This window comes from Fukomys damarensis, unplaced genomic scaffold (assembly GCF_012274545.1).
Source record: "Fukomys damarensis isolate Sample0158 unplaced genomic scaffold, DMR_v1.0_HiC HiC_scaffold_4, whole genome shotgun sequence".
NCBI lineage: Eukaryota > Metazoa > Chordata > Mammalia > Rodentia > Bathyergidae > Fukomys > Fukomys damarensis.
The window spans coordinates 32,314,733-32,444,852 of NW_022900916.1; the positions used below are offsets into that span (position 1 = coordinate 32,314,733).

The 130,120-nt window shown below is 37.4% G+C and overlaps 1 protein-coding gene across 4 annotated transcripts; it reads left to right on the forward strand.

Annotated features, from left to right (window-relative positions):
• Positions 1 to 20,894: 20,894 nt before the first annotated feature.
• Itprid1 (ITPR interacting domain containing 1) lies at positions 20,895 to 108,465 on the forward strand. Of its 4 annotated transcripts, XM_033757609.1 has the most exons (14): positions 22,093 to 22,114; positions 22,314 to 22,362; positions 22,657 to 22,700; positions 27,010 to 27,140; positions 31,206 to 31,257; positions 33,135 to 33,221; positions 35,090 to 35,292; positions 38,261 to 38,826; positions 42,962 to 43,019; positions 96,583 to 96,758; positions 97,067 to 98,305; positions 105,456 to 105,583; positions 106,300 to 106,411; positions 106,845 to 108,465. In XM_033757609.1, the coding sequence occupies exons 5-14, from the start codon at positions 31,226 to 31,228 to the stop codon at positions 107,154 to 107,156; spliced, it is 2,913 nt and encodes a 970-aa protein (XP_033613500.1). In that variant the 5' UTR covers positions 22,093 to 22,114; positions 22,314 to 22,362; positions 22,657 to 22,700; positions 27,010 to 27,140; positions 31,206 to 31,225; the 3' UTR covers positions 107,157 to 108,465. The 4 variants fall into 4 exon arrangements, with proteins under 4 accessions (XP_033613504.1, XP_033613500.1, XP_033613499.1 ...); XM_033757613.1 differs by lacking the exons at positions 22,093 to 22,114; positions 27,010 to 27,140 and adding an exon at positions 20,895 to 21,081 and having other exon boundaries at positions 96,583 to 96,665; XM_033757608.1 differs by lacking the exon at positions 27,010 to 27,140.
• Positions 108,466 to 130,120: the final 21,655 nt, after the last annotated feature.

A 130,120-nucleotide genomic window follows, 5' to 3' on the forward strand; every position in this document is an offset into this window, starting at 1 on the left:
CCCTTACCTCTGCCCTCCCTTCACCCCCTCCTCCCCTCCCCATCTACAAACACTTTATTTTCATCTTTTCATTCTCTCACATTTTTTTCTTTTCCCTTTTTGTTCTTCCCCTACGTATCACACCTTCCCTACACCTTTAGCTCCTTTCCTCCCATTTCTAAATGTCAGTAATCTTATTAGAATCTTATGCATTGTTGCAGAATATTCACACCAGGGAAACTATTTGGTATTTACACATGTGGGACTTATTTATTTCACTTAGGAGTATATCTTCAATATGTATGAATTTGAGTTTCTTTGCATGAATGTGGGAAGAACAAAAATCTACCTTTAGCTCTCATATTCATTTAGCTAGTCCTCTTAGATATACTTGGAAACTCTCAAGTAATGATAACCAATTCTTTCACTTAGTTTGGTAAACACAGAGCCGCTGGGCTAAATCTTCTATTTTCCTTCTACTGAAAATTATTAGAAGACTGAGAAAGATTCTGATCTCTCCCAAATAATATGCTCTCCTTCGTTAAAATAATCATTTAGGCAATGCTCAGAAGTGCCTGCTATGTCATTTATTTGAGCTCTGGCTATAAATGTAATAGTCGGATATGCCTAATAATACAAGTTATGTGGCTGAGTATAAATTCTGTTCACATAACATATGTGCACCTCAACTTCCTCATCTGTGAAATGGAATGACTACTTCCACCTAATATTTTGGACAGTCTAAAAATGGAATAAAACTTTTAGTGTGGGACTCACTGTTAGGACAGGATTCCTATATAAGAAAGACTCAGATGAAATAAGAATGTTTATATCTTTGAAGTTTTTAGAAAACAGAAAATACTTTTTTCTCTTAATCAGGAATACGAGTTTGTTGGAGCTTCTAGGGAGACTGAGACTCTCTTTCCCATTCCAGAATCCATCTCTAATTACCAAAAATCCTACCACCACCATTCTCCTCAGTGATCGTAGAGTAGAAGTGTGATGAGTAACACAACTCTCCCAGCCTGATTATGATATGTGTGTAATAACAGGAGACTATATGTGTAAAAGAACAGTGCAAAAACAAAACAAAACAAAAACTGGTCAGAATTCAACCTGGAGAAAGGATGCACTAACCAGAAATAATGATTCTGAAATGCTGTCTTAGACTAGCTGTACTGGATAGAGTTACCCTGAACAACTTGATGAAAATGTTCTCATCCCATTCCATATCTACTGACTAAAAGGAATAGAGATTTCCATACACATTCAGCTTTAGGGACACTGGCACCAAAAGTCTCAGTAGTCTATTCTCTAAACAGCTTTATTGCTATTGGAGAAATGGGTACTTCTCCCAGACTTTGAAGCTATTAGATATTTTAACAATTCAACTGAATCTATTTTAGATTCATCAGCAACCAAATGAATACAGGGAAGTGGTCCATTTGGAAGAGCTTTGTTAAACTGACATTTTGATCTATGATTGCCTTTTGTTTCATATACCTTAGTATATATGATACCATGATACATTAATTTTCATGAACAAAGATATTTTTAAAAAATCCTGTGATGTGAATGCATCATTGTTCTGAATTAACTATGTCTCTGAAGAGGAAACTGAGGAGGAAAGTGTGGGCAGCTGAGATTGTTTGTGCATGAACTATATTTGGGTGTTAATCCATGCATATTTTTATTAATAATCAATTCTAGTAAACCTCCTAAAAGAAAATCATTAAATGGGGATTTCATTTTAAAAGCATACTTCTGAACATGATATTTCAATTAAATTACGCTTTCTCAATTAACGTTTTAACAAGGTCAACACATCCCACTGGTGCTGAGACAAAGTTGTGATCTTCTCGGGGCTGAGTGGACAGTGAATAGCAGAGGAGGAAAAGGAGACCATTATGCTATCTTTGGCCTTGAGACCCTTCTGAGCTTCTGAGGTGCAGGGATGTAGCTGCTGGTGACGAAGAGGAGGAAGGAGTGCTCGATGGTAAAGCTGTTTCCTAGCGTGGACAAGGCCCTGGGCTCCTATGCACGTGGGCGCGTGCAAGCGTGCACATACACACACACACATACACACACGCACACACACGCACACACACACACACACACATACACCAAAGGAAAGAACATCAAAATGAGAAGCACAGGAGATCTGCTAAGGACAGGCCCAGGGTCATTTCATTAGGGTCAGCAGGAAAATATGTAAATCCTGTTCACTGATACTGGCAGCCCTGCAGAGGAACCTTCGCAGCTGTCAGAGAGGGAGAGACAAGAGTTGCTGAGGCGCCTGTCCCTCCTTTTTCAACCTTAGTACTTTCATTTTGCCTTTTCTATGTGTTAGGTTTCCTTTTTTTATATCAAATGTATTTTGAAATGTGCGCAGTCTTTTCCATCATTTCAAATTCTGTTACTGCAGCTTATTAAAATGAACAGTATTATTGGAAATCATGACTCAGGAATAGAATTATTTGAATTGTTTTTAGGTAGAACTTTAGCACTGTGTCATGAATGGGAATGCAGGCTACATGTGACTGCAAATTTTAATTCAAAAGAAGTTAAAAAATGAGTTTATGTACCTTCCTGAGAAACTGTCTCATCTTTCAGCTAAGATGATTCACAGATCCTCAAGTTCCGTGGGAAGGTAAGACTGACTCTGATGGCCCTTAAAGTGTGGTGCCCTTCTTGGTGAGGGCATGTGTACATGTTTATGTTTCGTTCCCTTTAAACTTTCCAGTTGAAGTTCCTGTGAATTGAATCTCTCTATGCTGAATACCAAGTTCTACTCTCCTCATTTCCAGTGATGGTTTGCAATGCAAATCATCAGATTGGTAACAGGCAGTACCAAAACCATGGTAACCAAATGAAAACAAGTTTGCTTTACTTCCTCAGTGGAGTGCATTTCAGTCCTGCATTCAAACCTGAAGCCACTGCCAAAAGGTTGAAGGGCGTTAAAGGAACAGAAAGAGGTTTCATAGAATGAAAATACAACCTGCACCATTGTATTCATTGCCCACTTTTTCTTCAAATCCAAGACTAGCTTCTAATAACTCTTGTTCTTAGTGCCTTTTTCAAGCTTTTGTTTCTTGCAGAAGGAAAGGCACTGTATAGAGAATCATCACATATTTTACCCTCAACTTGACCATGGCTTTTGATAAGCAGGTCGTTCTGGCTTTCTATGATTAATTTAACTTCTAGACAGAAGCTCTATGGTCACCAGGACTTTTTAGCCTTAGTAGCTAAGAAACAGAAAATAGGAAAGTACCAAGACCTCCATAAGCGCTTTTGAGAAAAACCATAGCAAGCTTTCAGGGCCACTTCTCTGCCGAGTCTCCTTTATTCTGGTACAGTAACTCTTACAATTTGTTTTGGTCCCAGCCTGTGGGAGGGGGTATTAGTTCTCTGTGCTCATTTTCTCTCAGTTGGAATGAAAGGGCAGCTAGGGCTTGTTCTGAAACTTCTTTACCTGCAGCTGTGTGACTGGGTGACTCCTAGGAAGAAAAGCTATTAGCAGTAAGGTGAAGCAATCTAATTGTCATGGATTCAGGCCTGGATGACTTCAGTACCCCCATGACTGGCTGGGTGGCTGCCATTAACACGGAAAGGGCTAAAACACAGGGGAAGGGAATGCTCCAGGCTCTGAATCATTAGGCTATGTCCCTTAAGTACTGAATACAATTTCAAGCAATGCTTATGAGGAGCAATTACAATAACTCTATTTTGCCTTCCTTTTGTAGCTATTCTTTGTATCTTGCATGTTTTGTGTCTTTGACTGATTTTTTTTTTCTTCACTACCTGGGGAACTCTAATTCATAATGTTAAAGAGTTGAAGTCTCATTTTTAACTAGTGTTAATGTTGGATATTTTGGTGCAGGTAGAACTGCCATAGGAATGAATATGCCTGCTTTTGCCAGAGTGGAGAAAACTAATTCAGGAAAAGGGCCACTAGATGAAATATAGAATTTACTCACATTTGAATTCTAGATAGATACCTTTTATTGATTTTTTTTGGCATAAGTATGTCCCAAATAATTCACGGACCGTGCTTATGTCAAAAAATATGTTTTCTAAATCTGAAATTCAAATGTAACTGAACACCCTGTATTTTTATTTAGGTAGTCTTATTTTTAACCAGGCAGTCTGATTCAGGGATAAAAATTGAAGGTTATAATAATATAAAAGAGCATAGACCTCTCAAAGTAAACTTTTTGCTGTAATCTCCCATTAAAATTACCTAATTATCATTGATTTGTTGCACTTATTGGGAAATGGTTTAACATTGGAGTTTAAGCCCTAAAAGGAGAAAATAATCATCAAAATAATCATAAGAAGTCCAGAGTTTAAGATACTGGCCTCATAAGGTTGACATTGAGAGTTTTCTTTTTTAGCAGTTTCCCAGTTAAATATGGGATGCTGTTCCTCTCTGTTAGTGAGAGATCAGAGAGCTGCCTGATGGCCTTGTTCAGGGCTTCTCCACCAGTGTGCCTGAGGAGCTTCCAGGGTGCAGGGAGATGCTGAGCCCTTTGTCTCTTGGGCTGCCCAGGGCTGCTCATCTTCCAGAGCTTTCTCCCGGACTCAGGAGGGAGCCTGAGGAGTATGGGGGTCCAACACTTCTCTTCGTGTCTACAACAGCAGGGAAAACTCTAACCAAAATACCAGAGCATGGCTTTGCCATATTGAGAATTCTAGGGAGTTTCCGAGTCACAAGATGATCTCTATACATCATGACCATAGCTCAAACAAGTTGATGAATCTTTAGAAAGAAGGAGACAGTACAGGGAAAGTAAATATTTCCTTTTATAATACAGGGTACAAAAATATTTTAAAGTGTATTGACTTTTCCGATAAAATTAACTCAGGATCACAATAGAAGACTAAGAAATAAGAAACATGAGGGAATTTTCTGATTTTTATTGTTAGGATTTCTAATTGTTAGGGTTTCCACTTTAGCGTTGGGGTCTCTATATTGAGAATACCCATAGCCAAGGCAATCACTTCCCAGGAAAGCTATTACCAGGGTAAAGTAAGGTTCTGGTGTGTTGGTCAGGTGAGAGACACAACAAGAAAGTGAAACTCAAATGTGTGAGACAGGTCCTGGTGAAATTAGGGGTGTTGTTGAAAAACATATGGAAAGTCTGGAGATAGCTGAAAGCTTACCCAGCTGGTGGAGGAGGGGCAGGAAGGGAGGAAGAGGAATAAGAAGGAGGAAAAGGGAGGGAGGCAGGAAGAGATGAGGGACTATATATCTGTGTTTTTGTGGGGATATTCTTATTGTCTTATGCTTTCTTGTGGGAGCTGTTGATAAGCTAGTTTAAAGAAAGTATGCATAGTGTGCTAATTCTGAGGAACAAGTGAATTACCTTATAGCATCAATCACACCTGGATGAGAAGTTTTAACTAAACCGATGGTAACGAGGTAGCACTGCATTTCAAAGGACTATGTAAAGCCTAAAAAATAGAAGCCTCGGGCACCCAGGCAGAAGCAACCATATTAAACTAATTTATTACAAGAAAATAATAATCATCCCCATCTACCAAGCACTTATTTGTCTGCATTTTAGATTAATTTCTTTCACTTTGGATACTGTTTATCATGTTGTCTACAAAAAGACTTTTTCGTTGTTTTGTTTTTTGTGGTACTGGTGACTGAATCAAGGATCATCGTACTGATCTACATCTCCAGCCATGTTTTTGTTTTGTTGTGTTTTTGTCTTGTCTTATTTTAAGATAGGGTCTCTCTAAATCACTAGTTGCCAAGGCTGGCCTCAAACCTGCAACGATTCCCCTGCCTCTGCCTCCTGGACTGCTAGGATTGCAGGTTCACTTCACCATGTCTGACTTTAGTAAAACCAATTTTATTTCTTCTTTTCCATATATTTATTGTCCTGCTTTATTAAACTGACTAAGTCATCAGAAGGCTGAGTAAAGGTGGTGAAAGCAAGCAGTGCCTTTTCTTGAGTTGGAGGGAGTTGTGCTCAGTTTTACACTCTTGGTAGGATATTAGCTGTGATTTGTCACAGATGCCCTTGCAGTTTGACAAAGTTTTCTTCTATTCCTGGCTTAAGAGTTTTAAATCATGAAAGGATGTTTTATCAAATGTCTTTACTCCAGCTAGTAAGTGATCACATAGTTTTTGTCTTATATTCTGTTAGTGTGATGAATTACCATAACTAATTTTGTTTTAAGTGCTTTAATGCTTAATGCTTTATTCAAAGATGAAACTGCAGGGCAGCAAGCATGAGGCAAACGGAAAGTGAGAGAGAAGGAAGAAGCAAATACAAAATGATGCAAGCTGGCTGCTGCACACAGATGAGCTGGTTGTTCAGTTGTTCAGAACATTGCCATGTTGATATCTTAATGATAAGTCAATATCTCATTTCTAGGATAAATGCCATTTGGTCCTCTTGTATTGTGTATACTACACATTGTAGGATTTGTTTGTCAGTTTTTGATACAGATTTTTGCATTTATACTTATTAAAGATACTGACCTTTAATTTTATTTCCTTGAAATATCTTTTCAAGACTAGAGCCTGGACTTAATTTTCTTTCCCTGCTGCAACTGGGAGCCATGTCTTCTGTGAAGAATTGCTTGGTGTTTGGGGAGAGGTGACACAGAAGGAATTTGTGTAAAATTGATATAATTTCATCCTTAAACATTTGGATATATTCACTGGTAAAGAAATCTGGTCCAAGATTTCTCTATGACAGGAATTTTAATTATAAATTCTATTTATCTAATGGATGAAGGGTTATTAAATTTTGAATTTTTTCTTCTTAATTTTCAAGAAGTTTGTCATTTCATTTAGTTTGCCAAATTATTGGCATAAAGTTTTCAAAAATATTATCCTTACATATTTTAATGCCTGTTGAATCTGTTGTGATGCCTCCACCTTTTTGGGATTTTATCCCAAAATTAAAAAAAAAAAAAAAAAAACTTTTCAAAGAATTAAGAGTCGACTTTTAAATTTTTCTTTATTATCTGTTTTCTACTTCATTGATCTTGGTCCTTATTTTATTATTTCCTTTACTCACTTTGGCTTTAGTTTTTCTCTTTAATTTCATTTTGCTTTTTATATTGTATTGTGCTTTGTTTGATGCAGGGTTACCTCCAGTAGCCAAGTTGCTCAGAATGGGCTTGAACTTGAAATTCCCCTGCCTCACCTTCCCAGTGTGCTGGAATTATAGGAATACACCACAATGCCCAGTAATTAAAAGGAAATATTCCTGTTCTCACACAGTTACAGGACACTCAGTCAATCCAGTCTGCCATCTTGTTGTGTTCAGATTTGCTGTTACTTTTAGTTAGTTTTAATTCACTGAATCCAAGGGACTGGCGTTTGGGATCAAAATCTTCTCCTCAGCAGGAATTGGAAAGTGAGCATTTACAGGGCTGCTTTAGTCCTGCCTTCATTGTCAGGCGGGCTTCATTCATCTGCACCTTGGGATATTTCTCTTAGCTCTTCTCTTTATCTGGCCATGGGTAGCTGTTGCCTTTTACTCAGAGAAAGCCCTGGAGAGCTTGGGGAATTTTCTCTTAGACGTCCCGCACCATCAGGGCAGTTCCGGCAGGCTCTGCATGCCAGGCCTAAGGACACTCCCAGCTCTCTTTTCTCCCCCAGGCACAGCCTGCTGCTACTTCCTAGTTAGAATAGTCCCTGGCCGGGATTTCTCTGGGGGCTTTGTTTTTCCCAGATTCCTCCAGGCCCAAACCTCTGAGCTTCTGAGATGCTCTGGCTTTCACCTTGTTATTAACCTTTCTTGCGAGCAGTAATTTTAGAACTTTAAAAAGAGATTCTGGGTGGCAGCAACTTTCACTGTTTTTGTACCAGGAATCGGGGATCGAAATCCGTATCCTTGTGCTTGCAAAGCAGGCGGAGGAAACACTGAACTAAATCCCGGGCCCAAGCTACGTTTGAAATCTGTTTCACCCATTTATACCACATCTCCCCTTTATAGTTTTTTTTAATTTTCATATTTTGTAAAACCAATTAATTTATGTTTTTCCTATCATTTACAATGTCTTTTTATTCAGAAGATTTTATATTTTGATACAGCCAGATTTAATCTTTTGCTTCAAATATTTTTGAGTTTTTAACTTGGTTAAGAAGGCCTTTCCACTCTATAAATAGCTATTTTTTGCTTTATATATTCAGTAAATTTCTACTTTATAAATGTAGCAATACTTCCGTTCTCAAACGCTTCTGTTTGTGAACGGTAGTGTTTGGCGAAATTTTGCTTCTATTGGCAAACTGCTTTGGGCGACTAACACAGCCATGGCCAAATTCATATTCCCGTGGGGGAATATTATTACAACTAAAAAATTAAATCTATCATCACACACCTCACATAATGGGAAATCCAGGCACAGACGACTTCATTAGTGAATACTTCCAAATACTTAGGGAATAAAGTAAACAATCTTAAAACTCATCTATAAAGTAGAAAAAGAAGGAATATCTTCCCAAATAATTTATGAAAGTAATATATCTTGCCAGTATAACACAAACATTACAAGAAAGAAAAAATACTGGCCAATCTCCTTTAGTAGCAAATAATTTTTAAAACTCTGGGTAAAATATTAGCAAAATGAATTCTGGAATATATAAAAGTAATAATTTATGACCTAGTTGATTTTATTTTAGGATTTCAATATCAGCATGACATTCAGAAAATTGGTCAATGTAATTTTCTATATTAACAGAATAAAGGAGAAATATCTCATTTAATAAGAAAAATCTTTAATTTGGTGAAAAATATCATTTAATATGAATCAAAATGTTTATGATTTCCAAAAGACTTAGAAAACAAGGAATAAAATACTTACCCTAGCATTAAGGAATTTTTAAAAAGTCTTATGGCAAACACTTCCCAGTAATTATAAAATATAAAAGTTGTCACTCTGAAGATTTGGGAAATTAAGGATATCTAAACTTTGTATACATTTTGTGCCTATAAAATAGATTTTATCCATTGTTTCCAAATAATACCCTATTCACACTAAATTCTAAATATCTCGGATCCACAACTCAAGCCACTCATGAAGATCTTTCCCTGAAAAACCTACCTAGTCTAGTAACCATATCTGGTCTGAGACTTCAAATAGAGCCACAACTCCAAAGATATAAGTTCTGCTTCTTTGCTTATGTTTCTGAGCCATCTTACTAAGTCCTCAGTGAATTGCTTGTCCATATCTGTTTTGCTAATTTATTCTTCTTGCCCTGGATAGTCTCCTGCAACAGTAAGGGCAATGTGCTTTGAATTTGCTATTTGAAACTGTGGAGCAAATATGGGTGATCAGGAACGTCAGGAATGGGAAGATGTGTTTCTGGATGGAGGACGCTGTTGATGAAATGATCGGTCATGCAAAAGGATTTCAAGCAAAGATACTGGTGTAATTAGAACTTAACACCACGGCTTCTTCTTTGCTTATAACTATATCCAGAAGTTAAATTGCTGGCTTCTATGCATAAATCTGACATAGTAATAAGCAAGTTTACACTGGAGGTTATTTCCACAAACTGAATGATGGGGATTTTTAGAACAGAATCTCACAGTTGAAAATCGCCCCAAATTATACAAATCTACTTGTCTTATTGCAGGAATATCTTCAACAATATATCAGTAAGCTATTTCTATAGATGGGGATTTTATCTAGGGCAGGCTAGGTGTTCTCAATGTAATCAATGAGGCTAAAAAGTTGTAATATCATTGAAGTTTCTTATGGCTATTTAAGGAATAAGATATCTCTCTATCTCTCTATTCCCTGAGATTTTATGGTTATGATCAGGGTGGGAAAGAAAAGATGGTGACAGCTCTGATTTAGAGCCTGTTAGGATTTGCCTCTGTAAGTAACGCAAGTAGAAAAGAGGATTTAAAGAAGGAGCTCCCTTAAATCTTAATCTCTTCTCACCACCAGCTCTTTGTTTTCTTGGACAGAGCACCTTTCTCGTTTATGTGTTTGAGCTTTGTCATCATAATGGTCTCCTATGGGACAGAAATGTTATGCAATGTTTACTGCAACAATGTATTTTTAAAAACTTGAGGTGCTTCCATCTATAAATCATATAATGAGTTGCTTGATATATATTGTATTATATCATATTATATTATATTTAGAGCAGCTTTAGGTTCAAAATAAAATTGAGTAGAAGGTACAGAGTAGCACCTCTCACTCTTACAGCTATAAAACCTCTCTCATTATCTCTATCCCCCACCACAGTGGCACATGTTTTATAATTAGTGAACCTACATTGACCCATCATTATTACCCAAAGTTCATAGTTCATCTTAGGCTTCCCCCTTGGTGTTGTACAAATACCTAATGCCACACACTGGCCATTATCCTGCAGAGTAATTTCACTATGAAAATCCTCATTGCTACCCTTATTCACATCTTTCCTTCTTCTTACCCCTGGTAACTACTGAACTTTTTGCTATTCTTGTAGTTTTGCCTTTTCCTGAATGTCATGGCGGTTGTAAATATATACTATGTACCCTCCTCAGACTGACTTATTCCACTTCATAATATGCCTTTAAGGTAACTCCATGTCTGTTCATGGCTTGAAATCCCACATCTTTTTAGTGCTGAAAAGATACTGTACTGTTTGGATGAACCACTATTTATCCATTCCCTTTAGGAATTTTGGCAATTATGAATAAAGAAGCTATAAATATCCATGTCCAAGTTTTTGTATAAACATAAATTTTTAATTCTTCTGGATAAATAACAAGGAGTAAAATTGCTGGATCATCTGGTAAAACTTTGTTTAGTTTTTACAAGAAATCACTAAACTGTCTTCCAAAGTGGTTTTATCTTTTTTCATTTATACCAGCAGTAAATAAGAATTCCTATTGCTCTACAACTTGTTCTCAGCATTTTGAACATTAGCATTCTGAATTTTTGCCATTCTAGTTGTGCAGTATTTCAGAGTATCTTTTCAAATTCTTAGGTGCCATCTACTAAATGTTGAACCCGCAACCTTTGTACTGGGCTACACCTCAGCCCTTTTTTATTTTTACTTTGAGACAGGAAATGGCTAAGCAGTTAAAGTACCCTGGGTGGATTCAGTCTTGTAGTCCTTTGGCTTTGGTCTCTGAGAGTGCTTGGATTATAGGTATGCACCACCACACCTAATTTCATTTAGTCTCAGGACCATTTTTTGCCTGTCTGTTAAATTCTAAGAATTCCTTGGATATTTTAAATAGCACTCTTTCATTAGATATATTTCCTACAGATACCTTTTTCTAGTCTGTGGCTTGTATTACTCTCTTGATGGTATTTTTCATAGGGCAGAGATTTTTAATTTTAACGAAGTTTAGCTTATCATTTCTTTCCTTCATACATTGCACCTTTGGCATCATATCTAAAATTTCATCATCGTATCTAGGTCACCTAGATTTTCTTCTTTGTTATTTTCTAAAAATTTTATATTTTTGCATTTACATTGAGGTTTGTTACTGTGAATTAATTCTTGCAAATAGGGTAATATCTGTGTGTATATTCATTTTTGTTTGTGGATGTCTGGTATTTTTTCTACCACCATCTGTTAAAAGACTACCTTTTCTCCATTGTATTGCCCTTGCTCCTTTGTCAAAATCACCATATTGATTTATATTTCTGGGCTCTTATTTACAGTATAATACTAAAAAAAGAATGGTAAGAGGATACATTGTTGCCTCGCTCCTGGTCTTTGTTGGACGGCTTTAGTTTCTCTACATTTACTATGATGTTAGCTGTAAGGTTTTTATAGATAGTGTTTATCAAGTTGAGAATTCCTAGCTGACTAGTCATCTTTTAAAGATAATAGGAAAAGGGGCCTGGGATTTAGCTCAGCGGTGCCACCACCTGCATCTTAGGCACAAGGACCGAAATTCGATCCCCAATACCAAAAAAATAATAAATAAATAAATAGATAGATAAGGATAATAGGAAAGGAGTCTGGAAGGAAAGTATGACAGGGTCTAACCAAAACTTCTGTAAAAGAAATGTGTCAGATAAGATAACTTATGATTTCATTAAGCTAAAATTAAAGAAAGTATGCTTGCCACAAGAGCACTTCTTAACTTTTGGTGAAATACACCCTATAATTGTTCTCATGCATTTTAATTTCCCTTTCTGGAGACTTTGCCTATGTATTTCCCCATGTTCAAGGGTCAGCACCAACACTGCCTCTTCCAAGAAGCATATTTTGTATTTCCAAAGGAATAGTTACTTCTTTTAATATTTAAGAATAGTTGTATTATACTTCTCTTAAAATGCATATTATATTATACCACATAGTATGGCTAGTAAACACCATTTCTCATAATCAACTATAAGCTCTTCAAAGACTGCTTGTACACAGAAGACATTCAAGTATTTGGCTCAAATAAATGAATAGATATCATTGGCTATTTGTACAATGTATTTTATAAACAACTTCTAGTGCCTCGTACTGTGCTGATCGTGATGGCAACCATAAAGGTGAGTAAGCCACAATTTCCACCACCTGAGAATAGAAGCCAAGGCCAGAAGATATTATTCATTCATTAAACAGTTATTGCTGATCACTTACTATTATTATGGACCTGGACAAAGTATCGTGGACACAAAAGTGAGTAAGTCATGATCCTTTTCTTCTAGGAGTTCTTTTAGCAGGTGGAAGCATAGGGAGCAGAACAAATCACTCAATCTTAGGATTTGCAGATTGCTGTGAGTACCAGAGGATGATGGGGAGTGGTAGTGTGATGAGGAAACTTGATCCTGTGAAGTCAAGTTCTATTTGAACTCAGTGAAATAGTAACCAGGAAAAATAATAAGGGCAATGCTCACAAGGAGATCTATACACAGAGGGATCAGAGATATATTTGTGAACAGCGAGTTATCTGCGTTCAGAACATAGTGTCCATGAAGGAGCTCAGATCACAGATCTTGGATCACAGCTTCAGTTCACAAACTTTGGAGTAGGAGATGAGAGCTAGATCACAGATCTTCTTCTGTCCTGTTCACTCCTCCTTGAGGAGATGAGGCAAGGCAAACGTTGGAAAGGCAAGAGTAGAAATGGTGACAGGAAGAAAGAAATTGTTGAGAAAGGAAAAGATCTTTAAAATGCCAAAGAAGTTATAATAGGGCTAGCAGTGAATACTTCAGTCGGCGCAGCTTTATTGGCCTTAAAGTCATGTGAAGTTTTCAGGGAGTGTATGTATAATCCCTTACTTAATAATCTTTTGCTTGTTTTTCACCAGCAATAGATGAACACTGCAAGTTCGGGAAGACTGACTTTGGGTTCCAACTTGGGCACAACTATCTTGTCTTTAAATCCAGCTTGCTCCTAAATGGCAAGAGTGAACACCCTTCACATATTTCATGGTGGGAGGAAACCACCCACAGAACAAGTCATCACAGACTGCTTGTTCCTCCAAGCAGCGTGTTGACAGAACACTCTATTCCTCAGGGTCTGCCTCTACTTCACTGAATCATTTGCAAATCTTTGCAAGTGTTTGTGGGACTTCAGTACTTGGACAGGAAGGGAGAGCATAAGGGCATTCCTGGCTTGACTTTGTTGCTCGAGGTTTTGAGTCTTCCAAACCTATGACTAATGAGGAATAATGGTTTATTATTCCTATTTTTTGAATTTCTTCAATATAACTTTATAACCTTTTAAAATGTGAACTCCATTAGCCAAATATTAAATAGTCTATGTGGAAGCTGCAAAAAGAATAATGAACTTACAGAATGATCACAGTCATTCACTTCTCTCATATTATGCAAAAGGAAATTACATTCCAAGAAAACATGCAACTACATGCCCAGTATCATACAGCCAATTGATAACTATTTGTTAATTAATTAAAAATAAATTACTTTTTGTTTCCTTGGTGATAAATATCTTTCATCAGCTTGTTAGCTGTTGGGAGGCATAAACAAAGGTTAATAAAAGTATTTATTTAGTTAGGATTTTTTTCAAAAAGGCCTAAGAAACAAACATGAAGAGATTATTCAGAAATCTTTGCTTTGAAATGGAGGAATAGCATGTGTGTGTGTGTGTGTGTGTGTGTGTGTGTGTGTGCATGTGTGCTCATGTATAATCTCATCAGTTTTCTAATTCAGATTTACACTGTGTTACTCCTTGATGCTATAAAGTGTCCTTGGCAAACAAATAATAGCTGGACCATCTCATCAGTTATTTTACTGCTAAATACAAAACCATTCTTAATTACTTCATAACCAGATTTTCTTTGATATTTCTCAGTTGCTTTTTGGCATTCATTTAAATAAATAGCTGTTCACTCAACAAAAAATACAAAGTGCCTTTTCTATGGATTTAACACATATGAGCAAAGACTTCTGCCTTGAAGAAAATACTAGGGTGGTTAAATTTAAATGTAATCATAGACATGTGAAAATACCTTAATGATTCACACTTAACTATGGAATTACAGAGAAAGCCATTCTCACTGGGAAAGCATATCAATAGAAAGGTTAGAGCCTGAAGATCAAGGTACACAACAACAAAATTTAGAGGTAAAAATAGAGAAACAAGCAAACAAGCTTAAGAAAAAAAAGTTTGAGTGAAATAAGAGCAAATCTTGGAGAGTGTGACATTAAGAACCAAAGTAAAAGATTGCTATTTTAAAGAGAAATTGCTCAGTTCCATCACATGATGTCAAAACTTCTAAAATGTTAAGAACTGAGAGCTGACCACCAGCATACTGATCTGAGAAGGTCACAGAGAAAATTACGTGGATGGTGCTATAGATGAGATGGAAACCCCTTCCCACTATCCACTGAGACTGCAAGTTCTGGTTCATACAAGGTTAGGATCAGTGAAGGTGGTTGATTTGACATAGAAGACTGCTGCCCTTTCTTCAAGTTTAATTAATATATGAAAGGAATGGAGAATCAAAGAAAGCTCACAGGTGCTTGGGTAGAACAATTGCTATAAAAAGTGATGCCATTTTTCCAAGAAATAAAGGATTCCTATGAACACTTCGGCCAGCTTGATGGTATATGATCAAAACCAAGAAATTGTCTAACCATAAAACTCATTTAGATTTCACTATTTTTGTAAGCATTTATTTTGTGTGTTTATGGGACAATTCTATGAAATGTTACCACATGTGTAGAATTGCGGAAGCACCACCAAAATCAGGACACATAGTCATTTCTTCACCTGAAAGAATATATCCTGACAGGGTTGCTTAGCCCTGAGTTTACGTGATCTCATCTACCCTCAAGACTGAGGACACCAAGATGAGACAGGGACATTTTGCTACACTAGATTCCTGGAGCCATTTCCCTATACCTGTGGTCATCCGGATTCTGGAGAATGGGGAAGGCCCAAGTGACTGAGACCACCACAGATAAACAATCGTTTCTTGGAAATGAAACCATTCCTCAGAGATTCCAGAACTATAGAACCAAGATAACGGTCAGCCAGACCCCAGCCACCAGCTAATGTTTGAAAACTGTCCACTGACTTTTACCAGTGGGCCAATCTGAGCCCTGTGTCACAGCATGCCTCTTTTACCTACCTAAGCTGAAGCCCTTTCCTATCTCCTAACTTCCCAGTTAAATTGGTGCCATTTACTGAGATGGGAATGCTTGACCAGGAGCAAGGAGGCTGAGGGGGTAGTCGAGGAAACAATAAAGAATTCAGTGTGGGCACCTATTAATTTTGCCTGTAAATACCCAAGCAGAAGTGTCAAGAAAGTGGAAATACTCCACTCTGAAGTTCAGAGGTTGGACCAGATTTGAAATGTGAATTTAGAAAGTCTCATGAAAGAATAAAAAACTAAGGTAAAGTTGGAGGGGGAGTTGAGGGTGGAAGTAGAATTATTTTGAGATTGGCCACGTGGCAGCATACTGAAAGGTGAAGGGAAAGAATAAGGAGGGCAAAGCGATGCCCAAGCAAAGTCTATAAAGATGAATAGAATAAAGATGAAAACAGTTGCTTGAAAATGGGATTTGAGAGAGTGAAGATTCTCACAGTGATGAAGCATTACCATGGGGATTGAGTCATCAATAACAGAATCTTCTGGAAAGATGCCAGGAGTACCATCTAACAATTTCAAAAGTGAGGGTGAATGTCCTAGATATATACGACTCCATATTCTGAAGGCATATACATCAAAAGACAGAAAAAACAAGGTCTGAAGGCAGCGATGAAAAACATCGAGGAAATTTATACCATCTCCAAGACTATGGTCCAAACTATATTATAGGAGGAGGGAAAAAAGGCCACAGCTTGGGAGAGCAGCAAAAGAGAACGAACTGAGATTCCAGTAAGAGAAAGAAGATGAGGGCATATTCAAGGGAGGAAGGAAAAAAAAAAATGGAATTGTCAGGAGACAGTAAATGGATTCCAGAGGGCACAGGGCTAGGGAAGAGTCCAAGAAGTTTAGGAGATTGCCAGACAGGAAACATCATCACCATAAAAGCACGGCTCAAAAGCATGTTGGAATTACTCCTATGGTCTCCAGTTCTCTTAGAGTGTCAACCTCTCGGGACTAGTCTTTTAGTTTGTGGAGGAGAGATGAATAGTACTGAGGTTCTTAATAGTCACCTTTTTTAAGAGCACAAGCTGGGTCAGAGATTTGGCTCAGTGGTTCTGCCACCTGCCTCACAAGAAAAAGGGCTCCAGTTTGATCCCCAGGACCAAAAACAACAACGAAAACAAAAACAAAAAAGGAGCATGTGCTCTGGGGTCTTCTTTTGAAAACTGCTATGAATGGCATCATAGCTGGGAATGGATCAGATCTTAGCAAAGCACATGGATCCATACAAACATTCCTTAAATGCATCCTTATAGTAAGAGAAATATTCTCCCTCTCCCTCCCTCCCTCCCTCTCTCCCTCTCTCTCTCTCTCTCTCTTTCTCTCTGTTATCCAAAAGTAAGTCATCTAAGCATGACACAGATTATCCACTAAGTGACAAATCTATTTCTTATGTAAAAAACTTTTGTGTTGATTGGTGATTCTTCTACTTTACTTGGCAGTAGACAAGAAGCAACAGAAACAGAAGGACAAAGAAAACTGAAGAATATGAGTGTTGACTATTTTGTATACATTTTCCATGAATTTTTCCCAACCACCCTATAAAGTTTATGCTATACCGATTGTGAAATAGATGGAGAAATAGACTATCAGAAAAGTTTGAAAATGTCCACAGGATTTCAGAAAGCAGCAGAGCAGAGATGAAATCTAAAGCTATCTGTCAGGAAAACTGTTGCTCTTTTAACCACAGAAGAACCAAGAATGCTCACTAAGCTAACTGGATGTTCCTTTCCCAAGTAACCGAGCAATCAGGGAATAATTACAGACTGTTTAGCCTGGGCCAGGGGTGGCACTGGAACTATGGGGGAAAATATAAAAAGAACACAGTCCCTTTTTTCCCAGTATGAATGATTTATTTGGCAAGCTAACCTGTTTCCATAGAGTTGTAAAGAATCAAATAGCTCCAGAGAACAAAAATATAATGCTTGTCACTACTTTAAGGGTCAGGTTCTATGGTTTTGCTGTGGGCCGAAGGCTTTACAGGGAGGAGGAGAAGGTGTGGTGGAAGTTGCTTGGGTTAAATAAAAATTGAAGTAGCATTAATTTGACAAAGACTTCGTTTTCGCACTTTTAAAATGCTGGAATCTTGATAACATTTCAATACATCAGTGTTTTGTTTCAAAAATGGAGTACTTGGTGCAATATACTTTTGCATCTTTTTGACAAATTAAATGTGATAGGTACTGGGTCACTTAGGTACAGGAGATACATTATTCACGGTGAAGATTCTACTTTGGGTCAAAGCTGGCAAGAACTGAAGAGAGCAACAAGTGCTTCTGGAGGCAGAGGGGTTAAGAGAGGAGTCAACAGAGATCACATGCACAATTTCTTCCCTGTCTCTCCTCTGGTGGTCACCTGACCTGTATCTGTTTCCAAAGAGCTGCTCTGGGAGGTCACGTGACTAGATGCCAAAGAAAGGTCATTCAGGCATCAGAGAATCCTTTTCCAGAAGCAGATCTATTTACAAACTGGGAAGGCATCCACTAAAACGGGGGAACAAAAGGGCTTTTCTTTACAAACCAGTCCCTGACCCTTGCCTTTAGCGAGGGTTCCCACTTTCTTTGGCAGGTTTTTCCTGCCCGGTAGCCAAGTACAAATGAACTGTCCGCCAGCACATTCTCTCTGGCTGTGTAACTCAGGCAACTGAGGTCAAACTTGCCACTACAGAGTGGAAGTTTGGGGCACACAAATAAAGTAGCACTTTCGTCTCAGAGTTTAACAAGTTTTACAGTTACACATGAGAAAGCAGTAGGTGGATTAAAATTTGACACTGTGGTACTGAAACAGCATCTGAGCACTGGGAGCTGTTTGTTAGTTCCTATTCTCCCGACATGCAAAAATCACCTATAGGAAGCAGAAATTGCTTCCAGCTGAAGACAGGGAAGGAGTGAGATTATTTGGGGATCTTATCCTTCTGTACTACATTATTCATTGTTTTCAAACGTTTTCACCCTTTTTTTGTGTCTATATCTTGTGATGATTTGAGCATAGTTTTAGAGTTTTCTTCCTTGTGAAGTCATGCCCTGTAAAGCTGATGCTATCTCATTCATACTCACAGGATACGAGAGGCTGCCAAGAACATTTTTTGCTTCAAAGATCCAAAAGCTATGCAAAATTAAATAATTAAAATTTTAGTGCAATTCCTAACGGTTATCTTGTCCACTGTACAAATCCTAATATATCAAATAACTCTACAAACATTATAAATATAATCTAATCTGTATTAGTTTTGTCATATGTCATCATCAATGTTTTTATAACTTCTATAATCTGCTACCAGAGGATATTCCTAATATTAACTTCCTAAAATTAACTGGCTCACATAGTTACTGTTAACAGAGAGATCGCCTACCGACTTTTTGTCCTAATTTTTAACTAGCTGAAATTTCTTAGTGTTTGCTGTTATTGTATGATTAATTCATCATAGCTGATTGATTTTATAGTGATTGACAAATGTGATACTAAGTATTTTTACTTAAATTGAAAGATAGAATTTGAATATGTAAAGCATATTACTGCCAATCACATAAAAAAATGCTCATCTACTTCAAAGAGAATACACTGTATTAGTCAGTTGTTTAAAATAAATCTGAATGGCTTGCTTTTTCAAATGCCACTTAGAAATGATGGTTTCTGTGTTATGTGAGCAGTGATTATACACAAGTGTCAGCTTGTTAGAAATGTTGCTGGAGTGGATCTTTGGCTTTTTGGCCATCTGAACTTGAAGAATAAATTCATGCCAATTCAATTGTATGCCATGGAAAGAATTCAGTTAAAAAGTATGAGTCTGAACCCTAGCCTTGTTATTTTAGTTTTCTGTATGTTAATTTAACATCTAGTATGTACAAAAAAATCAATCAAATATGAGAAACACATAAATAAGTAAAAGAATGGGCCTTGTTCACAAGGTGCTGATAGCCTACGAGAGGGAATACTTTACATAGCTGGTCTAAATTCCTGTCCCCTGTTCTCACTCTGGGATTTTCACAGAGGTCAATAAAGGTCAAATCACTTAATGGGGACAGTAATATGATTTGTGCTTCGTAAATAAAATATTCATTAATATTTGAATGATCCCTATCATCTCGTTGGGTAGATATGGGAACATGCTTGAAGTCCAGTGCCTGCGTTTGAATCCCAACTGGTTGCATGGCTTTGGGCATGCAACCTAACTTCTTAGTTTCTCAACTTGCTACAAATTCTGACAATTGTTATTACTTCCTTCATTGAAAGTTAAATTATATAATACTTATACAGAACCCAGCATAGAATGTAACACTTTTATCACTGTAATATGAGTCTTTAATTCTTTGGGAAGATACCTAAAAGGAGAATAGTTGGGTCAAATCCAATTTCTATTTTTAGTTGTTTGAGGGATCTCCATATCAATTTCCATAGTGGTTATACTAGCTTGCATTCCCACCCACATGTAGAAGGGTTCCTTTTTTCTCTGTAGTCTTCCTACCATTTGTTGTTATGTGGTTTATTGATGATAGCCACATTACAGTGATATATACATATCCAAGTTTATAGTAGTGTAACTCATAATAGCTAAATCTGGAAACAGCCCATATATTCACAATCAGATGCATGGATAAAGAAAATATGGCATCTATGTAAATTGAAATACTACTCTACCATAAAGAAGGATAAATTTGAGTCATTTGTAGGGAAATGGACACACCTTGAGACTATAATGCTAAGTGAGATCACACAAGTTTAATATTCCCTGGTTTCATTTAAGTGAGAAACCCAAAGCATAAATAATTTAAGAGCAAAATAAAAGATAGATAATAGGAATAAGGAGATTGATGTTTTGCAAAAGGGAAGGGAACCAAGATAGAGAGGGAAGGAGAAAAGGTGAAAAAAAGAATTAAGGTGTATTATGTACTTGTACCAACTCCCCACAAGAGTTTAATCATTCATTATGTACTGAAAACGTGCACAAACAAAAATAAAAATTAAAAAAGAATGTACCACATAATAAATATTCTACTACAGCTAATGGTTATTACCATTCAGTATAATTTGTTCTCAATTTAAAACTAAGAGGTTGCACAGAGGTTGTGCCGTTTACTCAAGGTCACTTAAGAAGTTGCAGAGGCGAGACCCAGACAAGTCCACACCCTCTCTGCATACAAACATTTTTAGAGATGCAACTGTTGGATAACTTTGAAGGATGTTTACTGGATGTGTCCTCAAGTGTAATTTCTTTGTTTTCTATCCACATTACAGACCACCAGGCGAGCGGAGCTTATAGAAGACAGTGAAGCGAGAGTCATTCATTTGACCCTCAGCATCCTGGTTTCCCTCTCATTGAGCCAAGCATGAGAGCTGAGCTCACTGTGGGATTTGCTTGTATATGCCATCTGAGTTAGTTTGCAGAATTACTCCCTAATGATGGCAGAGAAGTTGCAAGGATCTGACAACCCTCAAGAAGGCCAGGAGAAGGTCAAGAGGAACATCCTGAGGTACACCAAGAAAGCATGGGCTCCTCTGGATGAACAGCTGTATGCTGATCCCAAGGAGGAAAGCCAAACTGCCACCATCCCCCTGCTGGGTAAGAAGGACCCCTGGGAATATTAGAAAAAGCAAAATTTGTGGGTAATGAGGAATGTGAGGCTGTCAGCTAGGGGGCAGATGAATTTGCTTCAAAGAAAGTTCTATGAATTGACACTTCTGACTTTGCACAAACACTCAGAATACAGACCTTCTCAACAGAAGTAGAGTGACTAAGGAATGAACTCCGCTTCCTTTCCATTCCAACAGCCACCCATTTTAAGTCCCCAAGGCTTGGAAGCTGTATGGATCCATTCTCTGGGACACAAAACTTTTTTTCAGGATATCATGTTTCTGAAGAGTCTTAGGATCTTGTAGGTAGCATTGACAGTAATTTTAATAATTTAAAGAGTAATAAGTAAGAAAATACTAAGATGTTATTCTTCTTTGTCCCTCATCCAATTCATTCTACCCTTTCATGGTTTCTTGATTGAAAGAACAATCTGCAACTCCCAGGCCCACTGGCATTCTTGGTTCACCTGACACCTTGAGAGCAGATAATGCAGGCATCCCACTGCTTGGTAGGTTTAAGTCATAGATTATTAGCCAAGGGTAGATGGTAGCTAACCTGAATGTAAACAAATATTTCATAGGAAATGTTGCCTTTACATCCTCCCATTTTGCCTACTGTCTATTTGTTGAGCCAGTGCTAAAGATCTACCTTAAAAGACTGGTGCCTTTTTAGCACAGGGTGCCTTTGGCAAACCAGGAACTCTAGTGCAATTTGTCCCTGGAATGAATGCAAATTTGGTTTCTAACCTGGCAGAGAGTCCTTGCAAATAAACATCATTGGCTGGCTGCCTTAGGTAAATGTCCTGATTCAATAAGGAGAGGCTCTGTGGTGATTTATACCCAACAAGAGAAAGACAAAAGTCTCAAATGCTTTTTCACCCTTGTATGCACACCAGGTAATTTAAAAATTATTCTAACATCTCTTACTCTGAACTGATTTTTCTCCTCTTTAACATTCTCTCTCTCTCCCTCTCTTCCTCTCTTTCTTTCTCATCCTTTCTTTTTTGAGTTATAGTCTTTCAGTAAGTTTATACTACATCCTCAGGAATGGCTGATTTTAGAAAACAGGAGGTTGGGCCTTTAGGGAAAAATGAATATGCTTATAGAAACATGTGACTAAATATGTAGCAAATAGAGCTACTGAGTGGTGGCTGAATGCTAGTGAAGTTATTTTAGTTGGCTGTGCTTTGACTAACTGGTCTGTTTCTTTATCATCTATAGAAGATTCCAAGCAGGAAAGTATCCAGCAGTGGCTGAACTCTGGATTTTTGTAAGTGTTTCTCTGTGCTTTATACATTTCTTTTGTAAAGATGTAGGACAACAATGCACCCAGATGATCAAGGTGGGATATACAGGAATTTTAATATAATTATATACCTAAAGCTATACATCAATTTAAAAGTACAAAGTACAAAGTTACTTTAATGCCTGACTATTCATTGGTTTCCAAAAGTGCTCTCTTAATAAACTAGCTCTGCTCCTGCACTCATCAGTTTAACTTAAAACTAATTTAGTGCAATTTATGTAAACCCATGGTTTGACTCACATTTTTTTTCTTTTATAGTGTCTCTGTACATGAAAACTTTCAGCAAGTCATCAACCACACTGGTAAGAGAAAAGAACACGGAAGCAGTTGTGCTTCCTAGAGTTGAGTTGAGATATATGTGTGGGAAAATGTGCTGGGTGCTTGAGCGCCGAAAACCGGTGATCTGAAGGTTCATGGAAAGAATGTCAGGGAGAGAACTCAGATGCATCTTCCTAAAATGAGAAGTATCAGAGGCTCCCAGGACTAGATCAGACTTCAGTCCTTTTGTCTGACTTATAAAACTGAGGCTCTGAAAAGATAGGTGCATCCGCAACAGCAGGATAGGGGCTGAAACCTAGGCTGTTGTCATACCGTCCACTTGCAGCAGTCAGATTGCAGCAGGGAAATCACTGGGTTCTAAGAATACACTTGCAAAGATGTAACTCTGGAAATGAAACTGTTTAATTTTCCCTCATACTGCATTGTGCTTTTACTTCCAATTCTAATTTCTCTATTTTTCATCTCAAAATCATACTTTTATTATCTCTTTCTAACGATACATTTGTTCTAGAGAAGAACAAATGATTGAACCCTAAAACAAACAGTGGAAATATTTCTGAGGCAGAAAAATGTATTACACTTGTTTCTCTGAGTTTTGATTAGAGCATTCTAAAAAGGAAAAAATAATAATTGCAGGTCTCATGGATTCCTTATTTATGTCTATGTTTTATTTCTTATTTTTTGGTACTGTGGATCTAATTCAGGACCTTGCACTTATGAGGCAGGTGTCAGCACCACTGAGCTAAAGCCCTGGCCCTAGATTCCATATTTATTAAATGAAATGCTGTATTTCTTAGAATCTATGATTTCTAAATTATAAAATGTACTTATTTTAAAAGTACACTCAGAGAAAATGAACCATGGTGATTATAAATGAAAAGCAGCATTTACTATAGAACACATCTTGATTTCATAGATGTTAAAATGTGAGAAAAGTATGTTTTAAAATTGACTAAGTGCAGTAAAGAATATATATAGGAAAATTATGTAAATAAAAAGCTTAATGATTAAGAAGAAAAAATTATTAGTCTAGTAGTAACTTACTTTGCTGGCTTTAATTCTTTTACTCCTTTCACTGCCATCTTAAGTGAAGACTGACTTGTCTACAAAAGTTTATTTAAATTTGGGAATTTGGGGCCAGGGATTTAACTCAGTGGTTCTGCCGTCTGCTTCACAGGCATAAGGTCCCGAGTTTGATTGCCCAGTACAAAACAAAACAAAACAAAAAAAAAAGCCACAAACTTGAATTTGGAAATTTCTACTTGGATATCTCTTTCATCGAGCTGCTTTTTTTTTTTTAATATGAAGTTCCATGTTCCCAAAATTTCTAAGGTTTTTTTTCCCAATAAATCAAATTGAACAAGCTCTCTGTTCATAGTAGTCTGGACTCAAAGAACACAAAAACCTAAGAAACACAGGCAGTATTCCATAGCGCCCAGACATTGACCTTGCCTGGGTCGTGGTGAGAGGCCTAGCCCTCATTTAGGTATTTTATAGCTGTATTAATATCCTCACACCCCATAAATTGCAGACACATGATTCTCACGTGAACCAAGTCATGCACTGCGAAGTCAGAGACAGGAGGTAACAACCTGAAGGAAACAGGGTCGTCCACAAACACGGCTCTGAACTCAGAGAGCCACAGCTTCCATTTGGCAGCTCTTTCATCTTCAGGAAGGCTTTTAATAATAATGGAATAGCTTCTTGCAAATTCAGTCGAACCTTTGCTTTTACACAAGGCCCTTGCTCATCGATCAAATGTGAAACTCAGTGACCTACGTGGACACATGCTCAGCTCTCATTTCTGGTTTGCAGGTAAAGAATCTGAGGCACAGAGTGGGAAATTCTGTGATTTGAAGTCACAGCTGCTTCAAGGCAGATGGAGATGCTGGAAATCCAGGCTTCCATGGGCCTCTCTGTGTCCTGGGTGCAATTGCAAAGGCAGAGATGCACTCTGAGCTCAGGGAAGCCCAGGGTCACAATGGAAAGCGTGGATGCTCGAGCACCGGAAAGTGGTGATCTGAAGATCGTGAGGAGAACGTCAGGAGAAAACTTGGGGGAAAAGAAAAAAAAAACACTACAGAAGAGGAATAAAAGTAGTCATAACTAGAGAAATAGTCCTGTTAAAACTTGTAAAATTCTCAAAGGATGTAGAGTAAATGAGCATTCTTTTTTTGTGATAAACATAACAAATTATTGTATACTTGTCAGTTTAAAAAACAGAAATTCATTCTCTCATAGACTTTGGAGGCTAGAAATCCAATTTCAAGGTGTCAGCCAAGCCAGCTGCCCAGCTTCTGATGGCTCCGCGACATTCTCTGATGTGTAGCTGTATCTTTCAGCCTATGATTCTGTCTTCCTGTGGTCTCCTCTTCCTGTGTGACATCTCTTCTTCTTGTAAAGATACCCATCATTGGATTTAGAGCCCGCCCTAATGCAAATCAGCATCTCCCTGCTCTGTGCCAAGCCTCAGAGAGATCAGTAAGGAGGCCAGCCTTAGGAATGAATTTCACTTCGAGTGAGTAGTGTCACCCCCTCTCCTGTCACGTTTCCACCCAGAACACAAGAATGAGACCTCATTTAGAAACACGGGTTTAGCAGAAGTAATTAGTTGAGAGCTTAACTAGCTCTTCTCATTACATTCTTTTTTCTTCATCTTTCTTCATCCAACTTCTCCTATTTTAAATCTTTCTTATTCTGATCACCTCTTGTCCTACTTTAGAGGCCTGACCCTAAGTTCTGTAGTCTGTATCAGGGCCTTCCTGACTTCTGACAATTTCTTTTCTGAACAAATACAAAAATCTTTTCTTGATTCTCTCCATGCTGCACTTGGTCTGTGCTGCTTCAAGTTACTACGGATACAATGCTTCTTCTTGACAAAATTGTAATCCTTACAGGGATTTCTAGGATAGGAACTATCTCTACATCATCCAATTGCCCCCAAAGCTAGTGAAGTTGCTGTTGTCAGATTTGAAATCTTCTCTGAAGAGATGAGACCTGAGCTGATCAATCAAAGATATGATTTTAAAAAGCAAAAAGGCAAAGCAAGAAGGTAATCTGGTGGGAGTCATAGGAATTTGAACAAAAGCACAGAAGTGAAAATAAAATTAAATGTATGTGGAAGAGCACTGGAAAGTGACTAGAGTGAAAAGATGGTTTTCTGCTAGGAAGCAAGATTGGAACTTTTTTCTTTCAGGGTGTGCTCAGATTGCAAATGTCTGAAGATCCAGAAAGAGGGACTCATGTTTGATGGCACAGGAATGGGATGGCCCAGCAATCTCAATTCAGATTCTAGTTAAAAGACATGTGAAATTGTAACTGGGGTCTGGGATAAATATGAGTCTGATGACTTGTCTCTCTATCTGAAAGGGGGGCATGAATAATTGATGATAACAATTAGTGGTAACTGCTGTAAGTACAGGGCTGGGGAATAGAAGAACCTGCATTACACCTTTGCTCTTTCTATTTTAGCGAGTCTTGAAGTCACTGCAGTGAAGAGGTAAATGTCAAATTCTAGTGTTCATCCGGACAGTGAAGAGAGGGGGCACAGCACATGTTGGGGAGAAATTATTATGGACTAAGGACTGATGAAGCAGGGCCAGCAGGACTCTGGAGAAGGAGAATTCACGCCACCTGGACCTTCCATGGATCTGGGAAGAGGGGAAGAAGAGCCAAGTTTTCCAATTAGCCTTAGGTCTTTAGGCACAAGTGTTAAGCAAAATGTGAGCGTCTCTCTGTCTCTCTCTCTCTCTCTCTCTCTCTCTCTCTCTCTCTCTCTCTCTCTCATGTGTGTGTGTAAGAACATGGATTAATGATTTATTGTATGCAACAAACACACACTGCTGACTACCTCTACTAAGCATCCTGGTCATGCAGGAGTTAAATGTGCAGAAAACGGCAGAATGCTATTATTTTAGAGCCCTGTGAAAATGTAATTTGATTAGTCTATTGGATGATATTCCAAAGAACCAAATGTCTTCCATGAATCAGTCAGAAATGCTTAGGAAAACCAAAATAAAAAATGCTTTCTAAGCCAATAAAGGTGCTAATTAGTGCCTTCTGCATATCTAACTACATCTTCTCCAGTAATACATTTTGCAGGGTTAAGTGTGGTATCTGCTGCTTCAGATGGCAGAAGTCCACCTAACAGTAGGGAGGGCGGCTGTAGACTCAAGTATCTAGAAGGGAATCAGAACTGGAATTTCATCCCATGGAATGGGATGTATTCAGTAGAGCAAGGGCTTTTTTCCTCACTTTAATTTCCCCAAAAAACGATGCTTAGAAAGTGCAAGGATAGAAGGACTTACTTTGCTTTTTTCCTTTTCCTTCCAGAAAATACAATCTGATTTTTAAAGCCTAACAGGGTATCCTGAAAAGAAAAAGAGGTGGAGAAAAATTTTAAAAGTAGGTACAGAAGCAACTGTGGAAATAAAGAAGGCCAAGCTAGTAGGGAGTTTTCTAAGGTGGGTAAAGGTCTGTTATAAGGGTTCCACCTTCTGCCTGAGGCAGCCCCAAGCCTGATGCCTGCAGAGCCTAAGGAAATCTGGGGTAACAGCAGCAGTTTGTCTGTCCTGTGATGGTATTTCCTATACATCAGTCTTGCTGTCATCAGAGGTACAGATTCAAATGCTTCTAGGAACCAGGCAGGTGATTGCTAATGAATGAATCTGGCAGCACAGAAATGGAAAAAAATTGGAGAGAAGATTGCAGCCCTGTAGACACCAGGGCATTGCCACTGGCTCTTCCACATTTTAAAGAAAGTCTGGGAATCCCGGTCCCTGTGAGAAATGGCATATCACAGGCCACCAGCTTGGGCCTCTCTGTTCAAGTTCATTGTTGAAAACTGGCCAAGGGAAACAGGACCTGACCCTGACAAGCCCATCGTTGGGCTCTAGGAAGTTTATCTTACAAATTAGCAAAATGGAAAGAAAAATAAACCCCCAACAGACAAGGGATAATCATTTCCCACTGCCCCGTGAAAGACTTTGACCTGCCTGTGTCCAAATGCTGCAAAGTCCAATTGCTGTTTCCACGAGAATCAAGAAGTCAACTCACACGGCACTGCTGTGAAAATAGCACTTGGTCTCCAAAGACCAAGAGAGCCTGGGAATGTAAAATGGAAATTAGGAAGTGAACCTAATTAATTTAAAAATAATTGTATCACAATTTGAAAAATCAGGGCTATCTTATGAGCTTAAAAATTTTATATTAATTTTCTTTGGCATGTTTCCCTCCAAAATCTAATCTTGGCAGCAGAGAGGCCAATGTCTGAAAGCATTGGCTGTAGATAGATTCAACAAGATCAAGAAGAGAGAGTACAAGGAGTCTAGGCAAGAATGCAAAAGCTGTATCTGTACCTAAGTGAGCATAGGCCTCAGGCAGGGATAGATGCTGTCATCCCCCAAATGTTGGTGATGGCTGGGGCTCACAGGGTGCTAGTTGTATGGTGGGAGGTAGGAGGTCCTTCTCCCAGCTGGAGCTAAAACTGAAAGGCATGCATATGTGCCATCAGACCAGAAACCTTCCTGCTGTGACCAAGCTGAAGCCTTTTGCAGATGAAAACGTGCCACCTTTAGGAACTTCTTTCCTCTTGGAGGTTGCTTTTGGTTTTCTGACAACCAGACTGTAACCATCAATGATGGCAGGGGAGAGAGGTATGGTCCATGGAGCATGGCTAGTATATCTGTGTGGATACTGAGATTCCATGCAAAAACCCTGCGTGAAGGGCTCCAGATTCTAAATGACTACATTTTTCTGAATGGCTAGATTTTCTGAAAAGCCAGGGCTTTTGAAAATGCACCAAGACTAAGCTACCTCTTCTCACCAATATCTGAAAATGGATCTCTTTCTCCAGCAGTGTCTGTAGTTTACTTGTGGCCTCGGTGTCAGATCCTAGACCATACATGCACATTCTGTCATATTTTCTAGGAAACCCATGACAACAGGAGAAAATAACAAAAGACTGAGGCCATGACAAAAGCACAAGCACTGTCAGAGTATGCGTGCAAATGTTTTTAAAAGGTGTAATATTTTAGATGAGAAGTGCTCAGAAACTTTCCAGAATTCTCTAGATGAGGCACAAATGGAGGTTTACTTGTGAGTTACAGGCAAATCAGCACACAGAGGTAGTGCTTACAGAAATACTGGCAGAAAGTAATGAGGAAAATGGCTTGCAATATTAAATATTTATTTTAACTTTCATTTGGGCAATTTATTACTTGATTCATTTTGGTATCAAATCTTTACAACATGCTTGCCTGAAAGTTGAACTGTTTTTGCACCTACAACATTAATAAGTTGGTTGATAGACTTTTTTTCACGTGACAACTTGAATCAGTTGTGGTGGTTTTACAAGTTTGAGAAGCTCTGAGGCTAATAGTGAATAGAAACTTGTAAACAAGTGCTACAGTGCCTGCCTGGATAAGAGAGAGAGAATTGTGTCATTGTGTCTAGCAATTCATCATTTATGAATTTTTCGAATTCTGACTCTTGGAGGTGCCTCACACAGTAAAGGAAGAATAAAATGGAAGAAAACATTCCCTGAAATGTTTTAAGAAGCAGTTACATATTTTCTTCAAGTTATGGACCTTTGAAATTTATATACATGTCCTATTATTGCATTTCTTTAAATACACATGAAGTTTATTCTAAGCAAAGGAAGACAGATACACATCATATTATGAGATAATCCCAATCAGATGTTGATGCATTTCCTGAAGATTCTGAAAAACTATCTGGACTCAAAGAGAAAGTCATATAATTGATTAACGCTATCCACTGTGGGAACAGAGTTGAGAATAAAGCATAGACTTGTATATCATCACTGTGTGTTTCAACCTTTGAAATAGACGAATGTTTCTCACCCTGTCTGACTCTTACGGTAATAGTTCAACTTGTTTTGTTGGGTAGACAGACACTATTTTCTCATCCCCTCTTTAAATTGTAGTTGTGTATTCTGGTCTTAGATAAGAATTCACATCTCAATAATATATCTCAGGTCTTTATCTTTCTAGACCAGTGTTCCTTTTCCTTAGAAAAGTAATTCAAGCTTTTAAAAATTTGTTCAAAATCATAAATAGTCCTTTCGCTACCTCCAGATTTCACACACAGAGAAGTTTATAGATAATTTGAGATCTATGTATAGATTCTTTACCGAGACAAGAATTCTAGATTCCCAATTACAATGCTTTATTATTTTCAGCATTCTTTCCTGTTTCCGTTACTCAGGTTTGTACAGCTAGTATTTCACCAAAACCTTTCTTGTGGTGAAAAACTTTATGTTCTTGAATAAGCACAAAGATGACAAACACTTCCCAGTTTTAAACATGTTACACATTTGTACCCAGGAATAGCACGACTGAAAGAAATTGAGAAGACTGGTGAGCCTTCTGGGAAATTTGTGGATATCAGCCACACATTACATCACGACAGTGTCTGAGTACCACCAGGGACCCCACTGAGACTTCCACTTCATGCTTATTCTCAGACATTCTGTCCCCAGCTCTTCTACCAGGCAAATGGATCTTTGACATCTTCTCTCTCATCTTTAGTTCTTTGCTCAAGAACCTAAAAACAAAAATCTTGCCTTGACACATACATAAAACTCCTCTTTCTGACTTTCAAATAAACTACAAGACATTCTGTTGGCAGTGTGGTGTTTGGAAAAGAAATAAACACCACCAACAACAAACTAAAATAAGCTGTGGCATCTTATTACCCACAAGAATTTCTTTACCCTCTCTGAGCCTCAATTTTCCCCTTACTAAATGAGAATTGATAGTACCCATTTCACTGTTTCATGTGAATTAAAAGATACTATGCATATAACTCGCTTAGCACATTGCCTTGTACAAAGTTACAACTAAATAGTTTCATGGTTAGGATCAATAATAAAGATAGTAATAAATTTCTCTATCAGCTGTTTTTGACTCTATGATTAAGGGTTCATTACTGTATTTCTGTGAGTCTCATTTTTCTTACCTGAGAAATGAGGCTAGGTCCTCGATTATAAGGCTGTCAGAAGGATTGGATAATAAAAATAAATGGAAGGTGCCCAGAAAGCATTCTTTCATGTTGATCTCCTTTCTTCTGTACCATCACTGCTCCTCAGTGGGCCTTATGTAGGTACTCTGCATGTGTTCCTATCACACCAGCCCCAGTACTGTCCACACATACTACAGACACTGTTTTTTCTCACCTTTATTGGCAATACATCCTTTCCATTCATGAAACTCTTCTCATTCTTCAAACTTCAGAAAAAATACCATTTCCTCCATGAAACCCTGTGGACACCTCTGTTTGCTACTGACTTCCCTCCCTGTGGAACATGTACATTTCTTCAAGTACTTGCAGCACAGTTTAGGCATCCATTATACTCTGTCTTGCTCACCACAGAGATGCCTTGTATTTTTTGCCTATACAACTTTGGATATGGAAATTCAGTCCAATATTGGCCACATTGGAAATGAGAAAATCTTCCATAACATAAAAGGAAATTAAGTTCGCCTCTACTCTTTTTGTTGTTGCAGTTTCTTTGCATGAACAAGGAATGGTTCAAATGACTGTGAAAGACTACATGAGGTAGGTAGCAGAATCAGAGTGATTTCACTCCAACATTTTATAGCCATATCTATGATAAATAAAGTAGAACTGTATCTTAATAATACCATAGGTCTGGGGATCTAATGAAAGATCACTAGTTTAGCTCCAATGACTATGACATTTCATTAGCCTTGAGAGACAAAGGTACCTTAGAAGTTATAAAGGGGTAGTAAAATTAATTCAACAAATGCTGACTCAGGGGATAATTAAGTAGAACCTATGCATAAATGTCATTCTACTATAATGCAACTGTCTATAAGTATCTGTTCATAAAACCATTCCATTCATGTTTTCATGTTGCCAATGTTATTAATCATCATTCTGTTTATGGAATAATAATACATATAATTTCCAAAGTTAGATAGAAAGCTTGGGTCTCTTAGGATGAGAAGAGACTAGGTCTCAATGTGTAGTTCCCTACAGCAGCAGCATCACCTATGGACCTAAGAGAAAAGCAAATTCTCAAGTTCAGAGTTTAGTTTGCAAATTCTTCAGAGGATTCTGAGGCACAAGGTAGCTTAATATAAACTATGAAAGCTTCAAGGTTAAGAACTTTGCTTCCTATACTTATGTCTTCCTTGCATTTTCTGGATAATGCCAACTACCTGAAAACTGGATATGCATCACTGTGGCCCTCTTACTCCTACCATTTCACAACTGAGGTGCTGTTTTTCTTTGCCCTTTTCCCTTAATGGACTGGTTTTTTTTTTTCTTTTTCCTGCTATGAAACTATAAGTAACCATAAGAATCTCCCACACAACTCTCTTCCTTTCTCAAAGAGGAAATTTGAGAGCTGGTTCAATGGCCAGCTCATGTGCCCTGGCTTTATTAGCACAGTGACTGCACATGGACTCTACTGGATCCAAGGCCAGGGCTGCTTCTGGGTAGCTCTGCTGAACATTACAAAATAAGGTGTATCCTTTAAACCCAAGATGAAAACTAAGTCATGGGGGGCTGATAAATAAACTGAGATGAGGCAGTAAATGAAAGAATGTTTTCTGCCTGTACTCAAGGACCCCAACAAGTTCAATATTCTTTTAAACCTAAGAAACTTGTTTTTTTCTCAGCATTAGCAAAAAGATGCAATTAAAAAGGAAAAACATGGGGTTTAGTCATTCTTACTAAACGTGGATAGGACTTAGACAAATTTGGCAGCCCAAGTAAGATATCTTTGATGTCTTTAGAAACATTGATATCTGTATTGTATTCTTGGATACATTTCAATTTTACATCAATTGTCTATTTTACTTGATGGTGCTAGGTATGATCTATGATATAGATGAGCTGTGTAGAACTGAACTATATTATAATAGAGTTCCAATCTCTTCGGAAATGTTTTCAAATGATCTGCAGTACTGGCCTGTTGGATCAAGTGATGATCATTCTGTTAGTAACAAAAGAGTTCTGACTACTGCATTTGAGTAGTCGCAGGAGCCCCGGGACAGCACTTAGAGATTATTAGCCATGCAATCTGAAATCATTCTCTGTGAAGAGAATTAGTGTGAAGTTGCTTCAGTGGTTGCTGGCTGTACCTCTTTCATCACATAAATTTAACTTCCTCCCCAAAGTTAAAGCCTAGCAAAGCTGTGTTTATGAAAGGTCCCCCAACGATTTGCCATCTGTCAAGAGTGAGACATTCTGTCACCTTTATAACGAGCACTAGCGGGCACCTAACACTTAAATTCTCACACCTTCTGTGACAGAACACTCTGAAAGGAGGAACAGACCCTCAGTTGCAAGTTCTTCCTTAAAGGTGCGTCCATTATGGCGTTAGAAACTAAAGGGAAAGATTGACAGTGGCCTCCTGGGGATTCTAAATCAATATCTCACCTTTGGTATTTCCTGTCCCATTGTAGATCTCTCCATCAGTTTTCAGAAACTCCTACACTGTCAAGAGGGACCAGTTTCAATTCTTGCCATTCTACTGCAAATATACCACAAAGGTATGTGATTTCCTGGCCCTTTTCATTCAGAGAAGTGATTCTGCGCAACAACAGATTTTATGAAGTTATAAATAAGCACTTGAGAAATATTTGTTAGGTTAATGGATGTGAAAATGAATAAAAGATAAGTGTCAGTGAAATTGGGAGCAGTCTAAAAATCTGTTAATGGGGAAATAGTCAAATGAACAACTATCTCATTAGTTGTACGAAGTTACATACAGCGGTAAACAAATAAGTAGAAATCACAAGATATATCTAATTTATGCAGAGCATAGCTCTACCTATTAGAAAGATCTTCAAGTTATATTTTAAAGAGAAAAAATAAAGATGAAGAAAGATACAGTTTTACTATTTATAAAGCAAAAAAGGGTAATCTACAAAGCATGCATGTAGCTATATAGTAATATGTCCAGAAGTATGAACATATTTAGCAATAAAGGGATCAAGATTAGTAAGAGTAATTCGAAGAGAGGAGAGACATTTATTTGTAATATTATACATTTTTAAAAATAAAGTGAGAATAATTTATGTATTTATTACACTATGAAATGTGTATTTAAAAGTTAATATTTTAACTATTGTATGAAAGCATTTTAATGACAAATCAATCAATAATTATATTATTGGCCATGAGACTATACCATTTAGAAGGGAAGGATTATCTTTTTTTCATTTTTGTTACATGGGTACTTTCATGGAGCCTGGAACATGGCAGATGTTCAATAAATATTTGTATAGTTGGATTGAATAAAAAGTTGCATAATGAAGTTGACAAGAAGTTAAATCTTTCATGTCCAACTTATATTTCTCACCAGATACCATTTTTTCCCTTAAACTTCTTCTCTACTAAGGTGTTTATGTTAACATAATGGAGAAAGTGGCACCTCCAGCTCTCCAGTGAGTTCTGATGGTTAAAATGATGCCCTTCCCCAAGGGTTTTTGGCCTCTTTCCTTCCTTGACTGAATCAGGAGTCAAAGCACCAGATCTTCATGACACATTAGAAGGTGAAAGTGATGGTTTGGTGGTGATGAATGGGCCTGCCCATGAGATGATAGCTATGACAATAAAATTATCTAAACTACCTCAAATAAATTTGTTAGTGCTAAGTGTAAAGTAACAGCAAGCAGTAACTCCAAGGCGAAAAAAGAAACCCTGGTTAAACCTTATCAAAAGTTCTGAAGGCCAAGAGAGGCCACAGTTTTTGTAACTTCTGGCTCAGAAGTTCAGTAATTGGGAAGAGGATTATATGCATAAATAGTTTCCACCTAACTGATGTTTACCATTTTCAGTGCCAAAGTGGACTAGGACATTTTGACAAAAACATTTTTTGTTTCTCAGCCAACTTCAAAAACAACAAACAGAATATATTTTAATCCTACCTAGGGACTCAAAATCATTATTTGTTAACATCAGTCCTTGTAGTCTGCATTTAGTAATATCTTTGATGGATTTGTTCAGCTGAGGAGTCACCCAGACTGAAGCAGTGTTCTTCTGTGAGTCTCCTGCGAGCATTCTTTTTCTGCTTTCTCTCTTGCCATCAATTACCACTTCTTGGTGTTGTCATTGTTCGCTCTCTGGCTTCTGTTCCGCAATCTCCCTGCCCTATCTAATTTAACATGGGCCCACGAGGGGAATGAAAAGCCAGATGGATAAACTCACTGCATTATATGTAAAGTACAGGCAGGCAGTCCCTGAGTGGGGTGACTGACAGTCCTGTAAGTAAGTATATATGATCTGTTATGAATATACCATCTGTCTGTTCAGGTTCCTCTCTCACTCATTTTCTGGAAGACTGGGTGACTAGGAATAAATGGCTTATGTTTAAGTGAGCTGTTATTAGATGAAAATATTCATATTTTTATTGCAGCATTCCTGAATGGCTGCAATTTTGGGAGAAAGATCCTGTGGAGATTCTCTTGGATCTAGGGTTTGGTGCTGATGAGCCAGACATCTGCTCACAAATCCCGGACCGATTCCTTCACTGTGGCTCATCAGTCAGAGGGATTGACATCCGTGTTTTCCTTGAAGCTCAGAAGCAGCGGATGCACCTCGAGAACCCTGACTTGTATGGTAAGTGTGGAATGTAAACAAGTATCTCAGCAATGGCAATGGTAGGCCACAGAGTGAGGCAGGATGGACTAGTAGACTGTGTGCAATTGCAGCCAACACCTCTCTTGCAGCAGCTCAAAAGAGAAAGCATTTATTTCTCAATCACATATCTGCTGTGGATTGGCTTGTATCTTTGGGAGAAGGACTGATCTGTGCCTATTGTCCTCACTCAAGGACTTGCCCCCCACCGCCAATCTGGAACATCACTATTATGAATGACAGGGAGAGTAGAAAGGGAGAACTGTACTCAACTCAAATCATTCAACTCATAACTTACACCTATCAGGTCTGTTCGAGTTTCATTGGCCAACAAGCCAAATGGCCACATAACCCAGGTGTTGAGAGTGTGGGAACCAGCCATATTCCCAAAAGGAAAAAAGTTGGTGGTACTGGTGAGCATCACTAATATATAATTATAGCCACACACCAAGGAGGCAGGAAAATTGCCATCAGGCAAGGTTTGTCATGAATCACAAGGTAAAATCTTAATTTCTTCATTTGTGAAGCATAGACCACTACAGTTTTACACCTTTACCTTCAACTGGTAATTATTATTCTACTGTAGATTAGGCCTGGTCCTTACAGTTATTATACATACGACTCTATTTACCCAGCAAATGATTGGTGCAATCATTTTTGTAGGACATTACTAAAGTTGTACTTGGGGTATATGTACTGTATATGAATAATTTGGGGGCATATGTCTTGCAGTTAAACAAGTTTGCTTGCTATTAGATTCATTCAGTAAGCTAAGATGTATTTCCAGTCTCCTAGAGAAGATGCAGTGTGGCATTTTCAAGATGATTTAAATGTAGAATCCCTCTTGCAGTGGCAAAGAACATCTTCATGGAATAGAGTCTGGAGGAATTCTGGATGAGAAAATGACAAACTCTTGTTTCCAAAATAAATTATTTTACATAAATAAATTTAGTGAAAGGTAAGTCAAGGGAGATGAAAAGCTTTTCACAAATAATTATATAGAACAAAAATATCACTAGATTTTTCATTTTAGTTCTTTTCATGTGGATAAAATGGGTCTCAAAATCTTAGCAATGATTTTTAAAGAAGAGTACATCAACCTGAAGGTGTTGTGTTTTAAAATTTCTTTACATTCCAGGAACAATTAATTTTGCTCTTTGTTGTCTCCTCAAACAGAACAGAAAAGTAAGTTCTTTGATCAGTTCTTTATTTGGGGAGAATAATAACACTTTCCAATATTTGAATAGTATTCAAGCTGATCTGTGAAGTAAACATTTTACAAATGAAATTGACACATGGATTATAGAGGAACTAGGAATTGGTCCCTGATCCTGTGATTTCCCAGCCTACTGTGATTTCCGCTACTTAACACTCACCAATACACTTTTGATTGAAGAAAATTGAGAAGGTCGAACATAAAACAAGTAATAACAAAATTAGTAGGCTGCTCAAAAGATAAAATGGATAATTATGCATCATTCAGAGTCAAAACAATAAGTTCAAACTTGACAATGAGAATCAATTCGTCCATTCAATCTACCCAAAGGCAAAAATAAAACATCACACCAATCCTTTCAGACTGTTGTGTTCTCTGGATTGATTGAACCAATTAAACTGATAGGCTTTATCTTAATCTAGGTATAAAAAACATCTATGGGATGGGTAGAAGACAATAATAAAAGCTAAATTATGATTGCATCATGCCCATTGGGTCACAAAAGAAATTTTGTTTCAGCTAATGCATGTTGGGGGGTGGGTGTGATCACAATTATTCTGAAATGTCCAAAACCTAAGAGTTCCTATAGGTTAGAAATGAAGAACACAGTCCTGGGTGAGAAAGCAACCACATATTTTGGAGTACAAGGATGATGATTGTCAGTATCTACTCCTTCCAGGGGAAAGAAACAGGTAGGCATAAGGATATGCTCAGAGAAGAGTTTGCAGCTTTGCTGAGATGAGGAACAACAGAGTGGACAGCATCCTTGCCCACTAGTTGCTGTTTCCATGACTTTATCACTTTGTGATATCAAAAATATTGGTCATTATTTTTTAAGCTGGCAAAGGTACCCACCCTAAACCTTGGTGCATTAGGTCTCTCCCCTAGGCTAATTAAGTCAGTACTTGCATAATTTGCAGAAGATTGAGGACAGATCATCCTGAAAGGGTTACAATTTAAACTAGTTTGTTTTGAAGGACAAATGGCTTTCATATTAATGACTACCTTCTCTTGAAAGAATGAGAACAATATTGTATTTTTCCTTCCTGAGTCTTGCACATTTATATCTATTATTTTCACAAATGATATTTATGTATCATTATACTTTTACAACTTTGTCTTGATGCTGACATGAGATATGATATACATAAGACAGTCATGATTCCCTAGGTGAAAAACTGAGCATAGACTCTGTCTAGCACAGAGCTTACTACTCACTGCATACATATTAATTCATATACTCTGGGGTCAAATATTTTGAGGTTAATAGTTGACCTAGGATTTGCATCAAGGCCACATGTCACAATCACCCAAAATCTCGTGATGGAGATGGTAGAGGTGTTTATAAGATATCTACCATCTGCCAAAGTTATGGGAAGAATCTTAAACCACTACATATTGAAAAAGATGGGATCATTCTTTTACATTTAGCTTAATATGCTTAAGTATATAGAGTCACACATGTCTATAGTTTTTAAGAGATTAACACATAAAAACTATGACCATATATGGATCTATATATTTATGCACATTCAAATATATTACTCTCCCCATCACACAGGGGCATCCTCTCAGGAAAATACTGAAGAAATTGAGTTTTAAGAGCTTAAATTCTCCCCTCTTGAAAATCACACACTAGCCAACTGTTCAGTTTTTATTACACCCACATATTGCATTCGTGCAGATTCATTGAAAAGATTTGGTCTAAAACTTATGCATTCCTGTGGTCCTCAGGCCGTTTCCGACAGTTAGAAGTACTGGACCATGTCACTAGTGCCCTCTCGTCTTTGCTGAATAATGTTAACACTCTGCAGAATAAAGCTGAAGAGAAAGCTGGAGGACAGAGAATGAACAGAACCTCAGTGAGTGGGGTCAAAGAGCGTCAAAGAAGACTGAGTAAACTTTTTCAGAGAGCTTGGAGGCAGAGAATTAGGGGGGACTACAGCACAGAAATATCAGAATCGTTCAAGATGAAGGATGGAGTTTTCATCCCTTCTACCAAAGCACAGGACTATGGAGCAGAGTTACCAGCAGCCTCAGTCAGTCACAGCCAAAGTCACCGGTCTCCTTCAGCAGAACGTCATTCTGTCCATTCTGGCTTGAAACCTTGTCGCCCTCCTCAACCTTGGAGCAAGCAGTGGCGTTGTTCATCCACGCTGGCCACACAAGGTTCTCCTTACTGTGAGTCTAACGAGTCAGTCAAAGACAGAACTCGGAAGGAAAACTCAGTTCACACAAGCCAGCTCAAGCACTTGTCTAGACTTGCAAGTAAAGCACCAGACTCCTTTGAAATGGAAGAGGTCAGTGTTGTGCCCGCATGCTCGGTTTCTTAAAGGGAATAACCTGCTCCACAGTGTCCTTGCCTTCCGGGACTTGTTTGTCCACTCTATCTTTGGACACCTCTGCATTATGTGTTGTTTTTCCAAAATCAGCTTAGAGTAAGACATTTAAAGTCATTGTAGTTACTTCACTTAGAAATGACCTAGCGTGCAATCGGCTTTCTCCTACTCATTTTCTTTTTCACGTTCACAATTGATCTGTGAGTCTTTTCTGGCTTTGTTTTTGCGAGGCGTTTCAAAGTGCACCTCCGCAGGCTTTGCTCGGACTCTAACTTTCCATGTTTCAGCTTCTTTAAAGGTCGGGTCAGCCTCTTCACACTCCATGAAACTTGCCTGGGTAATTCTTCCTCTGCGTCCTCAGAGCCTTGGCAGGGAAGGCATTCGGTGTTAGAGCTGTGTCTGCAGTAATGGCCACTTCCTCACCCAACGCTCAGCAGCCTCAGGACCAGGGAGTGTCCCTTCGAAATATTTAACCCACAATGCCTTGGAGAGAACCATGGGAACTTGGGATTAATTTTTAGTTTTAGGGACTTAGTATTTTATTTGCTTCATGCATGTTTAAACGTATACAGCTTGACCCCATTTCACTCACACCCTCAACTCTTTCATCCCCACCTTGACTCACGATAATCTTTACTCTCATTTCAATAACATTTCCACCTGTACTGCTCAGTCTCTACCTATATCTATATCTATATCTATATCTATATCTATAATTTCTATTCCACTAATATGTATAGTTCCACTAATTTCTCTATTTTTAATATCTATATATATCTATTTCTATTCCACTAATATGTATAGTTCCACTAATTTCTCTATTTTTAAAGGCAACTAAGATCTGGAGTTAGCTCATTGACAACTCTATGTAACCACGTTACAAAAGCATAATTGCAAAACACGAGTAAATCCTCACATCCCCTCCCCTTTTACCTAAATTATGTAAGAGCACGGCAAGTACCAATTTGTAGTCCCTTCTCCATTGAGAGCGCCCTCTGCCAGGCACAAAGTGAGCAGCACAGGATTGGTAACAGAATCTGCCTTGAAGCGGGCAGCAGAGAAGTGACAGGGAAGAGCACAGAAGCAGTAAGGTGGGCAGGGCAGTGGTGGGTGTAAGAGATACTCTTAAGTCACTCTGCAGACATGTCATTGGGTATTCAGGCAGCATTTAAAGGGATTCTTAGCCAGATAGGGGGCTGAGAGGATCAAAAAGTTAACGGGAAGCAAGACCTGACCATAATCTTAAAAGAAGAGTAAGATTTAGCCAGGTAAATATATCTACTGGTAGCCTTCCCTGCCAACAAAGATATAAAAATTTCCTTAGGTGTTAATGATCATGTATACATATCTCTTATATAAAGAAATTGTATAACCTGAAAACACAAGATTGAATGTAAAATAGTAACATAAAATTTTAAAAGGAAGGGAAACAGACTTTTGGTTAAATTCCGTGATTTGGGTACAAATGGAGGCGGTATAAAAATAGACTGTTTTCTTTTACATCAATCTTGCCAGAGTATTTGCTTATCAAATCAATAGTCCATGACTCTTAACGATTGTCAAATCAATATGCAGTTCATTAGTCAGTCTGCTATCTTAGCTGAAATCCAAAAGAGAAATTTCATTAAACTCCCACCCATCCACAAGTCTCACTAGACTACTGTTCTCTAAGTTTTTTTCCACTTTAAGCAAGGCTGACTTAGAGGAAAAATAGTGTCCAGTGTGTCTCAATTATGCAAGAGCACAGGAATCACTAAAGAGTAAATTCCACATGAAGAAATAAAAAAGAATGTCAGGTCTAGTTCAACATAACTTTCAAATATTTTAAATGGCAATGTTCAAGGAAACCCTATTTATTAGGTTATATTTATATTTAAGAGAAGGAATACAGACACAAATTTTTCAAATTATGTATTTGACACAGTACTCAGTGAATATTTGTTGAAATAGTTAAATAACATTAAATGTATGAAAAATATTAATATACTTGAAGATTGGCATTAACAGAAAAACAAATTATTATGTTGAACTTCATAGTTCAGCTTTGTTTTTGGTGTTCCTTTAAAACTTTCTTGGATTTGCACATGTGAGAGATTATATGTAAGGCAAAGACAGCTCTCTAAAAATAATGTATAAGAAACTTAAATTTTTTTGTTAAAAAAGTATACACATATATTACACTCTCAACATGAAGGAAATATCTGTTTCAGTCAGTATCCATGAATGAGTAAATGAAGCTTGGGTAGATTGAATTTAAACAGGAGCCATTGCCAGATTTAATATATATTTTTCAATGGCACATTTTTAAAAATCCAATTATAAGAAATGGAAAATATGTGTGCAATCAACAGATTTTTGTGCCATTTGTATTATGATCTAATCTAGCTAGCAGAATTCTAGCTACGATTGGCCAGATTTTGCCTCCAGATCAATTGCTGATGCTTTCCCTAAAGACTCCATTTGGCAAACTCACATCTAAAAACTGATTCCAACAAAATTGTACATGGATTTACAAGGCCAAAATTACTAGATTTGTGTGTTTAATTTTTTCTTAGTGAAACTGAATCAGCACCTATCTCTTAGAATTCCCAGACATATTAAATTAATTTAATATTTGTGTAATTATAAACTCAAGGGAGGATGTTTCCATGATACATAATCTTCATGCTTACCTTCTATTTGCATAAAAGGATCCTATCCTGTAGAAGTCACAGGTAACAACTTTTGCCATATTATTAAATAATGTCAATAAAATCTTGATTAGATATAGAATATTTCAAAAGTTTGGATTATTTATTTTTTATTAATGAATAAATCTGGCTCAGCTAGAAAGTCCAGGAATACATCTGGCATCCATTTTAAATTGGTGGACTTTTCTCTTATATTTTTATTAGACAAATATGTTCTTAAATTTTAATAACTGGATTTTTCTTCACTATAATGATCACAGGAAAAGAGCTTTCTTAGTTACACCTGAAAATGTACGTGATACACACTGGTTTGAGGTACCAAAACCTGTTAAGTGTGTCTGATTACAAGTGTAAGGTAATGCCTTTGAAGAAAAGAGATGAAGGGTTAAAAAGTGGAAACAAATATGTTATTACATTTCTGAGCTATGAACTCATAGTTCTGTTTATTCCTATGTTAAAGGTTGTTTGGGGCCACATGTGCCAAAATGTTTAGAATGTTTATATTTTTCCATTCAGTGTTCAACATAAATTCCAAATAAATAATCCCAAATGAAACAAACACCAATTTCAAATAAATAACATGACATATAGAAATGGAGTTATGTGCAATGATACTCATCTCAGCATTTTTTAATTGAAAAATTTTGAAAACTCTCCAACAGTGAGAAAATGGTTAAAGAAACTAATGTACCTTTAAAATATGGCCTATTGTTCAATTGTCAAAAAGGATACTTTCAAAAAAGTTTCATGATATGGGAAAAGTCCTTTCCAAATTTTTAAGTCAAAAAACATGGCTACCTAACTATATCCAGAATAAAGAAACATTCTACTATGGTAGCAGTAACTGTTTACTTATTTTTAAAAACTTTTTTATGTGATACATTTCTGTAGTAAGTTGTATTACTATTTTTAAAGTAATAGTTATTATTTTGTTTTAGAAATAGCTTTAGTCTCATTAAGAGTATTGTTCATTAATTTCTAAAAATTCAAAACTAAATTGTACTTTCATCACCTGGGAAACTAAATTTTCTGTGATTTGTCTAAGGACCATTGTAACAACTGTATTTTTCTCCCTAAATTTATCAAACCATAATTAACTTACTTTCGCCAAATATTTTTAATATTCTTTGCAACAAAAAGTCTAGCATAATATGCAAGTCTTCCAGGAAACCATTTATTTTTCCACGTGAAGTGATAGTTCTCTCTCCTAAACCCCTTTAGTTCTTTGATTCTGCATCAGGGATGCCTTTTCCTTGCTACTTCCTCCTGGACAACTATAAACTATTTGAGCTCAAGAACTCACGATTATCCCACTTTTAGTGTCCAGTAAACATTCATTGTATATTGACTCAAGACATGCATTTATTATGAAAATATCTCTAAAGAAATATATGTTGATGTCTTAGATCCAGAGCTTTGAGGAGGAGCCTGGCAACCCTCTTGACATGACTCCAGGAACTGTAGGTAAGAATTCATCAAGGTGTGTGATTTTTATCACTAGCCTTTCAGAAAGTGAATATAAGTCACTAACATTTAAATCTCTTAATATGTACAGAGCTTAAATGAACTCCAGAAGATGATCTAAATTTGTGCCTCACCTGAAATCGCAGAAAACTAGTGATGTGAACATACATGAAAATTCTAACATATCAGAAAAATGTACTATCCCTGACACTGAAACAGCCTGTGACTTGTCTGATGCTAACTCTATATGATCTGTCTATCAGAATGTTTCTGAAATTGCACTGTGACTAACTAGGTGAAAACTTTCCTACTCCTATTGCCAACTGCTTGTTATGGATCAAGTCATATCATTTTATCAAGCTCTCAGCAGAAATAAGATGCCTAGCTCTAACTTTCCAAATCACCTCTCAGAATGATGTTCTGCCATCCTAGACAACAAAGAAGGAGGTGTTTTTTCACTCTTGGTTCTTATTCTCCTATGCAGTTATCATAGTGATTCAGCATTTCCATGATCCTTTAATGGAACTCAAAATAGGCTGAGATTAATCAAGCAAAATAGAGGGAAGCTAGTGCATTTCCTGAAAGAAAATATGCAAATTTTTAATTTAATTTAGCATGGTGTCAAACACATCTTTTCCATTACAAAGTGTATGTATGGGCCTCATTTAGCTAAATGCTGTTTAGAAATTATGCATTAGTAATTATAGGGTCCTGCTGATTACATAAATTGTTACCCTGCTCTTCGAAGTAATTACCACATAACCTGCATTGAAGTTTATAAGACAAAAATAAGCATCTGTTTTCCATTTAATTGAATGCTTTTCAGTGAAGCTGAAGGTCTCTTTGTCAATAGGAACTGTCTTCCTTGACATTGTATTCAGAAGTTTACTGATATCATCTAAACCATTCCAATTATTCAAAAACATTGTTTGGGAAGTTCGGTAAATTGAGAAGGCAAAGCAAGATAAGGTGATGGTTTTCCTAAGAGAGAATATCTGGAAAATAGGACTTTATTACTTTCAAAACTAGTGTTGTTAACCTTGGAAAAAAATAGGACTGAGAACAAATAAGTAGAATTAATAGAATTAATGAGGAAAAGGAGAAAGCATGATACCTATGTAATCTCATTGATATGTGTGTGTTTACTTAAAATTTAAAAGATAATTACATTTGAAAGTTGAAAAGATGAAGGCACATGGAGTTTTTTGACCAACAAAATAGGGCAGAAGTGATGCCATCCTAGTTTTAAGGCATCTCTTGTAACATTGCCCCCACCATCCCATGTGCTTCCTGGCTTGTGGGATATATACTTACCTAGAACACTCCCCCTTGGAACCTAGCCTCACACTGTGAGAAGCCCAGGTTATGTAGGGTGTCACATGCAGGTACTCTGGTAGATAGCCCTAAATGGGGATCCCAAGTGAACTAGCCATCCTTGATGTCCAGTCCACTCAACCTTCTTAATGATCTAATCATTCTGATACCAGAACCAGGTAACAATCACAAAGGTAAGTTTCTGCTTTAAACCAAGCATTACACACTAATAGATTAAGGTACCTGATGGTCACTTCAAATATCTTTACACTTTAGTTAAAAAATCATTTTTTAAGATTGTATTGCTTTCACTCAAGACCCAAGGCTGCAAATATACTATCCTCCCTTAACCTTTGAAAAATTATCACAGAAATGACAAAGTAATATAAAAAGAAGAAGAAGGAAATAAATGAAATTTCCATTGAAAAGGGGGCAAAATACATATCTGTATTCCAGAAGCCTTGGGAATATGTAGGATGTATGATGAAAGAAGTTGCAGGCAATTTTAAAGGAAGAGTCATTTAGGGATTAAAGTGACATGTTTATGTGCTGAAGAACTGTAGTAACACATAATGATTATAATGTCCCGATGAGTCTCACTTAATTACTAAATTGAACATGAAATACCTCTTCTATTTTATAAAATGAAAAAAACATAGAAAAATTACCCCAAAAGTTAGTATTTCAAAATCAGAACTTATTCAAAAGAAATGCTCACTACTAAAGGAATGACTACAAAGAAGCATTAAAAAGAAATCCTTGGAAGCAAATCACAATAACAATATATGGGTTTTGCGCATATAAAGAAAATCTCCAGTAAGAAAAGATTCTTTTCAAATATAATACGCAATGTCTGGTCCTGTTCCTGATAATGGTTAAGTAATGCCAAATGAGCCAACCCTCCCACAGGTAAGTACAAACTCTGGATAAAATACTTTGAAAATTCCTACGTGAAAACACTGGAGAGTGAACAAGAGCAGGCAAATAGTGGAGGGAATTTCAACAATGGGAAGAAAAGAATGATACTAAGCTTCCTTTTAAAAAAAAAAAAAAAAAAAAAAAAGCCTTTTAACCTGAGGGCAGGATCCAGTTGGCAGCATTCTAAAGGTAAAAATGTAGGAAAAGTAAAAATGTAGGACAAAGTTTTTTTCTTATAAATACACACACATGTGCACACACATACACACACACACACACACACACACAAATCTTCTTTATCCAGTATCCAGTTGATGGGCAATTGAGTTGTTTCCAAGTTTTAGCTATCACAAACTGTGCCGCTATGAACATGGGTGCACATATATCACTGTGTCATGATTCTCTTAATTCTTTGGGGAAGATACCCAGCAGAGAAATAGCGGGATCAACTGGGACTTCTAATCCTAGCTTTTTGAGGTATCGCCATGTTGATTGCCACAATAGTTGCACCAGTCTACACTCCTATGAATAGTGAAAAAGTGTTCCTTTTTCCCCACAACCCTGCCAGCATTTGTTATTAGTTGATTTGTTTTTTGTTTTGTTTTGTTCTTTTGTTACCAGGGATCAAACTCAGGACCTTGTGCTTACAAGGTAGGAGGTGGAACCACTGAGCTAAATCCCCAGACCTTGTTGTTGGTTGATTTCATGATAGCAGCCATTCTTTCTGGAGTGAGATGGAATCTCAGTGTTTTCATTTGCGTCTCTCAAATGACCAGTGATGCCTAACATTTTTTCATGTGTTTATTTGCTATTTGTACTTCTTTGTCTGAGAATTGTCTGTTCATTTCAGATGCCCATTTTACCTTTAAATTTGGGAAAATGAGAAACGAGAGACATTTATAGCTAAATGGATGCACAGTGAGGCTATACTCTTAAGTGGAATAAATAGGACACACATGTATAAATAGCAAATAGTTTCTCTGGTGTGAGAAACTGAAAGTGTAAATAAGGATCAAAATGTATAATAGATAATGTGAAATAGAAAGAAAAGGTCCAAAGGGGAAGGGGAAGTGGGAAGGGTAAGGGTAAGGAAAGAAGAGAAAGGAAGGAATATGAGAAGAGGAAAAAATGGAAGCAAAGTCTTTCTAATAAGGGAGGGGTGGAGAGTTTGAAGGGAGGGCAGGGCAATGGGGAAAAAATAAGAGCCAAGACAGATCATGGAAAGGTACAAATTCCCAATAATGAATGTCAGCATATTGTATACCTAAAATGTACCAATAAACTTAATGAATAAAACAAGTAGGAAAGAAAAGAAAGCAGTGGTCTTATTAACCATAAAACTAAGACAGAATGTGGGGCAATGATAAAAGCTGGATAGTGGACGTATCACAGAAAGGAGAGAGCCAGAGTAGAAATCCCCCAAATTCTCAACATGAAATCTGTCCATATCTCCCGGCAGATGCTTTAAACATGCATAGCAAAGATTTCAAGAATTTTAACAAAGACTAAGAGAACAGAGATTTCCATTTAGAATTTAATTCTCGCTAGATTGTCTGCCTCCTAAAATAAAACAGCATTTTTCACAATGTCCAGGCACAATAAAAACGTACTATCTATAAAGAAAAAAGAACATGTAACCTATACTCAAGGAAAAAGGCAATTAATAGAGACAAACCATAAGACCCAGATATTGGAATCAACAGATCAGTGCTCTAGAGATGTATTAAAGTCATATTGAAGGATGTAAAAGAAAATACACTCACAATGAATAAGACAGCAAATTTCAAAAGCAGAATAGAAATTATAGTACAGATTGAATCAAAAATCCTATGGTAAATATTTAAAATTTTATAGTTCAAAATTCAGTGGGTATTCTAACAGCAGGCTGGAAATGATAAAAGAAATATAATGTATATTTTCTCCGTAATCTAAAAAAAGAGATTAAAATTACATGAAAAAATTATCTGAGTCTCAGTAACCTGAGGAGCAACATCAAATGGTCAAATAAATATGCATTTGTAGTTTGAGAAGAAAAGGATAGGGAGAACTGGATAGGGAAAAATGTTTAAAGAACTAATGATGGAAATTTTCTCTAATTCACTCACAGACTTACAGTTACCTATTCAAAGAGCTCACACACTCCAGGTAAGATGAAGACACCGAAAGCTCACCCTTAGTGCTATGATCAAAGTCATAAATTTCAAAGATAAGAGAACCTGTTCAAAACAGGCCCAGAAAAATCACAGGGGTATAAAGATTTGAATGACAGGAGATCTTGCTTTTGAAACAATGCCTACCAGCAGACGTAACTGTGAATCACACTAGCTAGTATATGCAGCAAAACTTTATTCATAAATAAAAACAAAGGCATTTTCAGATAAAACAAACTAAAGTAACTTATTGCCAGCGTACCTGTTCTGCCAACAGTGTCAAAGAAAGTTTCCCAAACTAAAGAGGAGTGGTATATCGTGGTGTTCTGTACAATGCACTGATGTAATATCTATGAGAATTTACCGCAAATGAGATAGGGGAGGTGATAAGTGGAAAAATATGGCTATAAGGTTTCTTCATTTTACATGAAGTACTACATTATTGCATTTAGCTAGACTGTGAAGAAATAAAGGTGTAAAGCAGCTGAGTTAGATAGGGGTATAGAAAAACGCTAACAGAAAACTTCAAATATAATTTTAAAAACACAGTGACAGTAAGTGATGGAATGAATAGTGCTAACAAATCACTGAAACGTAGAAGACATGAGAAATTATTTCAGGAGAGGAAAAAATAGAGATAAAATAATATATAGTAAAGTATCAAGAAAGAGAGATCCAGGAAAATATATAGATATAACAAGTGATTAAAGTTAGTCTTCTGTTTTTATTGAAGTTCTAAAAAAGATAGATATCATATATAAAGTCAGTGTGCAATAGATCTGCAGATGCAGTTTTTCTACGGAAGTTAGAGGAAGCAGTTCCACAAATTTGGAACTCTCAGATCATCAATGGCATAAAGATGAGCAATTTTTCAGAGAGAGAAAGAATGAATATAGAAGAGATTTAATTGGCGCATACTGTTGCCCTGCATGAGTTTCCCAACCTTTGAAGGATTAGAAATGTAGGGCTGAGGATTTAGCTCAGTGGTGCTGACACCTGACTGGCAAGCACAAGGTCCTGAGTTCAATCCCTGGTACAAAGAAAGGAGAGAGAGAGAGAGAGAGAGAGAGAGAGAGAGAGAGAGAGAGAGAAGCGAGAAGAGAGAGAGGGAGAGAGAGGGAGAAGAAGGAGGAGGAGGGAGGGAGGGAGGGAGACAGAGGGACAGAGAAGGAAGGAAGGGAGAGGGAGAGAGACACTTATCCCAGTCTCCCAGATGGTAAAAAGTGGTGCGAAGACCCTCTTAAGTATTGAGCATGCTTCTTCAAATAACCCTCAGTTGGAAGACATGAGCCTGGCAAATGGGAATAACACCGGCTGTAGAATGAGTTGCCACTCCGGTAAAGAGCTGTAGAGAGCCAGAGAACAGTTGGCCACTGTATTTGAACATATTTTCCCAGCTTTAGTCTCTGCAATCAAGCTCTATCTTACGTAGATATAGCTAATCATAGACAATCTTAAAACCCAGTGGCTTTTTTCAGTCCTGGTGCTTTAAAATCAATTGTATCTAATACCTGATGACAATGGACACAGAGAGAAAATAATGCCATGTGATAGAACCAGTGGCCCTGCGTGTATCCTTTGAGAATAAGTAGACAAAGAGGAACACAGCTCTTCTGCTAATAAATTGGAAATGTTATCAAACTGAAAATAAGAAAAATATAGCTGCTGAAAAGTGGTCTGTGGGAAATCTAAATAAAAAACAGGAAGGAGTAAGTACTTGCCTCTGAAAGGAAACACAGGAGGTGCCTCAGGGCAAATGTACACAGAAATATGAGCAACGGTCAACAAAGCTAACAGAGTGTGCCAAAACTTAGGACTAAGAGCATCAGAGCAGCTCTGCTACTTTTATGACCGTCAGGCAGAGAAGGGAGTTGTACCCAGAGCACTGTGTGACTGGCTCCATGGGGAGAGGCGGCTTTGGTCAGAGGAAGGCAGCCAAGATGCAGATGATCCAGCAGCAAGGCAGATGGAAAAATAAATGCTCCAAAATCCCTCTCTTCCTATCCTCCCAGCTCTAGTAGCCAAATTTAACTTCAGCTGAAACCTGAGATCAAATAAGTTTATGACGCTGTCTCTGAGCACACTCAGAGCGAGGTGGAGAAAGGAGAGTGGATCTGATGAGGCAGATAGAAAATACTCCACACAGGACACTAATCCTCACTAGTTAGAAAGCAGCATCTGTTAAAGCCGATAGGCTTAGACAGAAAAATGTAGATAGGTAGATAGATGATAGATACACGTACATAGAAGATAGGTAGAGGTAGTATGATCAAGACGTGTGTGCTTAAACTTTTTAAAATATTTATTAAAGTAAAACACTCTTTGCCATCTACCCCACCCCAAATACTTTTTTTTTTTTTTGGTCCCGGGAATCCCATTGTGCTTGGCACTTTCTAAAGCAGTTGTAGAAGTCCTTTTCTTCTGTCTTTAATTGTGCTGCCTTGGCTGCTGCCCTTTCAGTTCAACACCTTTACCTCTCGTCATTCTGGCTTAGGGGAAGACCTTGAAGTCTCACAGTGAAGGTGGATGAGGAGACATTAAAATGTCTTTAGCAGCCTGCCTTTCCCTTGGTTGGAACCCAGAAACAGCATTCACTGTTTGTTTGTTTGTTTGTTTGTTTGTTTGTTTTTAATCACACCTCCTAAAGATAATCAGGAAAGAGGATTTCCAGAACTGCTTTAGGAAGTAGCAGGACAGATGGGATGAGTGTGTTCAAGGCAGGGGGGAGAATCCTGAAGGGGATCGATGGAAATAGGTCTTTTACTATATTTTTAAAATGTGAACATTCGCTTTACGTTTTGGTCACCCTTTGTAGGTAGATAGGAAGAATGATAAGAGTAGTACCTAATTTACAGAGTGGTTTTAAAGAGCAAATGAGTTAATTCATGTAAGGGGGCATGAGTCTAGAAGATGTTAAATCCTTCATAAACATTACAATTAGTATCTTCATCCAATAAAAATAAAAGTAAGGTTAATAATACTATCTACAGAGGGTGATCAAAAAATAAAATAAATGAAGGGCAAGGGAAGTAGCTCAGTGGTGCCACTGCCTGCCTCACAAGCACAAGGTCCTGAGTTCGATCCCCAGAACGAAAACAATCTTTTTTTAAATAAATAAATAAAATAAAGTGAATGCTCAGATTTTTTAAATAGAAAAAGACACACTGCCATGCATCCCCCCCACAGTGAACCCCCTGGCTTTGAACGTACGCACCCCATCATCCCTGCCACTTCCTGAAGCAGTTCTGGAAGTCCTCCTTCCCAATATCTTTATGAGATGTTACCAAAAATATGACGAAGGTTAGATGCAATATGTCGTCCAAGAAAAAGGTAGGCCCCTAAAAACATCACAGTGTGTCCTCAGGCACCTTACGCGCTGGATGACACCATGAAACTTCTGAGTTTTCCCTAAAGTCAGAATGACCATGAAAGGTGTTTGAAATGAATCGGGACATGTTTGCAGCCACAACATCGTAACTAAAACCACTCAAGAATTCCAGAACCGCTTCAGAAAGTGGTGACAATAATGGGATGAGTGTGTTCAAACTGAGGGGGGATATCTGGAGGAGGACGTATGCCAATGTGTCTGTTACTGTAATTCTTAAAAATTTAAATACTTACTGTATTCCTCAGTCATGTGTCATATCTCACAGTACTGTTAAAAAGATTAAATAACTTAGCACATGTTCAGCTCTGAGTGTATAGGCGCATTTTCTTACTTTTCTAATTAAATAAGATGCTACTCAACATAACTCTAGAATAATAAAGGTGGATATAGAAAAAGTAAACTTAAATAACATCAATAAAGAATACAGTTAAAATTTAATTAATTATTTTAATTTTTTTCAAACAAAATGATATAAGAACTGGGAATTTAAAATTACATTAATGATTTGGTTTGTCTCTTTTATTGAAAACAAACTTACCACGGAGTGTTAACTTGAAATATTGGACATGGAATCACGGAGAAATAAAGACAAAAATGAATCAGGAAGTATAATATTAAAATATAATGTAATACACAATTAGGCAAGAAATATTAAATATAAGAGAATTTAAAATTAGTCAAAACCATAAATTTTACTTAATGTTTAACAATTATGAATAATTAATTACATACCAAGTAACTTAACATCCAATAAAACTTACTTCATCCGTTTATAAAATAATCTCTACAAATCTGTGAGAATGATGAGATATTAGATTAATGGGGAAAGGAATTAATGCAAAGGTGTCACAAAAGTGGTAAAATGTGATCAACCTCCTCCTTTCACCTATCACATCAGCAAATATCCAAATATTTAATGCTAGAATAATAGTCAAAACTATGAAACAGACATTTCTCCCACTGTTGGCTATAAGTTAAATTATCATAATGACATTGAAGTGTGTCCTGTCAGCAACTCACAATTATAAATAATGCAACTTTCAATGTGATGATTACTGTTCTGGGATTTAACCTGCCAGTAGACTCCACACACCAGGATTCCTATTGCAATATGCATTATAACAAACAAACTAGAGAAAGCCTACCTACCCCGAACTGTGATCTGCCTTAAAAAATTATGGCTTACTCTTCCATTAAAAACTGTTCACTATTTTGAAAAAATAAGAGCTTTTTTATGTGTCAATCTAGAATGAATCTCAGTATATAGAGTTTTTAAATGAGGAAACAGTTTGTGTAAAAGAGTAAATATGCATGCTCTTTTGTATTAAAAGAATATATTTATGTTAGGGTGGAAATGTGAGCAGAATACCTCTGGAAGAGTTAAAAGTATAAATGATGATATTTCAATAGAGGGGAAACTAAAATGTGTTACATAAATTGGCATTTTTAAATTTTCTTTTGTTGCCACATGCATTCTTAATTTTCAGAACACTGCACACCAAAAACTTCTGGTAATACCATAGAAAGTGGGCAAATAAGAATAATAGGTTTTAAATTCCTCTTCATCTTCCAAAAATTGGTCATAAAATGACAAAAGAAGATTTAAAAGACATTAATTATTACTGATAATGTATATTTAACACAAAAATACTGAAATAGGTATTCTTTCCCAGTATTCTTATAATGTGTATTAAAATATCTAACAACTTGCAAATGCAAAGATTAATTCCTTAATTCCTTGCACCGCCACAGTAGAGGCCACTTTTCCATAGAAACACAGTCCAGTCACATTTGAATGCAATAATCATGAGCAGAATACTTTCCAACCCCAAATAGATAAAATAAAACAATGAACTTAGTAGTCAAGGCTGGATCCTTCATCCTAAAAAAAGTCCAGAGAAAGTATATATTAGAACTACGAAGTCAGATAAATAATGATGATGACAGTTCATATAAAATCAAAGAGTGGAACCAAAAGCAGAAATCTGAGGCAAATTTATAGTGTTATCTGCTTTCACTGGCAAAAAAATTAAAGTAAATTATTTGTCTCTCAAAGAAAATAATAAATATAGCTAGAAGTTAGAGATTAATAAACATATACAGAAATTATTGATGTAGGAAGCAGAAATAAAGAAGTGATTTGATGAAATGAAAGAACTAAAGTTTTTACAGGACAAAAAGATAAAACTCTCAAAAACAGGAAAGAAGAGAAAAATTGCATAGGAACAAAGTTAGAAAAATCTAAAATTAACAAAAAGACTAATAAGCACTGATATAGAAAAGAAATTATATGTTATACACAACATATATTAAGAACAACAATACAGCTAGTACACTTAAAACCAGAGGTAATTACTATAAATCTTTTTTAGGAAAATAAATATATGTATGTGTGGGTTGCATAGTATATCATTTCTTTATATATACAATATTTGTCTTCATGAATAATTAATTACCAAGCAATTTAACATACAATATGTAAATGCTGACTTTACCTATTTGTAAAAATGTCTCTACAATATTAGATTGCTACATATATTATAAATTTTACATTGATGCTATATTATTTTATTTATATTATATAATATGTAAGTAAAATAATATAATAGGAATAAAGAATGATAATATTGTAACACATATATAGTAAACTTACACATAACAATGATAAACAAACAATTTATCCACATAGCTAAGTATTAGAAATATAAAATGGGGTACATAAGTAACAATTGGGTATATATGCATGTGCATAAAATATATATTAAAATTAGCAATATTCATTGTGTACGAGTAACGCATATACAAAGTTAAAGCATAAACATATGCAAGGGAAAATACAAATGTCAAGAAGGAAAAGATGAAAGAAATTAGATCAGAAAGAGTCTCACATAAAGTTTTTACTATATCTGTTATGTTTCCTTTTTAAAAATTCTGAAGTAACCATCATAAAATGTTAAATTTTAATAATGTTGGGCCAGGGATTTAGCTCAGCAGTGCCACTGCCTGACTCGCAAGTGCAAGGTCCAGAGTTCAATCCTCAGTACCAAAAAAGAAATAAAGTATTAATTAATTAATTGTAGTGTTACATCCTACAGGAGTAGATATTTGTTGTCTTCTTTTCTATTAATTCTATGTGTTTGAAAGATATTCAAGTATTTTACAAAGAATTTTTAAACAGAAACCAAAGATGTTTTTTGCTAACCCAGAATATGAAAGTCTAGCTAGTTTCATTTAACTTGATGGTTCTAGTTTCATCCATTTTCCTGTGACAACACGATTTCATTCTGCTTTATGACTAAGTAATATGTCATTGTGCATTTATGCCTCATTTTCTTATCCCTTCATATGTTGATGGGCACCTACATTGCTTCCACAGTTTAGCTACTGTAAATTGCACTGCTATAATTTAGCCAGATTCAGAAAGGTAATAGCATATGTATCCTCTATAGGAGAGACCTAAAAAAGTATATAAATTAATAAATTAATTAAACAAAGGAGAGATAACAGGAAACCAGGAGGTACACCTTTGGAGACAAGGGAAGGGATTATCAGGAGGAGGAAGAGAGGGACGATACAAACGAACTTGATCAAGATATGTTAAGTACGTGTACCACCTTCCTAGAGCAAACCATAACACTATATAATATTAACATGCACTAAATAAAATATGTGTATATGCAATTCTCAAACTCAGTTGTACCCTAAGAAATACAAAATCAAAATTACACTTAGACACATGATCTATTAAATTGGCAGGAGTTTCTTCTAACCCTTGGCAAGGACATAAGTAGAAGGATATGAACCAGAAACCTTCAAGAGGGATCTGTGTGTATCCTCAAGAAAGTTACCCTAGGATGAAGGGAGGACAGGGACAAGGGGAAAAAATGAGAACCAAGACCTATCATGTAAAGGTGCAAGATCCCAATAATGAATGTAACTGTACTATATAACTAAAATGTACCAATAAACTCAATGAGGAAAAAAAATGTCACCTTAAACAATTAAATAGTCACAAAAAGTTAGATCTATTCTAAAGAATCAATGAAAAGAATTGTTTAAATAATAATGCATAAAATGGAGTATCAGGCAATAATTATGATTGAGAAGACAACTGCTTTTTCATGATTCAGTAAAGATATAGTTAAGAGCCATAAAGGGAATAAAATAAAATGCATGCTCCTAAAGAAAAAAATCTCAATTTCTTTATATAAAATAACAAATACCGTCTTTAAATACACACAAAAATTATACACTAAATGAGAGAAACTATAGCTGATAGTTTTCTGAGCAGGTGATAGTGGTGGGCTTCAATTCATACATGCATCTTCCTTTTTTTTACATTTTGTAGTGTACAGATTTGATTTTTAGCAAGATTCTAACTCTTCCCTAAAATATAGATGGAAAATAAAGGGTAGCTAGATAGACAAATACATAAAACAGAGTTGATAAGGGCCATCTCTGACCTTAGCTTTGCATCTTGTTTGGCTTATCTGTATCTTCTAATCTGTCAAAAACAGATTAATTGTTCCAACGATGATAACTTTAAATAATAGGGCTGGGGATTTAGTTGGGTAGTTCCACCACCTGCCTCACAAGTGCAAGGTCCAAGTTTGATCCCCAGTACAAAACAACAACAACAATATATATATATATAATGTTTGCAAATTAAGTGTATTTGAGAATTTAGTTAAAATGAATTATTAGGATCTTGTTAATAGGATTTTTGCTCCAAAGAAGGCTTGAAAAGGTAACTTTGAATATATGTCTTTTATATCCTGTGTTCTTGGTCTTCTTCCTAATCAGTTATCAGTTAATCCTAGGTTCTATTTATTCTTTCTGTCTCTTTCTCTCATCTTTTGATGTTATTTCATAGGCTAAGATACTAATTAGAGCACTAGTCTCCTTTCTTAAGTAAATTATTTGGATTCTCTTCCTGTTCTCCTTTGCTGTTGCTACCTACTGGTCTCATCTGGAGAAATTATACCTGTCTGCTCATCTGTTCCTCTATTATGCTACATTGCCCTCTACTCTATTGGGGGAAGGATCCCCCCACACACACTTGGTACTGAGAATCAAACTATGGCCTTCTCTCTGAGCTACATCCCTAGCCCTTTTTACTTTTTATTTTGAGACAGTCTCACTAAGTCACTGGCTTCCCAGGCTGGTCTCTGACTTGGAATTCTGCCTCCCCGTCCCCGAGTGTGGGATTTCAGGCATGTACTGCCATGCCTGGCTAGGATCTTTTTTTTTTTTCCCCCTTCTCTGTCCACACTCAGGATATTAGGTTTACAGGACTTTCAAGCCCACACCACTGAAAAAAGGTCATGAGTTGATATATAGGACCACTGGAATGCTTTACCAGGATCTATGTGGCCACACAAAGGGGTCAGTACACCAGAGGGAGCCTGTCTAGACTAGCCCAACCCACCCACAGCTGGGATCTTTGCCTTACTTACCCTGTGTCTCCATGCTTGCCATGGTGACAGAGGTGCAAAAAGCCCACTATATATGGGCTACTTCTCCACACTGGTCGTGTCACCGGTGGGCTTCTCTTGTCCTAGTTAGAATTTCCATTTCACTTCACCAATGGTGATTTAACTTTGTAGTAGTGCATTATATGTAGTATACTAATTACTGTTCTTTAAATATATGACATGGGATTCTTACTTATTTTACTGGTATGGATTTCAATACATTATATAACACTAACTTGTATTACCTAACATTAACGTACAGATTCATAATATCTGTACTTTTAATTTATTATACAGTCATTCAATACAGTCAGCTCTCAATATCCGTGGGGGATCCAGGACTCTCTGGCCGCTGTTAAAATCTGTGGATGCTCAAACATCTTAAAGGAGATCGCATACTATCTGCATATAATCCACCTAAATTTTTCATATAATGTAAATCATTTTTAGATTACATATAGCAGCAAGTACAGTTTAAATACTATGTAAACATTTGTTGCACTATATTTTTATTTGTATTATCTTTATTGGTGTGTTTATTTTTTAGATTTTTTTTTTTTTTACCCACAGTCGGTTGGTTAAATCTGCAGATATAGAATCCAAAGGGCCAACTGTATTTGTAAATTAAAATTATATCCAATTGTGTGTTCCTTCATAGTCTATGAATTGGTGCTTTATTTTTCCATGTTGCCTTTGGTTCTAAGCAATACAGACTTACATATTTTAATTTTGCATTCATTCCAACATCACTGCTCAACAAGTTGATTTGCCTACATGTACATAGAGTTGCTTGACTTTATATTCCAGATCAATTACAATTATTATGAAGCAGCAGTTCATTGTTAATATTAATAATTTACATTGACATGTAGACTTGCAGTGTCTTGAGTAATTTCGTTCTTAAGGCAATCATCACACTTTGTATCCCTTTTAGCAAGTGGCTATCAATGGATTAAAGTAACTTTCCTAAATTTACACAGCTGGCAAGAGGAGAATCAAAATTCAAGCCAGGACCTTTTCAACTCAAATTTAATCCTTCCATCTCAGATTCATGCATTCAAAAAGTACTTAGTGAACACTCGAATGTACAAGAACCTGTTCTGGGTTGCTCGAGATAACACGAGAGGAAAACATAGCTGAGTCTCATAGAACTTGTAATTATCAGGAGAAACTGATTTATTACTGATATATGAATAAAAAGTAATCAGTGACCAGAAATGTGCTCAGAGTCAGGTAAGAGCCAGACACAGATATAAGAATCTCACTTCCTTTTAGATTCTTGACTATAGTTATTGAATGCTTCCTGTGCTCTGGCTAAGGATCCAGGCACTTTACATGAATTGATCCACCTTGGAGGTGGATGCTGTTAGTAGCATTCTCTCTGCACAGATGAGGAAACTGAGGTAGAGAGATGGTGCAACTTCCTACAGCCATGCATTTTGGAGCCCTGACTGTTTTTAATTCCGGTTGCCTACTGATTGACCTTGAGACAATGGCCCTGGCACTTTCTGTGCTTGACTTAAATCCTAGCACGGAAAAGTTATGGAGCACAAATTGCTTACAGATCAATGAAACTACCATCATGAGCCTCAGGCACATCCTCTACTAAATCTACTCTGTGCCTGTAATCTCATACCTGGAATATCACCCCCGGCCTCCCTGATGGTGTGGAGGTTCAGATGGTCTGCTGTCACTGAGAAAAGGCAGCAGGATTTTCCCCTCTTGCCTTGCTTGGGTGGTTTTTGTAGTGTTATTTCTTTTCTGGGAATCAGAGCACATGCAAGAGGGACGGGGACAACCAAAATGAAAGAAACTGATCACCAGCAACTGTCTGTTCACAAGACAGATTAGGACCAGGACCCTGGTGGAGAACAAGTCTCAGTGGCCCTGTCCCTTGGCTCAGTTGCCTGGCCTCAATTTGAGTCCAATTGCTTAATTTTCTGCACACCCCGAGAAAGCCAATTCCCATGCCACTCTGTGTCTTCTTTATATTTCTCTATAATGTAGTCTCTGGCTGTTTAACTGCGGCAGGCTTTATGACAGGGTTGTTGTTTGTTTTTTTCTTCCTTGGCAGTAGGCATAGAACTTTAATTTTAAAAGACACACTCAAACTCAAACAGCCCTGAACGGCTTGCACAGAAAGCGGGGTGTTTTCTAGCCTTGTTTTTAAAATATTACAATTTTTTTATTAGGCAATTTTATCATTGTTATAAATAAGTAATTGTACTGGAGAGAAGGGATAATCCTTATTTAATTAAATTCATCTATACTCCCAGGTTGGCAGCAACAAGACATATGTGAGACTAATACCCGCAGCCTGCCTCTTTGCATGTGCAATTAAAAATTCACTCTACAGTAGCACTGGCAGTTTAGTGTTGCTTTTGGCATTTACAAATTCTTTTATTTTGTGACTTTTTTTTTACCATACACATATGCTGGAGCAGATGTTGCTTATTTGTTGTTTATTCAAATCTGTAGGCTCTGGCAGCTAACTCCATTGTTCTGTAATGAAGCTTTATTCACTGTCCTGTATTAGGACCCAGCGCCTGCACGAGAGGCTGCGTTAGTTCCCAGTAGGACGCCACAGTTATTGCCCTTGTACTTGGCTGTTTATGGTTGGAAGCTTGCACTGGGGGAGAAAGCAGCAACAACAAAGGGCTAGGTGGTCACGGTTGGGGTGAGTGCAAGGGGACAGACAGGAAGGTCATCTGTCTCCTGCGCCGCATTTCTGCCCGGTGGTCTCAGCCTGGCATCCAATCTCATCTGCTCTGGGATCTGGTGTCTGCAACTTGGAAGCATTTTCTTCCTGCTCTTTTTCTACCTTCCCTTTCTTTTTCTTCTGATTTTGTTGACAAGCAGGGTGTCCACTGCCTCTTCCATCCCTGCTCTCTTATTTCCAGTGCATCTATAGATTCACTAATGACCATGTATAGCCGTATGAGCTCTGTCCCGTGCAAACCTGTTTCACCCATATATCACACCTTCATGACACCTTTCTTCATCCAGATATGGGTTTTGGCAGCCCATGTCTTGGGGGCAGTCACACTTCATAAAGTTGAGAATGTCAGGTCCACGTTGACCGTAATAAAGACCTGCCGATCCCTAGAGCTCAGATGCCAATTTGGAAACATTCGCCTTCTGGAAAACCCCTGTCTTGGCCAGGAGGCAATCAATCAGAGATGTAACCACCTCCATCTGGCACATTATGACATGGAACCTCACTATTAACACATTTGTGATTCATCTTGTCCCAGTGAGTGGTGCCAAGGATCAAACCACATCCTCCCTCCCCATGGCAGCTGGGAGCATTCTAGCTTCCCAGCATGTGGAGTTAACACATTGGCTTCTGTGACACCGTAAGTAACAATTCTTTTAATTATCACACCTTCCCTCCCTTCCCCGCCCCTCAACAGACATTTTGGCACCCTGGGGATATTTTGCAGCAGGCAATCCGTACTTTTCTTAATTGACTATGCTCCAGTAGCATGAAGCCTGGTACTATCTACAATTGAATGAAAGGGGCAGTTGATTGATGCTAAATCCTTTCTATAGATACAACACCCTATACTTGTTTGGAGGGGGAATTTTACTTCCATAAGGATGCTGCAGTGCTCATTTATATTGTTTATGTTGTCTATATGATCATAAATTTCCTCAGAAATTCGAGGTCTTTCCTATTCTGACCTCTGCCCACTTCCTGTCTACAGCCCAAACTCTGTGTGTATTGGTTCGCTCAGAATCCCCTCCAATTTCCCCATTTTTACATCCCTGAGACTACATTGCTTCCTTGTCATGGAATCTACTTCCCATGTCCTTTTCTGTTTCTGAAAAGTCTTCTATCCCTTTAGGTTTCAGTTCCATTTCTGCTTTTTCTGTGATCTCCTCCAAGAACTCAACACCATAGGCAACTCTTTCAGGGCTCCACAACACAACGTGTATCACTTTGTCACAGACCTGAACTCAGTTTGCCTTGTATGTAATTAGCTGGGTACAAATCATTATTATTAATTTTTTTTTGTACATACTGGGATTGAACTGAGCTACAACTCAGCTCCTTTTTAGTTTTGTTTTGTTTTTGAGACAGGGTCTTCTAAGTCGGCTGGGCTGGAACTTGCAATATTCCCACAAAGACAGGCACGGTTATAGCCTTGTTACTTCTTTTAAGGGTACCTGGCATGCATTTTTATAGCTATCTCTCAGCTAGGTACTGATGTTTCTTCTGCAGAGGGGTTAATGTGGGAGTTATAAGGAAATAGTATTTATTAAGCACAACAGAAAGCACTTTACATTTTTAATTCACCCTTCAGAACACTATGGGAGTACATGGAGTTTATTCCCATTTTAAGGATAAGCAAATCAAGGCATAGAGAAAATAAGGAATTGGATCAAAGTCACCCAGCTAGAGAGTAACTGAGTTAGGATTCGTGGATCTGTCTGACCCTGCTTTTATTCTTGTTAAAATACCTCTGTTTCCTGAGTAAAAACAATTAATGTTGCTGTGTTAGAATAGTAAAGATACCACCCTAATATAAAAAAATGTAGGTAGAATGAGATTTATGGTTTTACAAAACAAACACCATTATAATTCTAAGGGCATATTAAAATCAAAATGTATTAAGATGATTGAAATGGTCCACATTAAAAAAGAGAACAAGCCAAAGTTTATGATTTAACTAGTGTTTGAGTTTATTTAAATTTGGGCTTAATAATAATAACTATTATCATAATCATTTTTCCAAACCACTATTACCCTCTGGAATTTCGCTAGAGAGGAAAATGAACAAGTACATGCTTTACCATGCTGCTTATAAAAATTAAACACATATTTTACAAGAGATGTTTCTGAGATTTTTTCAGAGAAGAGTTAATGTCAGATATAAAAATAAGAAGCCTATATTTTGTTTTAGCCTGGAGTTGTATTGCAAGGGATTCAGGAATGAATTTCTCACAGGCCTTTGTGAGCCTGGAGAGGTCACTGGAAGGGAAGAAGGGTGTGGCCTTGTTAACTGATAGCAGCCTCTGAAAAGGAAGAAAAGGAAGGTAAGGTTGATTCATTTCAGGTGCTCTTTGTGTCACTGGCCAAGTGTTAATATAAAACAGTTCAACGTGAATTCTGCATCAATAAATTTAGGCCATTAATTAAAGATATTATGTTTTGCCAGAAATCCCAGATAGCATGAAATTCGTGTAAAGATCAGCAGTGTGGGAGAAAGCAAGGGTAACAGGTATCTTCCCACCTTCTCAGCAGTCTGTTGGAGGGAAGAATCTGGGTCCTATCTTGTGTGGCAAACGTCATACCTTATGAGGAGCATGAGGCCAGGAAGTGAGTAAGCAAATAAGGTGTCTCTATGAGAAGGGAACCAGTGACTGAAGAGGCTTTGGATTTTAGGGCTCCTCTTGCCATGACTGATCTTACAGAGGCTGTTCTTGGCTTGGAAACGGAGTTGGCATTTGCCCTCTTGGCCTCCCACAGAAAGTAGAAACAGAGGTGAGCTTCGTCTTTTTTCTGGGAAGAGAGGTTAGAGAGGGACTCAGAGCCAGAGCAGCAGAGACTTTGATCGGGGCCCTCTGCTGATGACTGTGGTCTGCTTCTGTGCCAGCCAGCACAGCCTCACAGATGATACCCGACACGGTCAACACCCATCAGCACATGTGCCTTTCCCACATGCATGGAGTCTCACAGGTCATGGACCGGCACACTACTGATAGGATTCAAAATTTATTTTATCAAATATAACACCATACAGACTTGTAGATATTCTATTTTCATTAAATGATCTTTCTTTTAAAACCATACATGGGGCCGGGGATTTAGCTCAGCGGTTCGGTGGCCTGACTTGCAAGTGCAAGGACCCAAGTTCAATCCCCAGTACCAAAAAAATAAAAAATAATAAAAATAAATAAATAAAACCATACAAAGTTGATCTACAGTGAGTTTCAATTTACTATTAATTCATAATTAAGGCTACAGTATAAGTTTTTCCTTCTGAAAACATGACTATTAAAAACAAACTTTGATCTTTGTTGATGATAGTGACTAAATTATGATTTGTAGGAGTCCAGAGATATTAACACTTGCTGTGGGATCTGACACCTACTGGAAACTCCATGCTTGCGTCTTCATTGGTAAAGAGCATCAGTCGAAACTTCCAAAGAGCTGCTTTTCTGACCATGTTAAAAAGTCAAAGAAGCCAAGTCCTTCATTGAATGTTCTCATGGAGCAGAGATACTGACAAAATGGCGGGGGTGGGGTACGATGGTCAAGCTGCAGAGGTTTAAATAAAACTAAAGTAATTCAGATAGACCTTGGAAAGATAACATAATTCAGGACCACAAATTTCTTTTGCTCTGATTTGATGTGGGATAAAAGACTTGAGCTTAGTGAAATAAAAATAATTTTGTCTATGTCACTATTACTTTCAATTATTAATATAAAATGCTGTATCAACTGGGGTTTTCATCGGGCGAAATTGAAGAGGAAAACTGAAAGTTTGCAGGACATGTTGAGAAAAGATGTGAACCAAGATCGTTCCAGCAAAGCATTTTGACTAGGTTCCCAGGTCACTGATTAAGTGATTGTCACGATTATTGTGATTGATCAATGATGTACTGATTTCTTTTGAATACTTGCCTTTGTTAATACCAGAAACTCTTACTACATCTTCCAGTATCTTCTTAATACACTTTTCCACAAGATAAGTTTTTATGTCAGCTAGAGTAACAAACCTAGGAATTTCAATTTATTTTTAAGGTCTTCCCCTCAGGTAATTTCTATTATTTTTCCCTCTGGATGGGAAGATTTTCAAGTCCGTTATGAAGCTATCATCCTTGGGTTAACCCTTGAGTTTTTCATAGGTTATATCCTCTCTTTTAAAGCTCATGTCTTCCTCTTTCTTAGCGAAACTCCCTGTCTACTGTGGTAGCCATCAGGTATATGTGAATCAAAACCACGATGAGATATCACTAGTATTGCTTTTTTTGAGACAGGGTCTCACTATGTAGTTGAGACTGACCTGGGACTCACTGTGTAGCCCAGGCTGGTCTCGAACTCACAGTGATCCTCCCGTCTCAGCTTCCCGAATGCTGGGATTACAGGTGTGCACCACCACTCCATCTTCCTTCCATCCTTTCCTTCTCTTCTTTCCTCCCTCCTTTTCTTTCTCTTTTTCTTTCCTTTCTTTCTCTCTTTCTCTCTCTCCCTCTTTCTTTTTCTTTCTTCCTTCCTTCCTTCCTTCCTTTCTTTTTCTTTCTTTCTAGAACCCCCAAAATTTCATTGGATTCGAAGAATGTAGAATTAGAAAACAAAGTTTTTCCCTTTCTGTGCCTTTCCCACCGACCAGATACTCTTTGAACATATCAATGATAGCTAGTGTGTGTGCATGCACATTTGTGTGTATATCTGAAAGTTTTCTTTTCACTGCATAATTCCTGTTTCATTCCGGTGGAGTTTTTCATTAGCTTATTTTGATCTTTATCTTTCATGTTGGAAGTTTCCTAAGATACCTGGCAATCCTTCATTGCATGCTCATGATTAATAATGAAAGACTAAAATTCTCCTTAGAAATATTTAATATGTGGAGATTTGTTGAATTCAAGCCTAACTGTTCATATAAAGCCAACAATTCTGAGGGGAAACCCTCTATTGATAAATTCAGATCACTTCTCTCGGACTGCTCAGAGTCCTCAGAGAATACTCTTCTAATCTTCTTCATGGAATAATAATAAGCAACTGGTGATCTGGGAAGTTAGTTGTGAAGAGTTAATAGGTTTTGGCTTTCAGTATTCAGTGTATTTATGTCTATATTATGGTAGGCACCACATTATCTGAACATCATTGGATCTTCCGTTTTCCTAGATCCAGTGAATGAACTTCCATTATTTTGAGGATTTGGAGGTGGATAGATTCTTAATATTCTGGGATTGGGAGGAGGAAGATCTGGGGTCTGTCTGCTTCCCAGTTTTTTTCCATATTCTTCCCTCATACATTTTTGTTCGTCCTTTTATTCAATTATTTATTTTTATGATAACGTTATTGAAATAAAATTTAAATAACCTAAAGTGTTTTCTTTTAATATATATGTATATAATTTGGTGATTTTCAGGGTATTCGTATTGTATAAACATCACCACTAACTTTAGAAGACTTTCATCACTCACAAAATAAATCCCATACCCATTCTTAGTCCTTCCTTCATCTCTCATGTACCCTCTCCCCAGACCAAGGCAATGACTAATCTGTTTCCTATCTCAGTGTCTGTTCTGGATACTCTACCTAAAAAGGATCATGCAATATATAATCTTTTCTGAATAGCTTCACCTATCACAATGTGGAAATCCCCTCAAGTTTTAGCATGTATCAGTACGTTATTCCTTATTGTTGCTGAATAATATTTTCTTGTACAGATATAATGCCTTTTATTAATTCATCAGTTGGTAAACATTGAGGTAGTTTCTGTATCTTAGCTATGATAAATAAGATTGCTATGAATATTCACATGTAAATTTCTTTGTGGACACTTAGGTTTTCATTTCTCTGGAGTATAAACCTAGAAGTGAATTTGCTAGATGGAGTAGTGGCTCTTTATTGAACATTTTGAGGACTTGTCAAACTATTTTCCAAAGCATCTATACCATTTTACAATCCCATGGGCAATTGATGTTGAAATTTGTTATCATCTGACTTCTAAACGTTTTACCCAAGCCGGGCATAGTGGCACACACATGTAATCCCAGCACTCAGGAGTCTGAGACAGGAGGATCACTGTGAGTTTGAGACCAGCCTGGGCTACACAGTGAGTCCCAGGTCAGTCTCAACTACATAGTGAGACCCTGTCTCAAAAAAACCAATGCTAGTGATATCTCATTGTGGATTTGATTCACATATACCTGATGGCTAATGAGGTTGAGCAATTTTTTAGGCACTTATCTTCCTTGGAAAAATGATATCACATTTTTTGCCCATTTTTAAATCAGGTTGTTTTTCTGTTGTTAAATTCTGGATGATTTTTACATTTTCCAGATATTAGTCCCTGCTCCTATATGTGATTCTCAGATATTTTCTCTTCTGTGGATTTTCATTTTCTTCAAAATTAGATTTTCTGTATTAATAAGAGCAAATTTCATTTTAATCAAAATTTGTTTCCCACATTTAAATCAATACTGTCAATAAATTTTAATTGTTTATTCCCACATTTTTATTAATATTAATTTTATTATCTACATTTCATCAGTTATGCAGAGTAACGGTTTTCATTTTGCCAGGAGTGTATGTGCACATAACATATTTTAATCACTTCATGCCCCTTCACCCCCCTCGCCCCACCCTGCCCTTAGTGTCAGGTGCTTCGTTGGGTGGACAGATTAATGTGTACGATGTATTTTGATCATATTCATCCCCACCATTCCATGCCTTTGCACATCTTCCTCCTTCCCCTTTTCACTTCCTCTTGTCTAATTAATAATCTCCCTTTGACTTTCTTGTCTTCTTTTTCAGATTCCATATATGAGGGATGATATACAATATGTGTCTTTCTGAGTGTGGCTTATTTCATTCAACATGATACTCTCCAGATCCATATGTTTCTCCAAAACTGACAAAATTTCATACTTTTTATAGCTGAATGATACTCTGTCACATATATAAACCACATTTTCCTTGTCTGTCCCTCTATTGATGAGCACATAGGCTGGTTCCAAATCTTAGCGATTGTATACTGTGCCTCAATAAACATGGTATGAGGTAACCCTGTGGAATGCTGACTTTAGGGCTGGAGATGCCTGCCTGGAATGCTCACCTTACTTCCTTTAGGAGTATGACAAAGACTAATACAGCTGGATCAAATGTGGTTCTATTTTCAGTTTTCTGAGGAACCTCCATATTGATTTCCACAGTGCCTGTACTATTTACCTTCCCACCAGCAACGTAAAAGGGTTTCTTTTTCTGCCTATCTTTGCCAGTATTTATTGCTTTTTGTGTTCTTGCTGATAGCCATTCCAACTGGGAAAGGGTGGAATCTCAATGTAGTTTTGATATGCATTTCCCTAATGCTAAAGTTGTTGAACATTTTTCAAGTATGTACTTATTAATCATGTATAATTCTTCTTTTGATAAGTGTTTATTCTTTTACTTTGCCTGGTTATTGACTATTTTACTGTTTTGGGGTTAGGTTTTTTTGAATTCTTTATATATTCCATATACTAGTCCCCTGTCAGATAAGCAGCTAGCAAGGATTTTCTCTCAATCTGTAGGTTTTCTCTTCACTCTTGAATCTTTCTTTGGCTGTGCATAAACTTTTTTTTGTAAGATTTCAATTTTTTATTTTTTAATTATTTTATTGGTACATTTTAGGTATACAATATATTGACATTCATCATTGATAATTTGCACCTTTATGTAATCTGTCTTGGTTTTTGTTTTTCACATTCCCCTGCCCTCCCTTCCACCCCTCCCTCTCTTCCTATCCACAGACTTTGTTTCCATTATTTTTCACTTTTCATATTAATTCCATTCCCTTCTTTCCTTTCCCCTACCCCTCCCATTTCCCCTTCCTCTCTGTCCCTTTTCTTCCTGTTTCACATTATATATTATAACTTTTAGTCCTTATTTACACTTTCAGTTTCTCACCTTAGAGAAAATACTTGGTATTTACACCTGTGTGTTCTCTTTTCAATACGGTCCTATTTGTTGACTCTTGTTATTATTTCCTGTGCTATTAGAGTCCTATTCAAGAAGACCTTGCCTGTGTGTATGACTTCAGTTGTTCTTCCTGTTTTCTGTAGCAGTTTCAAAGTTTCAGGCTTATATCTAGGGTTTTTATCCATTGTTCTGTGTGTAGGTTTTTTTTAATGGTGAGAAATAGGGATCTACTTTTAATCTTCTATAAGTGTACATCCGGTTTTCCCAGCATCGTTTTTTAGAAAGCTGCCTTTTCTCCAACTTGACTCATTATCCTGCTTCCATATCTGGTAGATTCCAACACTACAGGACCTGGAAAGAAATTGCTCATCTAATGCCCCAATGTTAAGAAATTTTTTTGAACTTATTTCTCTTTTTCTGAGTTTGCTTTACGGGGTTTCCATCTTCTTTTGGTGTTTTTCTTTTTTCCATTTATTTATTTAGTTAGTTGGGTTGGTTGCTTTTTGGTTTATTTTTTCTTCTTTATTCTTTCCTGGTTTTTTTTGTTGTTGTTGTTGTTGTTAGTTTTATCTAATCTATTTACTTTTTTATTCTTTAATTGGATTTTCATCTCTTTTCTCTCCTGCTTTTCTTTTTCAAATTTTACTTCTTTTAGTTTTCCCTTTCATGGTGTACCCACTTTTTATTATTACTATTGATTTATTAATTTTAAGCTGTTTGATTTATTCTGTGCTATTACTGCAGATTTTGTTTCTATTGTTAATGTTGTATAAGATCATTTCCTTGACTGTGTCACTTAAAGCTCCATTTCACATTTTGATGATATCCACCATATCTACTTTTTTCTTTTTTATTGTACTCTTGGTCTCACATCTAAGAAACTGGTGTACAGCATGTGGTCACCATGATTTACTTCTACCTCTATGAGTTTTATAGTTTTAGGAATTACAAAATTGTTTGTAACCATTTTGAGTTAACTTTTTGCACATGATATGAAGTAGGAAGTTCAACTTTATTCTTTTTCATGTGGTTATTCGGTTATCCCAAGGCCATCTGTTGATATGTCTATTTTTTCTCACTAAATTACTTAGTACATTTGCTAAAAATTAATTTACTATTAATTTATAGATTTATTTCTATTCAATTCTACATGATTAATCTATATGCTAATCATATTATAATACAACATTGCTTTTATTACCATAACTTTGTGATAAACGTTAAAGAAATTTTAAGTTATTAATCTTTGATATTCTGTTTTAAGATTCCCCTCTTTCTAGTACTGGGAACTGAACTCAAGGCCTTTACATTAAGCTACATTCTAAGACCTTTAAATGTTTGTTTGCTTGTTTGTTTTAATTTTGAGAGAAGTTCTTGCTAAATCACTAAGCTGCTCAGTCTGGGCTCAAATTTGTGATTCTCCCTCCTCAGCCTCTCAGTGCTGGGATTACAGGCATGTGCCACTATCTGGCTCCTCAAGATTGTTCTTGCTAGTCTGAATCCTTTAAATTTCCATATGAAATTTATGGTCAACTTCTGCATAAAAAGAAAGCTAGGATTTTTTTTTTTTTTTTGGTACCGGGGATTGAACTCGGGTCCTTGTGCTTGCAAGGCAGGCCACCAAACCACTGAGCTAAATTCCCAGCCCCAAGACAGCTAGGATTTTAATAGAAGTTGTATTGAATTTTAAAATCAATTTTGGGAATATTGCTCTCTTCTAACCCAAAATATGGGATATATTTTTATTTATTTGGTCTTCAATAGTGTTTCATTGTTTTCTATGAAGAAGTCTTACAGTTCTTTGGAAAATTTACTCTATGTAGAGTTCACTCTTTTTTATATTCTAAATGGAATTATTTCCTTACTTTCAATTTTGGATTACTCATTGCTAATATACCAAAATAAAATTGATTTTAACTTATTGACCTTATATCCTTCAACTTTGCTGAGCTCATTTTTAGTTCTAATAATATATATGTATATTATATTGCATATATATATATTATATGTAATTCTTCCTTTTCATTAAGGATTCATTTTACTTTTTCCTTAATTGTAAAGAAATAGAAGTGCAGAGAATGCATGTTCTATCTTTCTCAATTTTAGAGGGAATGTATTCAATCTTTTACCATTAAATGCAATATTGGCTATGTTCTTCTTGTAAATGCCCTTTATCATGCGGAAAATAGTTTTGTTCCTCATTTGTTGAGAATTTTAACATTTGAAAATGTACTTCATCAAATGTTTTATCTGCATCAAGTGAAGTGACTCTATAGTTTTTGTCTTTCATTTTCTGTATAAATAATTTCCACTGTTCCACTGACTAATTTCCAGGTGTTAAAATGCCCTTGCATTCCTGGGATATATCTCACATAGTCATAGTGTATAATCCATTTTATATATTGCTGGATTCATTTACTAATATCCTTCTGAGACTTTTACATCTATACCTGCAAGGACTTTTCCGATGATGTCTTTGTTTCTAAATAATTTATCAGATCTGAAACTGTTAAGAGATGAGGGCTGGTAAGAGATCTTTGGGTCACTGGGGAGCATGCCTTTGAAAGGGATACAGAGGTCCAGGCCCATTCTTCTCTTCTTTTTCTCCTTGGCCATGAGTTGAGCAGTTTTGTTCCACCACACACTGCCATCATGATGTGCTAATGCACCACACACCCAAAAGCAATAAGACTGATTGGTCATGAACTGGGACCTCCAAAGTTGTGAGTCAAAATACAGCTTTTCCATCAGCCACCTTTGAAATTATTGCTTTGACCTAGGTTTTAGATCTGATTACAGAATAAAATAACTTTAAGCAAAATACTTTTATTGTCTTCATATTTACTTATGTAGTTTATGAGTGCTGTTTATTTCTTCATGTGCATCTGAGTTATTATTTCTTTCATTTCATTCTGAAGGATTTTTGTTAGTTTTTCTCATAAGACATTTCTGTTAGTGATTGATCCTATGTTTTTGTGTGCCTTGGAATGTCATATTTGAAGGGTAGTTTTGCTGAATAGTGCCTATTTCTGTCTCTCTTTCCTCCTGGTGCCAAGGATTGAACCCAGGGCCTTTGCTCTGAGCTACAGATCCAACCTTTTAAACATTTTATTTATTTTGAGACAGGACCTTAACTTCCCAAGTTTGGAATCATGAGTGTGTATAGACAATCTTGATTGGCATTCTTTCATCTGTCAATAGTTTGATTATGTCATTCATAGCCTTGTATCACATGGTTTCTGTTGAGAAGACAGTGTTAATCTGATCATTTTTTTGTATGTGATGAGTCATTTTTCTATTGCTACTTTGAAGATTCTTTCTTTGTCCTAGAGTTTCATTATCATGTGTGTATGTGTATCTCTCTGAGTTTATCCTGTCTGGAATTTTCTGAAGGGGGGGGTGTGTGCATTGTTTTTTCTCAAATTTGGAAAATATGGGATATTATTTCTTGAAATATTCTTAATGCCCCTTTCATTCCTCTTTTAGATGCCAGTTATGTACTTGGGAACATTTAATGATGTCCCTCCAGTCTCTTAGGGTTTGCTTATTTTTCTTCTTTTTTAAAAATCTGTTCTTACAACCAGATTTGATGGTACATGCCTATAATCTCAGCACTCTGGGAGGCTGAGGCAGGACAGGAAGTCCCAACAGAGCTGTGCAAATCAGCAGCTTAGTGAGACTCCACAGCAAAACATAAAATAAAAAAGGGCTAGAGATGTAGCATGATGAGAAGGCCCTGGGTTCAATCTCCAGCACTGAAGAAAAAAAAATGTTTGTACCTCTATATGATTTCATTTGACTTATTTACATGACTTTCTGATTCCTTCTGCCAGCTCACATCTAATATTGAGGCTCTGCACTGAATTTCTCATTTCAGCTACCCTACTTTGCAACTCAAATTTTTATTGGTTATTTCTATAATTTCTATTCTGTAATGTCTTATATTTGATATCCTTATACACTAATTCTTTAGTTTGCTTTCATTCTTTCAAATCATAATGTGTATATACAATAACTGATTTATTATTTGTATCTAATAAGTAAACATATATACATTTTCAAGGACAATTTCCATTGACCATTTTTTGTTTTGCTGTGTAGTGACTATACTTTCTTTTTTTATATCTTGTAACATCTCATTAAAGACTGGGCATTTTGAATAAAATAATCTAAAAACATTTGAACTCACATATTCTTCTATGGTTTGATGTGTTAGTCTGTTGTCACTGTTGTTTAAAATTAGTTCATCTGCTTTAAAGTAAATTTTCTAGATTAATTCTGTAGTCTGTGTGGTTTGTTGTATGCAGCCGCTGAAGTATCTACCTCAGATAGGTTAGTGGTCAGTTAATGACTGAGTGAAAATTTTCTCATGTGCTTTAACAAATAAGCTCACCAGCCTTTGATGGGAAGCTTGCATATTTGTTGTTTACCTGTAATAATGGGTTCTGTAATTCAACTCATCACAACTCAGCCTTAGTATTCACTTCCTATTTGTGCAGATGCTCAGTGTCATTGAGATGTAAATGACCAAGGTGTTCTCAGGTTTCTCCTGGGCATGCACACACCCCCGAAAAGAAAAAAAAAAATTCTATGCCTGTTCATTCTTCCCTTTTCCTAAGACTCTGTGCTTGTTTTATCTAAAATAATTTATTTAATTATATATTTTAGTCAGGCTATATGTTGATTGTTTCTGAATTTAAATTTTTCTACTAGTGGGATATCTGATAGTAAGATGCACTAGAAGAAAAGATATTCTTAAGGCCAACCTTCCTTTAAATTTTCCTGTGATCAGCAGTCTGTTTTGCTTAAGACTAAAGCCATTTCCAACTCCAGAAAGAATAGTTATCATTAAGAACTCAAAAAACAAATCAAAACAAAACAAAAAAAACAAATGCTGACAAGGTTGTGAGGAGAAAGTAACCCATGTACATTGTTGGTGGGAGTACATTCTAGTGTAATCACTAAATATCAGTATGGAGAGTCCTCAACAACTAAAAATAGAAACTTAATTCAACTCACCTATTCCCCTTCTAGGTATATTCGCAAAAGAGTTAAAGTTATCATTTTACAGTGATGTATGAATACCCATGCTTATATCAACACAACTCATAATAGTTAAGTTTTGGAAGCAGCCTTTATGCCTGTCAACAGATGAATGAATATGGAAAATGAGGTATATTCATGCAATGGAGTACATACAACTCAACTAAAAAGAAGGATAAATTGAATCACTTGTAGAAAAATGGATGCCCCTAGAGACTGTAATGTGAAGTGAAATAAATTAGACATGAGAGCATAAATACAGCATAGTTGTTCTTATATGAGAAACCCAAAATATAAAGAGCAAAATATAGGATGGATAATAGGAAACAGGGATCCATCATTACAAATGGGAAGAGGATCTAGAAATGGAGAAAGGAAGTCAAGAGAGGAAAGGAAAGGGAAATAAAAAAGAGTAAAATGCTATGTGCACATGTGCCAAATTCCCAGGGTGAATATTTTCATTAGATATTGCAAACTGTACTATTAAAAACTTGGTAACATGGAAAATAAAGCTAGACCCAGTTTACATTTATGCTGTATACTCAACAGCACTGTGGCATTTCTGAGTGTGAAAGATGCATCTCAGCAATGCAGATCTCATTTCTAGTGTTTCCTGCCCTCTGTACTGTATAAAAACATTGTTATATTTGTGTCCCTCTGGTCAAGAACTTTAATATTTTCTAGCTCTTTTTTTTTCTGCAAAAGCTTATTCAGCTGGGATTATCTGCGTTTTTCATATGCTAACCCTTAACCAAGAGGACTTAAATTATTTGTCACAGAATGACCAGTAGGTGTGCACCAGCTTTGGGAGTTGAATACAAGTCATCTGTCTGAAGTTCAGGGACCTCATCACTATACCACCCAAGGTCCACAACTCCAGATACCATGGAATCTTAGATTGTTGTTTAGTCTAAACTATCTAACACAATGTCTACGCTATGTCCGGTATCTTCTTGTATACCTATATAATAAGGGAAATGACGTCCTCAAAAGCTTTTTAGTAAAATTATGCTTTGAAATAGAAGGGATGGGCCAGGGTTGTAGCTCAGTGGCATCATGCCTGCCTGGCAAGCATAAGGCCCTGAATTCTAATCCCAGTACCAAAAAATTTAAAAAATAAAAAATAAAGTGGAAGGCTGCAGCTAGTTACTTTTGCTTTCTGTGAGGTCATGGAGATGAAAATGAGGATAAAACTCAATAGCTCAATAGCGTATTTTTTAAAAATCTATTCATTCAAGTTTTCAGGTTTGTACTTACCCTAGTACAGTAATTTAACCAATATTTATCTAGTGCCCATTGTGTGCCTGTAGCTGAGAATATAATAAAGCTACTATAAGAGGAAGCTCTGACAATGAATAGGTATATGCTCTCCTAGATATAGTAATTTTCTTTGTTTTGCTCAATACTCCATACTCATATCCTTAAAACAGTTCCTTGCACATGGTCAGTACTCTATTAATATTTACAGAATTAATCAGCAAATAAGATAATGCCAGGTGCTTTAAGGTTATTAAACATAAAATGGGATAATGGAGAATAGAGTCCTCTGGCACAGGAAGTAACACTGTAGTTTGGAAAGGTCCCCTGAGGAGAGGCTATTGGATGCCACTGTCATCTGGATTTAGAACACTCATCGCTTATTTTTGGAACCTACCAAATTCATGACTTGGGGGCTATGTTCCTGTTTTCAGATCTCTAGAACCTTTGAAATGTCCTTTCTTATGCATGTGGTGGGGTACAGTGATGGAATGAACACCGTACACCACTGGGGGCATAGAGCTAACGTCTCCCATCACCATCTGCTGATGGACTGAAGGGATATTTCCCTTTTGTTTTTTCTGCTCTTCTCTTTTCTCTTCTCCCTATCGCTTTTTTTGTGGTACTCGGGATCAAATCCAGGAGTGCTCTACAACTGAGCTATATCCCCAGTCCTTTTAAAATTTTAAGACAGGATCTCACTAATCTGATCCAGTAGGTCTTGCACTTGTGATTCTCCTGCCTCACCCTCCCTCAATCAGTGCTGGTATTACAGGAAAGAGCTACCATGCCCATCTTAAAGAGACAGTCCTCTTAAAGGTATATGCTGTAGGTCTACAACTGTAACTTAATTACATTCTGCATTAACTTAGGTTAATGTTATATTAATTTTCTTAAAGGGAATAAAGATAACTTCTAAAAAGTATATATTGATTAACAAAATTCTGGAAAGTGCCACTATCTACAGTTTAGTTCTTAGGAAATAAAATGATATAGGTTCACTAAACACAAACTGCACAAACACAATGAAGATTGCTTCTCTGCATATGGTTACAGGACTGACACACAAAAACCAAAAATTTGATATGCACATATGTTAGTGGGAAAAACCGTGAAGATAGGCCAGACCATATGTGTTACTTGTGTAACTTGTGATAATGTTCAGACCTCAATGTTCCCACCTTCATGACAAGCACAGTAAGATCCATGCAGTTTAGCAGTTGCAAAGAATACAATGTATAACTATCACCAATAATAATAATAAGTGGTAGCTATTAGTACCATTATTAGTATAGTACTTTTTCTGTATCCGATGTGATGTAAGATACCCAATCCCCAGTAAATGTCTGAAACTGTGGATAGTACCAAATTTATACATATATATAATATTATTACAATGCACAATTACTAAAATATAATGCAATGACAGTCATGTGATAGGCTCTCCCTTTCCCAATTATTTTTTGTACTCTACTATGTTTGCCAACCACAGCTGACTGAGGATAATTCCAACTGCAAAAAGCAAAACCAAGGATAAAGGAGGACTACTGCAACATGGATTAATCTTGGAGTATTTTTAAATTTTCTTATGCTATTTTTATGGACAAAGAAATGGAGGCATGAGCAATAATTATCCATGTATAATCCTTAGTACTGCCTTAAGCAAAATGAGACATTCGAGCATTTTTAAAATTTTAATCTTTTTCTTGGATTCCTATGAGCAAAGTATGTGCAATCATACAAGCCTTCACTTTCAGATATGACCAACACCATTACTAGTAACACTAAATGACTACTTAACATAAGTAGTGAGTTGGAGTTTACTGAGAATTCTACTCATTTTTCTATTAAGAGGCCTGATTGTTTTACAACACTTTCATAGTGTTGTAAGATTCCTGCTATACACACAAGCATATAAAGTATTGTTTGCAACTTTCAAAATTATGGTCTGTTATCAATATATTGGTAATACTATCCTAAGTTCATCATGGTTCTCAACTGTTTTCTTCATTTTTTAAATATAAATGATTGCTATTATTCACTTTTTAACTTATTATATTTATGGTTATTCCTTTGGGGGCTTAGTCATGAGCATGTACACATTGGTGTCTATTGCCTTCAATAATTAGAGTTTTAAACATGCAGATATAAAGAGTCTAATTATGAATCTTACCTACCACCTGTCATAGGCTTCATTTTCCAAAAATAGACTTCAGGTTGTAGTTTGTGTTAAAGTGATTTATTAAGAATTTTGGGGGCTGGGGATTTTGCTCAGTGGTTCTGCCACCTGCCTTGCAAGCACAAGGGCCTGAGTTCGATCCCCAGTACCAAAATTAAAAAATTTTAAAAAGAATTTCAAGCAGGGGAGTAGGGAAAGGGACTGTGAAGAACAGGTAATCTACTCATCAGCATACCCTTTATGCACTGACAAAGCTCCAATTGTTTCATAGCTTTATTGATTCCACAGGCCCTATCTTATTTCATTTTAAAAATTGCTAGTACCTGAAATCACACAGTAGATTCCTCAAATCACTGAGTAATTTTCAATGGCCCTTTATCTGATTTCCTCTGTGGCCAAAGCAGTAAGTAGCATGAGAATCATGCACAAATGAATGAGAAAAACAAACCGCACAATAAGACCAAAGAGGCTTCTAAAATTCATATCAGTGGTATAAAAACATTGGCTTGTCTTTCAATTATCAAACCTCTAAACTTTTTGGCCTGTTTTTTGCTTTTCCAAGCCCAGATACTCCATTTAGAAAAGGAATGATTTTAATCTTGGTGTTTGTTGCTATGGTGTGGATATACTGGTCATGCTGCAATCTGGTTAATTATATCGCCTCTTCCTCAAACCCCCTGTAACCTATTCTTCTTTCCTGTTTAAAACATTGCATCTGGGCAACGTCATGGGGTGACAAACTGCTGGTAGATGCACAATGCTTTAAAGATTGATCAAGTTTATAGACAGATCATACCAGGGGACCAGAGATGGCTGTACAACAGCAGTAGGTGAGGTCCTCCCGGTACATTATGTCTATCAAATTGATCGAATTTTTAAATTAATTAATTGCATTGGTACATTCTAGGTATACAATATATTGACATTCATCACTGCAGCTATGCACCTTTATGTAATCTTAGTTTTTCTTTTTTTTCACATTCCCCTGCCCTCCCTTCAACCCCTCCACCTCTCCCTACTTACAAAGACTTTGTTTCCATTTTTCTCATATTAAATCCATTCCCTTCTTTCCTTTCCCCTACCCCTCCCACTTCCCTTCCTGTTTGCCCCCCCCCTTTTTTTTTTACTATTTCACATTATTTATTAAACCATTTAGTCCTTATTTACACTTTCAGTTTCTCACACCAGAGAAATTAGTTGGTATTTACATATGTGTATCCTATTTATTTCACTTAAGAGTATCTCCTCAATGTGCATCCATTTATCAATAAATTTCTCTAACTTCTCACTTTTATGGCTGAGTAGTACTCCATTTTATTAAAAAACACATTTTTCTTTATCCAGTCTCTAGTTGATGTGCAGCTGAAATGTTTCCAAGTTTTAGCTATTACAAACTGTACCGTTATGAACATGGGTGTGCATATATCACTGTGGTATGGTTCTTTTAATTCTTTTGGAAAGATACCTAGCAGGGGATTAGCTTGGTCAAATCCTTGTTCTTTGAGGTATCTGCATACTGATGTCCAGAGAGGTTGTACGAATCTACACTCCCACCAGCAGTGGAGCAGGGTTCCTCTTTCCCCACAACCCTGCCAGCATTTGTTATTAGTTGATTTCTTGATAGCAGCCATTCTTTCTCTTTTTGGAATGAGATGGAATCTTGGCATTGTTTTCATTTGCGTCTTTTGGATGACCAGTGATGTTAAACATTTTTTTTTTTTTTTTTGCTCTTTCTACTTCTTTCTCTGAGAAATGTCTGTTCATTTCAGATGCACGTTTTTTGATTGGGTCTTTAAATTTGGGAGATCTGATTTTTTAAAATTATCTATTCTAGATAGTAGACCTTTGTCTGAGGAACTGTTGGTGAAAATTTTTTCCTACACTGTGGGTTGTCTCTTCACTCTGCTGGGAGTTTCTCATGCTATGCAGAAAAGAGATCCACTTATTTATTGTGTGTGCTAGCTCATGTGCAACTGAGGTTTTGTTCATAGACTCTTTTCCTATGCCAGTATCTTCAAGAGTTCTACCTAACCTCTCTTCCAGCTGGTTTAGTGTTTCTGTTTTAATATTTAATCCATTTCATTTTTAGTTTAATGCATGGTGAGAGATATAGGTCTAGTATTAACCTTTGGCGGGTTGAAACCCAGTTTTTCCAGTACCATTTATTAAAGAGGCTATCTTTCCTACAGTGAGGATGGTTGGCACTTTTGTCAAAGATGAGGTGGCTGAATATGTCTGGAGTTGTTTCTGCCTTTTCTAATCTGTTCCACTGGTCCTCCCATCTGTTTCTTTGCCAGTGCCCTTCTGTTTTTAATCACAGTAGCTTTGTAGTATAGTTTCAAGTCGGGGATTGTGTTATCACCTGTCTTGTCTTTATTGCCTCGAATTGCTTTTGCTATTCTAGGTCTCTTCTTGTTACAAATGAATTTTTGGATTGTTTTCTCAAGGTCTGTGAAGTATGCTGTTGGAATTTCAATTGAGATTGCATTGAATCTATATAACAGTTTTGAAAGTATGTTAGTTCTACCTACCCAGGAGCAAGGGATGTCTTTCCATTTTCTGATATCCTCTTCATTCTCTTTTTTCAGAGTGCTAAGTTTTCGGAGTAGAGGTCTTTGATTTCTTTCGTTTGGTTGATTCCTAGATATTTCAGTTTTTTGGATGCTACTGTGAAAGGAATTGTTTTTCCCATTTCTCTCTCAGTGAGTCTTTTGTTTATGTATAGAAAAGCTATTGATTTTTTTGTGTTGACCTTGTATCCAGCTACTTTACTGAATTTGGTTATTAAGTCTAGAAGACTTTTGGTGGAGTTCTTGGGGTCTTCTATATAGAGTATCATGCCATCTGCAAAAAAAAAAAAAGACGACTTGACGTCTTCATTTTCTATCTTTATTCTTTTTACTTCATTCTCTTGTCTAATTGCTGTGGCTAATGTTTCCAAGACTATATTGAACAGGAGTGGTGATAATGGATTTCCTTGTCTTGTTCCTGATTTTTAGTGTGAAGAATTTCATATTTGACCATTTAGTATGAGATTGGCTCTTGGTTTTTCATAGATGACCTTTAGAGGTAGAGACCTTCTATTCCAATTTTTTGTAGGGTTTTATCATGAATGGGTGTTGGATTTTGTCAAATGATTTTTCTGCATCTAATGAGATGATCATATGGTTTTTGTCCTTGGCTCTATTAATATAGTGTATTATATTTATTGATTTGTGTATGTTGAACCATGCCCTGGGATGAATCCCACTTGGTCATGGTGTATGATCTTCTTGATGATCTTCTGCTTTCTATTTGCCAGTATCTTATTAAGGATTTTTGCATCTATGTTTATTAGTGAGATTGGCCTATAGTTCTCTTTTTCAGTTGGGTCTTTCTCTGACTTTGGAAAAGGTGATACTTGCTTCCAGGAATTAATTCAGGAGCGTTGCTTCCCTTTCAATTTCATTGAAGAGTTTAAACAGGAGTGGCAGTCGTTCCTCTCTAAATGTCTTGTAGAATTCAGCAGTGAAGCCATCAGGGCCCAGGTTTTCTTGATAAGTTTTTAATTACATTTTCAATTTCATTAATTGATAGTGGATTATTTAGAATTTTTAGGTCTTCTTCATTCAACTGTGGTAATTCATATGTACCTAGGAATCTGTCCATTGCTTTTGCATTTTCTATCTTATTGGCATATAGTTTCTCGAAATAGGTATTGATCCTCTGAATTGTGCTGGATCTGTTGTAGTTTCACACTTTTCATTCAATTTCATGGATGTGGGCCTTTTCTTTCTCTTTTTTTTAAAATAAGGTTGGCTAAGGGTTTGACAATTTTGCTTATTCTTTAAAAAACCAACTCTTTGCTTCATCGATTTTTCATATCATTCTCTTAGTCTTCATTGCATTGATTTCTGCTCTGATCTTTATAATTTCCTCCCTTGTACCAGCTTTGGGTTTGTCTTGCTCTTCTTTTTCTGGAAGCTTGAGGTTCAGCATCAGGTTAAGTTCGCTGTTTTCCTAATATGAATATTCACTGTTATGAATTTCCCTCATAAGACTGCTTTCATTGTGTCCCATAAATTCCAACATGTTGTACTGGGATTATCATTTAATTGTAGAAACTGTCTGATTTCTTCTTTAATTTCCTTTGTGACCCATTGGTTACTCAGAAGTGTGTTGTTCACTTTACATTTGTTTTTTTAAATTCTTGTCATTTCTTTTGCTATCCATCTCCAATTTCATCACACTTTGGTCTGATAATATACAGGGGATAACTTCAGTTCCTTTGCACTTACTTATACATGTTCTATGAGCAAGTATGTGGTCCATTTTGGAGAATGACCTGTGTGCAGCTGAAAAGAATGTGTATTCTGATTTTATGAGGTAGACCACTCTGTAAACATCTGTTAATTTCATCTGTTCAAGAATTTGGTTGAGTTCTATTATTGTGTTATTTTTGTCTAGTTGATCTGTTTGCGGCAGTGGGGTGTTGAGGTCCTCCACTGCTGTAGTATTAGTGCTTATTTGATTTTCCATGTCCATTAGTATTTGTTTTATATAGTTGGGCACACTAGTGCTTGGTGCATATATATTTCTTGGATTGTTCCCTTTACAAGGATGTAGTGTCCTTCATTGTCTCTCTTAATCAGAGTTGGTTTGAAATCTACTTGATCTGCAAAGAGGATAGCTACTTCTGCTTTTTCTGGGGTTCCTGTCACATGGAGTATTGTTTTCCACTCTTTAACTTTCAGACTATGAGTTTCTCTCTTTTTTTTTTATAAGCATGTTTCTTGTATGCAGCATATTGTTGGATCTTGCTTTTTGACCCATTCTGCCAGTCTATTTCTTTTGGTTGGTGAACTGGGACCATTAATATTGATGATTATAACTCATAAGTATTGGCTTATCCTTATCATGACTTTTTCTTTTTGTTGGATTCTTCTTCTTTGCATTTAATTTCTTGTCATGCCTGATGGATTCATTCTGCTGCACTTCTTGGGATTGTGATCCTCAATGTCTTTTCCTAGGATATTGTTTAAAATTTTTTGAAGTGCTGGCTTGGTATTCAAGAAGTTCTGAAGGTGCTCTTTGTCATGAAAGTATCTTATTTCTCCATCATTTTTGAAAGATAGTTTTGCAGGGTACATCAATCTGGGTTGGAGGTTGTTTTCCTGTAGGGCTTGAAATACATCACTCCAAGCTCCTTTTGCCTTGGAGGTTTATGTTGAGAAGTCTGCTGTGATTCTGATGGGCTTTCCTTTGTATGTGATTTATTTCTTTTCTCTAACTGCTTATAGAATTTTGTTCTTCTGTTGGGTTTCTGGAATTTTAACTGTTATGTGCATATGTACAGATTTTTTTTTTATCATGGCTAGTTGGAGTCCTGTATGCCTCTCTTATCTGTATGTCATGTTCTGTTCCCCTACTTCGGAAGTTTTCTCCCCTTGCTTCTGTGAATAGTTTTTTTATGTCATCTGCACTCTCTCCTGTTTCTTCATTGACTCCAATCAGTCTTATGTTATTCTTTTTTGCATTATTTAGCAGCTGCTGGTTTGATTTCTTATGGTCCCTTACTATTTTTAAGAAGTTTTTCTTTTCCCAGTTACTAATTGCAATCCTATCTTTTATATCTCAAATTCTGTCCTAACATTGGCTCATTCTGCTGCATGCACTTTCAGTAGATTTTTTAATCTCCTGGAAATCTGTTTGCATCTGTTTTATGGATTCCATTTGTTTCCTAGGTTGGGATTCCATTGTGGTCCTTAGCTCCTCTATTTTTTTTTTAATCTGAATCCACTCTAGATTTATTAGTCATGTCTTGCACTATGGGCACAATCTCTGATCTTATCTGAGAAATTATTTCTGATTTCATTTTTTCCAGATCCTCTTTAGTTGCCAGTTCAGGGAGTCCAGGTGGTTGAGTATCAGATTGTTCCATCTCATTTCCTTTTGGGGTTGCCTTAGGTGATCTATAAGTCTGGTTTTGAGACTTATTTCATTTATGTTCTGGTTTTGAAACTTATTTATCATTTCAACAGATGCAGCTGACTGTGCCTTTCTTTTTGCTCAGCCAGTGGTCTTCAATTCTCAGCAAGCTACCGAGTGGCTTTTTCTCTGCTGCTTACCAATTTCTGGGCTCAGCTCAATCCTTGAGCTTACCTGCTGTCTGAGTGGGCTTCTGGCTACGGCCTGTTCATACCTGGGATGGTATTAAGGTGTGCCTCTGTCCAGGGCCTGAACCCCCATGTAGCTATTGTCTGGGTGGGGGGCCTTTGGCTGGGGCTATGCACCCCAGACCCTGGTGTCTGAGCAGGCTTTTGGCTAGGGACTCCACATACTTACCAATGGTATCAGGGCAAGCCTCTGGCTGATGTTTGTGCACCTGTGCAGCTCTCTTCTCGGCAGCCCTTTGGCCTGGGCCTGTGTGCCCAAGCCTCTGGTATCCGGGCAGTGCCCTGCCTGGATCTGTCTGCAGCCATGCCACTTTGGTCTGCACCAGTGCTTGCAAGTATCTGGGCACACTTACAGATGGTATGTAGTGGGCCTCGCTCAAATCCTATCTTAAGGAACAACCCACAGTGGTCCATTGTGCCTTTATTGCAGAGATTTTCTTCACTTTCCCAGTGGGCTTCAAATTTCATTGAGGAACCTCAGAGAGGCCCTCTCTGTTGTTCCCTTCTGCTCTATCGTCTGGAGCTCATAAGCATGGCCTTTTTGCCCACCCACCCATGCACCTCTGCAATGTGGATTCAGATACCTGCAACCCACATGGCATGATCCAGGAATGTGTGGCTACTGCTGGCGTCCACGTGACAGTTCTGTCCAACTCGATCAATTTTTAAAGCATTGGGCATCTTTTAGGAAAAAAAGCCCAGAGAAAGGAAGATCTTCTCAGCAGATTTGAAGCTCTGATCTAATTACAATGAGGATACCATCAACAATTAAAAAGTGGTAGAACTTGGCCAAAAGGGTGATTAATATAAATGAGTTTCTCAATAGCAAATATTTCATAGATAACCTATAACAAAATTAAATTTTAAATTTCCATTTACCAAAGATTCTATACATCTAGAAGAAGCATTTCCAGGCAGGGCAAAAGTGTCATTGAAATACAGTAATCAAATTTCCCTAACAATTTAATTACAAAAAATGTGTATCCATATAAAGCCAAAATCATTTTGCTTTTGTGAATATATATCAAAAATTCCATATAAAATAATTTCAGAAGCACATTCAGATTTTTCTCTTCTGTTATCAGGGACCCTTTGGATAAATTCCTACAGTCTAAATTATTCAGTGCCCTGCCTTTTAAAGAAAAATATCACTGTACTCTTTTGTCATTTCCTGGTTTAGATTTATATTCTCTGCTGTATCTGAAATACCTTGGGGATAATACTGTACCTAAGATTAATTTAGTCAGTTTGGTTTACAGAATGAAGATAAAAATTATGAATATTTGAATTTTTGAAAAAAATTGTTGTCTCAAGAAGAATGTTGCTTAGATTTACTTCTATCACTACCAATCACTGCAGAAAAAGACAGTGAAATCCTTTTTCTACTTGTAGGAAGTTAGAAGTAAACATCTTTTTTCAGCTTTAATTGAGTTTATTGGTACATTTTAGGGATACAGTACACTTACAGTCATTGTTGGGATCTTGTACCTCTACATGACAAGTCTTGGCTCTCATATTTTCCCTTTGTCCCAGCCCTCCCTTCACCCCCTCCTTCCCTCCCCATCTACAAATACTTTATTTCCATCTTTTCATTATCTCACATTTTTTTCTTTTCCCTTATTACCCTGCCCCTATCCATCCCATCTTCCCTACACCTTTAGCCCCTTTCTTCCCATTTCACGATGTCAGTAATCTTATTGAAGTAAACATATTTATTGTCATTAGAGAAAGCACTTATGCTCTTACAGCATTCCAGATAGTTGTGGCCTCCCTGGAATCCCAAGGAAGTAAGAGAAGACAGAAGCCTTCTGGCTGAGAGACTCACTGAAAACTTTGTGCTTGCTTGGTTCCCATAATTATGATGGTGTCAGCTAGGTCAAAAGTGTGACTGTAATATAATAATAATATAATAAATAATAATATCATAATAAATAATTTAATATTTGCTTCTGCTTAGATTTTTCTCAGTTTTCTCCCTTCCTTCCATGGCACAACTAATACTCTAATATGAATAATTAGGAAAGTTGATTGGAAAAGTCAAAGAAGTAAAGTTCCCATTATATTTCTTGGCAGAATTTTTTCCCTATCTTTTTCTTCTCACACACAAAATTATAGATTTGTCTATTTAAAAAGAGGCAGCTGGGTGTTGCCAACTCTTGACACCCAAATTCCAGCAAAGAGACATTTGTAACCAAAGGTAACCCCAAGATGAAATGCCTCACCAGCCTTTCTTCCATAGAGAGGGTAAAGCTGATGGTAATGGCTTTCAACAACAACAACAAAAAAAAAAAAAAAAAAAAAAAAAAAAAAAAAAAAAAAAAAAAAAAAGAAAGAAAAAGAGAGTCAATAATGGCCAAAAGCAGATTTTAGACACTCCTCTTCCTTCACTGGGTCACAATGTAGATCCCTATAATTAATGTTTCTAACTTATTCATTGTTTAAACTATATTTGCAAAGCTATGTTTGAAGCAATTAAATCCACTATACAATAGCACATTAATGGTAGGAATAATATCTCAGACTTCTCTTCAGTCCCCAGAACTTAGATCAGAGTTTGGCACACCATGAACAATAAAAAGTACATGTACTTAAGAAACAAATGTTCAAGTAGGTTTTCAAATGAAGCATACTCCCTTTTTTTTATAGTTAAAACTTAGAGTAAGCTTTTCTTAGAATGTCTTTAATTTTTTTTTCTTCACAGGTTATTTTTTAAAATAGTTTGCGGCTCTCTGGGGGGACCCCGTCCCGCGGGGAATAGGAGGTGAGAGCCGCCTCTTATTCGTGGGTCATCAGAGGCCGATCCGATCTTGAATGTCTGTGGAGGAAATCTTTAAGAAGTTAGAGTACACGGCCCAAGTCTGGTTTCTGATCAAAGGCTCTTTATTGGCTCAGCAAAACGATTATATACTGTTATCCCAGGGGGAAGGTTCAGCAAGCTTATTGGACAGTTCAAACAAATCAATCACATGAGTCACTCAAGCATTTAACCATACAGCAATCAGTTATTTTACCAAATGTGGGGAGGGGTAAGTGGGAAGGCGTACATCAACAATTAACCCTATGCAATCTTTAACTTCACAATCCCTAGGGGCAAGCAGGACAAGGAAATACCACCTGCTTCCTGCTCCAGGTCCCGTGACCCTGTGGTTAGCACAAAGGGCTATTTTTTCTGTAAGATTTCCTGTTTGCCCAGGGGCTAGACCTGCCAAAAGTCACGTACGTAGTCTAGTGGGATTTTTCCACCGAGGCAAAGGCTAAGGTTGAGGGCAGCCATCTTATGCAGGCCCAAGCAGTCTCTCACAATAGTTATCAAGGGAAAATGATTTCATCTAAAATTAAAGCAGTTTACTTCTGTTTCAATCAGAATGAATGTTAATTTAAAGAATCATTATTTACAGATATTTGATGATGATAAAAATTTTCAATATACTCCATTAGACTTTTTAAATGCTATGGCTAAATCTATGATTTTTCCAATCTTGGAACCCAAGTTGATTCTAAAATCAAAGAACAAACAGAAGTTCAAGTGGGTTGCAAACTTGGCAAAAACATGTTCTGCCAAGAAATAAAAAAGAATTCAGTCTCAAAATCTGTTTTAGTGCAGACATCTTTGCTTCTGTAAGAGCAAAGTCCAGGAAAAAATCATAACATCACATAAGGGAATGAAATATACACTGTCACTAAAGATATTAAAATTGCTTATCTGAAATTAGGCCAAAGATGTAGTTCCTTTAGGAAAGTCAATTTGGAATAAGCCACCTAGTGACTACCCTTACACTATAAGAGTAGACATGTAACCTTATTCTCTGAGTATGATAATGATAACATTGTACGTTGTCATCACTGATCTGGTACTAGTAGACAAAAGTAAGTTTGCCTAACATATTTTCTTCTGTTTTACCAGTCTTCATTTTCTCATTTGTAGGTCGCTAATCATCTTTTGTATATGATGCTTCTCTTGCCAACATGAATATTAGAAAGCGGTATACTTCATTTGATTTTTTTTTGTGTGTGCAGTAGTTATTCAGGATTACTTTTCTGAATTATTTTTAATTCTTGAATAAAAATTCTTTCTGTCAATACAAGTGAGCTCTAATTGAAAATCAGTGCTGCTGGGGGCCAAGAAAATGAACTTAATTTTGAAGATGCTCAAACACACTTATTTTAAGGAAGTTTTACTCTTTATAAGGGCTACTGAACATCCTCAGAGTTCATTTTTTGGAACAGTAGACTGTGAACTTCTAGAGAATGGACACAGTCTTAGATTCCATTGCATCTTCTAATCCATCACATTGCCTAACACACAGTAAGTATTCCCCAAAATAGATGTTTGTGGAATGAACACATACAACTAAATTTCTTCTAGAGGGTGGTCAGCCATCCACTTTAAGATTACTTTATCTCAGTGCTTGGGGGTATTCCTTGTGAATGATATGTCTTTAAAGGTTCAATGTTGTAGATGGTATTCTGGCATATATTTCTTTGCCATAAAATTAAAGTAACAGCCATTCATTATAGTGCTCTTTAATACCTACTTTATTCTTAATCTGCAATTTGTCCACCAGACAGGATCTTTGAAGGTTGGGCTGTGTCTTTCAACCCTCTTCATTGATTAGTACAGGGCCTGGCACAGAGGAGCCAATCAGTTAATGATACCGTTACATGAATGACTGAGAATATGCGAGATGACTTAGAAGCACTCAAAGACAATGTTGGCAGTGCAAAAAAAAAATTAACATGGAAGACATTCTTCAAAGAATCATCAAAATGCAGGTTAATAGGCCAGAGATAAAAGGATTAAATTTGACAGATACAGAGAGCAGTGTCCTAAGTCCCTGTTCATTTTTATTCCCCACTGAGGTCAATATACTTAAAATATCAACATCTTTTTCATTTAAAAGGAAACTAAAAGAATTAGAGTGAAAAGATACAATGTCACGTGAATTCTAGGTCAAGTTGCCTGCTTGTGTGAAATGTGTGCTTTGGGCAAGAAAAATAATATTCAAAAGTGTTTAACTGAAAATTTTTGAAAAGGGACTGTTTCCTGAAGTGAGTGAGATTAAGGAGCCAACAAGAGTTTGGGAAACACCCCAAATCAGCAAGAGCAGAAAGCCATTTTCATCCCGAGACTGAAAAAAAAAAAGGGAAACCTGGGACTGGAGCCTGTAAAAGTTGGAGCCTTAGAAGAAGACTTGACAGGAGCTCTCATCCTAAAGGTCTAGCCATTTTCAAAAGAGTCCCCTGAAGGAAGAGGTCGTGAATATATAACCCACGCTCTTTCTCCCATCTCTCCATCTCCTGCTGCCACTAACACCTCCCACTGACTAAACACAAGCTAAATGCTAGAGCACAGGCAGGCCTGAGGATTTCTGGAAATGGAAAAATGGTGAAAGCCAGGAGTGTGAGTGGAGACTAACAAACACTGGCCTCCAGGGAAGCCCTTCTGACTCGCACAGAGCCACAAGTCCCAAGTCCATCCTCTAGAATGTAGCTAGGGATGAAATCATAAGTGTGATTCTCGATAGAAACCTTAGTTCTCTAGCTTGGTAACTAATTTTCCTCATTTCTATCATGGATTATTACTTCTAATGAACTGGGCTGTCAGGTAAAAGAACTACTTCTTTTTAATACCGCAGTATCTCATGTAATCATCTGCCAATCAACTGGTTAATTCAAGCAAGGATAATATTTGTTCCCATTCAGCTTCCAGCACAATCTGTGTGATTTTAGAATGTAGATCAAAGTTATCATTGACAAGAAGGAACCGAAGTCTTAAACGAGCTAGGACAAATTCCATAAGAATACAAACTAAATCATTCACCTAGGTGTCAAAATATCTATTCCTCAATTTCAAATTAGAAACTGACGTCACTGTAACCCAACCCTGGAAACACAATTTCTGACTAAACTAACATGACTCTAGGCAAAGTGCATAGAACTGAAATACAACCCTTCTCTGCTCCATGCTGGTCAGACCAGATCTCAGCTCCTGAAACTAGAGGTGGATGCCATGTTTTATATCAAACCATTATTAAGAGCTCATTCGAAAGTGCAAAGAACAAAAGGCCTGGAAACCATCCCTTATGAGGGCTGATTTAAAGGATGTGGGAGATTTCAGCTGAGAAGAAAGGCCTGCCATGCACAAGAGAGCTGTTTTCAAAAAATGGAGTGGGACACATTCTACACTGCTTAAAAAAAAAAAAAAAAAAAAAGATGTGACCAACAACTGTAAAGGCTATAGATTTGGCTTACTGTATAAGATCATTTCTTAAAAGGTACAGTATGCTGTATCTGGCCAGATAAGAGTGATTCCCTATCATTAGAATGTGCAAATATCATTCATAAGGAATGCTCTAGAAAGGAACTTCTTATATGGGGACCTAAAGACTGACTGTTCCCTATACAGAGGTGTTGTTTGTTCCACAAAATGTTTGCAATTAGTTTTTATAAATGCCTGTGGGGCAGCAACCACTGTAGCCTAAATAATTCACACAGTCCAGACTCTCTACTGTCTGGAAAACAGCTGCTGCACTAACATACTTAGGCTACCTTCCTAGCTCCTGTTGCCTTTGCCTAACCCGTAAAGGCCATGAGAGTTCTAAGGTATCCTGCTCTGTGACTCAACTGTACCCCTATCAGCTCTCACAGAAGTGTCTACCTCTGGACAACGGAAGAGGTAGTAACTGGGCAATGAACTACATAAGGATAAATCAATTAATAGAGTGATTTATTCCAAACAGTCTGAAACTGGAATATTCTTCATGCTGTATGTAATTTTGGCAGGTTTTTTTTTCTCATGAGACTCTATGAACTTGGAGCATTTTAAGGATAAAATTTTCCACATAGGATTCAGAAGCTTTTATTATTACTCCAGCCCAGGGAAGTAGCCGTTCTGGTGGACTTTTTAAAGCGATGCCACTTTGAGGCATTCTGAGGTCCTCAGCCAGGACCTGGCTCCTTCACTCTGTGGTTGGTGTCATGCTGCCATCTAGTGGTCATTTACACAAAATGACAGAGGCTCAGGTCTCCAGACAGAAACATTTTCAAATGGGATGTGCAAACTAGTACAACCACTACGGAAATCAGTGTGGGGATTCCTCAAAAAACTAACACTAGAAATTCCATATGACTCATGTGTCCCCCTTCAAAGTAACTCCCCAAAAGAAAGAGTAAAAGGCATTATATTATAGTGATACGTGGACACTCGTGTTTATAACAGCATAAATCATAATAGCTAAATCTTGGAAGCAGCCTATATGTCCATCAACAAATGAATGAATGAAAAAAAATGTGATATGTATACACAGTGGAGTGCTACTGTACCATAATGAAGGATAAGCTGAGTCATTTGCAAAAAAAATGGTTGCATATTGAGACCATGATGTTAGGTAAAATAAACTAGACATACAAGCTTAAAAATCACATGTTTTCTCTTATATGAGAAACCCAACTTATAAATAAATAAAAAATAAAAGGTAGTAGGAAGTAGGGTGACTCATCTTTCTCAAGTGGGAAAGGAATCAGGAGACAGAAGGAAGGGAAAGGAAGGGGAAAAGGATGAAAGAAGGAATTAAGATGTGTTATATACATACCATCTCCGCACAGGGGAGTTAACATGATGTACTACAAACCTGTACTAATAAAATTATTTTAAGCAGAAAAGGCAGAGACAGCAGAGACATTGGAGAGGTCCTGTCTGGGCCAGGCCAGCCTAATCTAAACCCATGAAAGAGAACTATGGCTCCTTGGAAATATTCAGGGTCTGGTAAAAGTTCTGCTGAAAGTAAAGAGACTTGCCAGGTTCTCCCAAGCCTGCTGCAGTTAGTGTCGGGGACTGAGTAGGATTGACATGGTATGTGCTGGTGCCACTTCTGTTACTCTTTCCAGGTCCACACCTTTCCCAAAGTCAAGTCCTTCCTGAGATATATGTTTGTGTGAGCTGTGGGAGTGATAAACTATGCACATCTGTATTTGTGTCTTTGTTTTATACTCCATCATGGCCATCCTGGGCTAGGTGATTTTTCGTCCTGTGTCAATTTTAACTTCTACAAGCCTAAGGAAATATTTAGAATTTAGAAAGACATTGTCTAGATGTCTATAGTCTAATTCCTGAAAAGATGGTTTATAATGAGCAAGGATTTTTAGCCACATTAAAAAACTAAACCATTTGTAAACTGGTCCACATTTAGAATGGTGAATCTCTCAAAACAGTTAGGATACATGCAGTTGTCCTCTAAACAATCCAAGATAAAAAGCCTCTACCCCTGAGAGAAACATATCCCAGTCTCTCACTTCATCTCACCACCAAACTGAGGTTCCCAGAATCTGGTGATTGCACAGTTCATTTAAATGAGTTTCAGAGATCTGTTTGTTTATGCTTTACACAAGTAATATAAGATACTCTATTAATTAAAGGTAACAGTTATATCAAAATTATACCCACTTTGGGCTGGGGATTTAGCTCAGTGGCACTGTGCTTGAGATTATATGTGTGTGTGTGTGTGTGTGTGTTTGTGTATACACTTTAGAGGAATTTACTCTTTCTGCCTTTTAGAAACCCTTTATGATGCTGGTTAACAGTGGGCCTCCATACCCAGGAACTCTGCATCCATATCCCAAGGGGGAAAATTGCATCTTGCATCTACACTGAGCAAGTACAGGCATTTTTCCTGGCCATTATTCCCTAAATAAAATAGTATAACAACTTCTTACATAGCATTTACGTTGTTTTAGGTATTATACAAATGGTACAGGGCAAGATGTACATGCATTACTGTTACATGCAAATATATACCATTTTATATAAGGGACTTGAGCATCCAAAGATTTTGGTGTAGGTTGAGATAATCACCTGTAAGAACCAGGGATAACTATTTCCATTTGGACCAGACTGTTATGGGCCAGCCAGCAATGGATGAATAGACTCTAGAATATCATTTCATTCTAGTGTTCTGACATCCAAGCATGGTAGGAAAGAGAATAGCAACTTTCACATGTTATGCTTATACTTCAGAATAGTAATTACTTGTAGATTATCTGGAAATTTGAAATAATAATGCTGAGATCCCTTATGGATAGATCAAAATGTTCCCCAAAAAAGTCTGTCTTATTCATACTCCACCAAGATTTAAGCCTGCTGTTGAATATCTTTGGATCCCCTAATGCTATAATATGGGGTGGGGTTGCAGTCTACAAAATAATAATAAGAATAATAATTATAATATATTATTGTGTTATAGTATGTAATTATAATACATTATTATTGTTATTATTATAATCTGGAAATGAAATAATAATGCTGAGATCCCTTATGGATAGATCAAAATGTTCCCCAAAAAAGTCTGTCTTATTCATACTCCACCAAGATTTAAGCCTGCTGTTGAATATCTTTGGATCCCCTAATGCTATAATATGGGGGGTGGTTGTGACTCAAGTGGGAAAGGAATCAGGAGACAGAAGGAAGGGAAAGGAAGGGGAAAAGGATGAAAGAAGGAATTAAGATGTGTTATATACATACCATCTCCGCACAGGGGAGTTAACATGATGTACTACAAACCTGTACTAATAAAATTATTTTAAGCAGAAAAGGCAGAGACAGCAGAGACATTGGAGAGGTCCTGTCTGGGCCAGGCCAGCCTAATCTAAACCCATGAAAGAGAACTATGGCTCCTTGGAAATATTCAGGGTCTGGTAAAAGTTCTGCTGAAAGTAAAGAGACTTGCCAGGTTCTCCCAAGCCTGCTGCAGTTAGTGTCGGGGACTGAGTAGGATTGACATGGTATGTGCTGGTGCCACTTCTGTTACTCTTTCCAGGTCCACACCTTTCCCAAAGTCAAGTCCTTCCTGAGATATATGTTTGTGTGAGCTGTGGGAGTGATAAACTATGCACATCTGTATTTGTGTCTTTGTTTTATACTCCATCATGGCCATCCTGGGCTAGGTGATTTTTCGTCCTGTGTCAATTTTAACTTCTACAAGCCTAAGGAAATATTTAGAATTTAGAAAGACATTGTCTAGATGTCTATAGTCTAATTCCTGAAAAGATGGTTTATAATGAGCAAGGATTTTTAGCCACATTAAAAAACTAAACCATTTGTAAACTGGTCCACATTTAGAATGGTGAATCTCTCAAAACAGTTAGGATACATGCAGTTGTCCTCTAAACAATCCAAGATAAAAAGCCTCTACCCCTGAGAGAAACATATCCCAGTCTCTCACTTCATCTCACCACCAAACTGAGGTTCCCAGAATCTGGTGATTGCACAGTTCATTTAAATGAGTTTCAGAGATCTGTTTGTTTATGCTTTACACAAGTAATATAAGATACTCTATTAATTAAAGGTAACAGTTATATCAAAATTATACCCACTTTGGGCTGGGGATTTAGCTCAGTGGCACTGTGCTTGAGATTATATGTGTGTGTGTGTGTGTGTGTGTTTGTGTATACACTTTAGAGGAATTTACTCTTTCTGCCTTTTAGAAACCCTTTATGATGCTGGTTAACAGTGGGCCTCCATACCCAGGAACTCTGCATCCATATCCCAAGGGGGAAAATTGCATCTTGCATCTACACTGAGCAAGTACAGGCATTTTTCCTGGCCATTATTCCCTAAATAAAATAGTATAACAACTTCTTACATAGCATTTACGTTGTTTTAGGTATTATACAAATGGTACAGGGCAAGATGTACATGCATTACTGTTACATGCAAATATATACCATTTTATATAAGGGACTTGAGCATCCAAAGATTTTGGTGTAGGTTGAGATAATCACCTGTAAGAACCAGGGATAACTATTTCCATTTGGACCAGACTGTTATGGGCCAGCCAGCAATGGATGAATAGACTCTAGAATATCATTTCATTCTAGTGTTCTGACATCCAAGCATGGTAGGAAAGAGAATAGCAACTTTCACATGTTATGCTTATACTTCAGAATAGTAATTACTTGTAGATTATCTGGAAATTTGAAATAATAATGCTGAGATCCCTTATGGATAGATCAAAATGTTCCCCAAAAAAGTCTGTCTTATTCATACTCCACCAAGATTTAAGCCTGCTGTTGAATATCTTTGGATCCCCTAATGCTATAATATGGGGTGGGGTTGCAGTCTACAAAATAATAATAAGAATAATAATTATAATATATTATTGTGTTATAGTATGTAATTATAATACATTATTATTGTTATTATTATTCTGCATTGAGATGTGAAATGTTACCAATATATTCTCTTATTTTTAAATGTAAGTTTAAAAAAATAGGTGATTTGGGGCCAGGGATTTAGCTCAGTGGTTCCACCACCTGCCTTGCATGTGTAAGGACCCGAGTTTGATCCCCGGTACCAAAAAGAAAAAAGGTGATTTTTTTTTCCTAATTCTAAAGAGTTCTAATGCTGTTCAGTTAATTATAACAAGAGCAGCACATTAAGGGCTGGGGGTAGAGCTCAGTAGTGGAGCATTTGTCTGGCAGTCTAAATATATAATACACAAATTAAATATTATGCAAGTAGATAATTATTCTATGACAAATACAGCCATTATTTCCTCTGACAGTAAGTAAACGAGTGGTCTACTGTCTGGGTTAAAAGCTCTATAAAAGTTGTATATTATAGTTGAGGAATATCTCTTGAACATCTCCTGCCATAGAAACTATTTGATTTTATAACAACAGGTGTTGCTGTAACAGTTCTTCTAGACCTTTGTTACGAATGCCATACTACATCACCATATTTGTTTAGATGTTAATCATCTTCTGAAAGGGTTTAGATAATGAACATGTAAAACATTAAAATAATATTTATAATATGCTTCTCCACATAGTTTTCTCTTTCAGTACTCAAAAGATATTAACTATCTTTTCTCTGGGATTATTTCCAACAAAAATTCTGCTGCCATCCTTGTCCTTGTTAGCTCTGGATATAATGTGTTTTCTTTCTCTGGCTGATTTTAAGGTTTTTCTCTTTATGACTGCTATTGGACAATTTGATTTTAACATACTTCAGTGTAGTTTTTTTGTTTTGTTTTGTTTTTTCATGTTTGGGCTTTGTTGAGCGTTTTGACCACAACTTTTCTTTGATGTACTTCATGTGCTGTCCCTCCTCTTTGGGATTTCTTTAATAGATATATATGGATACTTGTAGTTGTTCTGCAACTCACTCATGTGCTTTTCATTAATTATATTAGTTTTCACCTCTGTGTTTTATAGAGACTAATTTCTATCATTATATCTTCATTTCATTAATCTTTTCTTGTGCAATCTCTAATCTGCTGTTAATCTCATTCATTATGCATAGGATCAGAGACACTATAGTTTTCATCCCTACAAATGTAATTCAGACAGGAGGTTTTGTCTTTCCTCTAGCTTCTTAAACATGTGGAATAAACATTTAACGTCTTTGATCATTCCAAAGTCTGTGTCAGTTCTAGATTAGTTTCAATCTATCAATATCTCTCCCTATTATAGGTTATATTTTCCCACATGACTAATATCACTTATTAGATGCATTTTACCTCTTAGATGTTAAATATTAGTATATTCTTATATATATATGTATATATATACATATATATGTATATATATGTATATATATTCTTGAGCTCAGATCTTGGACACATTTGAGTTACTTGGAAATAGTTCTTTTAGGTTTTGCAGTGAAGACATGTTAAGTGGAACCAGAACATTGTTCATCTTAGGGCTAATTACTCCTCACCTGAGTCAAGACACATCTGAGTACTTTACCTCCTGACCCCAGCCCATACCATGTGAACTGTGAGATTTTTCCAGTCTGGATAATAAAAGCATGCCCTACCCCAGGCCTAGGGTGACCATTGGGCAGTTTCCTTCAGTCGTTTCTTTCTCCAGACCTTGGTGTTTTCTAACATGCATGACCTGATCAATACTCGAAAGTACTGAGAGCTGATCAGATCCCTTTTTTGGGGGGAATGACAAAGACTAAAAAGTAAGAGAGGCAATTTTCAAGATATAAAGGGTAGCCCAGAAGGAGACCTGCCTCTAGCGGACAGACTCCAATAAAACTCTGCGATGGGCCTGCTTTTATTAAGAGGAAGAAGCACAGGGGTAGGGGTAACACTCATTTTGTGGAATAGCAACTATAGAGAATGGATGGATAAGGATTAAGGCAATGAGGAACCAGATTTTCTCTACAACCAAATGCTTGTATATTGAAGAGTGTTCTCAGCAGATGCTGTCTTGTCTCAGGAGTGTATCAGCATTCTGCCCACAGCCAGGGGGCATGCAGCCTTCCACATAAGTCTGTTTAGGAGGTCAGAGAGCACCCTGGAGACTGTGAGATCTGAGTTACATAGCCTAGTCCCCAACACAGAGGAAGACCCAAGAGGGATCTTGAGAGAACTCTTTCTGTGTGGCTTTCTCCTACTGCTGTGAACTCCAGCTGGCTGGGTCTTCCCAGATTCTTAGTTCTGTGTCCTTAATTCAAGGAGTCTTCCAGGCTTCCCTACTCCTGTACCATGGACTATGAGCCCCAGGTGGACAGCTGAATGATCAGAGCTGGACATCATTTGTGTCTGTCTCTCAGGGATTGCAGTCTTGAACTGCAAAATTTCCATGGTCCATAACCAGGACCACTGATTATTTTTTTTAACCACATACATTTTCCAAGTTTTGGTTGTTTCAGGTGGGAGAAAAAAATCTAGTCTTCATTACTCCAGTTTGTCCAAAGCGAAAGTCTCATTTAGGTTCATAACCGGTAAATATTTTCTGTATTTAATTCTGATCAGTGTAGCAAGAAACAGTAGCTAGGTCAAGGACATTATAATTTTAAGGTATGCTCTGTGTTCCACAATCTCTCCTACATTCAGATACTAAAATCTCATGATGTCCTTTGATTTCTAACATTTAAATTTTTTGAGACTAAATTAAAGAATATGAAGTTCATTTGTCTTAATTTTAGAAAGTTAAGACTGCCCTACAAGACTAGGTGCTGCTGGGGCCCAGGATTTAGCTCAGCGGTTCAGTGGCCTGCCTTTCAAGCGCAAGGCCCTGAGTTCAATTCCCGGTACCAGAACAAAAAAAAAAAAAAAAAAAAAAAAAAAACTAGGTGCTGCTATCAGTGCAGCAATTGTCCAAGGCTGGGTCTAGAACATCTAAGCAGTAGCAGAGCTCTTTTTCTCTTCTTTAGCAGCTAATTAACCAAACAAAAACAAATCCCCTACTTCTCATTTAAATATTTGAGCATTACATCCACCGACAATCTGCTTTTTCCTTGCATGCCCCAGGATAAATGAAGATCTTCCCTCTGCTGTGTGTATTCTGAGGAGACCCAATCGACTCCTTGCAAGAGATTTCCTATTCTAGCCTATGCCATGGTGCAGGTGGAAACATTTTTTTATAGGAGGTGGTTCCATGATTTAATTTTTAGCACAGTGACCCTCTAGTAGCTACTTGTTCCCCCTCCACATGAGAACATTACATAAAACTTACACAAGAAGCTACAAGTGGATTTAGAATCTCAAGTGCATGTGTTTGTGAAGTCACTTTCCATATTTAACAAGGTTTTTTTCCCTGCCCTCCCAGCTTCTTGCGGTGGCAGCAGCTGTAGTCTAACCATGAGTGTGGACTTGCCATATAGTTGGAGTCTAGCTAAAGGGGCAAAGGGTTCTTATGAAAAAATTAGTAAAAGGAAAGTGAATATGAACATATATGCATAAATATATACATTTTGGTCTATTTTTTTTTAATAAAGGCATATGGTCTCCTTCTGGATTTTCTTCCTCTTAGTAAAGATTCAACTCAAAATTATAAGGCTATTTAGTTTTAAGAGAAGTTAGTTCCTCTTTTTTCAGTGCATGTTCAGTCTTTGTATCAGGAAGTAGTTTTCCAGGAGCTCTCTAACTAAAGGGGGAAAAAGCCTTGGAATTCCTTCATTCCTTTGTACGTAGCGTTTATGGAAGATCTTTGACATGCCAGGCACATAGTGGGTCTGACCTCTGTTGGTAGCATGTTTGCATCTGACTATTGGTAGATGTTTGCACCTTACTAATCACAGCTCTCTCTTTTCCCACAGGCACCAGGATGGACAGAGCCAACAGCTGTCAGTCTGATAGTAGTGGGTTTTTGGAGGAGCCAGTGGAAGCCCCGCTCCTCCAGGTAGAAGGAGTTGTAACAACGCCCTCACTGGTCACCAAACACACTCCATTTCAACCCTATCAACCACTCTCCCAACCTGACTCAAAGGGAAGGGTAAGCTTTAAGTGCCTTCCACAATAGAAAAGATTTGAAGACACATGCCATGTGCACCCAAGGGGGCAGGTGATGATAAAAATCACAGAGGACAAGATGCCCTTCCTTTTAATTTTCTTTTGATTTTTCTAAACAAGAAAAATGAACTTCATAGAGAAGAGGTACAGGTTAAGTAGTAAACTGATAAAGAACCTGAGTTTGTAACCTTTATCTCTTGACTACTGAATTAATGGTAATATTTATTGCCTTATACTTATTGCCTCCCCCACTTCCTGACTCATGTCCTTTTGTCCTGGTTTCTCCCACAGATTCCTTCCTTGCCAAGCAGCCAGAGTCCTACTGAGAATACAGATAGAAAGCCACGGGATCAGAGCCACAGCTCAGTGTCATCCCGGGACTGTCAGCAAGAGTCTAAAGGGTCTGATTCCAAGAGAATGGTGAGCTCATCTTTTTCAAGCCAAGACTGGATTGTCTTGGAAGAAAAGGCCTCAGAATCTGTGTTGAAGGAGCAGCCTCCGCTTGAGGCCACGCAGGGGCCACAAGAGCTGTTGGTCCCTGATATGGTCTTTGCCGAGACTGCTACTTGGGAACACCCATGGGAAGACAGCCATCTTCAGCAGCCCTCACCGACACTTGAGGCTGACTATGAGGATGTTGGAGCTATAGTGATTTCCAAATTTGATGGCCCTCTGGGGTTCATGGTGACCCACATCACAGAAGAGGAGGAAGGGTCTCTGAGGCTTGAGGGTGCTAGGGAAGTGCTCATGCAAAGGCACCACTGTGAGTATCAGAGGCCATCTGGAATTGATCAGAATCAAGACAGGTTCCCTCAAGAGGCCTCTGATGACCCAGGAGCAGAGAGCCACAAACTCTGTCCTGACACTGGCAACACCTTACTGGTAGAAGAGAGACCATCAGAGCACATTCTCAGGCATAGAGAAGTCACACACAATAGAGTTGACCTTGTTCAAACACCTGACAAGTCCACTTCTCACCCCAATAAGCTGCCTGGAGAAGCTCCCAGGTACTCAAGTGCTGGCTGCTCCAGGTCTATGACAACCCAAATGTCCTCTGGTCTGGTGTCAGCTGCTCAGAGTGTTGTGGCCTCTGGCATGGATTACAGAAGAGCAGATATAGAATGTACTCTGTGTGACCCTATAACTATAACAGAACTGAGACAGGAGACAGAAACAAAGCAGGTCAGTCATGTTTCTGTTCAGACTTACACATACGAATCTGAGCCCTGCCATTGCTGTATATCCCCAAGTGACAAAGCCTTCACTCACAGACCCGAGCCGCTCACCCAATCAGTCTCTTTGGACACAAGTTTCCCTAGTGTTGACCCAATGGGCACTTGCCCCACCACACTCACCCACTGCTGTTTCTGCTGTCATCACCATTTCCACAGACTTGGGGAAAGGCCATGTGCTGGCCCTGCACCCTGTGTGGGCAGACACTGGCTGTGTCCACATGCAGAGCATCTGGAAGCTGAGTTCACGAAGACCTTGAGAGTCCTTCAGGACACGTTCATGAGGGAGCTATATTCTGTAAGTATTTTCCTTCTCTGCAAAGACAAGAATGTAGATGCACCAAGGGACACCACCATCACCTCAACAATAATACTCGGCCCTCCTTTCTGAATGTGAGATCTCAGTGCATTTGTAGAATGGCTTGTTTATGATATAGCCTCCCAAATTTCTTCTTACCAATCATCTTTTGAAGTAAGGAAAATAAATTTTATTATTAAGTCTCACTTTACAGAAGGTAAAACTACGGTAAGAAATAATAGATTCATATGCCCAAGGTTATAAGCATGAATGCATCTGTCTAATCTCCTGTTCAGTCCAGCTGAAAAGTTCTAGGTCTTAAATTCATTTAACTGTGTCATCTTTCATGGGGCATTTAATCTCTCTGGACCTGTCCTATAAAGTAGGACATAGTCCATGATACAGACACAGGATTGTCTTGAGATTAGATAAAATGAAATTTGTAAAGCATTCAGGACCCTCAGATACAGTACCTTGCATACTCCTGGCACAGAGAAAGCTTTTGGTGATATTAATTAAATGAATGTTATTCTTACTGTCAGTTTTTATTACTGTTTTATCATTGCTGAGGTTTTGAATCTAGAGCTTCTCATGTCAAATAGAGGGACTTCTGGTGTACCTTTTCCAAACTTGTTTAACATAAACATTAGAAGTTACAGAGAACTGAATGTCCTCAACCTTCTTTAGCCCTTGATTAGTCAACAAGTATTTAATGAATCTTCCAGCACCTTTCTTCGGCAGTTCAAAGGTGAGACATAAGCTAGACTTTCAAGGCTAGCCACTGGTTAAAATTTGAGACTATTACACCTGAAACTACTTGTTTAGAGAGGTAAAGAGGGGTTGGGCACAGATAGTGTAGGATTGCACCTTTTCGAAGAGAGTAGAGAGGAACTATGATTTACTGAATTTAGTTCATGTTGAGTCAGCTTCCTGTTCTTTAACTTCACAAATATATATTGAGTGCTTATGCTAATCATTTTTATATTTTTCTATTTAACATTCAATTTCACGCATGCCATAAATATTCATTGGGTTCCTAATATGTGCAAGTTCCTCCTTTTTTGTAGATGGGAAAACCAGTACTGAGAGAGGTTAGATAATTTTCCCAGCACCTCTCAACTACTAAGTTTAAATTCAAATTCCAATTTGAGAGACACCAAATTCATAGACACACTACTCCAGACAAAGATGTGCCCAATTTAAAGTGTCCAAATTTATATAAAAGTAATACTAGAATACTAACATTAGAAAATTATTTTTGAAATATAAAGTAAATTGCTACATGACCCTTCAACATATAGAAATCTATATAAACAAAGTGATTATATTCAAGGTAAAATAATTAATATCCAGTATATTTTACACTCATTAACACCAAGTCAATTATTATCATCAGTTTTTACAAATTGCAAGACTACTAGCCAGTTGGAATATTTTTAAGTGAGCCACAAATGATGTTTGTAATAGTAAGAGAAAGCTCCATTTAGGCACAGAGACAGGTCAGTTCTGGATATATTATTTAAAAGTTCTGTAAAAAAAAAAAAGAACACAGACTGTTCTAATGTTCTAATGTTTAGGTAGAGTTCTTCTGGAGTATGGAAAGACTCAGCTACAAACCTCTCGGAAGGGTCACTGTCTCCATCACCATCATGATAGAGGCAGAAGGTCTTTACTCTACCTCCCTGGTGACATTTGGCAGTGTTTGGAGACATTTTTAGTGGTTACAACTGGAAGGGGGTGGGCACTACTGGCAACATGTGAGTAGAGGTCAGGAATGTTGCTAAATATCCTATAGTGCACAGGACAGCATCTCAGCAAAGAACTATTTGGTCCAAAATGTTAGTACGTCAAGGTCAAAAAACTCAGCTCTAAGGGAATAAGCATTTATCAGACTCACTTATTTTGCATGGGAAAATGTTAGAAATGAAAGATAACTAGAGAAGGTGACATTTTGAAAGCACAAACAGGAAAAAAATTAAATCTTAAAATTAAATACTTCCATTTCCATGATGAAAACCAGGTTTTTGGTCTGACATGAATATATATAAATATTTGTACCGGTGATCAAACTCAGGTTCACGCACTTGCAAGGCAGGCAGCAGCACCACTGAGCTAAATCCCAGGCCCATGAATAAATATCTTGAAGAGAGACTATCTTTCTAATTTATATTTTAAGATAAAGACATATGAATTTATATTTTAAGACAAAGATGTATGAATTAAGTGATATTTATTTTAAAATATTAAAAATATATGATCAAGACTCTGTTAAGGACACTAGAAGAAATGTTTCTTCTAGACATATTCAATGCCTTCTTTTAGAGTAAATTCTGCAGGTATTTATTCCACATGAAGATAGTCTCTGTTTTCTGTTCCCATCATCCTTCCTAAAGACAATATAAATCTTGTATAGGATTAAGAAGAAAAATAATAAACATATATCAATAGACTGGGAAGCTACACGTCTATTGCATCAAATTGTCATTGGTAATCACTATCACAATTTATACTTTTATATTATAACCAGATATCTATTAATACTCAATTAGACTACCATGCATTTGGTGATATGACAAGATAAAATAAAAAGAAAGAACCTATGCTTTTCTAAAGAAAAAGAAAGACAAGAAGGAAAGAAAGAAGGATAACAGCCTCCCACGGTACAAAGTGAAAACATGTTCTACTTAAAGATATTTGATCTGTTGGGTGCCCGAGAGAAGACAGCTCAGGAAAAGGGAGCTCCAAGGTCTAGGATGACCAGTGGCTGGACTATAGGTGCCAGAAAGATGTCTAATCCATCACGCAAAACATGGCATCCAGAGAGGACTGCTAATCAGTTAGTACAGCCTAGCCAGACCATTACTATGAAAGGCTAGGGGTTATATGAGGTTTCAGGGGTGTCCTTGACGCTTTGGGAACCATGTTTCTGAGGAATGAATAAGCAAGTAGGCGTCTAAGAGCAGATGAACAGGTAGAAGGAGTGCAGCTTCTAGAGCAAGAACACTGGGAAGAGTAAGTCATCTGTTGGGAAACTCAGGCACAGGGACCCAGAGCCAGGCACAAGGTAAGAACCTTGTTTAAAATAAAGACAGGAGACTAAACATGGGCCAGCTCCAGGGCTGACCCTGACTGTAGACCAGGGTCTGCTCCTTCCTCCTATTTCATGGTAAGAGAAGAGAGACCTTCCAGAAAGACTATAGGCCTGCAGAGTCCCAGTGGAAGAACTTGACTTCCAGAAATAGACGTCCCTCCTCTTTTGACATTATGACATTATCAGCACTTCCGCAGAAAACAGAGAAGTTTATGTCCCTGTATGTACAGCATCCATCCTCAGACTTACTTGTGGGTTTTAAATATGTAAGAGTTTAAATAACTGTAAATATCACCATCCCATGGCCGCTGATACCTTGTCTTCTCTTTCTTCAGCCTTCTCTCCTCTAAGAATTTGCAATTATACCAAAAGATATAATTTTACATCCAGTTAGTTTGGCATTGTACCCTTGCTGAAATGGATACTATTTGGAGTTTTACTAGATAATAATGTTTTTCTCTTTATTTAGACCCAAGAAACTAGAAACATATATTCAAAAGAAACAGTCAAAACATATACACATATACATAGGCATATTTTTACTTGTTCACAGGCATACACAGAGGCACACGAGCATGTATGCATGGGTTCAGAAGGACAAAGGAAGATAAGAGATTTTGTTCCTCCATAAGCAGAGGGTATTTAAAGAACAGAGGAAAAAAAAAAAGCAGTACAGGTAGAAACATCTACTGTGAGTGACCCTAGGATTATAAAGTATAAAAATATTCTTAAAAAATAACTTTAAATTAAATGCTATGTGTTAGCTAGGGTTTTATGGGGGTTAGAAAATAGGTCTTAGACTACAGACCAACATGTATATTGTCTTATATATGACAACAGGAATTCCAAGCAGAGTTAATTAAAACTGAACCATTTCAGAGAAAGGACTTGACTAAAAATAATCTCCATTTCACCTGCTTGTCCACTGGCAACAATGCAGAGAAATGCATGACTATTTTGTGGTTTTGAGGAATATCTAAGACAATGGTTTCTTGGTATGATTAGGTTCTTATGTGTAAGTGAATTCTTCATGATAATTCATAATAATTTCTTAATTCAAGAACTGACTTGTTGATATATTGAATTTATGTATATGTGAATTCTTTAGAATAATTTATTAATTCAAAAAGAGGTAATTCAAAAGCAAAAATATTTCCAGAAAAAAATGAGAAGTGTCAGAAATAAGATTTCTGAATTTAGACAATTATTCTATAACATTGATGGTTTGGGTTTATAAATAAAGAAAAATATGCAATTTTATTTATTTTTTCCATAAAAATATGCAATTTTAAAAAGCAATATAATCCAACTTGTAAGTGAAAGTTCAATGTCTTTTTGTACTATTTCCCTTAATGTTAAAGCTAAAGTTTGTTTTAATGGATCTGGATCAGTAATGGTACAGAACTTGCACTGTATTTGGATTTAACTCAGTCCTTATATTGGGGGAGAAATAGAGTTCAAAACACATTCTTTCCCTCACTCCCTTCTTGTGTAAGGTTTGCTTTATTATGAAACTTTCTTGACCTGTTTCAGAGCTAAAATGTATTTTTAGAGCTTACAGATGACCAGAAGATGGCATCATTCCATATTACTCCCCTCTGAGAACATGCTACCCCAGCAGTTACTTCCAGTTCTAACCCTTAGCCCCCACCATATACCCTCAATCACAAAGAGAAAACAAGAAAGGTCTGGGTGAAACATAAATCCTAATTCGTATGCTGTTCAGCCTACTTTCCATGGGCCTGTCCATCATCATCTTTTCATGGCCTGGCCTCACTGTCACTGGAAGTTTGAAGTAAATCTGAACCGTCTGGCTAGTAGTATTGGAATCAACTTGAGCAACTTAACCTGCTTCCTCCTAAGGGACAGATAACTTCTCTATGTATCCAGTTCCCTGTAGTCCCTGCTATGACTCAGATATTGAAAGGAAAAGACATGAACGAGGGACTTGCATTGAATATGACTGCCAATTATGACCAAAGACCATACAGTTAATGATTCTGTGGTAGAACACTTATTTATAAAAGGAGGCTTCATAGTCTCCAAGATCTTTTCTAGTTATCTTTCAAGTACTTTTGCTAACATTAAAAAATGTTAGCTCCGTTAGCTGATTCAGATTCACTCACACTGAGACTAAAAGTAATTGGACAGTTTTACAATGTAAAATACATTATTAGAGGATAAAATTAAAACAACTCTCAAAGCAAAATGATGAAGAGTTTTAATATTCAAGTGTCACTATCAGGTAAGTATTTGCATGATGAAAATTCTAGTAAAAATAGCCATCAGGCTTCCAGGATCTTGCCACATAGTCTTGAGAGAAAGACAAGAAATCTGGGACTTCCTAGAAACAGGGCTGGAGGGATTAGCCTAACTGTAAGGCAGATCTCCATGGAGAAGGTTAAGTGGGTCTGCTAGCCTTTAAAGGGTTTCCATTCTTTTAGCTATCTTATTTGCAAAGGAAGCTGGGAAATACAGGTTTTTGGCTAGACACACTGCTGCCCCTATTCAGTGTAGAATTATGTTATTAAGAGGAAAAAGGAGAAAAATACTAAAGAGGCAATTAGAAGCCTCTGCCACACTGATCTGGGAGCAGGACTGGTAGGGTTATTTTACGGTGCGGTAAGCATTGCTATCACTGAAATAAGTAGGCAAGTGGCCCTGAGTTTCTGGGTCTTGAATCCATTTAAAGCATGACCAAACCTAGACTACAAAATGGGGGAGAACCTGTAAAAGCCTCAGTAAATCATCAGTGTGCCCCACAAATGGACTGGGCTTGGATATGTCAAAGATGGTTCAAGCAGGGAAAACAGATTTTATTCGGTAACTACCGATAGTAAAATGAGCTGAACCCCCATTCCAATTTGTGCAAAGATAATCTGAGCATTTTTTAAAAAAGAATGAGGGCATGAACTGAGCAGGGACATTGTACGGTCAGAGAAGTGAAAAATCACAGAACAGTAGGTCAGTGCAAACACAATTGGACCAGCAGGGTTTGTGAGCTTCTGGGTATTGAGGCTAAGATTCTATCCTCTTACAGAGACTGAGAGACAGTCCCTTGCCAGCCAGATGAGTACAATTCAAAGGAATGACTTTCAGGTCCCTGAGAAAGGTACTTCTGAGTTGTAAGAGAAAGATGTTCAAAATTTTAAGGCTTCTTCAAAAACTGCTGTAAGAAAGAGAGGTCAGGTGATGATTAGAGCAAACTGTTAATTTTCCTAGTAGTCTGGAGCTTTCTCAGATGGGGATTATAATTGGGGACAGGGGAAGGGAGGGATGTTATGCGAGGGGCATTGCCTTGTACTACCAGAAGCCATGATAGAGTTCAGTGAAGCCTATCAGTGCAGCTTGGGATTGTTATGTACAGAGAATTCAATTCCACAATTCTCAGAGGCTTCTGGAATATCTTGAAGTTAAGAAACCCAGGCAAAACAAGCACAGACCTACAGAGATTTAAGATTAAAAGGATAATTTATCAGAAGCCATGGGGAGCAGGACTAAGAGGGTAGAAGGAGCTCAATTCTAGATTCTAATTCCTGAAGAGAATAGGATTCCTAATTTGACCTGTCTTGCTTTTAGTGGGCTGATTAGTTTGGTGAAGCTGATCCTGCAGATTTCAATCTCCAGGGACTGTTGCTTAGCAGGGCTAAGACTGATATGAAATATTCTAAGCAGATTTTTTTTAATCAAACACATACCATCTGAACAGATGTGTTCAGTGTTCTTGTTACTCAGCACCAAAGTTCAACAAGATTATAAACAAGACTCAACTGTTCTAAGCACACACCCTCTCTCTGGCCCTCCCCATACTTTCTTTTGTTCACATCCTTGAATTCTTATGTTACCTAATCTTTTAGATGGCCCAGTGCTGTCCAAGATATAATGACTGTCACCCAAGGACCACCCAACTACTGCTGCCCTCCTATCTCAGCTAACCACTGCCTCTATTTGCTTCCAGCAGCCAATGAATCCCCTGAATAGGAAAACAGACCCCACCCTTGAGAGCTGATCCAACGAATCAGAAAGGACCTCTTCTCAGTTCTTTCTAATTGTCCCCAGTGCACCGTCCATGAGGTAGAAGCCATGAAGACAATATGCCAGAGTTTCCAGGAGCATTTAGAGGAAATTGAACAGCACCTTATGGGACAGCAAACACTCATTTGCAGGGACATGTCAGAGGATGAAAGGTAATTATCTAAGGGAGCCATAAAAGTAAGTGCTAGCCCAGACACCTGGAGGAAGAGAAGATAATCAGGGCAGGACAGGACCAGTGAGCACCCTGGAGCAGAGCTAATGAGAAATTGGCCAGTGTTTTCCTTGCTTTCATGATCTCACTTTTTCCTTCTCGGTGGGAGCTTGTGAGAGCCATTCCCTAGATGGGAATACTTATTCTTTAAGGCCAGAGCTATTTGAGAAGGTTGAGAGAGGGGCAATCAGCTTGGAGGAGGGAGGATACCAGTAGGACGCCTTTAATCAATGCGAATGGGATGCCTGCAAGTGCAAAGGTTGAAGGTTATTAGAATTTAGCAAATCCGCATTATTTTCAAATGTATTTTTAAACATCCCCAGAAAAGGATACATCCTCAATGCTGGGGGTGCTACTGAGTGGGAATAGGGTTTCATTGTAAAAGAGCAAGAGGATTCCTATCTGGGAGATAGAAATGTTGAGGGTATAGCTCAAAGGTAGGGTGCTCACCCAGCATGCATGAGCCCTAGGTTCCATTCTTAGTACTGCAGAAGAGAAGGCAACATGTGCCTGTGTCTGTAACTGAATCAAATAAAGATGGTGACACGCCCTTTTAAGAAATCCCAAAAGCAGAACCTACGTTATGGGAGTGGGACAATGGAAAACCGCACCTGGAGTGACTGTTCAATTTGGTTGCTTTCTATTATTTACCTGCAGGGAGGAGGCTGAGCAACTGCAAACTTTACGTGAGGCCCTGAGGAAGCAGGTGGCAGAGCTGGAGTTTCAATTAGGACACCGGGCTCAGCAAATCAGAGAAAGGATTCTCTTGGTATGACACAGGTGCAGAATGGGACTTTCTCCAGCCAACCATGGGAGGGGGCATCCAGGGAGAAGACTGACTGTGCAGTCATTTCAGACTCCAGGGTTTTGTGCTCAGGCCTGTATTTCAGGTATAAAGACACATACTAGCTGGTGGCTAGTCAGGGCTGGAATTCGGTTCACCTACCTGCTAGGCCAAGCTTCACCCTGGCCCATGAATAAGACAAGTGTTGCTGTCCATTTTCCACATGGGAACAAAAAGTGCAGGTTTGGTGAAGCTTGAGTTCCAAGTCAACATAAATTAAGTCACTACCATAATCTGCTGGAAAGAGCTCGTTCTAGAGAATGCACGTCATATGAGTGCCTTTCTCCCAAGTGTGAGTTATGTGTCAGGTGCAAATGTGATGTGACGTTCACTCTTTTTGCCCATGTTTCCCTTTCAGCAGCTGGAACTTCTCATGGGTGAGGCATCTGAACACTGTACAAGTCTGCACCAACATAGCTGCCCAGAAGGAAACAATGGCCAGACTTCAGATGCTAGCACCCAGCCCACCACCACCCCTCACCCTGCCTTTCCTCCCAGTGGGGGCCAGCAAGCTCCCTCCTCAGGCTCGACACAGATGGCTGTCCTTGCTGCACCTGACTTAGAGACCAGCACTGAGTTGTCTCCCCTACCACCAGCTTGGGCAGAGTCAGGTCCAGCCTGTACCTCACATTGTTCTGCTGGAGAAAAGGATACAAATGTTCTCCTCTAGATCAGGGCTCATTTGATGGCCTTTGTGCAAAATGGAAGAGTCCAGAACAGTTGTAGCAAGGAAATCTAGATTTTCCCCCAAAATGTCCACCAACCTTTTATCAGCTATGCTTTCCATAGTCTACTCTATGATTAAAGTTGGAGGAATTCAGAATATTTTAATACTCATTCACTATAGAACAATTGATCACCTAGTATGCACCTGACATGGGATGTACAACTGTATACAAGCTCTGTGTTGCTAGAGTTTGATGGGAAGGCAGCATAGAAACACATAGCATGCATTTATGGTCAAAATCTGGGAAAGTGCTTTGAAGACAATAACCAGGTTTTATGAAAGAGAACAGAGTGCAATGTCAGATTCAGATAAGGTGTCAGGAGGGCCTGACTGGGGAAGTGATGAGGGAAAATAGGATCCAGGCTGAGGGAAAATAGGACCCAGGCTTTCAGGTACCAGAATGTCCAAAGCTGAATCAATTAGCCCGTGAAAGTGCTGATGAAGCGCCTGTTGTGTGCCAGAGATTCCGCTTGTACTGCAGGCAATTTAGGGCAAGACAGAAAAATGTGTAATCATTGAGATTTGGTTGAAGAATGAGAGAAAAATAACATGAAATAAATATAAAGATAATTTCAATACTGACAGTGCTGTGGAGAAGCCAAAGTGATGGTATTGCCTAGGGTGACATGGAGTGACAAGTGGACTATGTAAGGATGCTTGGGGAAGTTCTTGCTAAAGGGCAGCCCTTTCATAAAGCCCTGAGTGGTGAGGAAGAGAGAGCTATGCAGAGTTCTGGGAAATATCTGAAGCAGAAGCAATGAAAGGTTGACAGGTCTGGACACAGAGAAGGGAGCCATGCTGCTGAGTACAGTGGGTGATGGAGGGCAGGGAGTGGAAATCTGAGAGGTAAGGTGACCCATTCTAGGCCATGGCCAAGTCTGGTAGCTTAAATTCTTTTTTCCAGGGTGAAGGGAAGCCATTGTAAGTTTTAAACCGGGATATGATCTAATTTGCCTTTTAAAATTATACTTGCTCCTTGAGGAAAAAACATCACTGGGACCCACAGGGAGTCAGAGATCCAAGGTAGAGAGGAAGCTGTTACTACAATCCCTGTGGAGATGAGTGAAAGCTGCTCCGTTACTCCCATCACATGGAAGCTGAGAGGCTCCCACCCCTGTGAAGATGCAGGGTAGTGTATAGAAAATCCAAAGATACCGAGTCTCTGAGGATTGGGAAATAGATGAAGAACAGAATAGTAAGAAGGGAGAGCAGGGATATGGGGAACAAATGAGAACCAAGACCTGTCATGTAAAGGTACAAGATCCCTATGATGAATGTAACTGTACTATATACCTAAAAAATACCAATAAACTCAATGAGAAAAAAAAAGAAAGAAAAGCGATGCCCTGAGGGAAGTTTATAATTTGTATGAGAGGATGGGCAGGCAGAAGTCTCTCCTTAGCAGGAAACCTAAGACATAATCCCTTTTAAAACTAACCCCTAATAGAATAACTCCCATAGACTGTTTTTGTTCTTCATTCTCATTTATTTTTGGAAACACTTTGACGCCAGTCAGGCTCTACTTCCCTTGGGGCTATCCCGCTGTTTCCTTCATTGACTGAAGCTCCTCAGTAGGTGGAAAGCTCCATTCTGTCCTTAACTCTATCCTTTTCTCTCCCCAGAGAAAATATGATAATCTATGTCCCCCATCTCGCTCTCTCTCCCAAATCCCAGATCAGTGTTACAACCCGGGCAACAGACTCTGAACCACCCACCTGTGCCTTGTCTCCTCTGCTCCTTCGCCCCACTGCTTCAGAATCAGCTGCAGGTTACTGCTTAATTTACTGGCAAAGCGGTTTCCAGAAGTCCCAGGGGAGTGTCAGCTACCTGGTGACAGGACAACACAGGTGTCTCCTAATTTCCCTAGTTTCGTTCTCTATGAACTACACTGGCATCTGCAAAACTGGTCTTCCTTAGGCACCACACGGGACATATCTCCCTGACCTAAGGTAAGGACCCAGGAAGTACTGTTAAGATATCCCAGAAAGGTAGAGAGAGATTGCAGGATCATATTCTCCAGAGCGATCTTCCTTAAAGTGTTTCCTCCATGCCTGGAGTCATTATGTCCCCCCTCTTCATTTTCCATTGACTCATTTCTCTTTGCCACATCCCTCTCCTGGATCCAACATCATGGCTCAACTTCCAGTTGGTTCCTGCCGTACTGCATGGTACCCACCAAATTACTTCCCTTTCTAATCTTCTTAAACTCTACCTGCCTCTGATTTTTTTAACCTCCATTTTCTATAAGTCTTTGACATTGTGTGAGGTTTCTGTCTGCTTCTTCCCCATACCATCTGCTTAATGAAGAGAAATACCTGGCTCTGGGCCCCCCTGATTCGGCAGCCATCTGTTTTAGAGTCTCATATCCAAGTCTGCCCTCATGTAATTCTTAAATTCTCTTCCCCTAAACCGCCTCGTGTGCTTCTGTTCCCTTTCTTTGCTAACAAACCCACGTGAAGTCAGTCTGGCCCACTGTCTACAGGTTCTGCTTCCTTAGATTCAACCCACCACACATTTCTTTATCATCGTGCCCTGAACAATGTAGCATCATAAGTGTTTATATAACATTTACGGTCTGTATATTTATAAGTAATCTAGAGATAATTTAAAGGATGTGAGAGAATGTTTATAGGCTACATGCAAATACTAACAACATTTTTTACGAGGGAGTTGAGCATCCATGGACTTGGGTTCCTGGAAGGAATCCACTGCAGACAGAGACCGCATCTCTTCAGTAAGCCCCGCTCCCTTTAATGATCTCTGTTTGGAAGGACTGACTGTTTGGAACTCTTATGTCACTTTTCACTTTTATCAAGACACCTTTAAGCTACGACTTTATTCTACCACCCTCATCTGTGTCATCGCTTCTGTACTAAACTGCAAGTTCCTAGAGTGTGGCATAGCCTGCTCTATCCTTACGTTGAAGAGACCATCCGGATGAAGGTATAGACTCCCCTTTTACTGTGTGTGACCCTCGTCACTCTCTCTCTCTCTCTCTCTCTCTTTACCCTGGCTTCTCCTTCAGTAAAATATGGATAAGAAAAACAACACAAAGATTATTGGGCAGAGTAAATGAAGCAAGTTAGACACAGTATTTAATCTAGTGACCAACATGTAATAAGAGCTCAATGTAAGATGGCTATTGCCATGAATGCCAGACTGAGAACTCAGTAAATTCTAGCTATACTTATTACTCCTTTTGACAAGTATTCTGTGAGCAGAATACCTTAAACACAAAGCACATGAGCAGATTTCAGATGAAGGAGTGACAGGAGAATGAATCAACAGTCTCAGGAGCCAGTGAAAAGTATGGTTTGACTATAGAAAAAGCATCACGTTGGTTTGTCATAGGAGCTAAGCCTGGATTTTAAAAGTGCACTTATAGATGATTTTGACAGTCAGGCAGATGATTTCAGATGTACTGGAGAAGGGCACTATATGGAAACCCTAGTGATCTCTAAACATTCAATGGTATTTTCTGGTTTATCCCCCTAATTCTCCAACAAAAAGCACAAAGGGAAATGAGGATGTAGAAAGTCTGTAAATCCTACACAGAACCTTTATTCTCTTCAATGTGTGATCAACTAACTGTCAATCCTACTCCCAGATACCACCTCTAAGTCTCAAGCCAGGGAACCCACACTGCATTATAATACTGGCCTTCCTGGCTTATATGGTAAATCTTCTCTTATGTCCAATTGGTTCTGTTTCTTTAGAGAATCATGACTAGCACAGTTGAGAAGAGATAAAAGATAGAAAGACTGACCTACCAAGCCCTGCAACTTATTATTAATAAGGAAGCAACTGAGTTCTGGTGTCAAATCCAGGTTTGGGGGTTTAATCCAACTCTACTAGCTATTATCTGTATTAGGCAAACTATTTAAAGTCCCTAAAGATTGTGATCTATAAGTCTTTCAGTCATCTAAGTTCTGGACTATACAAAGAGATGACTTTCACCTCAAACAAAGCCTGGAACTTATCCTGGCAATTTATAGCCTGCTACCACATGCCCCACTGCCAGTAATAATGGCGAGAATCTCTTTGCAGTAGCTGAGCAAATTATCTGGATGATCTTACTATCACCAAGTCTCAAGGTCATGTGTCCTCTTTTTATTCTCTTATATATTGACAATGTTCAAGTTGACTCCTCAGGAAAACTTAGTGCCTTCCAACACTATTAGTGTCCCTAACACTCAGAATCAATCTCTGCCTTACTCGTTTCCCAGTCAAATGGAAGTGAAGGACCATGCTGTTACTAAATGGTGCCCCTAAGTTCACCAGTAATTTCTTCATTCCTAATATCATTTAATAACTGCTTATTTTTTAATGATTATATACCAGAGTCACAGAATATTTACTATTTTTTCAAATTAAAGTATTAATGCATTTTTTACAAATACATAGCTTGCAAGATGTAGGAGATATTATAGCTGTCCAGTATTTTCTCTGTCCAAATCAAGCATATATGTGTGACTTATTTCCACTTTTTTATCTATATTCTTTTACAGACATCCAATGTTGGTCAAAGACATTGTGTATTAGTTATTTTCCTCATTGCTGGGATAAAATATCTGATACTCATAATTCAAGGAAGGAGAGGTTTATTTTGGCTCACAGTTTGTAGAGGTCCATGGAGTCTGCTGGCTCCAAAGCAGGACAAAATGGCAGAGGGGCATGGCAGAGGAAAGCTGCTCACCTCATGGTGGCCAGGAAGTAGAATATAAATGGAGGAGCCAGTAAAGGAACACAACCTTCCAGGTGACATTCACAGTAACCCATCTCTTCCAACCCAGCCTCACCTGCTAACAGCAAGTCAGCTATAAATCCCTATAATCCAGTCACCTTCCAAAGGTGCTTATGGTTACATGAGGAGTTAAAGGGACATCTACTTGTAAAGCATAATATATTGCTTTGTTAGCAATACTTATGCATAAAACAAAATTATGTCTTATTTTTAATTACCTAGGGGCATAGTTTTCTGAAATTATTGAAAGCTGTTGAATCTTGTAAACTTTGCATTGCTTTAATTGGTATGTTAACCTTGATGCATTGATGGAGAAGATTGCCTGCCTTGGGCAGCAACATGACTTGTTCCAGCCAGTTTTCAATGCTTATCTTGTCTGTTCCATAGAGTTTCCACCTGACCATCTACCTTTTCTGTTCCAGTAGAGGATACAGAGCTAGATGGAGTAAAGCATATACGAAATTATTTGTTCCTTGATCATAGTTGATCAAGTATGTGTATGCTTTTGTATTTTGTCTTATAAAACAATTCCTTAATCTTCACTAAATCAGAAACATACTATGACTTTGCTGAGAATATGTCACTTCAAGAATGTTTGTCCTTACTTCACAGATTATCACAGTAAGACATGCTTTAAAGTCTTTCTCATCTTTGGTGCATCTGGGTTATGGTAGAGTTTGTATCAGCTGACTGTATTTTCCCTTGGTGGGTGTTAATATGTTCCTGGCCTATCACCTGAGGAACTTCATGAATACCAAACCAGCACTCAAAAAAAATTTAAACAATGTCCTAGGAAAGGACAATGAGGGTGACAACCCCATGAAGCCCAGAAGAATGAATCCATGAGACAAGACAAGAATTTAAATGCAAAGGGGGCAAATCCAACCATGGGAAAAAGTCATGACAAGGGTAAGTCAATACATACCAATTATAACCACCAATGTTAATGGTCTCAATGGACCGATCAAAAGAAATAGACTAGAATAATGGGTTAAAAAGCAAGATCCAACAACATGCTGCATGTAAGAAGCACACTTAATTCAATATAAACTCATAAACTGAAAGTTAAAAGGTGGAAAACAATACTCCATCTGACAGGAACCCCAAGAAAGGAGAAGTAGCTATCCTATTTGCAAATAAAATGGATTTCAAACCAACATTAATTAGGAAAAACAAAAAAGGTCACTACATCCTTGTAAAGGGAACAATCCAAGAGGAAGAGATGACAATCATAAATATATACACCAAACATTAGTGTGCCCAACTATATAAAACAAATACTAATGGACATGGAAAATTAAATAAGCACTAATACAATAGTAGTGGGGGACTTCAACATCCCACTGTCACAAACAGATAGATCAACTAGACAAAAATAACAAAATACTAGAATTCAGCCAAACTCTTGAACAAATGGACTTAACTAATGTTTACAGAGTGTTCTACTCTACAAAATCAGAATACGCATTCTTTTTAGATGTACGCAGGTCATTTTCCAATATAGATCACATACTTGCTCATAGAACATGCATAAGTAAATGAAAAAAATTGAAGGTATCCCTGTATATTATCAGACCAAAGTGCGATGAAATTAGAGATCAATAGCAAAAGAAACCACAAGAATTTCATAAACACATGGAAATTGAACAACACACTCCTGAACAACCAGTGAGTCACAGAGGAAATTAAAGAAGAAATAAGACTGTTTATAATAACCCCAGTGTAACATATTGAAATTTATTGGACACAATGAAAGCAGTCTTATGAGGGAAACTTAAAGCAGTGAATACTCATTTAAGGGAAACAGAGTGAGCTCAAATAACCTGATGCTGAACCTCAAGCTTTCAGAAAAAGAAGAGCAAGACAAGCCCAAACCTCATCCAATGGAGAAAATTATAAAGATTGGAGCAGAAATCAATGCAATAGAGACTAAAATAACAATATAAAAAAATCATTGGAGCAAAGAGTTGGTTCTTCTAAAGAATAAACAAAAATTCACAAACCCTTAGCCAACCTTATCAAAAACAGGAAAGAAAAGGCCCATGTTCATGAAATTAGGAATGAAAAGGGTGAAATTACAATGGACCCAGCAGAAATCCAAAGGAACATCAATTCCTACTTTGAGAACCTATAAGCCAATTAAGATGGAAAACACAGAAGAAATGAATAGATTTCTAGATACATATGAATTGCCAAACTTGAACAAAGACCTAAAAATTCTAAACAATCTAATATCAATTAATGAAATTGAAAATGTAATTAAAGCCGGGCGTGGTGGCACACACTTGTAAACCCAGCAGTCGGGAGGCTGAGGCAGGAGGATTGCTGTGAGTTCGAGACCAGCCTGGGCTACACAGTGAGTTCCAAAGCAGTCTGAACTACATAGTGAGACCCTGTCTCAAAAAAACAAAAAACAAACAAAAAAATAATTAAAAACTTACCAACTGAGAAAACCCAGGTCCTGATGGCTTCACTGCTAAAGTCTACAAGACATTTAGAGAACAACTATTACCACTACTGTTTAAACCCTTCAATGAAATTGAAAGGGAAGCAATGCTCCTGAATGAATTCCTGGAAGCAAATATCACCTTGTTTCCAAAGTCAGAGAAAGACCCAACCAAAAAAGAGAATCATAGGCCAATCTCCCTAGTGAACATAGATGCAAAAATCCTCATCAAGATATTGGTAAACAATGCACAAGATCATCAAGAGGCTCACCCTGACCAAGTGTGATTCATCCCAGGGATGCAGGGATGGTTCAACATATGCAATTCAATAAATGCAATACACTATATTAATAGAGCTAAGGCCCAACTGCCCATCAACAGGAGACTGGATAAAGGAAATGTGGGTTTTTTTTTTTAATAAAATGGAGTACTACTCAGCCATAAAGAATGAGAAACTAGGGATATTTATAGCTAAATGGATGTGCGCTGAGGCAATACTCTTAAGTGAAATAAATAGGGCACATTTGTGTAAATACCAAATAGTTTCTCTAGTGTGAGAAACACTGTAAATAAGGACTAAAAGGTATAATAGATAATTTGAAATAGGAATAAAAGGTGCTAAGCAGAAGGGGAAATGGGAGGGGTAGGGGATAAGAAAGAAAGGAATGGAATTAACATGCGAAAAAGGAAAAATGGAAACAAAGTCTTTGTAGATAGGTAGGTGTGGAGGGGTTGAAGGGAGGGCAGGGGAATGGGGAAAAAATAAGAACCAAGATGGATTATATAAAGATGCGAATTTCCAGTGATGAATGTCATAACTGTATACCTTAAATGTACCAATAAAATTAATTAATTTTTAAAACACTAAGGACAAAAATCATATGATCATCCCAATAGGTGCAGAAAGTGTTCAATGAAATCCAACATCCAGAAAAATTGAATAGATGGTCTTTATCTCAACCTGATAAAAGCCATCTATTAAAAATCAACATAAAAAAGACCACCAGGTGTGGTGGCCCACACCTGTAATCCCAGCATTCAGGAGCTTAGGCAGGAGGATAGCTGTGAGTTCAAGAACAGCCAGGGCTACATAGTGAGTTCCAAGTCATCTCAACTACATAGCAAGACGCTGCCTCAAAACAAACAAACAAAAAAAATCAACATCATACTATGATCAAAAATTGAAATCTGTCATGTAAAATCAGGAACAATACAAGGATTCCATTATCACTCCTGTTCAATGTAGTTCTGGAAACATTAGCTATAGCAATTAGACAAGAGAAAGATATAAAAAGAATAATGATAGGAGACAAGGAAGTCGAATTGTCATTATTTGAAGATGACGTGATACTCTACATAAAAGACCCCAAGAACTCCATCAAAAGTTTTCTAGCCAAATCCAGTAGAGTAGCTGAATACAAGATAAACATGAAAACCAATGGCCTTCCTGTACATGAACAACAGACTCACAGAGACAGGAACTGGAGAAACAACTCCTTTCACAATAGCACCCCAAAAAAACTAAAATAGCTAGAAATGAATCTAATGAAAGTAATCAAAAGCCTCTACTCTGAAAACTATAGCATTCTGAAAAAAGAGATCCAAGAGGATATCATAAAATGGAAAGACATCCTTGTTCCTGGGTAGGAAGAATCAACACACTGAAAATGGCCATTCTTCCAAAACTGCTATATAGATTCAATGCAACCCCAAATGAAATTCTAACACCATAATTCACAGACCTTGAGAAAACAATCCAAAACTTTATTTAGAACAAGAAGAGACCTAGAATAGCAAAAGCAATTCTAGGCAATAAAGACAAGACAGGGGATATCATAATCCCCAATTTGAAACTATAGTACAAAGCTACCATGATAAAAACAGCATGGTACTGGCAAAAAAACAGATGGGAGGACCAGTGGAACAGATTAGAAAAGGCGGAAATAACTCCAGACATACTCAGCCACCTCATCTTTGACAAAAGTGCCAAACACCCTCACTGTAGGAAAGATAGTGTCTTTAATAAATGGCACTGGAAAAACTGGGTTTCAACCTGCCAAAGGTTAAAACTAGACCTATATCTCTCACCATGCACTAAACTAAAATCAAAATGCATCAAAAATCTAAATATTAAGAGAGAAACACTGAACCTGCTAGAAGAGAGGTTAGGTAGAACTCTTGAAGACACTAGTGTAGGAAAAGATTTTATGTACAAAACTTCAGTTGCATGTGAACTAGCACAAAGAAACAACAACTGGGATATCATCTTATTAAAAAGCTTCTGCACAGCAAGAGAAACCACCAACAGTGTGAAGAGACAATCCACAGTGTGGGGAAATTTTTTTCCTAGCTGTTCCTCAAAAAAAGGTCTACTATCCAGAATATATAAAGAACTTTAAAAAAATCAGACCTTTCAAATTTAAAGACCCAATCCAAAAATAGGGATCTGAAATGGACAGACATTTCTCAGAAAAAGAAGTAGAAAGAGCAAATAAACATATGAAAAAATGTTCAATATCACTGGTCATTCAAGAAATACAGATGAAAACAATGCCGAGATTCCACCTCACCCCAGAAAGTATGGCTGCCATCATGAAATCAACCAATAACAAATGCTGGAGGGGCTGTGGGGAAAGAGGAACCCTGCTCCACTGCTGGTGGGGGTGCAGACTTGTGCAACTACTGTGGAAATCAGTATGAAGATACCTCAAAAAACTAGGATTGGAAGTCCATTTGACCCAGCTATTCACCTGCTGGATATCTTCCCAAAGAATTTAAAAAACCATACCACAGTGATACATATGCACCCATGTTTATAGCTGTACTGTTTATAATAGCTAAAGCTTGGAAACAGTCCAATTGCTCATCAATGGAGACTGGATGAAGAAGATTTTTTTATATAAAATGAAGTATTAGCCATAAAGAATGAGAAATTAGAGGCACACTGAAGCCACACTCTTTAGTGAAATAAATAGGATACACATGTGTAAATACCAAATAGTTTCTCTGGTGTGGGAAACTGAAACAGTATATAAAGATCAAAATGTATAATTGATAGTGTGAAATAGGAAGAAAAGGTCTAAAGTGGAAGGGGTAGCAATAAGGAAAGAAGGGAAAGGAATAAAATTGAAAAATGGAAACAAAGTCTTTGTAAATAGGGAGGGTTGAAGGGCTTGAGGGGAGAGCAGAGGAATGGGGAAAAATAAGAATTAAGATATATCATGTAAAGATACAAATTCCTAAAGATGAATGTCATCATACTGTATACCTAAAATGTGCCAATAAACATAATGAATAAAAATATTTTTCTGGTTCTACATATGTCAAATATTTTGGATTATATTCAATACATTTTGACATTATGCTATAAAACTCTAGGTTCATTTAAAACATTTCTAGAGATTATCAGTGTTTGTTTGTTTGATTGCTGCTTTAGTAGTTGTTCAACCTAGTTAGCTTTGCACTCTGGTCTTCACCCCTCTTCAGGTTGTATTTCTAGAGTAAATAAGGCACTCTTAACTATCAGTACTACTAGGTTCATGTACCATCTAGGGGTCAGTCTGGAACCTGCATTATGGTCTCCACTGTAGTTTAGTTTTCATTGTCTTTGTTGTCTTGCTTCTGATGAATGCTTCATGTGTACCAAACTTTGGGGGATGAACCACAGATTTTATATATAAATTCAAAGGATTTGTTTCTTCAGCTACCTCCAGTCTGTGAATCTTCCCTGCTTATGCTCTCTCTCCCATAGGTTTCCTTTCCTGGTTCTGGCTAGAAAACTATGGCTTCAGCATGAATGTCATGAGTCTCCTGCAGCTGGGTCTACCTCGAGGCAAAGAAGCAAGAGAAATCAGTTTGAAGAACCTCTCTGGCTATAGCTGTGATCCCGGCTTCACCTCCAACACTGCAGCTGTGCAGAAAAGTCAACTCATCGATAGGAAATTCTTGAGAAGGGCTCTGAGGCACAACAGGTCCCCGGAGCTCCCATACCACTCCTTTGGTCCAAGACAAGCTATTTCTGTTTGCACCTGTTGCACAATTTCAAAATTCAGGTTGCCCAACTTGTTAGGACACATTCATAATTTTCAGCCTGCTGCCAAGCTGAGGCAGGAGTACCATAAGTTCAAGTCCGGCTGAGCAATTTAATGAGATTTTGTCTCAAATTTTAAAATGATAAAAAGGGCTGGGAAGGTAATTCAGTACAGACATCCTGAGTTCAATCCCCAGTAGAAATAAATAAATAAATCTGCCCCAGAAATATGGGAAAAGAAAAAAAAGTGCAGAAATGCATTTCCATTGGTATTTTTCATTTGGCTCCACAGTTGCCCTATTAATTACTGTAAGAGTTCTCAGATAGTTGCTTCATATACATTATTCTGTTCATGACTTGAGTTGTATTCCAAAATGGAATACTACTCTACCATAAAGAACAAGAAATTAGATTCATTCATAGGAAAATGGATACACTTTGAGGATATGCTCCTAAGTGAAATAAATAAGTCACACATGTGTAAATACCAAATAGTTTCTCTGGTGTGAAAAACTATAATAGTACACAAGATCCTAATGAGATAATCAACAATGTGAAACAGGAAGAAAAGGGCTAAAGGTGTAGGCAAAGTGGGAAGGGTAGGGGAAAGGTAATAAGGGAAAAGAAAAAAATATGAGAAAATGAAGAAAAGGGAATGAAGTGTTTGTAAATGGGGAGGGGAGAAGGGAGTGAAGGGAGGGCAGGGAAGGGGGAAAAATGAGAACCAAGACCTGTCATGCAAAGGTACAAGATCCCAATAATGAATGTAACTGTACTGTATACCTAAAGTGTACCAATAAACTCAATAAAAAGAAAAAAATTTTTAAAGACTTGAGTTGTAATCAACACAAAAATCAGAAAGCGTGTTATTCCTCCTAACAAGAACCAAAACAACATATTTCTTTACAATTCTCTCTTAATATGGTAAAAAAAAAAAACCTGCTAGTACTTGCTTACCATGTGCTAGATACTATGCTAAACATTTTATATGCACTATTTGCATAAAAAATGCTTGAAGTAATTATTATTATTATCCTTTTAAAGATGGAGAAACAAGCTTAAAGGGGTTAAGTGAATTGCTCATTATCACATAACTGGAAAACGAAGTATGACCCCAGATTGGACCAGAGCCAAATTCTGAGTCACTGTACAGTACAGCTGTAACCAGTTCTGTCATGCAAACCTAAGTTGGGCTACAGTTGCAAACAATTTGATACGTATAGATCAGGCAGTAGTCATCTCTGAAACCCACACTCTTCTAGGTTTCAGCATTGATTAGGTCAGGTTGAAGATGTACTTATGCAGAAGGTAGGTTGAGAGTTAATACTGCTTTGTGTTGGTTATTGGGCAGATGTTTGTTTAAAGGAAGTAGAAACAGGTGTGTGGGCCCTGATTCAATTACATGATGGAGGGGGGACACACTGATCCATGGCCATTTTCAAGGAGATGCTCATTGTGCTAATTACTCATGTCTGTCTGAACAAAATAGAACATAATAGAAAATGATGTTCCAGTTGCCATAGGTATGGAACACAGACTCGTGTGCCTGCCTCCCCCAGGAAGCATACGCAACTGTTTTGATGACAGCAATTACGATGCAGCACTGGCTCCTCCCTGATTACCAGAGTATGAGATGGTTTGAGGGATGTTTTATAAACTCTTGCCAGCAGTGTGGGACCTCATCCAACAGGAATTGCCTCTCAAAGGAACCTTTCCCTTCAAAGAGATTAATTGAGTCTTTTAGATCATACGGGGATCCTTGAGAAGTGGCTGGAAGGAACATTTTCCATTCTGGGTCTTGGAACACTCAAGCTACCTCACCCGACCAGACATTTATGCTCATAATGGGTACCACAATGGTGTTTAATTCATTCCCTAATTTATCTGCTTGCTACTCAACAGCCAGACTGGCCTTTTAAGAACATAAATCAGGCATACTGATTTCCTGCTTAAAAATCCCTAGTGATTTTTTGGTACATTTACGATTAAATCTCCTTTCCAAGATCAACAAGCCTATCCATGCATGACCCAATGCCCCATATCTCTGTTTGATCTCATTTCATACCTCTGTCTCTCTGTCTTCACCCCTCACCTCCTTCCTTGCAATAAAGTTCACAGATCTTTTTGTCATTTCCTGAACGTGTTAAAGCCATTCTTATCTCAGGTGTTCTTCTGTCTGTTCTCTCTCTGGATTTGCTTTTTACTTTCCTCAGATGTTCATATGGCTGATACCTTCTCTAGCAAATCTCTGTTCAAATGTCACTTCTTCAGGAAAACTTGCATGACAACTGCTTTAGTTTCCCAACACTGTAACAAAAACCTGAGGTGATCAACTTCTAAGGAAGAAAGCCTAATTTTGGCTCACAGTTTTGGCAGTTCTGTCCATGATTAGTTGGTGTCATTGTTTCTGGAGGAGGCAACACATCATGGCAGAAATGCATGTGCAGTGGAGCACAACTGATTCCTTTATGGTCAGCAAGCAAAAGAAAGAGAAAGTGAAGGTGCTGCAGTCCTACAATCTCCTTCATATCATCTTCCCAGTGACCGAAAGACCTCCCACAAGGTCCTCCTTTGTAGAGGTTCCACCACAACCTAACCGTGCCAAGTTGGGAAGCAAACTTTAATTCATGGTTTTTCGGGTGGCATTTCATGTCCAAACTATAGCAACAATACTATTCAAATAGGGCATCTTTCTACACACCCCTCTGCATGTTCTCTATCCATTTACCTCACTTTACTTTCTTTATGGCTGTAAGCTTCTAGATGGAGTAGAGAGGAGGTAATGGAAGAAATTGTTTCCTGGATTAAGATTCCTTTTCTTCTGAAGTGTCTGCATTCAAAAACACATTGCTAGGTTAAGACCTTGGCCCCCTACCCAGGAGATTGAAACCTATTTAGAATATCAATCACTGCTATGTATCCCCAGAGGAAGCACAAAGGTATAGTAGTTTCTCTCCTTCTACAATTCTGGCCTTCAGTGAATGTGTCTTGATTGTCCTCCATGTTGGCTCCTTGCTGTGTTGGCTCCTTGAGGGTGGCCCTGTCTAACTGCCTACAAGATACCTAATTAATTTACCTATCTGCAATACCCCCCCCCGAAGAAGTACCCCTAACTACTGTGAGGGGGCAAAGGATGAAGACAGCTCTAACTACTTTCAGCCTTTCCAGGAAATATCCCTGAACCCCACCCTTACTGAAAATCCTCGTAGGCTTACTATGTGACTTGCTCCTCCATTTGACTCCCACTTAATTAATGTTACCTGGGTGACTGTACTTGTAATATTATTGGTTGATCTTGGTTTTGCCAATGGAAATTTTTCCATTGGATCTTACAGTTTTGTCCCATTTTGTACCCACCTCACCACACAGCTTTGCTGTATAAAACATCTTTGAAAATTAGGGTGAGCAGACAACTCACTTTCTGGTCCCCCTTTTGTCTCTCTTAAACAGAAGCTTTCTTTGCCTCAATAAATTTTTCTTACTCTTACAAAGAAAAAAACATAGTGCTATTTTAGAGATCACATTTTGAGAGAGCTCCCTGTCTTAGCATCTAAAAAGTTGAAATGAATGTTACTCTTAACAATAGAAAAGAAACTACATAAAAGTTGTAATTTTTGTAAGCATATGGAAGATCTGAGATCATAAAACAATTAAGTAAATTGAAATCCAAGGAGCAACACATTCTACCTCTTCCTAGAGACTTAAGCTTGGGAGAAAATGTTGATTTTTGTTTGTTTCTTTGATTGCTTTGAGTACATTTAGGATATTGAATTTTGTATATTGATTGTATGACATACCTACCCAAATTTTATCTTATTTTATTTTAATTTTTTATTTGTACATGTTTTCAGTACCTAATGTTTATATTCAACTTAGGTGGTAGGTACATGTACTTAACATATCATAAGTCTTTTTTATTTCCTTCCCCTCCCCTCTGTCCTCCATCCTTCTATCTCTGGATCCCCCACTCATTGGCAAAAGGTCTGCCTTCCTGTTTCCGATTGCCTATTTTTTAGTTTGTGTTTTTAACATTCCAAGAAAAAAAAAATCACCAATTGATATCTCTCATCACTGTAAATGCAAAAATTTTGAGTATATTAGTAACCTATGTTTTCATTAAATAAAAAGAATAGCAAATCATGATAAAGTAGGGTTTATCTTGATAATGATAGGTTGGTAGACTAAAAATAAATACCATTCATTATATTAATAGACTAAAGGAAACATACATATAATCTCAACAGATTTAGAAGAAATATTTGATAAAATTTACATCTCTGCATACGTTGGGATTAAAAGGAACTTCTACCAAATGATAAAGTACATCTACAAAAATCTACAGCTAACAGAATAATAAAGGTACTATATAATACATCCTTATAAGGAGGAAAAAGGCAAGGAAAGCCATTCTCACCACTCGTGTTCATTATTTTACTGGACATTCTACATAGTTCAAAAAGACAAGAAAAGCGAATGTGAAGTATACAGATTGTAAAAACATATAATTCTGTTTGCAAATGATATTACTGTCTATATAGGAAATAATAAAGAATCTTCAGAGGAGATACTAAAAGAAGATTAGCAAGATTGAAGAATACTGGACCAATGTATAAAAGCTGTATTTGTACATACAACCAGTGAGTAATGAAAAATTTACAGCAAAAATTTAATATATATAGATATAAGTCTAAGAAATACCAGGAAACTTTTTACTAAAAACTATAAAATATTGATGATTCAAATGACCAAGGTAATTGGAAAGAGATATGTTTATAGGTTGGAAGATATTAGTAAGATATAATAGTAATAGTAGTAGTAGTAAGATTATATTAGTAAGATATAATATTAGTAAGATACAATATACTGTATATCCAGATCTGATCTGTACCTAAGTGATTTTAGGTACAATAAAATATCCAAGTAGTGCTTTAAAGAAAGCTGACAATAATCATTTTCTAAAATTCATAAGGAACTACAATGGCCAAGACTATTTTAAGTAAGAAGAATAAAAAAGAAAGACTCAAACTCTTTGAATTTGAGACTTTTATAAAGCTACAATAATTAAAGTGTGAATGGCAAAAATACCAAGTGATTATTGGAATAGAAAAAGTCAAGAAATTAACTCATACATACTGTCAATTCTTTGTTTTGTTTTGTTTTTGCTTTTTTTGGTACCGGGGATCGAACTCTGGTCCTTGCGCTTGCGAGGCAGGCCACCAAACTGCTGAGCTAAATCCCCAGCCCTATCAATTCTTGTTATTAATAGATTCTACATTTGAAAATCTGGTTTTTTGAGGGCTTTCCTGTGAGAATTTGTCCCTATCTGAGCCATTAGTCAAAGAAGTGAAACTGAACAGGCAGAGTTCTAGTTTGCAGCAGGAGAAGAAGCCACACTAGTACTGAAAATAAGTCTGTCAGAACTTTCTGCATGAAAAAGTGCAGGAATACTAGTAGGAAAAGCTATATGTAGAATGTGGCAGCAGAATGTGTCATAGCAAGGGCTTGTAGGGATCTAAACATGAGGTCTAGGGTTGGAGTAGACGCCATTCATTGAAAACATAAAACAAAGACCCCCGACCCAGTAGGGGTAAAAGAAGGGAAGTTGACAGAAGCAACTGGGTGAAGCATTGGGGAATAAGGGACACAGACTTTGGAGCAGGGCTCTAAGGTGGAGTCTACTTACAGGAGAAGCTTAGGTAGTAAAAGCTTGGGGCACAAGGTGTGGTCCTACTAGATATCTAGTGGAGTCATTGACCTATAGTTCTTTGAATTCCCCTTTCTTGTAGTCATAAAAGCAAGATCAGGCCCAGAAATCTATAGACAGTGAACCACTGGGGAGGCGTCATTAGCCCTAATTTAGAAAGTTAAGAGGACTCTCAAGGCTAAAGATATATCAAAACCATAGTGTTCCAAATGACTGCATTTCAAGGAACTTCTTCCAGTTTGTTTTAATAATTATTTGTTGCTTTACTAATTGAGATGACTGAAGAAATAGTCCATAATAGTCATTGGGTACATAGTCTATGTCAGGTCCTATTTTTGTAGGTTCTCAAAAACACAAAACAAGATTAAGCAAGGTCTTGTTTTCATGTAGCTTACATTCTGATGGAAGCAGAATGTGAACAGTCTAAGCAAGTACAAACAATAAAAATCAGTACAATTTCAAAAAATATTAATTGCATTTATATAATCAATAAGTTATACAACCTTATAGTGCCTGTAGGGTTTGTATTACACTAGAGCTTCAAAGTGGGCTAGCTGTATCACTGGGGCATGGACTAGACTACTGAAATTAAACCAATGACATGTTAATGAGTGTTACTGTGGATGCAGTGAAATTGGAATCCTTTTACATTGCTGATGGGAAGGCAAAATGGTTGTGATAAGTTTAAAAACCAATTTGTCAGTTGCTCAAAAATGGCAAGCATAGAGTTAGCCCTTGACTTTGCAGGTCTATTCCCCTCTACCTAAGAAAATTAAAATGTATGGTCACACAAAGACTTGTACATTAATGATCATAGAAGCATTTTTAATAATAGTCAAGAAGTAAAAAGAACACAAATCTCTATCAACTGATGAATGGATGAATAAGGTATGGTCTATCCATACAAAGGAGCAATTAAAAGAATTTTAAAAATTCAGCAATTAAAAAGAATGAAATAATGACCTACGACAACATGGATAAACTTCAGAAACATTACGCTAAGTAAAAGAAGCTAGACACAAAAAGGTTATATATTTTATGATCCCAGGCATATAAAATATTTTACATTGTCAAGGCTACAGTCAGAAAGTACTTTAACAGTTGTCAAGGAGTGAAAAATGGGGTGAGGGAAATTGAGAGTGTTACTATGGGTACAAGGTTTCTTTTAGGAATTATGTAGATTTATAAAATTAGATTATGAAAATGTAAATATATGATAAACCACAAAATTAGATGTAAATCATATTTCAATGAAAAATTTAAAAAATAATAAGATGAGCATATGAACATTAGAAGGCAGGGTGTTTCCAGAGAGGAAACAGGAAGTACAACCCCTCAGGTGGGAAATGAATTCGTCCCATTCACCTAAGAGAAGGAAAGCAGTAAGGCTGAAGCCAGTTCAAGAAGTAGGGGCCACATCAGATATGCTGTATGTGTCCGCTTTCTGTCATAATTACAAACATATGAGTTAAACTTAAAAGAAGGAAAGCATTTATTTTTGTTCACAGTTTCAGGGCTTCCCATCCAGGACTCTTTGACCCTGTCTCTTCTGGGCTTCTGGCAAGGCAGCACATGTGGCCAGTGCACATGGTAGAGGAAAACGGTTGACCTCAAGGGAGCCAGGAAGCAGAAAGAGAGAGGAAGCGCCCTAGGTCACAGTATCACCTTCAAGACACACCTCCAAAACCCCACTTCTTTCTGCTGTGCACCACTCCTTCCAGGTCCACCACCTTCCGGTATACCATGGGCTGGTGATGAAGCCTTTACCACAAGGACTTTGCAAACTGCAGCTTTCTAATAAGCTATGGTGGGGAGCTTAGATTTTATTTAGAATGTAATAAGCAGCCTTTGGAAGGTTGGAACAGGACTGACATGATGTGTGCATCTGAAGATCAGTATCTCTTGCTTGTGGGTAATTGATTCAGGGGTGTAAAATGAAGGGAGTAAGCCAGGAACTATTGCAGTAATTTGAACAACACTTAGAAATTCTCATTCTTTTCCCTTCCTTTCCTTTATTTTTCCTTTCTTTCCCTTCCCTTTCCTTCCTTTCCCTTCTCTGTCCTTCCCTTCCTTCCCTTCCCTCTCCTTTCCTCTTTGCGTCTTCCTTTTTCTTTCCTTTCATAATTATCTTTTCTTTTGCTCATAAAAAGTGAAGTCATCTTACATTTACCAGAACAGGTCTGTTGAGTTGGCCCAGAAAAACATACAAGCCAAAGTATTTGACCCACTGTTAACCTTCACTAGTCACAAAGGACTAGTCTATTAATAACGAAAAGCCTAAGCTTCTCTTATGTAATTAGTATTTATAAAGGGAATATTATCTGAATTTAGTATCTAAATCCACTTTTCACCCCAAAAGGCACTGTCATGCAAAACATAGGCCCCTTTATGTGTCTATGACACCTTTTTCCACACTGATATCCTAGCTCACGGCAACTAAATGAGTTGCCTACATCACGAAGCACAGTATTCAGTGCTATATTTGGAGAACGAACAATAGGATATCTGTAGGAAAACAGAATTTGCATCATGTTCCTCTATCTGCCTAAAGGATTATTTCCCTTCTGCAAACTAAAGTGGGTGGCAAAGAATAGGCAGGCTTTGTTAGACCATTACTCATGTGATGAGATTTGAGGGCTGCTATTCAACACCATTTTCAAAGGCCACTTTCTCCAGGCTAAATTGCTGCCTACAGATATTTTTATTACAAAATAATAATTTTAAAATAAAAGAAGACAAAAGGCCTCTTATCTTCTCACCCATCCCACCCCTTTGAGTTTTGAAGCTTATCTATGGAAGACATTTGCATAGGGGGGGACTTGCTCAACCTTGAAATGTCCGGCTCTCATCTGGGGCTCCTCCGGCCCTTCCGCAGTCTCATGACAGGTCCCAAGGTAGCTCTCCAGATGACCTAGATATATCTGTGTCAGGAGGCAATCAACCTGGAAATTATGAGTGAGCCGACACTGCCTTTTCAGCCAGCCCCCACACTCAAATAATAGCGGTCCACTTCTCCATAAAACTGAGCCACCCTCAGCACTGTTTGCAGATCCTGCTCGTAAGTTCTAAACCTGCTACAGGTTCTCTCCTTCAGAATTTTGTACACCTTCCTCTGAACTTTGTTCTGTCCTTAACCCCTCTAACTGGTAACTCTTGACCGATTATAGCTTAGGCTAGTGAGCTCAAAGTGTTTTAAAATAGACTTTTTTTTGCCTTTTTATTTTTTAAATTAATTTTATTGATACATTTAAGGAATACAGTATAATGACATTCACTGTCGGAAATTTGCACCTTTGCATAATCCATCTTGTTTCTTATTTTTCCCCATTCCCCTGCCCTCCCTTCAACCTTTCCCTCCCTCCCTATCTACAAAGACTTTGTTTCCATTTTTCCATTTTCTCATATTAATTCCAGAGGGGTAGGGGAAAGGGAAGAAGGGATTTTTAAATAGATTTTCAGGTAATTGTAGAACTTTGAAATAGTTTTGTGCTCTTATCTGTTTCTTTTGTGTAAGAGAGAATCTTTTTTGTCTAGGATGTATATGCTGAATAACTACTTTAAAGATGATAAGATGCAGTGTAATAACTATTGTTATTTTCTATGGTATTTTGTCTTATTTTTCATAAAATAAAAAATTGTTGAAAAATCAATTTTAAAAACTTAAAGCCACATTGTGAATATAAAGTGAGTATGCATTTTATCACCTCTGCTATAAAGTCTCAGTGTACTGAGATGACATGTGGGACTGCATGGTAGCAGCTTCACCAGTCCCCTGGCTTCAAGTGTCAGCTACCTGCTATGAATCCTCTACCCTCCCCACCAACCTGGACACAATAGAAAGAATGTCTCCCTTCCACAGACTGTAGGGATCATGCAAACATGTCTCAGAGCTCCTCTCTAAGTCCACCATGACCACATTTCTGCTGTGCCTGCCCCAAAGACCATGGGACACTTTCCTAGATAGTCAGAATCTCATGTGGGAAGCCGGCTGCAGGTCCCATTGCCAAACCTCTCTCAGGAAATCCCACGAGCCCAATAGGGCACCTGAACAAGGGCATCACACGTACACTAAAGTGAAACTATTTCCCTTTCTTCTCTCTTTCCTAGCTCTCCCGCTTCTACCCCAGCTCCAGCAAGACTTTCCTACTCTAGCAAAATTTCATCCTTCCATACTTCAAAGACTGACTTGCTGGGTCAGGGATGTAGCTTAGTGGCGCTGTGCCAGCCTGACAAGCACAAGGTCCTGAGGTCAATCCTTGGTAACAAACAAACAAAAAAAAAGATTGAATTCTGAAAAATCTAGTTTGGGATTATTTTTTAAAGGAAACTATTATTTTTACTTACAAATGCCCTGATTGTATAATTGTCCTTTTCACAGGGACCTTAAAATAATCAAAGCTGAACCATGATTCCTTTATCGAGGCACTATTCATTCTCTCCTTTCCTGAAGCAAGAAGCCTCAAACTTCCAACTAAGTTGTAAGGTCCAGGAAAACTATTTGGCAAAGGTAAGGCAAGGATAATGGGGAAATTGTATGGGCGTTTACGAAGATACTCCATTCTAAATATAATGTAGACACGTTTCATGGCTGCAGCTATTCCATAATAAATTGTTTTCTAATTCTGCTAATTCCCCATTTTGATATATAATTCCTCATGTTACCAAAACATCTTCCTCTCTATATACACATAAAAAATAAATTCATTAGCAATGACCTTTGTTCCATATCTTCTCCATAAGTCATTATTATTCACTTAGACCTTTACTACTTTAATAGATGAATTTGGTTTCCATGTAGTGAGTTCAAACATATATTCATTTACAGTACTTTGGGCTCTTTCTGATTTTTCCTCCTCCTTTCCCCTCCCCTCCCCTTTTCTCTTTTTCTTTTTTGGTGTTTAGTTATCTATTCAAATTCATTGCCCATATTCCCTGTAGTTCTCTTAACTACATGTGTGTGAATGTACGTATAAATGAAGATTACTCACCTAAGAATGAGAAGAGATGACCCATTCAGAGCTTGCTAAAGCCAGGGAGGCAGCCACTATCACTGTGTTTGGCAGACACCAGACATAGGCAGAGAAATGGGACCTCTTTATAACTGGCTTTCAAGTGTACCCTGATCAGAAATTTGTGACACAAGAAAGCTCGAACAGGCTAATTAGAACCATGATTACTTTATGATGCCTTTTTCTGGTTGATTTATGGAGTTGGAGTTAGGGGAAAAAAAAAAAAAAGTTGACAGTCATTGAGCAGTTCTGACTCTTGGGACCAAACCAATTGCTTGAGAGATCAAAAGTTCCTCTTCCCGGCAGAATCCAGTCCTCTGTATATCCAGTCCTCCAGGGCAGAAATGTTATCTCTTTCTCCCTGGTATGCAAGGACTCTTATAGATTAAGAATATTCTATCTTTGTCATATTATGTTGCAAACTGATTCTGAGTTTTGAATTTGTAAATGCACCTATGTTACATCACTTTTTAAACTTTACATAAATGAACAATTTTCATAGCCTTTTCTTTGGTTAGGTTAGTTTAAAAATATGAATATTTTTCATAATCACAAAATGTAAAATATTCACCTACATTTTCTCCTAGAAATTTTAATGGGCTATTTGGTTTCTTACATTTAATATTATAATTTATTTGGAGTCTATGTTGGTAAAGGCAGTGGGTAGTAACTAGTGTTCTTTTTATCTAACTTTATTTCATTGATGATTATCCATTTAGTATCAGTGGATTCCTCAGTAATAGTTTTGATTTTGATGAGATTATAACATGAGAGAAACAGAGGTAGGAAAGGAGAGACAGAGGGAGGGAGAAAGAGAAAGAGGGAGCAGGATTTTCAGCTAAGCTCTAAACTGATTTAAAAAAACAAAACAAAACTTTCCAGCTGTAAAAGGTCAGAGTCCCAATGGGGCAAAGACAGGACTGAGCATCTCGAGCAAGTAAAAAAAAAAAAAAAAAAAAAAAAAAAAAAAAAA

Excerpts from the sequence above, each read along its gene's own strand:
- Itprid1 (XM_033757613.1), top strand. The coding sequence starts at position 20,919 with ATGATGGCAGAGAAGTTGCAAGGATCTGACAACCCTCAAGAAGGCCAG. Across the intron at positions 21,082-22,313 it reads TGCCACCATCCCCCTGCTGG|AAGATTCCAAGCAGGAAAGT; the intron begins GTAAGAAGGACC and ends TATCATCTATAG. Across the intron at positions 43,020-96,582 it reads CATGACTCCAGGAACTGTAG|GCACCAGGATGGACAGAGCC; the intron begins GTAAGAATTCAT and ends CTTTTCCCACAG.